At 37.1% G+C, this 130916-nt stretch overlaps 1 protein-coding gene across 1 annotated transcript; it reads right to left on the bottom strand.

The window, feature by feature from the left end:
* Nucleotides 1-9863: 9863 nt before the first annotated feature.
* On the bottom strand, nt 9864-77904 carry cdh5 (cadherin 5). The gene is made up of 15 exons (XM_030156293.1): nt 77024-77904; nt 56315-56539; nt 55772-56051; nt 50406-50528; nt 48809-48976; nt 47735-47916; nt 41459-41572; nt 38022-38164; nt 37211-37344; nt 36144-36253; nt 35489-35591; nt 22796-22926; nt 18527-18641; nt 13206-13338; nt 9864-11649 (listed from the first exon to the last, which is right to left on the bottom strand). The coding sequence occupies exons 1-15, from the start codon at nt 77024-77026 to the stop codon at nt 11265-11267; spliced, it is 2349 nt and encodes a 782-aa protein (XP_030012153.1). The 5' UTR covers nt 77027-77904; the 3' UTR covers nt 9864-11264.
* Nucleotides 77905-130916: the final 53012 nt, after the last annotated feature.

The raw sequence follows: 130916 nt of genomic DNA, 5'->3' as shown, positions 1-130916 counted from the left end.
GTGTCATCATTTATGTAAAGAAAAACGTAAAATTCAGACATCAGGTGAATATTGAAACTATAAATGTTCTAGGACAATGGTGTTCAGTGTTGTTTTATATAATGGATCTCAAAGAAAGACATTTTTGCATTCTTATCTGAAGTTTCTTTTACTCTTTCTAGCATGGTGAACTCACTTTTGCCCGCCACACGACATTCACAAAACATTCAATAAATTCTTGTATTTTCAGAAATCTGTGTAATTGATGTGCTTAAACTTGAAGAATTCCGCCTGAAGAATTCCACCATTATGAACTCGAAGGTTTTCAAGTGATGAAACACACAGTCATTTAGTGAACAATCTACAATAAATGAATAACACATGATTCCTGTAACTCAGGGGTGTCAAACTCATTTTAGTTCAGGGGCCACATTTAGCCAAATTTGATCTGAAGTGGGCCGAACCAGTGAAATAATAACATAATAATATATAAATAATGTCAACTCCAAACTTTCCTCTATGTTTTAGAGTGAAAAAAGTAAAATTATGCGATGAAAATGTTTACATCTACCAACTATCCTTTAAAACGATGTGAATAACATGAACAAACTAAAATTTATTAAGAAAACTAAGTGCAATTTTAACAACATTATGTCTCAGTTTATCATTTAAATGTGTAAATTACAACGTACAGATCACAGTGGATCAACAAATACACAAAACATTTAATAACAGGCAGAATACTGTTAAATTACACTTCAGACATTTTAAAATGTTCATATTTGTTCAGGTTATTCGTGTTTCTGTGAAATGTTTGTTTGTTTTAGTGTAAATACATTAAAATGACATGAAAATGTTTACATTTACAAGGACAAAAATTTGGAGTTGCGAGTATTTATAGGTTATTATGATAGTATTTCACTGATCCGACCCACTGGAGATTAAATTGCTCTGTATGTGGAACCTGAACTAAAATGATTCATATCTTTAATATAATTTTTACATTTCACAAATTCATTCCAGGGGCCAGACTGGAACCTTTGGCAGGCTGGATTTGGACCCCGGGCCGCATGTTTGACACCTGTGCTGTAACTGGTCTGGGTCACTTGTAAATTGTATTCGTACCTCAAAGAAAACTGGAAACATGAAAAATAATGCTGCATGCGGCAAAAATGAGACCCACTTTTGCTATGACTAATATAACAGTGGATTCAAACGACTTACGCTTTTTTCAGGCTTTTATTTGGGAGGAACATATGCATGTGTTCTGAGTTGGACGAATCCCCTGCATCTCCTCTGAAATCTACACTTCCATGCACATAAAGGTCGCCTGCTAAAGGAGACGTCACATTATGCTAAACAAAGCCTGGAGGTGCAGAGACATCTGGAGTTATTTTAGATAAGGATTGCTGGGCCGGATTAAAATTGTAAAATGTCTTCTTGTTTTGAGGTATGTGGACAAGTATTACTTTTATTACGTGCATAAATCACAGCTTCAATATGGAGACAATATGAAGGACCACATAAGTCATGAAAATATTTACAGCTAAGACTTGTTTTAACCCTTTCATGTATGAATTATAAGAACCTTAGTCAAGATTTCTTTCTGGAGTATTTTTATTCCTCTTTAGGCATAAAAAAACAAAGCGATTGAAATTTTTTATGAACCTATTTTTCTTGGAATTACAAAAAGGTCCACTCAGCTGGACACCAAGCGTTTAATTTTTGACGCAGAGATCGTCAGAAAGTGATACACTATGTGAAAACTATGAAATCAAAAAGTTTTCATTCAGCTAATCTGATGTTTTCTCACATTTTAACACATACTATTACTAGTTATTACTAACTTCAAAGAGATAATATGCAAAAAAAAAAAAATTAATAATAATAAAAGTTATCAGTTGATTTAAATCATATTACTGCAGATCAGGTTTATCCAGAACAGCAAAGTTACAGTAATGGTTTGAATAACAGTGTATGGGATGGTGCATAAGTGTCCACTGTGTTGGCTGATATGGAACTAAAACAACAAAACCCATTAATATACAAAAGACAGCTGTAGAATAGATGTCCACTGTAGTGACCACTATGCATGAAAGGGTTAAGGTTAAAGCTAGGATTAAGATAAGTTTCTATCTCCAGAAAATTAACATAATTCAATTAAAGTCACTTAAATAAATGCAAACATAAGTGTGTTCTCGCAGGGTGTTAACCCATGAGGCGTGTGGAGGATTGACGTCACTGTGGAATTTCCCTCCTGTGATTTCTCTCTCTTTCTCTTTCCCCTCTCACCCGGTCACGTCTCATATGGACATGATCACATATGAATGGCGATCTGACCCCCTCCATCCATCCTCCAACAATAATAAAACTACGTGAACCTGTGACGAATTTACACTCGGGTAAAAAAAGAAGAAAAAAAAAAAAAATCAGCATAACAGGGGATGTCCTCTAGCTCACATCTGATCCCATGTCAGAGATCAAGGTGAAGGAGATCAGAGCTTTCCTCACACCACCTCCCAATGTGTAACATTTGACAGATCGGATCGTTTTACACCGAGGAACAGAGCTGACCTCCGACACATGGAATCTGATAACAAGTGTGTCAGAACGGGCCTGAATTGTATAAATCTTTTGTTTTCAGTATCATATATACACCCAGTTTTATAGTTACCTGCTAAATCCCTCTTAAATCATGTACCTGACCCACTTCGAGCTTACATCTGCAAATAATCCTTCTCCTTTTATAGCCACGAAGGAAGATTTTATCTTACGAATACATGTCACTGTGTTTTAGCTTATTTCAAAACCCACAGCCCATAGCGCTTTGTTTGATGCCTGATTGTCTCTAACGTATTTGCTATTTGCGTTTAAAATTATTACGTTCTTTTTAAATATGGAAAAAGTGAACTTTGTCTTCTGACAGAACAAAAGCATGTCATCCTTTCATAAATGTCTTTCTGCTTCTTCTTGTGATTTACACCTAGAGAAAAGGGAAAATAATTGTAATAAAAAAAAATCTCTTGCTTATTGTCATCTTAAGTCGCAATGTTTTGGTTCAATGTTCCTGTTTTAATTCAGTAAATATCAATCTAATGCACAGTTTACTCAAGAGAACAGCCACACAAACATCAGAAAACACAGATCACAAACAAATTAAATATAGTTGAGTGTTTATTTTTATTCTACACTTACAAAAATGTCAGGTAATAAAAAGTAGTTTTTATACACCATAAAAACAATATATAAAACATTGTGTTCCCCATCAAAATTCACTTACAGTATTTTTTTTTTAAAGAATAAAGGCACATGTTGCTTTCTCAAAGACCCTTGCTGTATTTACATGAGAAGATAATTCTAACTATGTGCGGTTGCTATTTTCTATCAGTTTGAGTGGTTTTATGTTAACACCCATCAGTGTATCTGTACATGGGAATAATCACACATGAACACAAACAGAAACATCACATTGTCACTCAGGCAGCTGCTCAAATGCTACTCTTTTGCATGTAGAAAAAAATCGACCCAAAGTTCCTTTTTACAGCATTAAAGAGAGCCTGTGTCAGATTTTCTAAATACAGTATTTTAGGCAAAAAAAAAAAAAAAAAAAAAGAACAAGGTGAGGCCAGAGAAAAATACCTATTAGGCACATTTTTTTTTTTTTCTATACACATTGTTCAACACATTTCACTTGAAGTACACACTCTCAACATTTAATATACGGTAGAAGATGCCACCTGGGATATGTAATATTGATCTCAGTACAGTTTAATTCAGTTAAAGGTTTGATCTTTCAACTCTAAACATATGGGATTTAGATTTCTGTGAGATGAATGTCGATTGAATGTATTCTGGATCGCAGCCTGAGAAGTTTATTTCTACTCTTCAAGTTCAAAGCGATTCATTGAAAAGAAATAAAAATGACACACATTCTCTTATTCAGCCATTGATAACCAACAATTGCAAACAAACATGGCACTTTGTAAAGTATTAAGTAATTACACAAAAAAGTTGAGAAAAGAAATCATTTATGGCATCAGTGTTATGAAATGAAGTTTGGAGACAAGCAACAACTACAAGAGAGAAAAAGACCCCAAAGTAGATTGAAATCCAGCATGTTTTAGGAGTGTTTAACTTGTTTCAAATACAGTACATCCAAATTAACATATATATTTGTTGAGAGGCCATGAATGAAAAAAAAAAAAAAAAGAAAAGAAAAAGACAAATATGGCACTTTTAAGAAGTGTTCCCAGTCTGGACAAACCCTTCAAGATCCATCGCAATGACATGAAAATGCTCATTTTAATTTCAGATATAATGTTCATCTGTTTCTCAAAATGACTCCCCTTATTGCTTTGGAAAAATATGTACAATAAGCAGCAGGTCATTATTCAACATGTTACCGACTGTTTTCAATTAAACCCTAAATATAACTAACAAATGGGGTGATGAAAAGAAACAAAGGCAACCTCAGAAAATGCTGAAATAATTTCCTGACAATCTTCTATGTGACTCAAAATGTGGCAGCCAACAATGTAAAACATCTTTTTAGTCAGGAGTTTTCTTCAACTTGAAATAAAGGCTACAACTGACAAATCTCCCTGTTTAAAGGAACCTTTAACACCCACCAGGTTGAATGTTAAATAAAGAATCTGTAAGATGTGGCCTTCAAAATGATGACTAATAACATGTATACTGGACTTAGAGTTCTTCTGTTTATGCTAAGGTCATGTTTCCTAGAACAGAGTAGATGTTCTAAGGTAAGGAGCTCTATAATATATGTCTTTATTTTCTTTTTGACAAAAGAACAGCTTGTCACAACAGGGACCTTAAGCAGCCGTGGTTAGAATGAGTGCTATGTTAGTTTTAGCACCACTGGAGCCTGCACTTCCACTACAAGTCCAGGTCTCTGCAGTCTCCTCTACATTAAGTGAGGTTAATAAAATATTTATGTTTTAAATAGAGTTTTCAAAATTAACGTATTAACTTGGACTAATCCATCATCATGATTAATCTGATTAAAAATTTTAACGCAATAAACCCATCTGCAGCACACTGTAAAAAAAATCTGTAATTTAACAGACTTTTCATTCTTTATTTTGCAGATGTTTCCTGTATTTTCAAGATACAGGAAAACATCAATGAAATGACAAAAATAGATTGTGATTTTACATGTCAAATGTAAAATAACATGAAAAAACTTTAACTGTGAATAACCAAAAAATTTCAAATTTTTTTTTTCTGATTTCACAGAAAAATACAGTTAAAATACATTTGCAAATGTATCATAATTTCACAAATATTTCTTTTCTATTTATGAGATTAAACTGTTAATTTAAAGCTTAATAGTGTAAAAAAAAATAATATAACGAGATAAAATTACTGACAACTAAGGTAAAAGAAGTTTTTGTTCTGTAAGTTTAACAAGACTTGTACTGACTTGTACTGACAAATATCATGTGTAATTATGGAAGGTTTCACAACGAAAATGTTGAGTAAATGTATTTTTGTGAATCTATAACATGTATAAGCACCGATAAACTGTCCAAATACAGTTTTTATCAGTGGATTGTACAACTTATTCTCATTGAAAATTATTTAGATATATATTTATAGGTAATTTGATTGTTTTAATACATGTAAATATTCTCTATTAAACATTAAAGTAAAAAAAAAAAAAAGAAGCAAAATCTCATGTAAAGTTAGGGCAAAAAACTGGAAAATTACCATATTTTTATGAGATGGTTGTTTTCTGTTATTTTACAGTATTTTATCGGCACCCCAGCTGCCGGAATAATATTTTTTTTTAATGAGTTTTTTTTTTTTCAGTGCACAGAATGACTCTGAACTTCTCTGGCAACACATTTGGGGCAGTTTGTCCAAGCAGAGTTAGCGTCATGTATGAAAAAATGGACAGTTGATCTGGTAGTGACAGGCAGCAGAACCAGCCCACAAAGATGGAAGAAACAGCACGTTGGCCCTCTGGGTGGAAATATGAGGACAAGAAAAACAAGACTGAACAGTTGTTTCAAGATGTTTTGTTGAAGGCGTTTAATAAACACGGCTCTTTCTTGAGTTTGTTTGCTCATGCAAAATGAAATGCGATTAATATAGATTGAAAATTAATGATATTTGATTGTGATTAATCGGAACTAATCCAAAACAACCCTGTGATTAATCTGATTTAAAAATTTAATGGTTTGACAGTACAGTTTTAAACAGTGTTAGAGTAAAAAAAAAAAAAAAGAAACAAGGTCATGGACACAAGTATTTTCTGCCGTTTTATACATATTTTAAGGATTTTTTTTGGAGCTAAGTCACTATCCATGCTAAGGGTTGTTTTGCTAGCAGCAAATCTCAGTAGGTCAATTTGTTTTTGAAGTTGGATATAAAATGAAACCCATTTCTTTGTTCTATTTCTCCTCTTTACATGTGGCTGCCTTTGTTAGATGTAGGTGCATGTAAAATACCTCTTTGTCCTTTAACCCCAGTTATTTTTGAATTAGCAACATCCAAGATAATTCAGCTGCTTCTTGAAAATGCCATTGTACCAGGATGTAAACACGGGTCAGTTGTCAACATCTTTGATTTAAAGCGTTTCTGCTCAGCTGGAAAACTCATCACTGCTCTATATTGTTCTCTTCGTCTTTCTTTCTTGTTGCCCCACCCCCCCACCCCCTCCACAGCTATAGCTTCAATCCCACATTTCTATTCGCTCCTTTATCCTCTCCAAGGTTGTTTCCCAGGCCAAGCTAACAGGAAGTGAGCACAATGTGTTGGCTCATGGGAGAGATAACACGGACAGGAAGGGGCGGGCACAACCCCCCAGATGGACAGGAAGTTGACTTCACTGTTTGGTTTAGCTGATTAGGGGAGAGAGAAAAGACAGGAGATCGGGAGAATGAGACAGAAGACTGGGAGCGAGGTTGGAGGAACCGGCTGCTCCGAGTATATGTGAACCCAACAGGAAAGCATTGAGAGGGCTTCCAGCTATTGTATCCACCGTTTATCAAATGGCATTCCAAGCAGGCGAGTTTTAAGGAAACGAGTTCAAGTCCAAACAAAACAGAATAAATAGGAGAATAAATAAACTAAATTCTCCAAACTCAAACAATGTTAAGTCTAAAAAACAAAGGGGACTGTCACTGCGAAGACATGTGGCTGACGGACACAATAATGGATGGAAATCATCCTGTGTCAGCTGGACTGCGGTCATGTTTTACTTCTTTCTAAACAATTAATACACAGCTATTCAGAGCGGTGACCTTTTAATACCATGATTTTCTAACTGCAGAAGATTTATCTCTAGGACATTTATTTATACAATAGGCCAAAAGGTCTACACTTAAGTAAATGGTGGTGAGTCTGATAAATAGAAGGTCAGGGGTCAAACAGCCTGTGGCAGAGGTTGTTCCTGATTACTTAAAGAGCACATTAACAGCATATCCTCTGGATGGTGCACCATCGACTGGGATCTTTTATCTAGATTAGAACAAGCCCCTGTGTGAAATTAGTCAAGTATTGGTCAGAGTGCTCACAGTAGAGATAAAACAACCTGAAAATGAAGTTAAAAAGCATCAGACTCTGCAACGGCATTGGCCCAGATTTTCAGGACTGTCAGATCTCCCCTTTATATTAATGATTTTTAAAATATAAACCTCAAAGAGTCTGTATATTTTGATGACAATTAACACACAAAAGCACACTTCAGGGTTTTTCGTTGTTTTGATAATGAGCACGAACACCCCACCCACCCTACCCTACAACAACAAAAAAAAGCCTACTCTCATTAGAGCCAGTGTTTAATTGTTTTTTTTTTTTTTTTTAGCATCACTGGTCAAAAAGTCCATAATTTCTCTTCATCATATTGTAATTCAGGTGGTGTGAGATGAGACTTCCACATCTACACCTTGCCTGTGTTTTCGGGCTACAAAAAAATCTACCTCATGATGTTCTGATTTGGGGGTAATCGTGTTTTCAGACAGGTAGTCAGGGTTAAATGTGTGATTGACAGCTGTAATACCTGATCAGATTCTGTTAAATGTGACTCTACGGTACTGATGAGATTCATCTATGTTTATATTTAGTCTTTTAATTTGGACCAAGAGGAGAGAGCAGAAAGAAAATTCTGATGTTTCTTCCTGATTTTGGCTCCTGCATGTAAGGGGGGGGGGAAACTCGTATTTGAGAAACTATAGATTAACATGTAAGTAGACTGCGAAGTTAATTTTAAGGTAACAAAAACAAAATTAATTCTTATATTAGCATGATTATTCATTCATTCATTCATTTTCTGAACCCACTTTATCCTAACTAAGGTCACAGGGGTCGCTTGGAGCCTATCCCAGCTACTTACGGGTGAAGGCGGGGTACACCCTGGACATTTGGCTACCGGTAACCTACAGAATTGATTTTAAGATACTACTCCTCACGTATAAAGCTCTAAATGGAACCGGACCAAGTTACATTGCAAACTCACTGACCGATTATGTACAAACTAGAACACTGAGGTCATCAAACGCAGGGTTACTAGCGACTCCCAGAAATATTACAAAGAAAATGGTGGATGCAGCCTTTACTAACTATGCACCAAAGTTATGGAATACAATTCCAAAAGACATTAGAGAAGCCAGTTCACTGAATATATTTAAAACCAAATTAAAAACATTTTTGTTCTCATCAGCCTTTGAAAGGAGATAAAAATGGGGTCACAATTCAGGAACCAGGAATGTGCGCTGTTTTTATTTTTATTTTATTCTATTGTATTTCTGTTTTTATTTTTTATTTTATTGTATTTCAAATTTCATTTTATTTCTTGCACTCAAAAATTCTATGTATAATCAAATATTTTAATGTGCGCTGTTTTTATTTTTATTTTATTGTATTTCTCTCAAATTTCATTTTATTTCTTGATGTATAATCAAATCTTAATGTATTTTAATATTGTATTTTTTCAATCAATGTGAAGCACTTTGGGCTACAATTTCAGTATGAAAGGTGCTATACAAATAAAGTTTATCATTATTATTATTATTATTATTATTTTGCCAGTTCATTGCAGGGCTGACATAGAGACAAACAATCACTCTCACATTCACACCTATGGGCAATTTAGATTAACCAATTAACCTATCAGTGCACCTGGAGAGAACCCATGCAGAGAACATGCAAACTCCACACAGAAAGGTCCCACCCCCCGTCAACTGGTATTGGAATCGAACCCAGGACCTTCTTGCTGTGAGGCATGAGTGCTATCCACTGCACCACCGTGGTGCCCTAGCATGATTTATTAGTAAATAATAGCATGATTATTTACTAATGAAAACAACGCGATGAATATTATATCCTATTTTGGTAAGTAGATCCTCCTGACTCTGCCTAAATCTTAGACACTGGACCTTTAAGAACCAATTAACAAATCAAATATTCAACCCAAACAGAAGCTGGAGCCTCTTTTACATTTGTATAGAAATGCACATATCAGGTTTGTGTTAAAAATAAAGAAATTCATGAAAATTGCTAAAATCTGGGATCAAAATGCATGGAAAATGTTTCTAGGTCTGTTAAATGATCATGGCTCTGTTTCAGTTCGTCCACATATTGAATCATATCATTTCTGACCTGATAGTAGCTGAAAAGGATGAGAGGTTAAAGTTATTCGTGCCACCTCAGAGCCATCGGCTGTCCAACAAGCTGCTTTTGCCACTGTGCGTTTCCTGAGTTATCTGAATGACTTTTGTTCTAGTAGACCTCGGAGAGTTGGGCTTTCATCTCAACAATAACTGCGATGAGAGGTTCTGTCAAATAAAAGCTGTGAACTCACTGTAATTCTGTCTGAGCTGCTGCAGTGCCATTTCCTCTGTCTGTCTGGCTATTGTCTTTTCTCTCCTTAGAGCAAAATAAAAAAGTCTGGGAACATAGACACTGACAAAATGATTCCTCATTCATATCAGACGCCCAGACACAACAGATACAAAGATATAAAATGTTTTTTCTAAGAGTTTTTCCACAGTTAAACTTTCCTTAAAGATGGCATTTTTAAGTATTTCAGATGAAGAAAACACACATTTGCCTGTGATCAAACACTTCCAACCTCTTTGACTTAAACCTCTTGTGGCTGCTCAAAGTTTTTCACCTCAAACAATATAATCCCTCAAGTGATCATATTTACAAATCAAATCATCAGCTTCGGATCAAAAATAAAATCAGTGCAGTGTTTGTGGCCCTTTGGTTAAACAAAAGAAAAAAAGGAAAAACACATCAAAGATATAAAAGATTACAGGCTGTCAATTCCAAGAGTGACGAGACAGACAAAAGAAAGAAAAATATGGTTTTAAAAACTGAAAACAAGGAATGAATAGATTTGACGTGCACCATTTTGCATCCCCAGGAGGACTGAAATGAACAAATTGATATTTTCCTTCTAAATCAAAGCTTAAGATATCCACAGTTTCCCTTTGGGATTAATAGTGTTGTGTTTTATCTGTTTTATAATACTGTCAGTCCATGATTAGAAATATAGCACATATGCATTATTTGCAATGCATAAACAACTACATAGAAAGCAGGGGGTGCAAAATGATGCTTTATGAAGTAGATGATGCATAAAGTATATTAATAACTCATCAATATCGCTGGCCAGCAGTGACCCGATTAACCCGTTGATTATCCAAGACGGATTGCAGTAAAGGGTGATTTGTGTAACCCGATCTATTACAAGGGCTTTGTTGTTACTCTTCTTCTCTGTGTTGGAACAAAAAACACCAACACAACACAGAGTCCACACTTTCATCTTCTCTCTCATTTGTAAATCAGTCACTTCTTGCTTCCTCTTGTGGCATCATGTTTCGCTGTTAGTTTAGAAATCTTCCCAACATCGATTTAGAGGAAGGAAAGAGTGCAATGGCATCAAAAAAAGAGACACACACACCCTTTGATTCAACAGGATGGAGCTTCCTCGAGTCTGATGAGGCTCTAATTGGGAGTGAACAGATTGGGGAGACTTGACAAACTAACAAACTCACTGAACTACACCCAATAACAAAAGTTAGTTGTTGTTACACTGGAAACAAGAGTGCCCTGATTGTATTTTCAGAAGCTAAATTAGTCTTTGGAGATCAATGTTGTCATGTTGCATCTTTGTATATGAATATGTGTGTGTCCTGCATGCTTTTTGGCAGTGTGCGAGTGGATTTTTATGGCTATTTTCAACCACTGATGCACAGCGTGTTTGTGTGTGTGATTGTAGTTTGGCATCATGTATGCTTATCTGCAGATCCTCTCCATCAGTATTGATGGTAGTAATCAGGTCTGTCCACGCCGTACAGCTCGGCCAGGGTCCTGAACCTCGGTCCCCAGTCGTTCAGGAAGTCGTAATCCAAGTTTGATCCAGTGGAGGAGCTATCCAAAGAGCTGAGGCTTCCAGCTAAAGACTCAGGACCCTCGTAGCCGTAGATGTGCAGAGTGTCATATGGGAAGCCGTCTCTGTCGTGGTCTGCCTCATCTTTCTTCACCTCGATCATGGCGGCCATGTCGCCCTTACATGCGGTGGGCTGAGCGTGGTGGGTGGGCTTCTGGACCATGGCATAGAGAGACGGGTGGGGGTGGTGGTCTGGGTGGCGCAGCAGGGAGCCATCATGGCAAGCAGAGGTGAGGATTGAGACATCATACCTGCAGAGAAAAACATTTGTATATTTATGCTTGTCTTTTGTCACATTTAGTTTTACTCATGAAACACAATGTGTGCAAGCTTGAGTTCTGGTAAAATATAATAAGTGAATTACCGCATTTAGAAATAAAGTTACAAAGCAAATCCTAAGTTTTTAAATTACATATTTGCACATGCATATGTAGGATACATTCTGTATCATAGACTGGGGTGCTGTTGAGGGGGTATAAACATAACAAATTCATGGGGCCCAGCATTCCTGGGGGGCCCATACAGCAGTGCAGTGGGCCTGGAGAGTTAGAGGAATAATAAAGCGTCTTCAGTTTCACTTTCACTTTGCACTGTTCGGACAACCATGGACTGCAACCCCCCGCCCCAGCTCCAACAGATTGTTTCCAGTGACTTTCTTGTAGCAAGTGCCCAACATGATTATGTTATTATTCAGGGGGCCCAACACTGGTAGCAGCGCCCCAGATCATAGAGCACACAAAACTGGGAACATTCTGGCATCTTTAAATGCAAAGTGCATAGTTACAACCATTAGCTGTATCTCCATCTAGATAGTACTAAAAAACATACAGTATTTGATGTTGTGAAGTACTGTGGGATCATGGGAATTGCTAAAATCTTTCTGATGTGAACCTGGCAGAGGTAATGCATACATATAGATATGTAATTTTGGTAAAATGAAATCGAACCTTAGTGCATGCCATAAGACATATCAAGCACGTTGCAATTTGACTGTGAGTAACTACATATTCATGAGGTAATACTGAATTTTTTTTAAATATGTAGTCACTTGGATAGTTTTTTGAGCCTTTCTTTTTTAGTTCCATTGGATCCTGTCCTTGATGAGCACTCTTTTTTGTTTTTGCATTTTTTTTCTTGTGACCCAGTGCAGCACTCACTAGTGACATTTTTTTCTTAATTATCTACACAGTTCTTCTGAAGACAGACTTTGTGAGAATCTGCATTTCGATTAACTACCAGTATTTTTAGTATTTTCATCAAAAACATACATTTTCTGACTGCCACTACATTATCACTTTCTTTGGCCCTAAATAAAGCATCATGACAGCATATGCTGCAGTTAATATGCTTAGAATGCTAAGGATTATGTATGGTTTTACAATATTTCAAGTACAATAAGATGAGATTTAGATTAAACTTTAATATGTCCTTCTGCCTAAACTGGGTCAACTGATTATTAGACACAGCAGAGTAAATAAATATGGGAAATATATATACTGAGTAGAATTTTCAAAAGAAAGATTAATAAAAGGATTTGAAGAAAATGAATGAAAATGAAAAAAATCATATTGTCATAGTCAACCCATTACTATTTAATAATGTAAATTTTGCAGAATTATTACCTAGAAGAGGAATATTTAAATTAAAAGGTTTTATAATACAGAGTACAGTGCAGATGAGAGTACCTCCAAGCTGAATGAATTGTCATTATAGGAACTGATGTAATGTTGTGGAAGTAATTACAAAAGAGCGTCTATGATTCTGCAGGTCATGTTTGTAATGTAAATGTTTTTTCTTGTCCATTTACCCATTAGTGTCCATCTCTCCTCCTCCCTCCTCATCGTATGTGACCAGCTGTTCGTGGATCTCCCCGCTGTTCTTCATACTCGCCAGTGAGTCCTTCTGGTAGCGTTTCCTCATCACAAACAGGATCACTATGACTGGAAGTAACAGCAGAGGAGAGAACGTTAAGCTGATCGTCAGTCAGAGTATAAATCCTCTTTTTGCACTAGAAGTTAACACACTCTTCACAGACAAAAGGCAGTGAGTGGCAGCTAACAGTCAACTGCAGATCTAATCAGGTGCCGCAGGTACGATTGGGAAATGAAGTAAATCACTCCATGACAGAGATGAAAAATGTAAGAAATACATGACTTTATACCTGTTGGACAAAAACATTTTGTCATAAAAAGAGGCAGAAAACAGCAGCAGATTGACTTGCCAGCTTTTCCAATTGAGTAACAGTCCCATAAAATTAGGCCAGAAAAACCACAACAGAATTATAACGGGGGCAGAAACCAAGTGAGGAAAGTAGAACAGTAATGAGCGAAAGAGACTGGAAAACAAGTATGAATGAGGGGAGAAAATGAGGAGCGGATGGTTTAAGGTGTCTGAGATGTTCGCCCCAAGCATGAAAATCTCAAATGAATCTGCTCAACCAGAAACAGACGCAAACTCTGCAGAGACTGAGAGAAAAAGAAAAAGAGGGGAGCATAAGAAACAGGAAGAAAGGTTTAGTGAATGCAGGAGGAGATGTGGAATAACACGGTGGAGAGGGGGAAAGAAAGAAAGGAAGGGAAAAGAAAGGAAGGTTATAGCTGGCAGGTGATGGAAAATAAACAAGTGTGAGGGGAAAGGAAACAGAAAAAAGAAAGGAAGCTGGAAGCCAGTAAAGAAAAAAAGATAGGAGAAAGATCTTTATATATAAAACTTGAAGATTTGTGAAACCACACCTATCTTCATTAACACATTCTGAAAAAGTCACATATTCAGCAGAGTGTAAGAGTGATAAATGTGTTATTTTTCACCATAAAAAACAGAAAACAACACAAACAAAGAAAAAACTGAATGGAGATGGAGTCAGAGTCCGTAGGGCTAAGTGGAAAAGGATGGTGGTGAAGGTCAGGGTTAGGCAATAAGGTGAAGCTGTGGCAATAGTCTAGCACCGGACTGGAGCAGAGGAGCCGCTTAAATAGGGACCTAATGGAGATCTGTTCCAGGGGCGGAGCCAGCAGGTGAAGCAGATAATCAGTCTGAGGGGGGGGTCAGCGGTGACACAGGAGTGTACCGTTACAAGGAGCAGAAGACTTTAGCCAAACACAGGCCTTTTTAGTATTAGTATAGCAAATTTTTGTATCGGATAGGCCTTTTGTCCACATGAAATCAGCGTTTTCAGTCACTGAAACTGCAACTTTTTGAAACCGGGTCCCAGAGTGGATAAATTTGAAATGCTGGTTTTTGCGTCTTCATCTGTAAGACCAAACCATAACCTCTCTAAAACGATGATGTCATAACCCCACGTCTCTAACCTTTCACCCCAGAAGCAAGACGCTGCTTCACAACAACAACAACAACAACAACAACAACAACAACAACAACAACAACAACAACAACAACGGCGGACCACAGAGTAGTGCTTGTGCCACAACAGCTGTTGAGCTTATTGGAAATATTGAATCAAAATCTTCGGCTACTCTTTCATTACAATACGCAACAAACAGCCATAGTTAACAATATTCACTACATGCTCTTGGATCTACCACAGACAGGGGCAACCAGGAGGAAAAACTGGATCAGACCCAGTAGAACAGGGGTCTCAAACATGCAGCCCGGGGGCCAAATGTGGCCCGCCAAAGGTTCCAATGCCGCCCATGGGATGAATTTGCAAAGTGCAAAAATTCCACAGTCAAGGCTGTGGAACTCATTTTAGTTCAGGTTCCACATACAGACCAATATGATCTACAGCAAAATAATAGCATAATAATCTACATAAAATAATGACTCCATATTTTCTTCTCTTTTTGATGTGAGAGAAAAAAAAATACACTATGCCTATACATAATGACAACTTCAAATTTTTGTCTTTGTTTTAGTGCAAAAAATAACATTAAATTATGAAAACATTTATTTTTACAAACTATCCTGTAACAATAAAATGTGAAAAATCTGAACAAATATAACAACCTGAAATGTCTAAAGAAAATTAAGCACAATTCTAACAATTTTCTGCCTGTTCCTAAGTGTTTAGTGTCTTTGTAGATCCGATCCATAATGCACATGTAGAAATGATAAGTTGAGGCATAATATTGTTAAAATTGTACCTATTTTTCTTAACAAATTTCATTTTTTTCAGGTTATTCACATCTTTTTGTTTGAATAGTTTATTAAAGTAAGTATTTTCATAATTTAATGGGGTTTTTTGCACTAAAACAAAGACAAAAATTTGGAGTTATCATTATTTATTATGTTATTATGCTATTATTTTACTGGTCTAGCCCACTGGAGATCAAATCGGGCTGAATGTGGCCCCGGAAAGAAAATGAGTTTGAGACCCCTGCAGTAGAACCAAGCAAGTTTCATCTTCTTCTCCGTTTTTTAGCGGGAACATTACAACCCCACATACAGGCCTAGCATTTGTCCCACATCGTTCTCATTCGTTTTCAGTTGTTTTTGTGTTGACGCAGATATTTCCTGAAATGACTCCGTGTTTACAGAGCACCTTTTTGAAAACGACAAAGAAAAAGATTGAATAGAAAAGATTCGGTTTTGTGTAGACATGGCCTTATTGAGGGGGTGGGTTATAAAAATATATGGCAGACAGCTATTACATCCAGTCGCTGTAAAGAGTCTGTCAGTTATCCATTAATATAATTTCATGGTAAAAATGGTGCTCAACGTCAAGTTTGTATGTATTTTGTTTGTTTACAATATCAGATGGTCTCATTAAAATCCACCATCCATCCCCACCCACACCCTGTACGTTGGCAAATTGTATTTCCATGCAACAAAATCAAAGCACAGGTTATATCTGTAGGAAAATGTAACGTGGGCAGCTTTGGGTTTATTGAAAACATTAGAATATTTATAATTTAGATGCATGTGAACACAATTACTGTAAGACAAGGAGGGCTCATATCATGTTCATACAAAAACTGCTCCAAAATTCATTTTTTGACCACTTCCTCAAACAGACTCATTGTATATAATTGATGTTCACTTCCTCCACTGATGTTCACAGACTGTAGGGGAAATAAATCTGATGCAGCTTCACAGTACAGGTTTGACATCATCTTTACAGAGACATTAAATATAGACTTGTACGAAAGCCAACCTGATCAAACCTCACAGTGTCTTTGTTGTCTAAAGTTGCTGAAACAATATGTAAAAAGAAACTTGAGTTTGCCATTTTCTCGCTCATGTCCTGTGTTTGAACCTCACAGAGGAAGAACGAGGACAAGGAAGCAGGAGAAGGGAAGTAAATGAATGAAAGGAAAGAAGAATCACACAAGGAGAAATCAAATGAGAAAGCTGACAAGGAGGGAAGGAGGAGAGGAAGGATACTTCTGACATTAGTTTAGGCCCCGAGCCTCAGTCCTGATATGAACCTCCCTCTCTCTCAGCGGACGGGCAGCATTAGCCATGCCTTTTAGTTTAGGGTGAGCGGGACTAATTTAAGTTTGCATGGGAAACCAACAGATTAATCTTTTACAACACATGCTCTGCAGTTTAATAAGCTCTTGAGATATCAGACTTAGAGGGGACAAGAAAAGGGAGTTAAAAAAAAGAAAAAGTGGAAGACCTTTCTTTGTCGAAGGAAACGACTGAGAAAAATGTCTTTTTTTCGTCTGTCAAACCCGACTTCTTGTGAGAAAATGCGTTTGTGAATGGGGAGTGCGGTAAATTGCTTTGGGACCTGGCAGATAATGACAAGTGCATTAAATAGTTAATCTGGCCTGCGTTGGAGGTGTTTGATAAAGGGAAAGAGAGACAGAAAGGAGCATGTAGGGAAAGAGAGAGAGAGGGACCCAGAGGGAAAGAGAAAGACGAAGATGAAGAAAAAAAGTGAAGGGGAACAAGGAGAGAAGGGGAGATAGTGAAGGAGTGTATTAATAGTTAATAGGTTGAGTGTTTGGTGGTATTTGATAAGCAGACGGCACCTAAAGAGCTGATAAACTCTCCTCATTACCACTCCTATTCTTCAGCTGCTTTTCCCACATTTCTCCTCTTTGGCATCTCTCTTCTTTAACCTCCTTCTGTCTCCCACTGTCTTATTCCACCTCACTTCTATGTCTTACTCGTCTCTCTTCTGTTTGCCTCCTTCACCCCCTCCACCTCCCATATCTAAGTCTAGATATACGTTTTTTTTTTTTTTTTTCATCTGTCACTCCGCCGCCTCCGTCCCCCTTTATCTTAAAGTTCTCCTTTGCTTCTTCTTCTTCTTCCTCTTTCTTCCTCAGCACTTCTCATCCCAGATCGCTCTTGTTTGGCCAACTATCTCCAGCGTGACTCTCATCCGACATGACAAGTGTCTCTTTTTCCCCAGAAAAAAAAGGAGCAGGGGGCGAAGGTATCAAAGAGAATATTGAGCTCACAACCGCAGGCATTATTTCCACATCCGCTGCTGCATTATTCATAAAACCAACAACACCAGGAGGGGAAAAGTTCCCCGCAAAACACAAACCTTATTTATCGCAAAGCAAGGGCGAATGAATCTGTGCACACGCCCCAATCACTCAACGCTGGCGTTTTGCATCTATCATTGATGCAGTCTTCATGAATTCCCCGAGCAAAAAAAACAAAAACAAAACTGAAAAAAAAAACATCTAAATTGCAGAGACTCCCTCTTACCTTTTTGTTAACCATCTACAATAAAAATATAATTTCTCATACATGTGTTTGTTTTCTTTTCACCATTTTCAGATTCAAATCTTTAAAACTTTATTATTTATTTGCTGATCTAAATAATCAGAGTTGAATCAAAAACATTGAATCATTTTTGTAAACACATTATTTCTTGAAGAATATTCTAGAGCAATAAACTAATATATTTTCACAGGTATATAAAAGCAAAAGGAAAAAGGAAATACACTCTTGCCCCTAAAGTTGGAATCATTTTGTTTTCAGACACATTCTTCTTTTTATTCCTATTTATACACATCAGTAATCAGCTTTGACCAGCTCCAATGCTTACATGCTGAGTCCCACTTACACTTTGTCAGTCAAGCATAAATCACATTGTCACAATCATTTCTTGGTAAAATGTTAAATGTTTCATTCCAACTTTATGGACAAAAGTGAAGAAAAGATGCCAGAAAGAGAACAGGAAAACAACAGTGGGCTTCAACCTACCCAGGATAGTGAGTATGCAGAGCAGAATGGCTATCAGGGCGTGAACACTGACTCCCATCCTGAGAGCGGCAGTTTTGCACTGAGTAGGAACCCGTCTGGCATCGCACCGACAAGCCTGTAGAGGTGCAAGAAAACATCAATACACTCGAGTATCATGTTTTTTGTTTTGCAATACAGCGCTAATTCTCAGTACAGTAGTGGTGCGCTGCTACCGTCAGCATTAGAAACATGGCTAACTAGAAGGCTAACGAGTAGAGCTGAAATTATTAATAGATTAATCGACTTGAACTGATTGAAGAAATTATTCAATTACAATTTCAAAGCTTTGCATCCTTAATTTTGGTGCTGTTAAACGTTGGTTCCGCTGCTGTGTTTCAGACAGATGCTTACTGTGACGCGCATGACACCAGAATATTATTATATTATATTGTTCACTTATTCTGCCATATTTGAATTATTGTATTGAAGTATGGGGCAACACATATATGAGTAACACAAAGCCATTGTTTTTATTACAGAAAAGAGCAATAAGAATCATGTATAATGTTAATTTCAGGGAACATACAAATGAGTTGTTTATTAAATCAGGATTGTTTAAGTTTAAAGAATTGGCTGAATTAAGGACATTGCTGATTGTGTTTAGAGCAAGAAATGGACTTTTGCCTGCAAATTTAGTATCACAGGATGAAGAACATAGAAGGAGGTTTAATTTTAAACAGCAAAGGGTACGGACTAATGTGAAGAAAATGTGTATTTCTGTTGTGGGTGTCAGGATGTGGAATTCTTTGGCAGTGGAAGAGAAGAGCTGTACAAATATTTTTCAGTTTAAGAGTTTGTATAAGGAAAGAATAGAGAAGCTTTATAAAAGCACGTAATGACATAATTCAATTTATGGATGTTGGATTTGTTGTATTTGCATTGACTATTATGTAAACTGTTTACTATAATAACTGTAATGGCAACATATCTGATGTAAGCATATGTTTCAAGAAAGGGGCAGGTATTATAAGTTTTCTTCTTCCTGCTCCTTTCCAATCATTTAGATTGGAATGAATGAATAAAAAAAAAAAAAAAAAAAAAAAGAATCACCACAAAATTGTATGTTAGTTACATCTTAGGTTGTTAATAAGTTGTACACAAATTTGTTGAAGACTGCAGTGCACATATTGTTTGTAGATGTCATTGACTTGCCTATTCAAATAATAATTTAATCAAATCAGATCCAAGAAAATAAGTAATAGATTAATCGATTACAAAATAGTCAGTAGCTGCAGCTCTAAACATTACATCTCTACGTCTCCGTTAGTCCATTCATTTGGGCAGGTTCAGGTTTTGACTTCCACATAGAGACTGTACATAAGTAAATGGAGCCACGGAGATATTACCTATTGGATTTTGGATTTTTTTTTTGGAATTTTAGCCGTTACCATCTTCATCAGGCAAAAGTGACTGAACCTGAACAAAAGGGAGGAGCTAAGAAAAGGGGTTATGGGCGAGTTAAAGCTAAACACTAGCTTACTGACAGAGTAAAGGGGTGAGTTCACTATATATTTCCCTGACAAAATTCATTTTTGGTCTCGGTGGGGTCATTTATAAGGGTAAAAATATCTTAACTCACTGAACAGAAGCACAATAACTCAGACAAAACAGGTAAGCAAGCTGTCAATCAAAGGCTGACATGACAGACACCTTCTTTTGGCCCTAAAATCTTATTAATAAGGCAGTAATTTATAAAAGCATAAACCAATAGACATGTCAGAAACCTTAAAGTGAATGAGACTGGCGCGACTCCAAGCCAGGCATCTGCACCCATCACCCTTTTATTTAAAAAAACAACTATTGTAATCTATCTTCAGCCATTTGAGTCATTTGATGCATTGCTATAGCATTAGCAACCTTGACAAGCTAGCAATATCACAGCAGATGGCTAAATCCAATAGAATTAGACTCACTCCTGCAGAGCAGAGCAGGAGTGTGGGCTCATTTTAACTCCCACTGTGATGAAATAAGATGAATGAAGAGCCACTTGGAAAATGTACCACACCAAAGTGAAAAGCATGGGGAAAACAACAAAATTAAGAGGACACTTGACATCTTAGCTAATGCTAATGGATTATTTTGGAGCCCTCTCAACTCTCTCTGGAACAAGGTAACACACTTTCTGATAGATAACTGGAGTGGAAGACTCAAATGGCTGCTGTTTTAATATTCAGATTCAGTCGTTGGATGTAAAGTATCAGTATCATCGTCGGTATCAGCTAGGTTTGATGATGGGGAGGTGCCCTATTGTCAGAAGGCCCGTCAGACACGGAAACATCAACATATTTCACCGGTTTTAGCTTCACTCCATTGGTTACCAGTGCGTTTTAGAGTTGATTTTAAAATTCTTCTATTTGTTTTTAAATGTTTGAATGGCCTTGCCCCCTCCTACCTGTCTGACCTGATCCACCCCTACACCCCCTCTCGTGCTCTCAGGTCAGCTGATCAGCTGCAGCTTGTGGTTCCAAAAACTAAGAAGAAGCTTCGTGGGGACCGTGCCTTTTCTGTTGTCGCCCCAAAGTTGTAGAACCAGTTGCCCTTAGTTGTTAGACAGGCTCAGTCTCTACCTGTCTTTAAATCACATTTAAAAACGCACTTTTTCTCATTAGCTTTTAATCAGTGAGTGACATGTCTGTTGTTTTATGCTGTTTTTAACAGATCTTAATTTGTCTTTGTTTTTATGTTTGTATTTTGTTGTTCTTAGCCCGCTTAACACCCTGTGTTTTCACTAGTTTTATTTACTTATTTAATCCCTTGTTTTATGTTTGGTGTACGGCACTTTGGCCAGCTGTAAAGTTCTTAAAGTGCTTTATAAATAAAGTTGGTATGGTATGGTATGGTATGGTCAGTCACAAAATCAGATGGCCCATTAGTCAGAAAAGGGTTAGGGTAGTGTTTTTCAACCTTGGGGTCAGGATCCCATGTGGGGTCGCCTGGAATTCAAATGGGGTCGCCTGAAATTTCTAGTAATTGATAAAAATTGTAAAAACTTGCTAATAAAAAAATACTTGGTGAGTTGAGAGAGACAATCACAATACATAAAAGACATGACAAACTATGAAGGTGAAACTGAAGCACTGTGGTACTGTTTATCTGTCAAATGTTCATTGCGGTCAGTTTCAGATGCTGAAGCTCTTTCATAATTCATAGTTTGAGTTCTTGTTTGTTCAGTATTAATTGTCAGCCTTGTAAATATAAGCTGGACTGACTGTACATATCCTGACCAAGGAAAATAAAATTCTCACTTTGTGCAGTAATCTACACCTGGATTTTCTGCCTCCGTCCATAATAATATACATTATATAGCCTAAATGTTGTCTAAAATTAGTGTTTATTTGCAACATTGTAAGCAAACTATTACATGATTAAAAAAATAATAATTTTAGCAAAAAAAAAAAAAGTCTCTGTTTTGAATGTCAGGGGTCGCCAGAAATTTGTGATGTTAAAATGGGGTCACAAGCCAAAAAGGGTTGGGAACCACTGGGCTAGGGTTATATTTATCAACTAAATCCAAACTAATTGGACTGACTAACGGGCCTTCTGACAATAAGGTGGGCACCTGATGATGCTAACATTAGCAGTGCCTTCAGCTAGCATAAGGCTGTTAACAGTATGAGGCTTATATTACTTCCTTTTTTGAATCATGTTTAAGTGGAAGAGTCACATGGCTGACGGTAGACTACAACACCGCAGTTTTTTGCCATATTTTCTAACTTATTACACCTGAAAAACATCAGGACATAAATCAAACTGGTATTCATTTTATAATAAATTTACATAAACTACAAACTCATCATATTACATGGGGTTACTGGAATATAAATCCACATATAGGTCTGGTGATTACAACTAAGTGCTTATCATTATTGGTAATATGTGTTTATTGCAACCATAAGTGTATGTGATAAACATAAATGTCCTTGTATTGATTTACATTCTGTTGCTTCTTTATGGCAGGCACTGCAAGCATGAATATAATGGAAACTGTTGGTTGTTTCTGTCTGTGTTTTTTATTGTTGTCTGAGCAAAGGTTGTTGAGTGTCCTTCAGATGAAAAAAAAATCCCACTGTGTTCATTTTTGCATAAATTAATGAAAAACTAGGTAAGCGAGTGTTTCATCACTGCAAGGAATCTAATGATGGAAAAAAAAAAAAATCCAAAAGAACGAGTCCTTGTATTTTGTCTCTGATTTATTTAACATTTCCCCTCACAGATCGGTACACCACATACCTTTATTGCCAGGCGGGTGATGCTGGTCTGTATAGGTCGTCCTCCGTCACTGATGCGCACTTCCACACTGTAGTCTTTGGGGTCATCCAGATTGAACGGCCCCTGTTTAACCATGACATCTGCTGAGTTATCTGCACAGGGAAGCACAGAACACACATAATGAGGTTAGAAAATACATCAACCACCTTTGCTTCATAAATGTACCTTTTCTTTCAGCAAAATCTATGTCTAATTTGTCTGACTCATAGCCTCTTCTCACTAAATTGGCTCTTATGTTCACCTGCTCAGTCTCTAAAGGCTACAGAGTCTATTTATACAGCCAGTGTCTCTTCTATAGATGGAAACAAGATGAGATACAAAAGAGAGATGACAGTTTTTACCACAGAGAGCATTTGGTGTTTGACTCAGATGATATCAGAAACAACATTTTGTTTATTTTTACAATCTTTATGTGTTACTCAAAGTTCTGTAAATAGTCAGTTGGATACATCAGATGACAACATTGTGAGTACAAAAATAATCTAATTCCTAACAGTTGCAAGAGAGGTTTGACTCACAAGTGTAGGCTAATAGAAATGTGATGAAAAAAAAAAAAACACCAGAAAGACAGAAGTGTGAAGCAGAGCTGCAACAATAAAGTCATTTGTCAAATCCCTCAAGGCAGCAGTTTCCTGCAGAGCCGAAGGGGAGAGCTTTTCTCCACAATGTCTGGCCACTGGAGGAATTTGAGTGAACACAATGGCAGGAAGGACTCTGAGTACATTCAAATGGACCTAGACCTGCTGTAGTCTCCAGTTTGACTTGAGGATGCAGACAGACTACTTAAAGCTGTAGTTAAAAGGTACGGTTAGATTAAATATAACAATTTCTTGCTGATAGGTGCATTTTTTAGTCTCTAACTTGAATTTAGACTTGGGAAACGACAGAGTCTCTGAGCTACTTAAAGGTGGGGTGTGAGATTTTTTTCCTGGAGCATTTTTTACTATATTGCTTAAAATCCCCTTCACACCCCGATTACAACCAATTAATTAAATGCTCTAACACAAAAAAAAAAAAAAAAAAAAAAAAAAAAAAATTTAGTCACCTGTGGAATGGACAGGACTGAAAAAACACCATCCAGTCATTTTAAGCACCCAATTGAAATGATTGAATGGTGATATGTCAATCAAACTCAAATGTCATGTGTCCCTCCCCCCTCTGTGCGTACCCCTCTTCGTGCATTAATCGTGCGTTCTCAGAGGCTTGGAGCACTTGTTCAGGAAAATAAGCCAGAGCTTGGCTATATTAGTTATATTAGGATGGAAAGTTCACCGGCAAACTGTTTTGTCACTAACATAAATCACAAAGAAATGTAACGTTAGCCAGATAGGTATGAACTGGGGCTGTTCTGTAAGAGCGGGGGTGTTGGAGGAGACTGAATGAGGTATGCATGGATCGGGGCCAGAGCTGGGGCTACCAGAGCCTAGTGAATTGTTGCAGTGCAGCGCTCGTGAACCCTCCAGAACAAGCATTGCACGCACCAGTACTCTGGAGGCGTGGCTTCGGGGGGATGTCTGAAGAAAGGGATTTGGACTTTTGAATTGAGTATTTTCAAATTGTAGCTTGCTCAAACCGTTTTTCTAAGCTCTCCTACCCCACCTTTAAATACAAATACTGGGTTTCTCCCTGGGAATTAACATGTTACACAAGTCTTATAGTCCTTATATCAGGGCTGTCAAACATATGGCACATGGGCTAAACTGGCCCATCAAATGGTCTAATCTGGTCTGTCTGATAAATTTATGAAATGCAAAAATCACACTGATTAAATTAACAATCAAGGATGTCGAAATCATATTAGTTCATGTGTCACATGACAGACAAATTCAATCTCAAGTGGGTCAGACCAGTGAAATAAATCATAATAACCTATAAATAATGACAACTCCACATTTTTGCCCTTGTTTTAGTGTAAAAAAGTAAAATTACATGAAAAAGTTTCTATTTACAAACTATCCTTTTGCAAAAAATGTGAATAATCTAAAGAAAATACAAACAACCTGTAATCTCCTACCCCCTAAGTACAGCTTTAACAATATTCTGCCTGTTACTAAATGTTTGGTGCTTTTGTAGATCCACTGTGATCTGTAAGTTATAATGCATATGTATAAATAATAAAACAATAAACAGAGGTATAATGTAAATTGCACTCATATTTCTTAAGAAATGTTTTGTTATTCACATTTTTTTAAAGGATACTTTGTAGACGTAAACATTTCTCTTAAAACATAGAGAAAAGATTGGAGTTGTCATTATTTATAGGTTAAATTATTATTTTACAGGCTCACTCCATTGAAATTCATTTCAATCAATAAATGGAATAGTAAAAAAATTTAAATTAGAGATACATCAATTTGAAGCCTTCTTGGTTAAAATAGTGGTGATGTGATGAAAACAGTCATGTTTCATTCATTAATTCATTCATTTCCCCTGTTTTATATTCATCATTCATTATTCACAACACAACCTTTCCATTTATCATTTCAGAACAAAAACTAATTAAAATAAAAATGGAAGTGATAAAAATGCTCACAAATTAATAATAGAAGGGATGAAATGCATGTGAATTGCAGTGAATACTGAACAGAATGATAACGTGTCAATTGATTTGATAAACTGGTTGACAGTTTGTTGGAAACGGAGCTGGTGTGACAACTGTCTACTGTTCATCATTCCCTAAAACAACAACAACAACAAAAAAAAAACCTTGATCATTTAGATTAAATGTTCAGAGCAAGATAATATTGTAGCTGATGAGCTCAATCACTAGAAAACCAAATGAGGAACAAATGCACCATAGTATCATGGTCACTTATATGTATTTTTAGAAGTGATCTGCTCAATGATTCAATAAGACTATGACAGTTTAATCTATATGTTGAGGTCTGGCTCCTCATTCCAATGGACAGGTCTGTGAAAATGGCCTGGAATTTAATCAGAGACAGAGGGTTTGCACTGACATCGGGGAGTTGCAAAATATGCTGCAACATGACTGCATTTACAAGGGGAAACCACAAAACCAGGAGTAAAACAAACCATTATCTGCTTCAGTTAAAAGCAGTTGGACGCTGACAATTGACCACAGAACCAGTGATCCATGAACACTGACATACGACAAATTAGGTGTAAACACTCCGACACACACTAGGAAAATCCTAAAATCACTCAAGCGTTTACATTTGGTCGCACATTTTTCCACATACACTGTTTGAACAATAGACAAAACATATTAAAACCTAATGTTTATTCTAAGCCTCAGCCAACAGTAGTTATGTTAGTGCAGCTGCAAATGAAAAGACTAAAAACATAAGCAATGGACCGTACTCACACAGCCTCATTTTCCTCTTTTCCCTCATTGTGCTGCTAACGAAATGCGAATTCAAGTTGCATTTGAGATGAATAAATTGTGATTATTTCACTGCTGTGTTATTTTGTAAGCGACTGAAAAAACAACATAAAATCTGCAAGGATATTGGACCGTATTTTAACATATTTGAAAGCAACAGTTTTCCTTCATGTCTTTGCAAACATTAATGTCTACCATTACAAAATATGATAGGAACGATGTGTAAATTCATGCTGTAAAGTGGTTGGTCAGTTGAAAAGGTAAATATTTCACAAATCTTTTATACCTGTGCTACTGTATCACATAACAGCATCTGACAGGAGTCCTATAAGAAGTAGCTGAATATTACTGATAAAAAAATAATAATTTGTCATTTTTATGTAAAATATGGTGAATTCAGCTGACTCTGATGTACTGTACAACTCCCACAAAAATCAAATGATTACTGCAATTCTACCAAAACTAACATCAAAATTCCCACTCAAGTAAAACCTGAGCTGGTACTTGGATGAAACAGTAAAAGATGTTTTTTTTTTCCCTTAAGTTTTTGTGTAAACTTTCTTGAAAGTTAAAGCTAATGAGCTTGGATCAGGTTTTTCTGCTGTATTGTCTCAAAGACAACATGTAGTCAGAGAAGGTATGTGTGGGAGGACACGAGTACAGACGAAGCCTTAACAAACTAAATAAAAGATTAAAAAGGCTTCTGTCCTCCTGTCATCTCATCCCTCGTCTCCGTCTCATCCGCTGCTCTTTCTTTGTTTGAATTCATCTTTTTTACGTCTCTCTGGATGTCTGTATTTGTCTCACTGTCCCGTCTACGTTTCTTTTGTTCTCTCTGCCTCTCTGTCTTGCTCTTTGCATCTCATTAGTCCTCCGTCCTCTTTCTTTCTTTGTTCCGTCTCCTCCTTTTCTCTGTTGCCTGTCTGGTATTAATGTACTGAGCTTCATGTAGCCGACTGGCCTCCACACACACTCCTGTCACTTGACTGTGCAGCTACAACGACAGTTTAAGTGTGTGCGTGTCTTTTCGTGTCTCGTAATGAAAGCGTGGTTGTGTTTTTGCAAGTTTTAAAGAGCTGGTAGTGCATAAATATTTTAAAAGCCTTCACTTTGCAGCTGCATGTGTGTGTGTGTGTGTGTTTGTGTGTTAAGTGGTGTGAGGTGCTGTCAGATGATTTTTGGGGGCCACAGTTCTGAGTCACTGGGGGAAACACTGGTTGACACTGACAACCTGCACTTATCAAACAACTGTCCACTTCCTCTGTGCACATCTCCTCCTCCTCATCTGTGTCTTATTTGTCCTCATCTCATCTCCTCGTCCTCGTCTTAATGTCTTCTTTCACCTTTGTCCACCTCCATTTCCCTGTCTCTCTCTTCTTTCTTTCAAGAACAATTCGTTAGAAGCCTGACTAAAATAAATTATAAGATGCATTCAAAGTTCCTTTTATTTGTAGTGCTTTAGCCACGTGCAGCACTTGTGTACATTTTTTTTTACATTTTCTCTAATTAAGTGACCTAAGGGTAATATCATTGAAATGTTACACCGATCAACCATAACATTCTGACCGCTGACAGGAGAAGTGGGAATAATACTGATTATTTCATTACAGTGGGATCTTTCATTGGGTTGGAAATATTAGGCAGCAGGTGAACGTTTAGTCCTTGAAACTGATGTGTTGGAAGCAGCAAAACGAGCAACATAAGGAACTGAGTGATACTGTAACTGGTGATGACTGGATCAGAGCATCTCCGCATCTACAGGTCTTGCTGGGTGCTCCTGGTCTGCGGTGGTTAGTACTGACTGAAAATAGACTAAGGAAGGACTTCCCAGTATCAGGACTATTGATCATCTGTGGGAGGTGTTGGACAAATACATGTGATCCATCTCTCTACTTCCAGGACTTCATGGATCTGCTGCTAACATCTTGGTCCAGATACCACAGCACACCTTCAGAGGTCTGGTGGAGTCTAGGCCTAGGGTCAGTGCTGTTTTTGTGGATAAAGGGGAACTTTCACAATATTAGACGAATGGTAATAATATTCTGATCCCATAGATCAGGGGTGTCAAACTCATTGTAGTTCAGGAGCCACATTTAGCCAAATTTGATCTGAAGTGGGCCGAACCAGTGAAATAATAACATAATAATATATAAATAATGTCATCTCCAAACTTTCCTCTATGTTTTAGAGCGAAAAAAGTAAAATTATGCGATGAAAATGTTTACATCTACCAACTATCCTTTAAAACGATGTGAATAACATGAACAAACTAAAATTTATTAAGAAAACTAAGTGCAATTTTAACAACATTATGTCTCAGTTTATCATTTAAATGTGTAAATTACAACGTACAGATCACAGTGGATCAACAAATACACTAAACATTCAATAACAGGCAGAATATTGTTAAATTACACTTCGGACATTTTAAAATGTTCATATTTGTTCAGGTTATTCGTGTTTCTGTGAAATGTTAGTTTGTTTTAGTGTAAATACAGTAAAATGACATGAAAATGTTTACATTTACAAGGACAAAAATTTGGAGTTGTGAGTATTTATAGGTTATTATGATAGTATTTCACTGATCCGACCCACGGGAGATTAAATTGCTCTGTATGTGGAACCTGAACTAAAATGATTCATATCTTAAATGTAATTTTTACATTTCACAAATTCATTCCAGGGGCCAGACTGGAACCTTTGGCGGGCCGGATTTGGTCCCCGGGCCGCATGTTTGACACCTGTGCCATAGATGTTGGATTAGTTGAGATCCAGTTGTTGTTCTTTAGATGTTTTTGGTAGATATGAACCACTTTACACTGAGAATGAACAACAAGATGTGGAGATGCTCTGACACAGTAATTTGGATATCAGCATCTCTCCATTGTCAAAGTTCAAATCTCTGTTCTTGCCCATTTTGCTGTTTCCAACACATTCACTTCTAGGTCTACATGTTGATTTTCTGCTTATAATAAGCCACCCATTAACAGGTCACATATTAAATAGAAATAATAAATATAGTAACAACCAACACAAGCCATTTGGATGAAGAGGCAAAAATAGCCCCTCATATGAGCACAAACCAAACCAAACAGCAACAGTGACTATGTTTAGATGCATACCGTTAATATTAGTAACACTATTATTCTGAAAATACCAATATTCTGAACCGGACAGGTATCATGTAAACAGGATATTCTGTTTGGATATCCCAAATTAGGCCTTTTCCAAGTGCAGTATTTTCTGACTAGGACAAGTGAAATACAGTGATACTGGTACTGGTCTACACTGGTCTACACTGGTAGACAGTGTTGGGAGTAATGCCTTAGAAAAGTAAAGGGATTACAGTAACAGATTACTTTTTGCTGTAACACAGTAGTGTAAGGCATTACTGATCGATTTTCAGTAACATTTTACTTGGTACATGTTCAGTAGCACTTGTGTTACAACATACTTTTCACACACTTAATTGCTTGACGAAAAACCATAAACAAAACAAAAATCAGCAAGACCGTGAGACCTTAAGGACTCAAAAATGCAGCAGGAATGTTCTATTTCCTGTTGGTGTTCAACCAAGTGAAGATGGATGAAGATGACAGAAGACAGTCCATTGTCCACATGGACGTATGCTCATTACCAACCCTAACCCTGCTTTCAAAAAGCTAGTTAGCATGATCCCAGTGATCAGCAATGACAAGGTAAGCTAACATTTCTATTACTACTTAAAATTCTTTATCAAATGCAGATTTATCTACCGGTGTTCTCAGCGCTGCATCCCCTGTTTGAACCAAGGTTATAATAGTTTTGGATTTTTCATTATAGTTTAGTTTTATTTAGTTTTGACTTTTTTTCCTCTAATTCAGTTAGTTTTAATTCGTTTTTAGAGCAGGTGTGCTAGTTTTTATTAGTTTTCATTTTTTTCTAAATGCTTAGTTTTAGTTTAGTTTTGGTATTAATTTTAGTTTAGTCGTATCTTTTCTCTTCTTCTCCGTCATATTCACATAGATCCCATACAGGACTCTGCTGCTTTCTCACAACTTTAGTCTCCATGTTTCCAGGTAGAGTGGGAACAAGAAGACGACTAAACGACAAGTGACCAGAAGTGACGGACCGTGAAGTACCGTATGGTGTTGCTAGCTAAAATTGCTAGAGCGAAATAAATCACTTTTGTCAATCCGACGTTGACAAAGACAAAAACGAAGGGAATTTTATCAGTTTTATATGTTTTAGTTAGTTTTGTAAGCGCACAATACAGTTTCAGTTAGTTGTCCTTTTTTTCTTTTAATTATAGTTTTTATTTATTTCAGTTAACGAAAATGTTTTTACAATTCTAGTTTTTGTCATTTCGTTAGTTTTCGTTAACGATAATAACCTTGGTGTGAACATGTAAAAGGTTGAAAAAAATGCAAGAGTTCCTGCTGGGATTCAAACATTGTAGACTGTAGAAACCCAAATTTATGCATCCCAGGGCACTCCTATCTCTTTTAGTCATGTAACGCATTATGCACTTTGCTGTCTTAACTCTCTCTTTTTAATTAATGTGCTGTAAAATATTATTTTTTTTTAGGGTGGCTATTGTCATCAGGCTGGGGACTACAGCAAGACACTAGAATTGTTGGCTAAAGCTGCTCCTTTTTACTGTTATTGATACAATTAATTAATTGGGATTGTCCACGATACAATAAACTAATAAACGAAACTAAACAATTCTGAGACAGTAATATTGTAAGGTAAGGAATTACTTTTAAATATCAGTAACAAGTAATCTGTAATGTATCCCACTTTGGAAGTAACTGGCACAACACTGCTGGTAGAGATCCTGAAAATACCACATTTATGGTCAAAAGGAGAAACAAATCTACTGTTAAGCATTAAGGAGGATATCAACAGGTTTATAGATATGTGTGTTCCTGAAGGTGTTTGAGAGAACAACACAGGCAGGCTGAGATCACACAGCAGAACACCTGCCAGTGGAGAACTTCAGAAAAACAGTACTGGCTGAATCTAAACAAGAATATTATTTCCTTTAGCCATGTAAACAACTTTGTTTGCTTCTAATTTTGTGTTTTTTGGAATAATGGCTAAAAAGTGGAATATTTTTCAAGTAAATATAGTCATTATCACAGCATGAACACAACAGTCTTCTGGTTTCTCTGGCATTTTTATCTGACTAATTTAGTAAATTCTCTAATAGCTGGACCTAATCTGAAACTACGAGAATCTCTTTAATATTTGCATAATGACAAGCTACGGTATTGTGTAATTCTTCTTTGTGTTTTCGTACGTTCCATTATTTTCCTTTTGTTATGTTTCTTCCTTTTCTGTCTTCTATACACGTACTCCTGTTTTTGATTTGTCCTTCTCCATTATCATTTCTTCCCTCTTTCACCTTTTCATTCCTGTGTTTATACCTCTTTATCATTCCATTCCCTTTAATTTGACCTCCTCTCTCCACTTCATAACGGTCCTAGTTTAATGTTACACATGTCTGACTCCTTCTGTTACCCTCTTTCATCTTTTCATCTTCAACCTATTGCGTCTTTCTTTCCTTTCACTCTCCTGCGTCTTTCTCCTCCTTTCCTCTATCGGTTCAACATGTTACCCCCTCCAGGCATGAGCAAAGAGGAAACGGAGAAGGCACATTCATGCTTTTATCCCTCTGTTTATATTTCTGTCAGTATGTTTCGAGTTTCAGTTAAATTAAAATATTAACACTTCACCTAAATCTTTCATCTGACTACCTACAGTAAAGCTTTCATCTATTCATTCATTTAATATTTGACTAGAACAGTTGGTAACACTTTTCCTCAGGCTTTGATGTATGATAAGGCTATGTGATGATCAAAACTGAAGAAAACTGTTTTACTTGTGCCAGTTTGCATCCTAGGTTGAATAACCCAAATAGGCTGTGGAAACCTGATGTAACCTAGAACCAATTTTTGCCTAAATATCACTAACTGGATGAAAGAAAACCTTTTTTTGGAGTTTTACAACACTATCATTGTCAACAGCTGTTTATGTGAACTGACTTGTTAAACCATGCACCGTTATATCTTTAACAGTGTTATTCCCAAACCACATGTAAATGATGCTTCGAATCTAAAAAAACAGATGCATAGTTCAACAAACAGTAGAGGGAGTTCATTTAAATATTTAGGTGAGAACATTAAAAGCAGACTGAACAGCATTTTTCCCAATGTTCATATGCAGATTGGGCTGAGGTTTTCACATTTCAAGTATCATTATTTCTGCAAGAACAGATAAATGTAACGATTCTGAAGTATTCTCATTTGGTCCTTTGGAGTTTTTTCATATAAGGTTAATATAGAATAGCTGAAATTCTTACAAAAAGGGGGGTAGGGTATTGTTTTCGACTGTGGCCATCTATACCTCACCAACAGCATCAGTCTAAACTCAGGCAGTATAAACTATACTGCCTGAGTGACTCTCGGGAACCCATTATGTTTTCTTTCCTTTTACCTTAAGACTTAACTATTATCATGAGTACAGGGTGGGGAAGCAAAATTTACAATGAACATTTAGTTGTTTTTTCTCAGCAGGCACTACATCAATTGTTTTGAAACCAAACATATATTGATGTCATAATCATACCTAACACTATTATCCATACCTTTTCAGAAAATTTTGCCCATACGAGTAATCAGGAAAGCAAACGTCAAAGAGTGTGTGATTTGCTGAATGCACTCGTCACACCAAAGGAGATTTCAAAAATAGTTGGAGTGTCCATAAAGACTGTTTATAATGGAAAGAAGAGAATGACTATGAGCAAAACTATTACGAGAAAGTCTAGAAAATACTATTAAAGAAGAATGGGAGAAGTTGTCACCCGAATATTTGAGGAACACTTGTGCAAGTTTCAGGAAGCGTGTGAAGGCAGTTATTGAGAAAGAAGGAGGACACATAGAATAAAAACATTTTCTATTATGTAAATTTTCTTGTGGCAAATAAATTCTCCTGACTTTCAATAAACTAACTGGTCATACACTGTCTTCCAATCCCTGCCTCAAAATATTGTAAGTTTTGCTTCCCCACCCTGTATGTCCCAAGAAACATAGTCAGCCACAGCCTAGATAACCGGAGAGTCAGCTGGAGAGTCAGCTGATGTGCCCTTGTAGGCTGATGTGCCCTTGAGCAAGACACTTAACCCCCGCCCCCCCATTTGCTTCCAGGGCGCCTGATATGGCGAGCCCACTGCGCCTAGTCTTCGGTGATGGGTTAAAGGCAGAAGACAAATTTCGGTGTGTGGTGCATGTGCATGTTTACGTGTGTGAACCCCTACTGACAAAATAAGGATTCTTAATTCTTCTTCATTCTTAATGATATTGTATTTCATAAACTTCCAAAAACACAAATCATTCCGATGAAGTCTGTCTCTAACTCTCACAGAGGTCTAACTTTGAATCTTTGCACTGATCAGGAAACTCAGAGGTGCGTGTTTGTGTTCATGTGGTTTTTGTAAGTGTAACAGTGGTCATCTGGTACTAACTCCTGACTACTTTAGTAATTAGCTGTTGTATTTTATAGTGCCAATGATAAAATATGGCATATTTTGTTTTGCTATTTTGTCATACAATCATATCAATTACATAGTTGATAGAGATTTCCCTTTGGTTTAGACTATTTCAGTGCTACCTGGATGCCCTTTTTACTGTGTTTTCTGAAAACTTTGGGAACATCTGTGGAGAGTTTGCAGATCCTGCCACAAGAAAATTGAATTTAAAAACAAACAAACAAACAAATAAATAAATAAATAAAAATATTTGAAAGAGTATAATTTTACTTTTTTTTTTATTGTCACCAAACTACACTCACAGTCAATGAAAATTTTGAGACCATATTTTTTGACAGAATTTTTATTTTGAAACCCTAAACTGGAATTTTTTCATATGAATCATGTGTTTAGGATATTGGCATACAGAAACAAAAATCTAAAATTTCAAGAATAATTTCAAAACAAAAAACTTAACAAAAGAAGACGGCACCTGCCAAACACAAAGTCACAACAGTAGCGGTCCTGGTCAGGAGTTGTCACTCTCTCTTGCCCTGGATGCGGTCTATCGTCAACAGAGCCTGTGGTGTTGTGGCGTTCAACCAGGGTTGGGAACAGCCCGTACACCTGGCTATATCACTGTAGCTCAAACCAGCCTCCACCATACCCAGTGCCCGGAGACGTTGTTCACGTGATAGACGTGGCATGATGCCGTTCACTGGACTAACAATGGTGGCCTTTTTTGGGCCTTTATACAGGCCTTCAAAACCAATCCTCAAATTGTGCAGATACCCACTGAGTATTGCTCAATGTGTATTTGGTCCACTTTTGCAAAGAGACCAACCCATGTGCAATGAACCGTGACAACATGACAACCCATCATTTTCTCAACTACCTGAGCACTAAGTCATCAATAAATCCACCATGAATAATTATAACCCCCCTACAAGTACAAATATGCATACATTTCTACCTTAAAGTTTCTATTGACTGTCAGTATACATACTATATATGAACAAGTATATAATATAATAGTAATGATAACATAATATATAATGTACTTTGTTTTACTATACTATACTATATTGTAATGAATTTTGATATACTACACTATACAGTACTTTACAATGCTATACTACTACTACACTATACTGTACTATACTATTCTTTGCTATGTTTTTTTATTTATTTGGATCCCAATTTCCCTGAGGTCCCCTATATTTACATTATTGTGCTCCGGTTTGACAGTTCAGAACATTTCAGTATTGTTGCTACTATGGACACCTTCAAGTGCAGTTTCATTTATCCTAATAAAGCTTCAGCAAACATACTGTTTATATACAGTCATTTTAAGTCTCGATCCTTGGAGCAGAGCTTCCATTGGCATTTTCAACATGTGCATTAATTATCTGTACATCTGTGTTTTCTTTATAAGAACCACAGCCGCATTGCGAATAGCTTCAACGTTTGGCTGAGGTGACTTAAGAATGCATCAAGAGTCATCTGTGAGTCCTCTGAGCCACTTTCTGTTATTTTCAGTGTTTACTGTTGTTCATTCCAGGCAGCACTTATGGTCCCAGACAAACTCTCTAAATCCCCCGTCTGGTTGAGAGAATCGAAGCATGCTTTGAGAAGTTAAAATAATTTCAACTTTCAGCAACAAAGCACTGTGCTTCAAATGGAGTTTCAGCGGTTGCATAGCAACAAGTGCAGAGGCCAGTACATCCTCTGAGCGCCGTTTAGAGCAACAAGCGAGAAAAGAAAGGTAAATATATGCTCGGCGCGCACACAGACTTACTGCCATAGTCTTTGATGGAGAAGTTGGAGCTCGGGTTGGCCAGGCTGAAACTGAAAGACGCCGGCTGGTCGTCTTTATCTGTCGCTCTCAGGGTCCCTATCACCTGAAGCAAAAGAAAACAGAAATGTGGGGAAAAAAACTGTTAACATTAAAGTTAAAAATTTCTCCTGAATTTATAATGCTATTTAGTCCACCTATTGCAGCCATGTAATGACACTTACACCCTGGCCATATAAACAGTTCCTAGACTTCTGTTCCTGAAGGTCCAATAACATGCACTAATGTGTGTGTTTCTGTGTGTGTTTCCGTGTGTGTTTGCATGGTTTGCTCAGCTCTTGGGATAAATAAACTTTACACAGTTATTGCAGTTCATTTTTTTATTTATTTTTCATGGCCAGAGAAGATTATTTGCATGTTAAGATACTGCAGGGGGGTTTTCATAAGCCCAGGTTGATTACATTACTATGTCTGCTTTGTCCAATTTCAACCCCGGTTTCCAGAGACACACATATGACTCTGGAAAATACAAACATACAGTAACTGCACTGCTTTTTAAAAATATTCCAAGGTTCAGATCATGTAGGGCACAGATAACAAATAAAATGAAAGCACCAAACAGTGGAGTTTGCTGGAAATATATAACAGTGTGTCTTACCATGTTAGTAGCGTCATTCTCACAGACAAATATGTCATCGGCTGCAAGTTCAGGCTTGTTGTCGTTTATGTCTTGAACTATAATGTCAACTTTGATGAATGACTCCAAACCTACACAGAAGAGATAATGGAACATGATTACTGACACGTAGATGATTTTTGCAGGTGCTGATTTTGTAACTTGGCAACACTGGATAAAAATGTCATAATTATGTGTGGGATGAAATATAATCAAATGTAGAGATGAGGTGTGAAAATTATCAAGGCAAGACGAACAAATCCTTTAAAAGAGAAACGGTGGAACATTAGTATAAGTACAGCACATCTATTACCATGGGACTTGATCAGTGCTTTCATAAATTCTTCACCTTCTAAGTTGCTAGTAGGTTGTTTTTTTTTTGTGACTCCCACAGCTTGACTGTCAATATCATTAACAGGCAGATGTGACGCAGATTATCGCACCAGTGATCAAGGTGTCTATCTCTACTAGAACCGATTAAGGTCGAGTGACTGAAATGTTCTTTTGTTCATGAGCTGTTTGTTTGGCAGGTTTTTTTTTTTTTTTTTTTTTGTCAGATTAGAGCAGCTTTTACATTTGCTTTACATCACTGGTGTTCTTTTTTGAATGCCTCTTTTTGTCTCCTGAACTGAGATTTTGAGACTATCTTTAGCAGCGTGCATGTACTGTATATTGAGGACCTTGTCAAATAGCTCAGAGGACCATTGAGTTCCTTAAACATCATGACAAGACACTAAAATAGATTTTTGAATCACGTGCGCCGCTCGTCTAAAAATATATAGTTTGGTTTGGAAGCTGCAAGTGAACAAAGAGACGCAGTAATGTCATTTTCATGCTCACTCTCTCCTTCATGTGTGGGTTGACCAGGTGTTGTGGCAGCATGATAAATCTATAAAAATCCCTGTTAATATGTTACCCTCCCATCTCTCAATAAATCCAGAGGAGCTCAGCGGAACACATTGCAGTTGTTAAAGGAAAACAGATGGCTTTAATTTACATGAGAAGATCTATTGTTTAATAAAGTGCTGCGATTCTTCTAAGTGACGTACCGCTTGGCTCCTCCTGCGCCTTAACTTGAAACATGTGTGTGGCCTCCAGCTCTCGGTCCAGCATCCTCAGGGTGGACAGCTGACCCGTGACAGGGTTGATAGCGATGGGACAGTCCTTGTCCAATATGGAGTACCTAAAGAGAAGGAGCAATTAGCCATTAAACCAGTGTTTTTCAACCTTAGGGTTGGGACCCCACGTGGGGTCGCCTGGAATTCAAATGGGGTTGCCTGAAATTTCTAGTCATTAATAAAAATTAAATAAAAACTTACTAATAAAACATATATGATGAGTTGAGAGAAACAATCATAAAACATAAAAGACATGACAAACTGTGAGTGTGAAACTGAAGCACTGTGGTTCTGTTCATCTGTCAAATGTTCATTGTGGTCAGTTTCAGATGCTGCAGCTCTTTCATAATTCATAGTTTGAGTTCTTGTTTGTTCAGTATTAATTGTCAGCCTTGTAAATCCAAGCTGGACTGACTGTACATATCCTGACCAAGGAAAATAAAATTCTCCCTTTGTGCAGTAATCTACACCTGGCTTTTCTGCCTCCATCCATAATAATATACGTTATATAGACTAAATGTTGCCTAAAATGAACATTTATTTGAAACATAGTATAGCAAACTATTACATGATCAAAAACAAATTAATTTTAGCAAAAAAAAAGTCTCTGTTTTGAATGTCTGGGGTCGCCAGAAATTTGTAATAATAAAATGGGGTCGTGAGTCAAAAAAGGTTGGGAACCACTGCATTAAACCAAATTAGTAACAACCTAATTATTTCCTGAGTGTGATTGCTATTGTACCGAATGCTCTTGTTGGCTTTGTCAGGATCTCTGGCTGTGATTGTTCCGATGTTGTTCACGAGCCTTTCTTCCACCACGGTGAAGGTGTAGATGGGCTGAGAAAAGACAGGGGGCTCGTCCACATCCAGGACTCTGATGTTTACCTGCCAAATTAAATCCATTACAAACAACTGAAACACAGCTTTGACAATTTACAATTATAATTTTTATACTAAGGACATGTGATAATTAATGGGTCAGTTTTTAAGTTTGTGTTGGCATCTGTGGGAGGCAGCTGCTTATTCACCAATATTCCCAGATGGGCAATTACGTCTGTGTGATAATTTTGCCCTTTGTACAATCAGTATTGCTGACAATCAGTAATTTGATCATTTTATTCATAGTGGCTGTAATCAGACTGTTCTGTCTCATTTGTATTAATCTCTGGACACAAATATGATTGTTTTTAGATGCTTCTCACTGTTAATCACACCTGTTGATAATGACCACAACAGACTGAAGTTACAGTTCTTTTACACTAAAAACTATAACTTGCAGGCAAGTATTATATGAGCCCAGTGCAAATGTCTCGGCCATAACTTGCAGACAATAACTTTCATCAAAATACAGTTTTAAGCCTCTCATATGGTACTGGAAACGGTAAGTGTTGCTGCTTCTCCACTGCTGATATCAGCTCGTCTTGGCACAGCTTGGCTTGGATCAGCTGCTAGTACGTTGCCTTTGTACTGCAGGTATAATACTCGCTAAGGATAACTTGCTGTCTTCAGTGTGACAGCAGCTATGAGCGATACAATAGAAGGATGAAAATATAAATATAAGTTCAGAATATAATTTCAGAAAAGAAACATTACATTAATATTTTTTCAGGTGATAATGTAGTTACAGTCTACTCTCGTTAAACCGCCCGCCGTTATACCGCCATTTTCGCTCACCGCCGACCAAAACCATTGCACAAAAATCCCCAATGCATTATTCCATTAGCTACCGCTATTTCCGCCTATCGCCATCCGCCAGCCCAGTTCCATGCACAAACAACACTTATACCATTGATTTCCCGACCGTTATACCACCAGCGTGATTGCCATCGAGTACACATACATTTTAACAATGCACTGAAACAAACGCGCCAGACGCTGATCGCGACAAGCTACGAGTAGGTCTACGGAACGGCCACCGTTCATTTATCGCAGAACCCTCAGTAGGTCAGGATGTTGGGAAGAGGACATGGGATTAAGCCAAAGCCTCAAGATGATGGGGTGTCATTTCCCGACACGGTATAATAATGCTTAAAATGTTTCCCCACTTTAAATGATCCCTTACAACATAACAGAATCAAGATTTATTTAGAAATGCAATTAGAACGGGTTAACGGAGGCAGCATAGACATCATATAGTAAAGACATGCACATTATGGACGCAACCCGTTGTAACGCCATTTTCGCTATACCGCCAATTTGGCCGTGAACGGAAGTTGGCGGTATAACGAGAGTAGACTGTATTTAGACTTCAGATCTGTTGTAGAACTAACTGCAAGATTTGCCCCAACATTGTCAGAGCTTTCCCATTAGCTTGGCTCTGCGTCCCACATTGTAACACATATGTACTGATGCAGCAACGATTCTGACCCATTCTGTCCCGTTCACAATGTCTTTGTGCCACTTTTAACCTCAGTGAAGGTGATACTAGAAATAATATCTGATATTAGCTGATGGTCTGGGCTCCAGTCTAACTGGAAACACCAAAAAACCTGTGCCAAGTTGAGGCAAGTTCAGTTGATCAATGGCGGTGGAGAGGTAGCATATGTGTGTTTGTACGCTAAAAGTAGTGAGTTTTGCGCATTGTAACTGCGACAAACAGAAGAGAGACAGTAAAGCACTTGTTTTTTTGTTGCATACAAAACTCAAAAATCCTTTATCTAGAGTTCAGTTTACAGCAAAGGTCTCAAACATGCGGCTCGGGGACCAAATGCGGCCCGCCAAAGGTTCCAATCCGGCCGTGAGATGAATTTGCAAAGTGCAAAAATTCCACAGTCAAGGCTGTGGAACTCATTTTGCTTCAGGTTCCACATACAGACCAATATGATCAACAGTAAAATAATAGCATAATAACCAACAAAAAATAATGATTGCATATTTTCTTTTCATTTTGATGCGAAAAAAATATTACATTATGCCTATAAATAATGACAACTTCAAAATTTTTGTTTTTTTTGGTTTCTTTGTTTTAGTGCAAAAAATAAGATTAAATTCTGAAAATATTTACATTTACAAACTATCCTGTAACAATAAAATATGAATAATCTGAACAAATATGAACAACCAGAAATGTCTAAAGAAAGTTAAGCATAAGTTTAACAATTTTCTGCCTGTTACTAAGTGTTTAGTGTCTTTGTAGATCCAATCCATAATGCACATGTATGAATGATAACTTGAGGCATAATATTGTTAAAATTGCATTTATTTTTCTTAAGAAATTTCAGGGTTTTTTTTTTTTAGGTTATTCACATCTTTTTTGTTTGGATAGTTTATAAAAGCAAGTATTTTCATAATTTAATGGGTTTTTTTTGCACTACAACAAAGACAAAAATTTGGAGTTGTCATCATTTATCGGTTATTATGTTATTATTTTACTGGTCCGGCCCACTTGAGATCAAATTGAGCTGAATGTGGCCCCTGAAAGAAAATGAATTTGAGACCCCTGGTTTACAGGCTTCACCACTGATGTAGACAACTAAGACAACCATTAGCTTGGACATGGAGTTAGCTAATACTAACAAACAATCAGCTCCCATCACAAAACAGACCAACACCAACTTCACACAAGCAAATGTGAAGCAACCGCATTTGAGAAATATCATGTAATTATCAGAGTAATGGTAAATAAAGTTATAATTACATCCCATTAATATTATCATAAGGCCATTTTAATCCAAATATTACAATAATCAATTGATTAGTAGCAGGTTACCATGTTGTTACAACGTATTACTAAAGTGTGTTGTTTCACTGGCATCTTTGAATGTGTTTTCATGTAACATTAATATAAATTTTAGGTCAAATATTACTTAATAATAATAAAATATTACTCAATATCAATACCAAGCCATGACATGGTTAATACATTAGTAATTACATGTTATTGCTTCTTCAATATGGTCTAATTAACTGGTTCAGTGCATGTTTTGTGGTTCAATGTACTGTATGTTTTGTAGTAATGCCAAAAGCAATCACTATATCTGCAAAACAAATGTACTCACAGGTATAAATAAAGTAATCTTGAACCTTAATTAATTAATTATTAACCATTTATTACTATGTCATTAGTGAAGTTTAATGTAAAGTGTTACAAAAAAAAAAAAAAAAACTCTCATTCCCATCTTGATGGAAACTAATGAACATCTCAGTAGTAACGTCTCGGTACAAATGTGTTGTATTTACCAGAGCTGAGAGCAGAGCGCTGTTGGCATTGTCAGCAGGAAATCGCAGGTTTTTCAGGTTCTCTCGCACCGTGACAGTGAATGTGTAGCTGCTCCTGGTCTCGTAGTCCAAAGGCTGTGAACACCAGAGAGAGGTGAGAGGAAAATCCATTAAAAACAAGTCACCATCAGTGCAGATTTAATCAGACTTTGTTTTCACTTTGAAAACAGATGTCTCATTTGAGTTCTCCCAGCGCTGAATCGGCTCTGTACAAATAATCATGTTCCCATAGTGATTTTGGCAGAGCACTCATGAATCCCCAAAGATTTGTGGAGAAAGATAGATTTAAAGATTAAAATGCACTGAGACAGAAAACAGAAGACAACAGACCTCCTTTTAGATGTGCACTGACTTCTGTTGCATTTTTCATAATGACTCCAGCAATCGGTACTTTAAGTTGTAGGTTAGCTTCATTTCAAACATGACAAAAATGGATTTGGCTTTTCTGGAATGGTCAGATTCAGGGTTGTAATAAGACTTCAAACTGAAACTACCAGAGGAGGAAATGCTTTAACTGACATGCAAATAAAGAATAAGTTCATCAAGGCTGTAAAACCACAACTATATACAACAGGGGTGTCAAACATGCGGCCCGGGGGCCAGAACCGGCCCGCTAAAGGGTCCAATTCGGCCTGTGGGATAAATTAGTGAAATACAAAAATTACACTGAAGATATTAACAATCAAGGATGTCAAAATAAATTTAGGTCAATTCCATCTAAAGCGGGTCAGACCAGTAAAATACTACCATAATAAAGTATAAATAATGAAAATCACATATTTTTCTCTTTGTTTTAGTGTAAAAAAAAAGTCAATTTACACAAATGTTAACATTTACAGACTAGCCTTTTGCAAAAAATGTGAAAAACCTGAACGAATATCAACAACCTGAAATGTCTTAAGATATTTAATAATAATTGTACCAATATTCTGTCTGTTATTAAATGTTTTGTGCATTTGTAGATCCACTGTGATCTGTACGTTGTAATGAACATGTAAAAATGAGAAGCTGAGGCCAAATAATGGCATAAATGGCTAAAATTGCACTTTTTTTCTTAATCAATTTAATTTTGGTCATGGTTCATGTTTTTCCATATTTTTTTTTTAAAGATTGTTTGTATATTTAGAAATTTTGATAGTATAATCTTACTTTTTTCACTCTAAAACATAGAAATTAGACATACAAATTTTGGAATTGATATTATTTATTTATTATTATGTTATTATTTTAATGAACCAGCCCACTGCAGGTCATATTGGGCTGTATGTGGCCCCTGAACTAACATGAGTTTGACACCCCTGATATAAAAATCTGTTTAACCCATAAAAACCCAAACAGTCACCAGCGACCAAAACCATCTACTGATCTAAACTGTTTAATACCTGTTGATCCACTAATCCTATTAATACATGAAAATAACTGGTGTAAAATACAGTTTGTCATCTTTTCATGGTCATCAGATATGACCCGTTTGGACGTTTAGAGGCTCCATACTGAATGTGGAAACACCGTCATCTTCTACAACATTGATTCACCAGTAAAACCCATGGAGTTGGATCAATGTAGATGGAGACACTTATTATTATTATTATATATACACTTATTATACACTTATTATATTCAGTTAATTATATCTTTGCTGAAAAAGTAACTATTTTTTTCCCCAGTTTTCTCCGTTTCTGATATAATAACCTATAATAACCTAGCCACATTCAGCCCGATTTAATCTGAAGTGGGCCAGACCAGTAAAATAACAGTATGATAGCTAATAAATAATGACAACTCCAAACTGTTTTAGTGCAAAAAATGACATTCCGTTATGCCAATATTTATGTTTACAAACTATCCAAACAAAAAGGATGTGAATAACCTGAAAAAAAATGAAATTTGTTAAGAAATATAAGAAGAATTTCATCAATATTATGCCTCGACCTATCATTTATACATATACTTTTTTAGATCAGATCTAAAAAAGGCACAACACATTTAGTAACAGGCAAAATATTGGTAAAATTGCATTTACTTTTCTCCGTTTGTTCATATTTGTTCAGGTTATTCACATTTTTTGTAAACGTATAGTTTGGTAATATAAAACATTTTCATGTAATTTTACTTTTTTACACCAAAAAAACAAAGAATAAATTTAGGGTTGCCATTATTTATAAGTTATCATGATAATATTTTACTGGTTCTGACCCACTTGAAATCTAATTGGACTGTATGTGTCTGTATGTGGAACCTGAATTAAAATGATTTTGACTCCACTGATTGTTAATATTTTCAGTGTAATTTTTGCAGTTTTTCACAAATTCATCCCGTGGGCCAGATTGGATCCTTTGGCGGGCCGGATTTGGCCCCTGGGCCACATGTTTGACACTTGTGTTCTACGTGATCAGTCAATTAAATATAAGAAAAAACACAAAATAAGGAGGATAATATTACAATCAATGGTGATAAATCACTTAAGAAAGGTTAAATATAGAGAAAAACTTATTTGGGAATTGCCAGAAAAGCAGCACTGGGTCTCTATGGGTTAAAAAGCTTTGCACAATATTTTCATGATGCATTGTTTTCTACACTTTTCAATAATAAAAGGCAAGAAAAAGTCAATTCCTCAAAATGACACTACTAATTAAAAGTAAACTGTAATCAAATAGTGTCAAAATGAACATAAATAGAAGGAAATGAACGCAAATGAATAAAAGACTGCTCTCAGATTCCTACTTTATTTATAAAACTGAAAATGCTGCTGCTGCTTAAATATTTTAATGTGACAATTGTCTTCAATCAGTCAGAAACGCACTGCACTTTACACTTGGCTTCAGCGTGTTTCCAGTGCATTTACACCTGTCTGTTCAGTGAGGACATCTGTTGATGCCAGGTGTAAAAAGGCTCTAAATGTCACAGCTCATCTCGAACTAACATCCCGCTAAAGCGCCTACCACCGCAAAGGAAGAAACACCTCGAGTTTAAACACGTGACCACGGCGCATGAAATAGTTTGTTCTTTTCACGTCTTCGCCATCTGTTCAAATTCAGTTTTTCAGTCTTGCAGTTCCACTTTCATGTTAACAAATATACAGCAGCGAGCAGCGTTCACTGTCACGTTTCTGCTGGGATTACCATTTCTTTACCCTGCGCTGAAGGAAGCCCCGTTCAGATAAAAACGTTTTCTTTCTTGCAGCACATTTTTATCTATGGATGGGACACCACAGGTAGACAGGAATATTCTGTTAACTGGATTATTCATGGTAACAGGGATACTCAGTCGCAGGCTATCAAAGGCATGTGTAAACAGCTTAACAAGAATAAGACCTTAACCGCGGTGTGTCCGATAGCCGGCTTACTCTGAACATGTAAACACAGCCGGTGAGGAAGATGAGAAGGGCTGCAGAGCTGAGGGGAGAGCCGAGCAGCGAGGAGATTGTGGTGTGATTCGATTTAAGGCCAGCGTGGGTACAAGCTATTACAGGGCTCATTTCATTAGAATACATTTTCAGCTCTCTGATGTCCTAAATACTTTATCTAAACACCACAATCCAGTGAAGCAAACCTGCTGGGCCTCCAAGTATAAATATCACTTTGAACCAGAAGGAGGCTGTGATTTCGGAGTCTGAATGGTGTTTTTTAGACAGCTTTTCATTGTCATCCTGCACAAAGTCTCCCACTCGAAAACTGTTCATTTTCTGATGTAACATGTAACAGCAGCTTGGCTTAAACTACATCCTGCTCTGAACAGATTTCTGCATCTGTTAATGTCATTCACGTACACGCTTGGCAATATCACCTCTTCCACACTAATCCACACTCCTTACTTAATTTTTTATTTATTATTATTACTATTTATGCCATTTTAGTCATTTTAACTTTTATTTTTTTAATTTTTTTTTAAATTTTGTCCTTTTTTTTCTATTGTATTGGATGCCTATTGTCTTGTGCTGCTGTAAAGTTGAAATTCCCTTTTGGGAGATTAATAAAGTATATCTTATCTTATTGTAACATGATGAGAACAAGATTATTTTCATGTTACGATCACATAATGTTACAACAACAAACTTTTCTTGTTTTAACATTACATTTATGTTACTATTACACATTTTAACAATTTTTTTTTTTGTCCTTTTTTCTATTGTATTGGATGCCTTTTGTCTTGTGCTACTGTAAATTTGAATTTCCTTTTGGGAGATTAATAAAGTATTCATTCATTCATTTATTATCTGAACCCGCTTTATCCTCACTAGGGTCACGGGGGTCGCTTGGAGCCTATCCCAGCTACATAGGGGCAAAGGCGGGGTACACCCTGGACAAGTCGCCAGTTCATCGCAGGGCTGACATATAGAGACAAACAATCACTCTCACATTCACACCTATGGGCAATTTAGATTGACTAATTAACCTATTAGTGCATGTTTTTGGATGGTGGGAGGAAGCCCGGAGTACCCGGAGAGAACCCACGCAGACACGGGGTGAACATGCAAACTCCACACAAAAAGGTCCCACCCCCCGTCGACCGGTGTTGGAATCAAACCCAGGACCTTCTTGCTGTGAGACACGAGTGCTAACCACTGCACCACCGTGTCACCATTAATTAATAAAGTATATCTTATCTTATTGTAACATGATGAGAACAAGATTATTTTCATGTCACATGTAATGTTACAATGAGAAACTTTTCTTGTTATAACAATACATTTATGTTACTATCACACACTGAAGTAGCAAAAAAGTAACTAAGAACAAACGTTTGTTACTGTGCTTAAACCCTTTATCGGGCAAGTGACTATTTTTAGTCATTTCCGCATGCATTACAAGACAATGACAGCAACATTTACAGTGAGAATGGTAAGGAAACAGTCTCAGGTCCAATGTGGTCTACAGGGTCTGTAAGGTCCACCTCTGCATGAACAGTGAGTGTACCTGTTTTGTTAGGTACCATGAAGTAATGGTACTAATGTAAGGAAAGATGTTCAAAGGGATCATGTGGATGTGGACAGGGGTCTGGATCAGCACTTATGTTGGTCTTTCACCACACATGTGTTTTTCTTATATCTTTTTATATTTACCATTTTTTTGCCACTTATGGGTAAGGAACCAAATATGGTAACTTCCTTAACCCTGATTTTCTACATAATAATAACAACATTTTTTTTAACAATTTCAAAAAAGTAATAAAGTTTGGTTATGTCATCTAATAACACACTAAGTTTGAAATGTTGAATTTCAGAGTATTTCTATGAGCGCCCTATAAAGGGTTAAGTACTTAAGTGACAAATGTTTGCTTTTACAATTATTGTTTGTTCTGATTTTCATTGTTGAATGTCTTCATATCATCATGATTAATTTCAGCTTAAACGGATGGAATAGTAATACATAGAAACAATGACACATAGATGATGCTTTAAGTTATACATTCGTGCACACACGGGTCATTATGTTTTATTGCTGGAAAAAGTTAATTATTAATTAATTATTATTATTAAGTTAATTATTTCAAGTGTATTCACTTAGTTAGAATGCTTTAATAGAGTTTATATTTTATTAATATGATGAGCTCAATGAACTCTGCACAGAAATGTCCTTCACAGACCTACTTTTTCCTTTATACTTCACATTTCTTTCCTGTTCCTTTTCATTTTTACTGCAGAAAAGAAGTTGAATCAATACCTCTAGTGTTTTTTTAATATAATCATTTGTACTTCCACAGTACTAAAGAATGTGTGGACTTGTCACCTCTTTTATAGAGAATGTGAAATTTTTATATTTTACACACATATTTACCATTAAATTATGTTACGTGCTTAACGTGGTGTAACATTTGATGTTGTAACATAATTTATACTGATATAATTAAAAAACTTTCTTGTTATAATGTGAAAAGTTTGCATGTTGTAATAAGATGAAAATTTCTTCTTCTAACATTATATTTTTCTTTTTTTACATGATATTAATGTGTTTTTCTTTTACTTGACAGGCAGGAATATACTTCCATATAATATATTTGTTATATTATGCTCACGAACATGACAATAAGCTGAGGTATCGTCAGTTCATTAAGACAGGTAATGAAAATGGCTGAACAGTGGAGGTATAATGATACTTAGTGTTAAAAAAAAATCACAGATCAAATCAAACAGATCTACATTCCACCTAAAAAAAACAAAACAATGGTTATAATATACAAAAATGCGATAAAATCAAGGGAAAAAAATGTGCGACAAAGTATGATCATGTGACTTACCTGTTTGAGCATGAGGTTACCATCCTTGTCAGTGTTGGATTCAATACTGAACATCTTGTGATTCTCATTGGGAATAGAGAAGATGGGTTCCTTGTTCTGGTTCAGGTCTTTGTCCTCCACTTGCAGAGTGCCAATTTTCTCATTCAGTTTGTGGTTCTCTGGAACCTCCAGGTCATATGTCCCTGTGGCCACAAAGTACACAATAAGTCAAACCAAACATCTGAAAATAAGAATGAACCTCCAAGACAAACACTTCATTTAGAAATCATATCGAACCTTTACTGACAGGTTACTTTTTTGCACTATTTTTATTCATGCATACTTTTTGTTGCAGTTTATCCTGTTGCTGCATTGACTGTTGAATTTCCCCATTGTGGGGTCAGTAAAGTCTAATCTAATCTAATCTAATCTACTTTTCATTTTATGAAAACAACACATAGTGCATAAACAAATTAGAAAGAGTCATACTTTTATAAATCCTCCTAAACATCATCATTACTAAGTAAGTATGACAGACAGACAGACAGACAGACAGGTAGATAGATAGATAGATAGATAGATAGATAGATAGATAGATAGATAGATAGATAGATAGATAGATACATAGATACATAGATACATAGATACATAGATAGATAAGCTTTATTTCTGACTCATGGTCCACATGAAAGTTGTTAAAATGAGTCTAAAAATTAAAATAAGCAGTTTAAAATAGTTTTGTTATTGCAAATAAAAAGAAAACTTCAATGAAAATGTAGCAGAAGCTAAAACAAAATGGACATTCAAGTCTGTTTTCAGCTTTCCCAGACTTGTGTAAAAGAATAAAATAGCCTTGGGAGCAATACTAATCATTTAAAAACGGGCTTTTAAATCACACTGATGTCATGCATTCTTTCATCGCACCATCTTTATTAAATCAAGCCATGAAAAATTACGCTTAAACAAACACCAACGAATAAAAACTAAAACGAGTGAAATCCTGAAAAAAAAAGGGCTGAAATTAAACACAGACTAACTCATGAAATAATGATACTGCTCATTTTACTTGAGGAAAAGATCTGAGCGGGTACTAACGTTGAGTGAAAGAAGCGATGTTGTCGTTGATGTCTTCGATGGTGATGGTGACGGAGGTGGTGGCCGTGCTGCCGGAGGGAAGTCCTCTCAGGTCTTGAGCCTTAACCACCACCACATACTGACTCCTGGTTTCTCGATCCAGTGTGCTTACCTGGCAGGTGATCCGACCTACACACAAACACAGGTTTGCACATATTTCGATTGCACATTATTTTATATTTTACATATTTTTTAATATATGTCTGTATATTATTATGTTATTTAGATGTAAGTGTACTGTCAATAATAAGTAAATACCACCTGCAATATCGTTGCACAACTGGTGTAATGACGATAAAGCCTATTCTATTCTATTCTATTCTATTCTATTCTATTCTATTCTATTCTATTCTATTCTATTCTATTCTATTCTATTCTGTTCTGTTCTATTCTATTCTATTCTATTCTATTTTGTTATATTGCATTCTGTTCTATTCTATTCTATTCTACTCTACTCTATTCTATTCTGTTCTATTCTGTTCTATTTTGTTATATTGTGTTCTATTCTATTCTATTCTGTTTTATTCTGTTCTATTCTATTATGTTATATTGTAATCTATTCTATTCTGTTCTATTCTATTCTATTTTGTTATATTGCATTCCATTCTATTCTATTCTATTCTGTTCAATTTCTTTCTATTCTATTCTATTTTGTTATATTGTATTCTGTTCTATTCTATTCTACTCTATTCTATTCTGTTCTGTTCTGTTCTATTTTGTTCTATTGTGTTCTATTCTATTCTGTTCTATTCTATTCTATTCTATTCTATTTTATTCTGTTCTATTCTATTCTATTCTATTGTTCTATTCTATTCTATTCTATTCTATTCTGTTATACTGTATTCTATTCAAATTCTATTCTATTCTATTTTGTTATATTGCATTCTATTCTACTCTATTCTACTCTATTCTATTCTGTTATATTGTGTTCTATTCTATTCTATTCTATTCTATTCTATTTTATTCTGTTCTATTCTATTCTATTCTATTCTATTCTATTCTATTGTTATATTCTATTCTATTCTATTCTGTTATACTGTATTCTATTCAAATTCTATTCTATTCTATTTTGTTATATTGCATTCTATTCTATTCTATTCTGTTCATTTTCTTTCTATTCTATTATATTCAATTTTGTTATATTGTATTGTATTGTATTGTATTATATTGTATTGTATTGTATTGTATTCTATTCTACTCTATTCTATTCTGTTCTATTTAGTTATATTGTGTTCTGTTCTATTCTATTCTATTCTGTTCTGTTCTGTTCTATTCTATTCTGTTCTGTTCTGTTCTGTTCTATTCTATTCTATTCTGTTCTGTTCTGTTCTATTCTATTCTATTCTATTCTGTTCTATTCTATTCTATTCTATTCTATTCTATTCTGTTCTGTTCTATTCTATTCTATTCTATTCTATTCTATTCTATTCTGTTCTATTCTATTCTATTCTATTGACAGACAGTGTGTTTATGTCTGAGCTCAGCTGTGGTAAAAATAACTTTGTCTGCTCTAAACCTCCATTGTTTTCCACCTCTTAGGAAAGAACAACCTTCCTACCTGTGACACTGTTGATGTCGAAGGCAGACATGTCTCCGTCAGGGGTCAAGGAGTACCTGAGCTCTCCGTTAGCAGTGGTGGCGTCATCAGCGTCTGTCGCCCTCACCTCAACCACTTTCGTTCCTACATAATGAAGACACAGGGGTCGTCATTTATGAGGTTTCAGGGAACAGTGAGTACTCTTCAGCAGTCGTTTCCAGGAGGATGACCTTAACTGTAACTCTTTAATGTCCTGAACACTGCATTTATTTACATGATTGATGTTACACTGCAAAAGTCAAAATCTTACCAAGTGTATTTTTCTCACTTCTAGTCAAAATATTTCATCACACTTAAAAAAAAGACATAATCACCTAAAGAGTAATTTTTCAGTGAGATATAAGAATTTATTTTTAGACAACAGATCTTGAAAATCTTATTTCAAGAAATCTTACTGAGATCATTTTCACTTGTTCCACTGGAAGATTTTTTTTTTTTTTAATTCAAGATTTTTTCACTTAATTCAAGCAAAAAAAAAAAAAAAAATCTGCCTCTGGAACAAGTGAAAATTATCTTGGTAAGATTTCTTGAAATAAGATTTTCAAGATTTATCGTCTAAAAATAAGTTCTTATATCTCACTGAAAAGTTACTCTTTAGATGATTATGTCTTATTTTAAGTGTGATGAGATATTTTGACTAGAAATGAGAAAAATATACTTGGTAAGATTTACATTTTTGCAGTGTAGTGTTTATTAAATACCCAACACGTACTTTTTTCCCTCATAATCTTAAGCTATTGCAACCAGTGTTAATAGAAGTCACCATCATGATAATTAAATATGTAAGTCACTGTCCTTTGTCCTGCAGAAGGCCTTTTTTTTTTTATAGCTGGCAGCATATCTTCAGTAATTGCAATATTAAGGTTGTAAGTCCATGAGCGGTGGAATTTAATGTAGGTATTTTGATTAAATGCCATGTTCATACTAATATGAATTTTTTCTAAATGGGTATTTTGATGCTTTGTTTTGAAAGAAAATTCCTCCATGCAACCTTGGTTTTCAAATGTCTCTTTTATACAGGAAATACTGCAACTGTGGGAAGGTATTCATTTGGGTTTCTGAAGTGAATTTGTTATATAGTTTAAGCCACAAAATCAGTGCATGTGTCTTAATTTTGAGCTACTGTAGGTAACACACTAATTCATATACATACTCATACACCTGTGTGATCTTTATTTTATATTTTAGAATTTCTCTCCATTTTCCCATATACAAGCCTCTAACCCTTGAATTATGAGAACCTTAGCCAATATTTTTTTCTTGAGTGTTTTTATTCCTCTTTAGGCATGAAAAAAAAAATAGCAAATGAATTTTTTTTTTATGAACCTATTTTTTGTGGAGTTACAAAAATGTTCACTCAGCTGGACACCATGCATTTAAGTTTTGAAGCAAAGAAACATTTATTTTAAAAATCATCATCAGAAACTGATATACTGTGTGAAAACTGTGAAATAAAAACATTTTTAATGCCGCTGATTGCTAAACTGCTACTGTCTTCTCACATTTTCTCATATTCTAATATTAGTTATTACTCATTTCATGGAGATAAAATCCTCCTGAGACCCAGGAATTTGACAGTTTTAGCTTTTTTACATTAAAAAATTGTCTTGATTGGAAACTGCATAATGCAACAGTTTTTTCAGATACATTTTTGAAATGATTTTTTAATGGAATGTCCTTTGCAATGGACAGCATTTTAGTTAAACTGTCAAACTTTTGTCCCCTATAGAGGACAAAATACATTGCTGGGTTTCAGGAGAAAATGCAAAAAAAAAAAAAAAACAAACAAAAAAAAAAAACACTTTTTTTCCCCAGAAAACTGTTAATTACAGTCTAATAACAATTAGCAACTGATTTACACTCAAACATGTTAGTGCAGATCAGGTTTATCTAGAACAGCAAAGTTATGGTAATTATATGAATTGCAGTGTTTGGGAGGATGCATAAGCGTCCACTGTGTTGGCTGATATGGAACTAAAACAACAAGACCAATGAATATACAAGAGAACAGCTGGAGTATAACTGTCCACTGGAGTGACCTATGCATGAAAGGGTAAAATGTCTTTATTGATGACCTAAAATACTGTTTACATTTGGAGAGGCTGATGCATTGGGAAACTTTTTTTTGTTGTGCAATGCTTCCTCATGAAAAAAATGACTTTTTCAGTGAATATAGTTGTCATAGTTCAGCAACTCTGTGAATAATGATCTTATACAAAATGATGCTTTACTGCAGATTAAATTACACTGTAGGTTATAAAATACACAGTCCACTCATAAAAAAGTCCCACATGCTAATTTGTTTTTTGCCTTTTGCTTTGGTATGTTGCTGACTGCCGCTGCATTGTTTCAATTAGTTTATGCAATATCACAACATTTTTTTTTTTTTTTTTTTTGGACGTATACTGTTACTGAAGTTAGACCTGACCAACTGAATCAACCCAGATCATAACACTACCCCCCCAGGCTTGTACTGCAGGCTCTGGGCATTATGGGTAATCACTTCATCCTCCTCTCTTCTCACCCTGATGCCTCCATCACTCTGGAACAGGATTAATCTGGACTCAGACTCATCTGACCTTTTTCTATTGCTTATTTAACCCTTTAAACCCCAAGCCCGAAAATGGTGCGCCTGGACTGTTTTTTTTTTTTTTTTTGACTATAAAAAGGTTAGAAATATGCTGTCAGGGAGTCTGTTTGCCCATGTTTCCAGAGCACTTTTTTCCAGATCTTTCAAAATCTAGCAATCATTTACAATTTACTGCATGTTATAATACTGCTAAAATGGCTTCTTCTCCAGCTTCTAGAACTGGCATGAGTGAAATTACTGTAATGACCCAATAAAACCTATACAGCACAATGTTTCAGGTTTCAGAAACTGTTGGAATTTTTCCAATTGTGCAAACAGTGAAAGAGCCGTTCAAACTACATATGTGCAGGGTGTGTCAGCGATGACACGTTAAGTTTTAAAGAGTTAACCAATAAAGACTCAGTGCTGTTTTTGTGTCAGTTCCCAAATGAGTTTTTCTCTATTTTTAACCTTTCTTTATTTATAACCATTTACTCTTAACATCATCCCCTGTATTTTGCATTTTTAAGTGAAAATCTGATATTTTCCTCTATTTAATGTACTGATCATGTAGATGTTCTTTAAAGCTCAGATGAAAGTTGAGGGTTATTATATCCAAAACGAAGAAAACTGCAAACTATATCGCGAACTGAACATAAAATAAGTGTCTCCATCCACTGTCATTTATCCAACTCCAGGGGTTTTACTGGTGAATCAATGTTGTAGAAGATGACGGTGTTTCCATGTTCACTACAGAGCCTCTGAACGTCCAAATGGGTCATATCTGATGACCATGTAAAGATAAATAATTGCATTTTACACCAATTATTTACATGGATTGATAGGATTAATGCATCAACAGGTATTAAACATTTTACATCAGTGAACGATTGTGATGATGGATGTTTGGGTTTTTATGGGTTAAGAAATGAGAAGCTACTCACTGCATTAGTTAAAGAACTTGTTGCAGCTGAAACATGTTAATCACTGCAGTGTTTCTATAATGGAAGGATCTGAACTATTTGCTGGGTTAAATCCAGAAAGCCAGGCTGAGTACAACAACCAAATGCTGACAGGGACCATTTTACTGCACACTGATTATCATGACTTCATATTTTTAATACTTTCTGCTGATAATAACACACTTCCACTAAAACAAGGTTTTGAATGCAGATGATTTACTTAGAGATGTATTTTCACAGTATGATTTTTACTTCAAATTAAGGATCTGAATACTTCATTCATTCATTCATTCATTTTCTGAACCCGCTTTATCCTCACAAGGGTCACGGGGTCGCTTGGAGCCTATCACAGCTACTTATGGGCGAAGGCGGGGTACACCCTGGACATTTCGCCAGTCCATCACAGGGCCGATCTGAATACTTCCTCTTCCATAATATGAAGAACATTTTTACTAGACTCCATTCACATATTGAAAAACCACTTTAAAAATCACTGTAGCACCTTATCAACCTCCACTGCAAAAAAGGAATGTCTGACTTAGATAAACTGACTTGAATTCGGAATATTTATCTTGAAAGATCATTTCATAGTGTATTTACTTATCGAGACTTAATCTTGTTTAGATTATTTGACTTGTTCCAAGAATTTTCATCTTGAGTTACCCCACTTAGATATTACAACTAATTTTAAGCAATATTTAACAAAAAACAACAAAAAACAAACTATTGTCGGGGGATGTGTATGATGGACACAGTAACTGTTTGCCCTCCAGAAATTTTTACTTGTTTATTCTGCTTGAAATAAGAATTTTAGTATTCTATAATCCTTAGATAACATTTTCTTATTTTAACCCTTAGGGATCCACGATCACGGCTCTGTGACTAAATCACATGACGTTTTCAACATGTCGTAGCATCAAAAGTCAGTTACGTAGACCACTTGGGGACAACTGCATTTGAAAGTGTGGACTTGAAACATTCTCCAACTTTTTATTTGAAGTTGATAGAGCAAATACAAATGGAGATATGACGGTTTGAACTCCAAATGTGAGTATGAAAGTATGAAAATAAGGTGGGGGGAGTGTTACATTTCTGACCATATCTACATCATTTTTTGTCCTTTTTCAAAATGGAAAAAACTGGATGAATCTGCGAATTCTAATTCATAGACTGCATTAGCATTACAGGTAAGGGTGGAATGACCCCCACCTGAACCAGATGTGGAAACCAGGGGGGCGGGGGGGTGAGAAAACGCCTATGTAAATATATGCTTTTATGTCAAATAGTTGAGTATAGTTTTAATTTATTACAATTTTAATTCTATATACCTAATATTTGGAACCGATATTCACCTTTAAAGTCTTTGAAAAGGTTCATTAAGCATCTTTGTGTTATTTATGCAATAAATTATATACATTATTCCAATCGGATTTTATATTTTTTGTGTGTTTTTTGCCCTTTTGTGTTGATATAGTTGGTTAAAGTAAAACAATAATAGGCAGATGATATAGATTAAGTTGTGCTGAAGAAAAAGATATCAAACACTGGTATAGTAAACATTTCTTTATATAGTATATAAAGGCAAAATCAAAAGTACTCAAAAATGGCAAAAAAAGGCTCAGACCACTAAGGGTTAAGAAAACTTGATGAGTACAATTTTCTTGCTGCACTGACAGATAATTTTAACATTTTAACCCAATAATGAGTTTAATTTTCGTATTTTTGTACCGGCCTTTTTTTACAGTGTGCTGTTATTGTTCCATTCTTCTGAAATAAAGCACTGTAACGCTGCTTACCGATCGTAGACCTCTCCAGGATGGATCCATTGTATGTTCTGGGGAAAACAGGGCTGTTGTCATTGATATCAGTCACTTGGACGACAAAGTCTCCGGTGTCCTCTATCAGCTTGTTGTTCCCATCAAACATTTTGGCCGTCAGGTGGTATTCACTCTTCTCCTCTCTGTCCAGAGATCTGCTGACGAACAGGTCTCCTTTGTTGTCTACGGTGAAGATGGTGTTGGCCCCCTCACCGTCTATTTTAAAACGCTTCACCTCCACTCTTTGACTCGACTTCAGCTGCAAAAGAAGATGAAACATTGAGTCTACAGCACATACACTTGAAGGAAACTCAATCATTTGGACTAAACTGTTCAGATATTCATCAAAGAGCTCTTTTGCACAAACTAATGCCCTGGAGTCTTTGTGTGTTCCACCATCAAACTGAATGGAAGTGACAGTGGTGCAAATCTGAGGAGATGTGAGGGTGTTTAAAGACCAAATTGGAGATAAAAATGAGTAACTAGGGGGAAATCTGGGCTAAAATGTGCATGTTAACTTACTTGTCCTATTTTATAAGGCATGGGTGCAGGTTTTTCCTCTTCCACGTAAAGGGAGTTCCAGATCCACTCTCTCTTCTGCCTGAAAAGGACAGGATGGGATTCCTTCCTCACAATAGCAGCAGGTTCCTCCTTCTCGTTGACCACAAGAAGGTTCGAGTGGACGACGAGAGCGGCGGACAAGGCCATGAGGCCCGTAGCCCACAGCCGAAGCCGAAACGCCATCATCTAGGACAGGAAAGAGACGGAGGAATGAGGGAAGAGAGGGAGAGAGAGAGAGAGAGAGAGGAGGGGGAAATGAATGAATAAGGCAAGGAGGAAGCAAGACGGGAATAAGATGCAGATGTGAGGATGCAGAGGGGAGAAAGGGAGGAGAGGAAATGAGAGGGAGAGGCAGCAGAGAAGAAGAGAGAGGAGATCACATTAAAACCACTTATCAGCCGTGGACAGACCCCTTCACCGTGCCAGGGTGAACGACACAGAGTGAAGGCCAAGGACTCGCCGTCCCCTCGCAGTTTCCCCCTCGCACTGAGCCTCGAGGTCTGCCTATCATTTAGGACCAGGGCTCTTAAACCTTTTCAGCCTGGGACCCAAATGAAACATTTAGCTCCTCATCATGGGACCTGGGCTGAAAGCATATCGCCACTGTGGTCGTATGGGGATCTATTAAACATAGGCCTGTGACCCATTTTAGGTCCTGACCCAGTGGCTGTCGCATGAGAGGGAGAGAGGAAGACAGAAACCGAAAGAGACAGATGGACAGAGACGGAGAACGGGCCTGACATTAAAACCACTTAGGATGTCCGTCTTTATCATCAGCCATTAGAAAGGCCATTTTCCATAAAGGGACGGTTTGACATTTCACATTTTTGATTGGTATTTCTTTTCTTTTCCCATTAATACCAGATAAAATTGAAGGAAAAAAGTCAGATTTTGGTAAAACCTAGTGAGGGCTTTGTAGCTGATACAAGGACAAGTCAACAAGTTTGTATCTTAATCTCACTCTGTCTCGGAGAAATTGTTTTGTATGTACCTGAATTTCAACAACAGATATATTTCTTTTAAGGTTGCAGTGACTGTAAAATTCTGAGCTGAGTTAAATTAACACTTTGCTTTTTATGTTATTTTGTTGTTATTAATTCCTTCTTTTGCAGCAGGGAAACAAGGGAATATTATTAAAAACAAAACCAAACAAAAAAACCCCCAGCTGTGTTAAAGTCTTAATCATTACAATTCTTCTAGGAAAACTCCAACCATGAGTCCTTCTAGTTTTTGTTGAACCTGGAACGTCTGCTTTAAATTCTTCACTTTCACCTTTAAAAAGCAAAAATAAGTACACTTCTGTGAAGCTAAACCCACCTCCACAAATTCTGCATATTTAATTTCTTAACTTCACTTTTTTTTTTTTTTTTCTTGTCAGTTGACCTCACAAAAAAGAAGGGTCAATCCTCAAAGATCTCCAAGTTTCGATAAAGACCATGAAGGCTGAATACAAATTCAATCATTCAGATTCACAAAGCAGATAAAGATCAGTGAAATCCTGTTTGCTGATACACAAAATGGACAGAAGTATTGAGACGCATTCAATCTGGGTGTTTGATTGCAAACAGGAGCTGGACTAAATATCATAAGAAAGATGTCCTAATATGATTTCATGTTGCAATGAATCCAGTTGCAATAAACGTTTTTATATTGTCTTTAGAGTTAATTTTGTTCACTTTCTTGTACCACACCTTTTTCTTTTTTTTCCCCAACATTCTTTTTTTTTCATGTTCTATCTGGTTTCTTCAACTCTCACACAAGGAGAATATTTTAACTAATTATTATTATTAGTAGTACTAGTGGTAGTAGTAGTAGTATTAATATTGGCATTGAACATGATTTTACTGATGACACCTGACATGAAATTTTTTTAAAACTGATAATATTTCAAATCACTGTGAATGGGAAGGCCTATAAGCTGTAGGTGTGATGATTTTTGTTCATATACAGTCTATATCCAAACATCCCTAGTTCCATTAGAAACATGAATCCTCACCAATACAGCATTTCATTTCATTTCTACTCATTTTTACCCTTGGCTACACTGGCTGTAGGGTATTGTCATCAGTAGGTCATCTGTGTGACCGTCCGTCTGTCCAAAAACTTTGCTATGCACTGATAAGTCCAGCCACTGGGGGCAGTAGTGTGCCTAATTAGTCCGGCCAAGGGTTTTCAAGTGTGTACACGTATGTTTACTACAGCATTAATGGCTCTTTTCGAGTTATTCATTTTCTTTGCAATTTTTTTCAATTAAATGCTTTTTTCCTTCTTGTAAATTGGTTTGATTGTGCTCTAACTAGCATTAACACCAAGGTTAAAACAAAGGAACTGTGTAAACATCTCCATCTCTCTTATTAACTTCCTATTGTCATTCATACTGACAAAGTCCAGTCGGTATTTTCATACAAATGCTTGGGTGCATTGATAGATCATCTGTTTTCCCAGAAAGATCACACTGAAAAAGACAAAACAAAGACATTATTTTCTCCCTCGCCTTAGGTCTTTTGGGGCGAGAAGACAAATACTCCTTTTGTGTTCTCACTCCTGTGATTATAAATCTGTACAGCTGCCTCTCCCAAACCTTGGGTCGGGATCTGTTTTTATCACAAATTGGCAAAGTAAAACAATGCTATAATATGTGAATCCCTTTTCAAAATTAACCCATAAAGACCCAGTGTTACTTTTGTGGCAGTTTCCAAATGAATTTTTCTCTGTGTTTAACCTTTCTTGAGTGATTTATCACCATTTATTGTGCTATTATTTTCTGTATTTTGTGTTTTTTCAGTGAAAATCAGGTATTTTCCCATATTTAATTGACTGATCATGTAGATGTTCATAAAAGCTCGAGTAAAGTTGATGGTTATTATATCAAAAACAGAGAAAACCGAAAAACAAGTGACTTTTTCAGCAAATAAATCAGTAATGTAATAATGTACATAAACCAAGTGTCTCCGTCCACTGTCATTTATCAAACTCCATGCGTTTACTGGTGAATCAATGTTGTAGAAGATGACGGTGTTTCCATGTTCACTACGGAGCCTTTGAACATCCAAATGGGTCATATCTGATGAACATGAAAAGATGAAAAACTGTATTTTACACCAATTATTTATATGGATTGATAGGATTAGTGGATCAACCGGTATTAGACAGTTTATATCAGTAGATGGTTTTGGTGCATGTGGGAAGTTTAGGTCTTTATGGGTTAAACAGATCAGAAGATGAAGATGAGAAACAGAACAGTGTTTGGTCATGATGTATTTTTGCTAGTCTGGCTTCAAGAAGACAAAGTTCTGTGTTAGGTCTTGAAGTGAAAATCTTTAAGAACCCAAACTCTGCAGTTTTGTAATATTAGGTCTTAATCCAGTACTTCATGTCATAATTACTCCAATAAATGAAGATCTGCTCAAATATTTCATACTTTAATGACCTCAACATTGTCTCTAAAATTAAATGCAGAGCTTAATCCCAGATCAGTTGTACAATGAGGAGCCCTGAGTATTATCCTCCATGGGTGTAATAATAAATATCTGTATCTTTGAATCTACTTTTTATCTTTTCTGTGATGATGCAAAGGGAGCTGTGGTGATGCAAGTATAGTAGAAAAACTCACACTCCATGTGACAATAAAGTATTATCATCATCAATACTTAACGATACAGCTAATTTAGCATTTAAAATGAGAACTGCATTCATTCCAAATGAAGAGAGCTCCAGAATAAACACGAGACACATGAAGTCATATGGCAAAAAGTCAAAAATGAACCGAGGTTCAGTCTTATCAAATATGTGGAAACTCACATTCCTGGTAAATTATGTTAGTAATATGAACGCCAAAATGTCAGCGAGATAAAATGATAGATTAAAAACTGATGTGCAGGGTTTGGTGTCAGATACACCCTTTCACTTGTATACTTGCAAGTGTATTTTACCTTTTCACCTCTAAAGTTAACAAACAGGAGAGCTGAAGTGTTTAATCGAGATGTAGTTGACATTTCTTCGGAGGGCTGAAAGAATTGCTGACCAGATACTTTGATGTGTTTGAATAGGCCTACAAACATTTTCTGCTTCTTTTCCGCTACATTTTTCTTTCAGATTACAGTTTATCCTCCACTCGCTTTGTTGTGAAAAACACACTTGAATCTATCTCTAAATGTATTGATTTGAGACGTTTGTGATAAACTGACGTATGAAATGTTATTTTATAGGCTAAGTTTAGAATTCTCCTTCTTAAGCTAAGTAGAGTCTGAAAACCCTCTTGGATTTTGTAGAAAATGCATTATCACAAACCTGAAAACAGGCAGGTTTTTCTAAATGTATGTCAGCTTTATACAGATATGTAGTCCTCACAACACTACATACGTGATCTTAAACAATAATATGATGATTGTTATGAGTTACAGTACCAACGGTATATAAAGTCTTTCAAATGAGCTCAACTCCAAAGATGTACAACAACAGTGAAGGCTGAATCCCAATTCACCCCTTGCACCCCCCACCCCCCTTACCCCTACCCCTCCGTTTTGCGTGTACATGTGAAGGGGTAGTGTTGTCCCGATTCTCAATTAGACAGAGGGGAAGGGCTAAGGCGGAGAGCTGTGTGGCCCTCGAAATGGAGATATGGACCACACTACGAACGGAGGGGTAGGAGAAATTTCCCATAATTCTGTTCGAATCATTGGCAAGATGGGGGTAAACACAGCCAAAAAGTGCAGCAGTGTGATGAAAGAAACACATAAATGTACATATTTTCTTTGTAAACAACTTAATTATTTGATCGACTGTTTAATGCTGTTTCAATGGGTTATAATCACATTTCTGTGGTTTATAGTTGATAACTGTAAAAAGAAAAGCTCATGCAACAGAGACGGTTACAGATACTGACAGCGTGGGGAATACTTTCAGAAACAAAGTTGTCACATCTGTTTATAGCGGCATCGATGACTGCTGATGACGAAACAGGTCGCAAAGGGTTGTCCCATTTCGTAGGGGAATGTTTCAACCCCTAACCCTTGCAGCTCCGTTTCAAGGGGTAAGTGCCAAGTGCAAGGGCCAGGTGGTAAGGGGTAAGAGGGAGGGCTAAGGGGTGAATTGGGATTGGGCTGAAATGTTTCAGTTCCGTTCAGACAACTTTATCCCAAATGGTCACTTCATTTGCAGCTTTTTCACATACATACAACAATGATCATTTACGGAAAGGAAACATTAAGAGTTATATAGGCTCATAAAATCAGCAAATTAATAGAATAAATCCTCTAAATATAGTCAGTTTCATCTAAAACAGTTGGGGTCTATGTTTAAGAGCCTAATAGCATTAGGAATAAAAATCTTTGCATAGTTATTTGTTTTGATGTTGGGCACATTATAGCATCAACCAGAAGGCAGCAGTACAAACTCAGCTGTCAGAATGTGGCCTGGTTGGCTGATAGTTATTTTTGCTTTCATACACATACATAAACATGAAAGTGTATCCACAAACCTAATCAGATAAGGCACTGAGAGACCGTTTAGCTGCACAATGAACACTGTGACCTTCCTTACGATATACATTCTTTCACCTCAACATTTTGAATGCATAACATTTGCTTTCCGTGAAATATTTTGACAGCGTCACATAAATAATTTTGTTTAAAGGTTCAGTGTGTAATATTTTGTCGTATCTACTGGTAAAAGGAACTGAATATCCTATCAGACCCCTTATAGGATGTGGCAGGTTCTGGGTTCTTCAGTTAAGGGGATATTAACTTATTCAAACATAGAATGCGACACTGATATACCTGAACACTGGATGTCACCTGCTACTGTAGAAACATGGCACACACCTTAGAAGTGACCTGCTTCCTTTGTGGATATCTACAGCTAAAATGAAGGGAATGAAAACACAGTGATTCTTATTTGTATGTGATTATTCTCTAATGAAGTCATAATTATGAATATTACACATTTCTGGTGTGCAACCCCAGTTCTGGATGTTTCTGTACTGTTGTTAAAAGAAGAGGTGATGCTCAGAAGTTAACAATGCTGTCCCAACATATTAGCAATGGTGTAGTGGTCCCTGGAGAAGTGGGTATACTCTCAAATTTTGCCTATTTTATTTGTTTAAGTAGTCCAGAAAAACACCCTGTTTTAGAAACACTGGCATGTAAGACTACTCCATTTAGTTTACCCCAAAAAATCTGTCAGTAGTATTTGCTCACAATTATAAAATTATCAAGATTGATTAGAAGTAGTTTGTAGGTATTACTGGTCACACAAGCAGCTGCATGAATGCAAATGTATTCAACATGAGGCAAACATAGGATAACGTTAGCCTTTCATAACATTAGCCTACTCACAGTTTAACAAAATCTCTTCTCCTCTAAATGTGCAGTCATATGGCCAGTGGTTTAAAACTGTGACTCATTCTGAAACCACCTTAAACTTACCTCAGAATTATGTATTCCATGAAAGTACCCGCTCTGTTGTGAAATTGCAAATTGTTTGCAAATCATTGCATTCAGTATTCATTTGGGTTTTATACAATGTCCCAATTTTTTGGGAACTGGGCCTGTAGATCCTCCTAAATCCCCCCAGTTTTAGACAGCGGTGCTTTAAAGTGTACCTGTACTGGTCACACTTACAACATTAATTGTGCTTTGTGTATATAAGCAAGAGAGGTGCAAATTCAGTAAAAATCACCATAAACGCCCCACACTGGACCTTTTTACTACGTGGCAGAACCTATGGGGAGCAGTCATTGCCTGCCAGAAGTGATATATCCGCATTGATTCTAGGTGATCAGTGCGAGTAAAGAAGCAGCAGTCAGTGAGTGAGATTGAGTGGAAAGTACGTGTTTGCGCTTGTTGTTTGTGCAGCCAAAGCTTTGCACTCCGCCATTGTCCTACAGATACGACCCATCTCTGGCCAATAGTGTGTCATCTCAGACTGGTGTCTGCTGTACAGGGTCAGTGACCAGTCCATCACAGCCCAGGTAATCTGACAATACAATGTTACTGCGTCACCAGTACTGGAACAGCCCATGAAGGAGGCAACATGTCACTGACCATGACTGACTGACGAAGCAGTGACTGAGTGCTCACACATACTTGACAACGGGCTATGACGTAAGTTATCTGACGGAACCGCTCATATTATAAGTGACCTTTTGAAAGGTAGCTTAGCTAGCAATGAAAATTCACTGCAGGTACCCTTTAAGCAAAAGAATCTGAATGTGTCTTCTGTGGCTTCATAAAATAAAGCAACCACAGGGAAAAAACACATTTCAAACAGCCTAAACACGGACAACATGGATAAAGAGCTATTTCCTTGACTCAAGTGTGGTCGTCACTAACACATTGTCTTCATCTAACGGAATCACTAGTAAAGTTGAAATCTGGTGGAATTTCCTTTAAAAATCCAAACCAAACTGGTGCTGCTTGTGATTTATGGCTTTTGACTGATTACGAGCTGGAAGACGTTTCACTGTCTTGCATCAGTTGTTCGTGCCTGCGAGCCGTTTTAGCACTATTTAACCAAAGTATATGAGGTACATAAACAGCAGCAGTCTGGTAAACTTTCCCTCTCACTGCCGTTCCTCTCGCCCTCGGTCTCTTTCTCCCCCATCGCTTTTGTCTCCCCCACTGGGCTCTATCTAATAAACCAGAAATGCCAGGGAATAATCTTCAAAACATTTTAGTCTATATGTGCTCTGCACTCCAGTAGATATCTCACCGCTGCCTTGTGCCATCCCAGTAGACAGATTAGTGCATCTTATTGTCTTCCAGCTATTAGCGGCAGGGAGGGAGAAAGAGAGATTATGTTGAGGGGATTATACTGGCACAAAGTCTTCTCTCTCTAATGGCCTAATCTCATATTCTGCTGACCTCCTCTGACCTCTTCACACGGCTCCCCACAAATCAGCTCAAACAAAGACTCAACAGTGTTTTTTGGCCTTTAGTTTGCCTCCTTTTGTTTGGGTTTTATTTCCACTCTTGTGTTTTCTACGCTCTGTTTAGTTTCCTTTCAGTGCTAAATTAATTAAAAACAAGTGCATCATCTTTTATGGCGATTTACAGCTGGAATTAAAAATGAATGGTTGTAGATAGGATGACTGGGTACTCATTCCTCTGCCCCCTTACGCTGGTTATATACAGAATGTGAGATAACTAAGGTAAAACTAAGCACCATAACCAAAGTATCTTTGGCTAAGAATGAAGAGAAAATTAAAAAAATACACTTGACAAAGTCTGGTCAACAAAGATAATGTGTGATATTATTGCAATTGCAAATTTCCCAGACTGATCTTATCTTAAATTTATCTTATCTTATCTCTTTTTGTGTTACTGATTTATGTATTCCTCATTGTTTTTATCATGTACCACAAATATTACAATACATTTGAGTGAGTACTGTGTTTTTCTACTATTTTCTTGGATTGAATGTTAAGTACTTCAGTTTTATTCATTTCATTTTACTCCAGTATTTGATTAGTTTTATACCTGTATGAATAGTTTTTATTTGCGTAATAAAGTCTTTGAGCTCTTTACCTCATATGGTCTGGACTTTCTAAGTTTTCAGGTGGATCCAAGCCAAACCTCTTTCAGACCATGGCTGTGTTTTTAGTCCACCCAAGAATCGGCATTTTTTTAAGAGTGAAAACATTTTTTCTAAGGTCTGTACTCTGACTGATTACAGGAGGTTATGCAAAGATGTCAATAACATTAAACAAAACAAAATTAGAACAAACGGAAGAAGAAGAAGTTAAAACAAGCAAATTAACCACATGTCAACATCAAATGCATGACTGTCAATAAACCAATCAACATCAACCATAAGAAGATGTAGAACATGTGAAGGCAGCACAATGTAGTGACCCCGCAAGCAGAGCAAATGTAGAAAAACATATATAAAAATGAAACTGCCATAGGCTTATATTTTCATGCTTTATAACCTGATACTAGTCATTTTTCTCTGTCTGAAAAATTGAAGGAGTTACGGTCAAAAATTTGGTATTTTGAAAATCATGACCTTGAGTTTGACCTTTCAAGGTCATCGAAGGTCAACAAAATTATTATCAAATGAAAGGCCACATGTGACTTCTGATTAGTCGATAATACCGTGTTAGTGGATATCTGCCGTCACTTCACAGATATAAGCCATTTTATGAATTTACACACAAGTGACATGCAAACTTTCAACCATTATAACTCAGAAACTGGAAGTGACAGAGGAAAACTGAAAGAACACTATGTCCTACTTATCCGAGCTGAACATTGTGGTAGGACTCGTATTCTTCTATCTTAAACAGTTCCGAAGCAATAAGTGAATGGAAATTGCAAAAAAGTTTCCGAAATAGCAATATTTTCTGCCATAAGTCTGAAACCGGAAATGATACAGAAAAACAAAAAAGCATGTAATTTCCTACTTTATAACGTGGTACTAGTCATTTTTCTCTATCTACAAAACTGAGAGTTATGGGTGAAAATTGAGTATCTTGAAAATCATGACCTTGCCTTTGCCTTTTCTCGGTCATCCGAGGTCAACCAAATTGGTACCAAATGAAAGGTTATATCCAATTTCCTATAAGTCGATAGTACAAAGTTAGTTGATATCCATGTAAATTAGGCGCTTGACCCCAACTCTGGCCTATATGTCAGCTGTACTCTGATCTACTATTCCCAAAAACTAATCAAGTTGACTGGAGAACATGGCAAATCATTTGGTCATGGTTTGACATCAGTAATGCTTGAAATGTGACCACTAGAGACAGACAAACAGACAGACAGACATATGAACTGACCACTATGCGTGCCCTCCACCAAGCAATAAAAACCTCAACTTTCAGACTTTGCTGCCTTGAGGTCATATTATGTAAATGATGTTAGTGTAGATCAGGTTCTTCATCGGCGTTAGTGACAACACGTGAACCATACATGAACAGCAGCTGTCAAACTAAGAAGAAAAGTAAAACTTATGCCGTAAATTCCATTTTATTTGCAAACAGGTACATTCGAGTAGTTTTCCCCTCTCAGATCATATGTGAGTATCATCCATTGCAGGAGACTCTAAAATGAATGCTTTGTTTATTACCCTGCATCCTTTGAAAGCTTTGCATCAGTCTCACTCACCCTCAGGTGCCCTGAGCAGATGGTACATCCCAATTAGATGCAACACAGAAGATAAAAGGCCACTCACTGGGCCAGAGAATTTGGAGGGTAGATGGCAGTTTGCTCTAAGGCTGCATGTTTTAGATGTTTTTTTTATGCAGTTTTTTTTTTTGTTGTTGTTTTTTTTTAATCAAACTTTGCGGTTTGTCTCCTGACTTCTTCCATGAATGTTCACTAATCAACAACACTTTTACTCCAATCCTTGCACAACCAACAAACTCAAATATCTCGGTTTCTTTTGCATTTTAACCACTTGAGAAACAGGCACCTCAGTACAGAAGGCTGGTAAACATCAAGAATAGTCATATGATCCGAATATGAGGAAACATGTGAGGAAGGGAACGGAAACAATTCACAACATTTAATTTAATCTGGTTCTTCAAATTGATTTATTGAAATAATTATAAGATGGAAACAAAACGCAAATTTCTTCAATGGTCTTTCTTCTCTGGCTTTGTCTTTTAATAGTTTGGTCCATTTTGAAGTGTGTCGCAGTGTTTCGTGCATTAGAAAACACATAAGCTCACAGTGACTGAGGTGCATTTTGTTTGTTCAGACATTCCTTCACTTTATCATAACACATTGACTTCACACTGAGATCATAGCTGCTGTGAAAGACCAAACATGTTTCCTTCTCTTCCCCTGTTGAAACTTTTATCCTTCCTCTCAAAATGTCCTGGATAAACAAAGTAATCAGACCCTATGTGGTTCTCTTATGTTCTCACACTGACGTTCCCAAAACCATACCAACTGAAAAGAGTCCTTACATGACTTTTGAAGAAACAGAAAATGAAATAAGTACAGTCTGTTTTGTGAATTTTCTTACGCCAAGCCCTCAGAATTTAAGTTAGGCTTTGAAATATTGACTTTAATAAATAAAATGAGCAACTTAATGTGAGAAGTTTAATAAATTAACATGTGACAACATGAATAATTAGAAGAAATATTCTGAAACTTGAGTTTTAGAAGCTGGTCCTGTAACATTTGCCATAACCTTTGTTGACTAATATGCAGAACTGCTCCTTGAACTCAGTGTTTTATCATTTTATCTTATTATTTTACAACTATTAACGTACTTGTTTCATTTTCTTATCACAGTACGGATCCAGTCTTTATTACCTCTGTCAAGGAGGTTCTGTTTTTGCCAGTGTTGGTTTGTCTGTAAGTCTATCTGTCTGTCTGTCCGAGTGCAAGATAACTCAGACAGTTATGGACGGATTTGGATGAAAATTTCAGGAAATGTTGATCCTGGCACAAGGAACAAATGATTACATTTGGGTGGTGATCAGTGGGGGGGGGGGGGTCTGCACTCTCCAAGTGCTTTTCTAGTTTCTGTACTATGATGGAGGGAATTTTCTGGTATAGCAGCACATTTTGATGGATGAAATGTTGGTTTTGTACCCGTGAACGCTGACTAACACATTAGAATCATCCTCAGAACCACATATAAATATTTACTCAGAAAAGTACACTAATATTCTACGAGTGTGTCACACGAACACGTAATTATTCCTATGACGGCAAATCCGTTGGGGGTGTATTTTCTCTAAAAGGGCATTTTTTAAAAAGTACAGTTTCCTACTTCAAGGCCCAGCATCTCACTCCTCCCCTTTTATCAGCAACAGGAAGTGTAAACACAATGCCTTCTGGGAAACGCCATGAGTTCGTTAATGGAGGGTCATCAGTAGTGAGTGGACACGCCCTTCCTGGTATTCAGCTGCTGTCTGAGTGTTTGTCTCAGTTTCTGACTGTTCAGTGCTTCATTCATGGTTGCCTGGCCTTGTTTCTGTCTGTCACTCTTTGTCTGTATCTCTGTTCGCACTTTTTTTATTTCATCCTGTCATTTCTCCTTTCTTTCTCACTCCTTTGGCATCTCTCCTTCACTCTTGTTAAATCCATCTCAAAGTGAACAGCATCTTGATTCCGTGGTCTATTTCAGTCTCCTGTCTTTCATTTCACCTTTTCCTTTTCTCACCTTCCAAGTTTTCTCCTCTTTTTCTTTCTACCTCACCTTTTAAAAGGACACTTAGCACCTTATGAGAAGGTGTGAAGAATAATCAAAAAAACTCTTTTTCAGAACTTTCTCTCTTTTTTTTTTTTTTTGAAGTACAAATCTGGTGTATATTTTCATGACATACTGGGTGTATGACTAGTAAACACTTCAGTTATGTTCAAAAGGATAAGATCTACACGGTTATTTTTATGTGGTACTTTGTGGTTGTTAATCTTCATAATCATCTTTTTAATTCTCGGCTGCTGAGTGAGGCATGCAAATCTCACTGGAGGATTATACAGGTTATTTTTGATGTTATTTATACAAGGCATCTTTCAGGGGTATGAAGAATAAATAACATCCAGGAATATCTGTAATTACATCTGTACATTGTCCGCGGGCAAGGGAGTGTGTGCGAATGTGACAGAGGAGCAGACGCAGAGATACAGTTGTCATTCTCAGGGATGTTTTGTGACTGGCAGACAGGTCTGACCCACTTTCAGTCTACCAAAGGCTAAAGCACAAAACGAGTCAACAAGACTTCATAATCCTGACAGTCGCTGTAGGGTCGCTAAAGTTCAGGCTGAAGTGTGGTTTTGTCATTTCTGAGTTTGAAAGACAGAAAATCAATTTCATCCACCATGAAGAAATAAATGTTGGCTTGGACAAAGCGTCTGGGACACTTATTGGATCTGACTGGTGGCTCCTCCTCTTCCTCTGCTGTTATTTCACAAATAAAACAGACCTATGTAGTGTCTACTTATCTGAAAAAAGTAGATTTATTCACTATAACATCACCCACTGGTGTCTGGATTACTGTTTTGAAGCAAGGAATTTTCATTTTGGTTATTGCCATAGTGGCATTTTGCAAAAAAAGTGACCATATATGGACATAAAGACCAGAACAGGGGATGATGACTGAGTTAATGCTATGTTACTGACACGTTAAAATGGTAATCTTAATGAAACACTCAGATAATAAAATAATTTGACAGTGTTATTGGAGTTACTTAACAACTACAGTTGAGCTGTCAGTCAGGGAAAAATATTTTTTTATTAAATAAACAGAAGATCCAAATTTGACTCAACTAAGTCCATGGGAACAAAGGCTGAAACAGCAAACACAAAACCTCTTATAATTAACAAGGCAGTAATTTAGAGCAGACTACCAGCACAATTAGTAAGAGGTTCTAATAAAGCAAACAATACCAGAGTGTTTCTGGGGGGAAAATTTAAGACTGCCAAAGTCAAAGGGAGCCAGTGTTACAGCAGTTTTGTACTTTAATATACCTACATATTTGCCTCATTTTTTCAGTTGAGTTGTTGCACATTTGCTTATTTTCAACACAACTTTCCATTTAAATGAAGAAGCACTAATTACAATTTTGACATAATTATGCTTAAGTATCTCAATTTTATGCTACTTTATACATCTATACCATGATTCAATGGACTTATTGTACTTCTGAAACACTGCACTTGTTTGAAAGCTTTAGTTATTGTTTGCTGACTAACTAACATGAATATTTGATAATGATTTGATGAAATGATGCATTACGTTACTTATCTAACCAGTATTAAATGTTAAGCACTGGAAAAAAATGTAAATCTTACCAAGTGTATTTTTCTTATTTCTACTCAAAATATCTCATCACAATTAAAATAAGACATAATCACCTAAAGAGTAACTTTTCAGTGAGATATAAAAACTTATATTTAGACAATAGATCTTGAAAATCTTATTTCAAGAAATCTTACCAAGATAATTTTCACTTGTTCCATGGGCAGATTTTGTTTGTTTGTTTGTTTTTGCTTAATTCAAGTAAAAAAAACCTGCCAATGGAACAAGTGAAAATTATCTTGGTAAGATTTCTTGAAATAACATTTTCAAGATCTATTGTCTAAAAATAAGTTCTTATATCTCACTGAAAAGTTCCTCTTTAGGTGATTGTCTTATTTTAAGTATGATGAGATATTTTGACCAGAAAGTAGAAAAATACACTTGGTAAGATTTAGATTTTTTTCAAGTGAGTGATTTTGTCATCCCCAGTTCTGTCTTTGTCTTTTACCCATACTAATACAAACAGCATTGGCATAACCATTAGCATTAGCATTAGCACTTGGCCATGGAAGGTGCTCAGGGATTCATATACAAAGCATCTAAAAACTGCTTCTACACCAATGAACCATAACGTCAAGTGTCTAACTGAGCAGATGTTTGCTTCCATCACAGGGATAAACCCATTACAATCCAACAGTTTAAGCAAAATCAAGTAAATATTTAGATTTAAATGTGAAATAGGAGAGAGTTGTGGATGTTTGTGTACCAAGTTTTTGTTGAAGTCTGTGTTGTATGGATAGGCAGTCATCCTCTGTCTCCTTACATCCACAATAACAGCCATTACACACCGATTTCCGTGAAAAGGATTCTGGTTGGAAAATGAATATGCCCCCAAATTCTTTGGCGCCTCCCCTCTACTCCTCTACAGTGGCAACAGTAACAGTAACGCTAGATAAACGCAGTCAGCTAGTGTCAAAACCAACCAGCTCCCAGTACAACATACACCCTAAAACCACCTTTAAGACAACTACACAAGTAAGATCAACTCTTCTATATGGTATTTTGTCATCCGAGTACAAATATGATGCCCATAAAGACAAACAAAACAGCTACTAGCTTAACAATCACTCATATAAAGCTAATGTTCAATGTGCCAAACTATAAAGACAGTTGAACTGGTTATGGTTGTAAAAGGCCACCCTAAAAGGAATAATGTTAGTATGTGCTGTGAGTCTGTAATTTTATGGCCCCAATATATAGTTATGCCCCATGAATATAAAATATGAAGTTCACAGTTTAAAGTAATTCATTCCAAATTATACTGTCTTCCACACAGAGAAGAAGTTTTACCCTTTCCATTTCTATTCCATGGGGCCTTATTATTGTAAAAAAAAAAAAAAAAAAAAAAAAAAAAGTATTATAATTGGTGTACACATATCAGTGTTTTTTGTTTGTTTTTTTATGCTGTATGAATTATATCATTATTACACATGAAAACATAATTTTATAATTCAACAAAGTTCCAGTTTGCTGTAACTGTACCAGACTACGCAGCTGAAAGTTATGGAGGTGATGTCTCTAACTGTCTCTCACCATGATCTGTTCTAAGGTACTAAAGATGTGTCTTCAGCTTCAGTGTGACCACACTTGTAGAGATTTTCATCTATTTAAATATTTTTTTCATCTCCCTGTCAAAGAAGAATGTGAAATGTGCCGAGGGTATTGTTTGGTGTTAGTGACATGTAACACAGGTGACAAGAAGGTCCACACAAAACCACTTAACCATCTTTAACCCATGAGGACCCAAATGTTCCCAAATGCATTTTTCTCTGTATTTAGCCTTTCCTAGTTGATTTATCACCACTTATTATAATATTATCCTCTGAATTTTGCTTTTATCCCCCAGTAAAAATCATCTTTTTTCCTATGTTTAATTGACTGATTATGAAGATGTTCATAAAAGCTCAGAGTAAAGTCAAAGGTTATTGTATCAAAACAGAAAAATCAAGAAACAGTGACTTTTACAGCAAAATATAGCATTAACTGAACATAAACCCAGTGTCTCCATCCACTGTCATTGATCCAACTCCATGGGTTTTACTGGTGAATCAATACTGTAGAAGATAACAGTGTTTCCACGGTTACTACGGAGCCTCTGAACGTCCAAATGGGTCATATCTGATGACCATGAAAAGATGACAAACTGCATTTTACACCAATTATTTATATGTATTGATAGGATTAGTGGATCAACAGTTTAGATCAGTAGATGCTTTTGGTCAACGGTGGACGTTTGGGTCTTTATGGGTTAACACAAACTGGAACTTTCCTGAGAAGTAAAACATTTTAATTAGACAGATGTGTGTAATTTTTAGCACAATTTCAATGGGATCAAAACACTTTTTGTGTCCTGCTGTTGACTGGTGTTCATATATATACAGGGTGGGGAAGCAAAATTTATAATATTTTGAGGCAGGGATTGAAAGACAGTGTATGACCAATTAGTTTATTGAAAGTCATGAGAATTTATTTGCCACAAGAAAATTTACATAATAGAAAATATTTTTATTCTATATGTCCTCCTTCTTTCTCAATAACTGCCTTCACACGCTTCCTGAAACTTGCGCAAGTGTTCCTCAAATATTCGGATGACAACTTCTCCCATTCTTCTTTAATAGTATCTTCCAGACTTTCTCGTAATAGTTTTGCTCATAGTCATTCTCTTCTTTACATTCTAAACAGTCTTTATGGATACTCCAACTATTTTTGAAATCTCCTTTGGTGTGACGAGTGCATTCAGCAAATCACACACTCTTTGACGTTTGCTTTCCTGATTACTCATATGGGCAAAAGTTTCTGAAAAGGTATGGATAATAGTGTTAGGTATGATTATGACATCAATATATGTTTGGTTTCAAAACAACTGACGTAGTGCCTGCTGAGAAAAAACAACTAAATATTCAGTGTAAATTTTGCTTCCCCACCCTGTACATATATATTTTAATCAGGTCCCATGAGGCTGAAGGACAGCACTTCAGCTGTATATGTTCAGAGGATATACTTTGTAGACATTAATGATCATGTGTCCTTTCCTTGTCATATATCTCTATATCAAAAAGTCCATTAGCACATCAGACAGTCTGCTATATAATGAATAGGCTGCCATGATATGTGCAGCAAGAACCTGTTTGAAATGGTTATCCTATGCACAGTACGACCATATCTCTGGAGTCATCTTCAGGCTAAATTTTAAATATTTACTCCCTCTACTATTACAGCCCTAAAAACCAGCAACATCCATATTATGCCTTTCATCCCCTTGCACTTTCTTTCACAGTTAAATTATAATCAAAATGACATCTATGGCACAGTTCAGCTTATCACACTTTACTTCTCTCACCCTAAAACAGGGAGTTGTGTTTACTTGCGTACACGCCAAGCCGACAGTGCTTTGACATCCTCAAATCTTTGATGCTCCACTGCTGAATAGTTTGCAGTTGTTGTTGAGATTAAAACATGTTTAATTACAGAGCCGCCTCTAACAATCTGTCTCCCTGCAACTCACACCAGGAGTCACCACACACACACACACACACACACACACACACATACTCAGACACACAGCGTCCTCTCTGACTTTCTGTCTCGTCGCGAGTGTATTCACGGTCTGATTGGAGGTAAATCATTTTCTAGTTAATTCTATTTTCTCACACAATCAAGCAAATCAAGTTTTATTACAGTGAATCGGTTCAAATTGATGTGAACCAGCTGTAAAACTGACAGTAATGACCAACAGGAATCTGAGGATAATTTAAAGCCCAGCCTATTACCCACATTGGTTTTGGCTCAGCTGTCATCCCCCTTTTTTTGCTGAAGGCTAAATTATACCACCTCCAGCAGCACAGTCATGGGGACTCAGATTTCAATATTCTTGTGGCACATACTGTGAACGATCGTATAAATCATGTAGATATTATTCCCGTCTGACAAGGAGGTTATATCTGTTTGTCTGGCCGTCAGTCAGCAGGATTACGCCTTAACTACCACACTAGTTTTCATGAAAGTTGATGGAAGGGCAGAGCCAGAACACACGCCTTAAATATTGGAGCAGATCCATGAACCCATAAAGACCCAGTGTTACTTTAATTACAGTTCCCAAATGATTTTTCTCTATATTTACCCTTTCTTAAGTGATTTATCACCATTTATTGCAATATTATCCTCTTTATTTTGTGGTTCTTCAGTGAAAATCCTGTATTTTCTTATATTTAATTCTGATCATGTAGATGTTCATAAAAGCTCAGATTAGAGTTGAAGGATATTATATCAGAAACGGGGAAAACTACAGAAAAAGTCACTTTTTCAGTGAAATATATCAATGAATTACTATAAAAACAAGTGTCACCATCCACTGTGATTTATGAAACTCCATGGGTTTCACTGGTGAATTAATGTTGTAGAAGATGACGTTGTTTCAACGTTCACTACGGAGCCTCTGAACGTCCAAATGGGTCATATCTAATGACCATGAAAAGATGACAAACTGCATTTTACACCAATTATTTACATGTATTGATAGGATTAGTGGATCAACAGGTAATAAACCTTTTAGATCAGTAGATGCTTTTGGTCTTTATGGGTTAAAAGTGGTGGAGGGTTGATTTTTTTTTTTTTCACATTTTTTTAACATTACCAGAAGAAAAGAATCATGACTGAGAGAGGCATTTCCATACAGGGTGGGGAAGCAAAATTTACAATGAACATTTAGTTGTTTTTTCTCAGCAGGCACTACATCAATTGTTTTGAAACCAAACATATATTGATGTCATAATCATACCTAACACTATTATCCATACCTTTTCAGAAACTTTTGCCCATATGAGTAATCAGGAAAGCAAACGTCAAAGAGTGTGTGATTTGCTGAATGCACTCGTCACACCAAAGGAGATTTCAAAAATAGTTGGAGTGTCCATAAAGACTGTTTATAATGTAAAGAAGAGAATGACTATGAGCAAAACTATTACGAGAACGTCTGGAAGTGGAGGAAGCAACAAAAAACGTACCAAAGCTTTTATTAAAGCTCTCAAATCCAAAATCCTAAAGGATCCAACCAAATCCTATGAGAAAAATGGCAATTGAACTTGAGGTAGACAACAAGACCGTTAGAAATGCAGTAAAATATGATTTGAAGATTTAAATTCTCATGACTTTCAATAAACGAATTGGTCATACACTGTCTTTCAATCCCTGCCTCAAAATATTGTAAATTTTGCTTCCCCATCCTGTAGTTGTAATGTATTATGTTCATTCTACGAGGGATGATTTTTATTTATTTATTTTTTTAAATGTCCACTATAGTTTATGTCTTTTGTTTTTCAGAAAACTATAGGTATAGGTATAGGTATAGCTGTATGTGTTTATATAGATATTTGTACAGTCGAGAGCATGGACTGACATTTCACTGCACTGATATAACTTTGGTCTATCTATCTATCTATCTATCTATCTATCTATCTATCTATCTATCTATATCTATTCAGTAAAACTACAAAAACCTGTCTCCTCTTCAATAAACTACAGTTCTAAATGCCTACCTGTGTGTGTATGTTTAGCAAATTTATCATATTATTTTTAACATGTTCTTTTTAGTGTCTTGTCCATTTTAGTTAATTGAGCGAACGTGTATGTTGGAAATCCCAGTTCGCCCCTTCGTCAGAGTGTCTTCGAAGCAAATCAAAAGAAATACACAATCACAAAAGGCCCATAACTGTTAACATTTGTCCAGAACAAGGTGGTATATTATGTAAAGTGAAGAATACAGGTCAGTCACTGAAAATAAAACCCTAACTGGGTCTTTCAGTAGTAATCAGCGACTTCAGCTGAGCTAACGTCGCCACAGCTGGACAGCTTGTCAACCACTGTGACATATCTGAATGAATGGCTCTAATCATGAATCTTGTGTGTCTGTGTATTCTTTGTGTGTGATTGTGTATGTGTGTGTGTATGTGTGAGTGTGTGTGTGTGTGTGTCTGTGGGAGGCTGAAGTCTCCCAGATGGCACCCAAAGGATTTTCCCTGATAGTTCCCTCTCCAGGAATTAGACCACTGGGTTTAGTTGCATCAACGGCTTTCGACATAACAACGAAAATCAAATCACCTCTGTCGCTCTGAGGCAACGGATCCAGACCCATAAAGAAAAGAAAAACCCAGGCAGGGAGAGGAGACAAAAATCACAGACACTGGTATACACTGGTCCAGCCGCAGGAATGATCTGAACATGGTCTCAACAAAAAAAAAAAAAAAAAGTATATTTTTGTCATATTGTTTCTAGTCCCAACAGATTTTCCCAAGTACCAGATATTTATGTAACTGTTTTACCTGACATCACATTGACAGCTGAAGTAAAAACAGATTCAATGCTTCAAAATGACCTGCTGAAATCTGGATTTAGTCTGTCTAAATTTTTCCACCTCTGTCTACATATGACACTCTATCATATTAATGGTCACAGCTGTCTGTCTTCAGGAATGACAGTAGAGCCTCTGAGTTTGGCGACAGCACTCAATTACAGCAGTCAAATCCACAGTGAGCGCTCCGTGATCACCGACACAACATATGTGAACAGTGACATGTGACCACAGCCTGTCCTTAAAGGGCTTAAAGCCATCATTTCAGCATATTTCTGTGCCATCTTCCAGACAGATTGACCGGTATTTATGAGTGATTCACAGTGTGGAGGGACTGTGAAAGTAGCCTGGAGCATTTTTAGAGAATCTGGGGTGCATTTTCTGGCTACACTGCTTTTCACCAGAAAGAAATGTATATTCATGATTCTATATCTGAAGGCTGAAGGATACCCACAATACCTTTTCTTTTTTTTTTTTTGGTAAATTCTTGACATATCCAGACACAAATATCATACATTTGTAGTACTTTTCCATGTTAGAAATGAAGATAAAACAGAAAACTTACCATAAAGATAGATGGAAAGTCCAAGACAGAGTCTGACTTGGGGTTGTAATTTCTAAATTAGGCAGTTTTTGACAGAAATAAGTGTCAGGTAGATGATTAGACTCCTATTAGAGGGAAAAAATGACACCTCTTGAATGAGCTCTGCCTGATTCTCGCTCTCACAGTGTCTTTTTTTTGTGAACTGCTTTCTCCGACATCAAAGAGAGCAGCAGGTGTTGCTATACAGATTGGTCTCCGGATTCGATTCACCAGGTTTCTGTATAATTCCTTCAGACCAGATAATAAAGTCTGTGATGGCAAAAAAAAAAAAAAGCTTACTGAGTGAGAATGAATCCAAGAGGAAGAAAGATTTCCAAAGTCAGATAGATGGTCTTTGTCAGGTCAAACACCAGTACATGAGTTTGTCAGCAGACAATCACTAAAATATTGAGACAACTGCGGAAACTCCACTAGTTTTGAGTCCAACTTGAGTTCAGTGTCTTTATCACAGTTCTCCTTCTGGCTGTCGAGGTTTTTCCTCAGGTGAGAATCCAACAGGTTTGTGTTTCTGTGGCTTTCTTATCTTCCTGCCTCCCCTGATGTGGTTTTCTCATCCAGTAGCCTGAAGTATTGGACGGCAGCTGTCCGACCGCCTCTCGCACAGGTCACTGCCCACTTCCTCTTCCTGTTATTGTGGTCAGTCAGTCGTCTTTGCCGGTGCTCCCTGCCACCGCTCCTTTTCCTGTCCTGGAGGGAAAAACAAAACAGAGAGATGTGGAGGTATATAGAGATGGGTGGAAAAGGTAGAGAAAACGAAAGAGGCTGAGAAACAGAGAGGGAGCACATATGTCACAACAGCTCAAAGACGCTCGGAGAGGCAGAGGAAAGCAGCCGGCTCGCGTTCCTGAAGCAGATGGAGTGAGTGTGTGAGAGAGGAAAAGGGGAGGGAGGGAAGGGAGGCTGATGGAGACTAAGGTGAGAGAGGCGTTACTTCTCCTCAAGCCCTTCTCAGGGAGGGAGAGAGAGATGAGGAGTGGGGAAGAGATTTATTATTCATGTGTGTAAGATAAGGATTAAGTTAAACAGGTTATTGGGGATAATCCTAAGAGATTTCCCCACATGAGGCTAGTAAATATTTCAGAGGGCTGACTTTGGCTGTGAATGTGTGTGTGTGTGTGTGTGTATCTGACAGAGAGATCTTGTCTAAGCCGGTAAATGAGATGAGAGGGACACCCCGCGCCACACACACACACACACACACACACACACACACAAATATATGTATACACAAACACACACACATGCTCCATGTACTTCACCCCCCTCCTCTTCCTCCTCATGTTCTTCAGAGGAGAGTTGGTCGTCAGTAATTTGGTGAATTGGACAGGAAAGCTGGCTGTGTGTTTTTTAAACAAATCCCCTCCTGTCCTGTCGTTCTTTTTCACTCCCATCCCTCCCTCTCACCATGTTTCTTTCCCCACTTTCGTTGTTTGCGGTTTCATACAATTTTTTTTTTTTTATTACAGGGTGGGGAAGCAAAATTTACAATGAACATTTAGTTGTTTTTTCTCAGCAGCCACTACGTCAATTGTTTTGAAACCAAACATATATTGATGTCATAATCATACCTAACACTATTATCCATACCTTTTCAGAAACTTTTGCCCATATGAGTAATCAGGAAAGCAAACGTCAAAGAGTGTGTGATTTGCCGAATGCACTCGTCACACCAAAGGAGATTTCAAAAATAGTTGGAGTGTCCATAAAGACTGTTTATAATGGAAAGAAGAGAATGACTATGAGCAAAACTATTACGAGAAAGTCTGGAAGATACTATTAAAGAAGAATGGGAGAAGTTGTCACCCCAATATTTGAGGAACACTTGCGCAAGTTTCAGGAAGCGTGTGAAGGCAGTTATTGAGAAAGAAGGAGGACACATAGAATAAAAACATTTTCTATTATGTCAGTTTTCTTGTGGCAAATAAATTCTCATGACTTTCAATAAACTAATTGGTCATACACTGTCTTTCAATCCCTGCCTCGAAGTATTGTAAATTTTGCTTCCCCACCCTGTACATCTGAGAGCTCTGACATGACAACCATATAATTCATCAATTTACGGTAGCTGACACTGCACTGCAAAAGTTGTCGTTTTTTTCACCGCTGCAGACTGTATAGAAGGAGGGGACACAGCTATAGATGATGTCACCCACTGCTTTGTGGACATAGGAAGCCTTGAATATTAGATTGTAATTTTATTTTTATTTTTGGAGCCAGAGGTGATCATATTTGGACCAGAGGGTGAACCTGCCGAACATTGTGGTGTGAAACTGAAACTGAAAACACCAACCTTATTGCTAACCAGTAGGAAACAACCACCAACCCTCTAGCCAATGCATAAGTATTTTAAAATGTAATGTAATTACTAACGGCCACTAGATGGGGGCTCCATAAAGCCCTGGTACCTACTGACTCACACTGAACTTTTCTCTTGAAATACAACATACTTTTTTTTCCCAGCAGTAATTTTAGTTTCACTTGTTTTATTTGGATCCTCTGGTCATTTTTGAAAGGTGGGGTGCGAGATGTTTTCCTGGAGCATTTTTTACTATATTGCTTAAAATCAGTGGCAGCTGCTCGTCTTTCAGACAGGGGAAACTCATTTTCATCTTGCATAAAAAAAAATGTCAAATTATTTAAACATAAATTCGGCCCTCTGTTCCTTTTTAAGAAAATGATCAGTGACCTTATCGTACCAAGTATACAGGAAAATGTTGAAATTATGTTAAATTGAAACAAGGAAGTACAATGAGTGTGTTTTATTTACAGTGCAAGAAATGAACAAGTAATTTCGGAGTGGTTTCTCTCTTGATTTCACAGCAGAATGCGTAACGGTATTGAACTGAACTCTGTCAAGTGAAGGAGTAGATCTGAAAATAGCTGTCAATCAAATGGGATTCAGCCTTTCAACTGATCCTCAAATCAGCACGTGGAAGCCCAGCGTCCAGCCCAGCCGAGCTCCGCCCACAGCTCCATTCACCCCGAGAGACGCCAAGCGTCCAGGGGTGGGACAAATTGGGCATTTATGCAATTACTGTCCAGTTTTGAGGCAATGAAAAAAACTGTTCCACTCAGTCCCACTGAAGTGCATGGACGCCAAGCGTCTACGGGCAAATGCACTGAGCAGAGATCGTATGAGAAAACAGCGCAACGGGAATGTATGAGAAGTGAACAACATCGAGTCCACTGATTTGTGATAAAGCTGATTCTGAACGAACTCGTCTTTGAGATGAACGTGTTCTAACACATTTGTAGTCAATGAAATGTCAATTTTAGGGGAAGCCGGGCTTCCCTTGCAGTCTATGAGAAATCGCCACTGCTTAAAATCCCCTTCACACCCCGATTACAACCAATTAATTAAATGCTCTAACACAAAAATAAAAAAATTTAGTCACCTGTGGAATGAACAGGACTGAAAAAACCCCATCCAATCATTTTAAGCACCCAATCAAAATGATTGAATGGTGATATGTCTATCAGACTCAACTGCCATTTGTCCCTCCCCCCTCTGTGCGTACCCCTCTTCGTGCATGAATCATGCGTTCTCAGAGGCTTGGAGCACTTGTTTAGGAAACGAAGCCAGAGCCAGAGCTCTGCTATATTAGTTATATTAGGATGGAAAGTTCAGCGGTAAACTGTTTTGTCACTAATATAAATCAGTAGGATATATAACATTAGCCAGATAGGTATGAACTGGGGCTGTTGTGTAAGAGCGGGGGTGTAGGAGGAGACTGAATGAGGTATGCATGGATCGGGGCCGGAGCCGGGTGAATTGTTGCTGTGCAGCGCTTGTGAACCCTCGAGAACAGGCATTGCTCGTGCCAGTACTCTGGAGGCGTGGCTTCGGGGGGATGTCTGAAGAAAGGGGTTTGGACTTTTGAATTGAGTATTTTAAAATGTAGCTTGCTTGAACCGTTTTTCTAAGATCTCATACCCCACCTTTGAGTGATTGCTCTGTTAGTAATATTTTGGTGAAAATACAGTAGAGGGCTGTGATGTCTTGTGTGTTAATCTTTGACTGACTTTCTAAGCTTCTGTTTATCATATAACATGTTTATTTAATATACAATTTGATTATAGTTGTAGCTAATAAGTTACACCAAGAAGATTGTAAAATGATAGTGTTAAGTAAATTTGATGAACTTTGATGAAGTTTTATCACTTTAACGTGTCAGTAGGCTGATCATTAACTTGTTAACCTTTCACAGCTCTGAGCCTTTTGTCTAAATATGGTCACTTTTGGCTCCAAACATAGACGTGGCAATGGCCAAAATGGAAATTCCTGGCTTCAAATTTGTTTATTCAAAATCCAGAGGATGATTTTTCAGTCCACATTGTATATAAAGTCTATGCTACTACTCTGTAACTTCATCTACTTGTGTGAACATATACATATTTACATGTATATGCTAATATTTGCTGATGCAGTTAAGTTATGCTAATTGGTTATGTATTGAGGCAGGATGATTACATTCAATCTTAACCTGAAAAAAAAAAAAAAAAGCATATTAAAAAGAACTTCAGAAAGCAGGCACCAAAACCTTCTAATTCTCCTAAAATGCTATTCACCGAAATGGGTGCATCTATGAAACTGGTCCCTAAAAACTGCACACTGGGGCTAAAAATTCAAACCAGATGTAGAGTAATGTTTTGAAGCAAGTTTGGAAGCCTTTTGGGTCTATTTGAAAAATAAATACTTATTGAGATAAAAGAGAAATTATTTTTCAGATAAAACATATTTTTATGTTATTTTACATTATATTTAATACAAAAATCTGTAGGTAACCCAGTCAAAAGGACACAAAAATTACATGCTACAATTTTTTTTTTTTTTTTTTAAATATCTCTTTATTCTCTCACAGGTATATTTTGGAAATTGAAGTAATTATGCAAGGCAGAGTGTTTCACAAAAATGACCACTGTTGCAAAATCATTTGCAATTCATATGCATTTAACTGGGCATGTTCTGTGTGTAATGCAAGTGGACATGATGGGTTACATACCAAACCTGGAATGAGACTGATTATTTATGAAAAACCCACATGTCTGGATTAGAAAAACCAATAGGATCAACACATTTAACACAGTATCTTTATTTATAGCACTTTATAAGACCATTTACAGTCAAGTTTTCCAGATAAAATTCACTGACACCTGGGTAGTTTTTCCTGTCCCAATTTTGGTCATGTTTTCGGCCCCAATATTTTATTAAAATTCAACCCAGTTTCATAGAAACACCCAAATAATTTACAAAAAATAATACCAGTAATGTATTAGAGGAGTTCAAATAAAGCACAAGCAACACGAAAAAAATAATCACTTGGTACCAGAGAGAAGCTGCCGTTGTTTGAGTGAGAATGATTGTAACCAGAATGATTTGGAGCCAGCACCTAGTGGCCATCTGTGGTATTACACTTAGATGTTTCCATATCTCCAGCTTTAGGTTGTAGTTGTTGCCCCTTGTTCAGCACAACATCATGGTTTTACTTAGAATACTGGACTGTTGTTATGGTCCAAATAATAAACACATGGATTTGGTTATAAAATGGTTGTGCTTCAAAAGACACTAATCTCACTAAAAACTGAAAACAGAAGCGTCTGTGTTAAGGTCATTTGCTCATACGATTGATGTTATTCTCACGTAACGGCCAACAGCTAGATGTGGCTTAAACAATAAAACACGTCTATGGATCATATTAACCTATTTAGGGAAAGTCTCTCCACACACATACAAAACAAATGCTTTTGCAGGATGTAATCATTTAATACCATGAACTGTGACGGTAAATAATCATTGCTGTTTCTTTCTTTCACTTCTCCACAGTTTTCTCTCCTTTAGCTCTTTCTTTGAACATGTATGATTTCACTTTATGCCTCTCTTGCGTCCTTCACTTTTCTAAGTGTCTTTATGTGTTTGACAAAGAGCTAACATGTAACTTGAGGGAAATCTGGAGTAAAAATGTCATATGTGTGCAACTGTCAGTTTAAGATGGATAAAAAGGGACTGAGATGACAGTTACACACACGGGAGTGAAAGTAACTGAAAATATACTTTTTCCATCAATCACCAAACCATATTCTAGTCTGTCTTATCATTAAAAATGAACAGTCTCTGATATTTGTACTTGCCTCGTGATTGTGTGTATGTAAAATGCGTGTGTAAGTTTCACAGCTATGGAAACAGTATTAAATTCTGAAAACCTCAATATGTAATTGAGTGTAAATAATTGAATCCAAAACATTGCCAATGTACTGGAGGAAAGGAAAATGAAAAGAAATGAAAGAGAAGAGGACTTTGTTGCCATGTTGACTGTCTGTTTTCTCTCAAGACATGCGACGTGCATAAGAGCGATGGTTGTCCCATGAACAAACAAACAAAACGTCACAAATATGATGGAAACTCTGGTGTTTACACTTTGCTTTTCTTCTCCCCCTCAGTGACTCTCTGTCATTCTGTCATTTCAAAATCCTCATGTTCTTGGCCTACTTTCCCGAAAAACACTTCTGCACTAAAAATTGCATCCTTGCTCCACTCATGACATGTAAGGAAACTGGTGATATTCCCTCACTGGTGATTTGACTGCATGAAGACCAGTGGGAGATGAACATCAAGGAGTAGAGAACTGGAAGAGAGACAGCACGAGAAAAAAGAGAAAGAGAGAGGAGGCCAGTGTCTAACATGACAGATCTGTTTTAACAATGCTATGTCTGCCTAAAGGGTCCGTTTTCATCATTAACACCTACAATGCTTTCACCAGCAGAGTATCAGAGGGCTGGCAGAATAAAGGTAACCGCATTACCACAGCTTCAAAGGTGGATCATGAGAGGATATACGGAGGTCTGCCGTCTTATATATTGAAATTAGCTTCAACAATCACATGTATCCGCTATCCTTGCATCAGAATCTGTTCGTCGTCTTTTCTCAGTTTCTAGCAACCTACAACTAGTGACAGACTTTTTAATAAGGGGTGCCTCAGAAGTTGCAAGTGTAGTTCAAGGGCAGTTGTAAAATAATTTCTTTCTTTTCTGGTATGTTAACCCTTTCATGCATAGTGGTCACTACAGTGGACAGCTATTCTGCAACTGTTCTCTTGTATATTCATGGATTTTGTTGTTTTTAGTTCCATATCAGCCAACACAGTGGACACCTATGCATCATCCCATACACTGACATTCAGAGCATTACTGTAACTTTCCTGTTCTTTTATCTAAATCAATTACTAATTGTTATTAGACTGTAATGAACAGAGTTTTTGTTTTGTTTTGTTTTTTTTTTTTCATATTATCTGAGTGAGTAATAACTAGTATTATAGTATGTTAAAATGTGAGAAAACATCAGATTACCAGCATGAACCTCCTGAGACCCAGGAAAGTGAATTTTTTTGCTTTTTTCCATTAAACAATTGTCTTGATTGGAAACTGCATAATGCAACAGTTTTTTGTTTGCTTATTTTCTGCGACATTTTTAAAAATTATTTTCATTTATTTACTTTTTTAATGGAATGTCCTTTACAATGGACAGCATTTTTTTTTTTTTTTAGTAAAACTGTCAAACTTTTGTCCCCTACAGAGGACAAAAAGGCATTGCTGGGTCTCAGGAGGTCAAAAATGCTTTTATTTCAGTTTTCACACAGTATGTCAGTAAATGCATGTTTCTTTGCTTCAAAAATTAAATGCATGGTGTCCAGCTGAGTGGACATTTTTGTAACTCTATGAAAAATAGGTTCATAAAAAAAAAAAATAAAAAAAAAAATTCAATCACATTGTTTTTTTCATGCCTAAAGAGGAATAAAAACACTCAGGAAAAAAAAAAACTTGATTAAGGTTCTAATAATTCATGCATGAAAGGGTTAATATGGGTGTGTATGTATGTGTATGTGAGGATGATAAGTGAGGTCAATTACTTACAACAGATCTAAGGGACTTGACTTTTCATATATTATGCTGATAGGAAACTAAAGGATAGACTGTTGTGTGGAGAAGGGGTGGGATTAAATAGGTTATACTTCCTCCCACTCCTTTTTGAATGTGCAGATGAAGTCATGTATAAGTTTTGTTTGTTTTTTTTGTTTGTTTTCTTCCATGACTTCTTACTACCTGTTCTATTTCTAAGGACTAAGTAAGATTACTTTGTCTTGTTGCATATTCGAAATAAACTAAACTAAAAACAAAAACTTTCTTGTACTTGTTTTTTACCCTCCTAAGACCCAAGAAATGTCAGCAAAGTACAAGCTTTTTTTTTTTTTTTTTTTTTTTTAAATACGTGCCTATATTGGAAACATCATGATGCAACGTTTTTTTCAGATGCATTTTTATGAAATGTCCTTTGTGGTGGACAGTTTTCTTTCTTTTTTTTTTGTATAATATTGTGAAACTCTTTTCCACAAATGTAGACAGAAAACCCATAGCTGGGTCTTAGGAGGTTAAAAGGAAAAAGATGGAAAAAGCAAAACATGAAGATATCAAGCACACAAAGGATAGAATAAGAAAGATGCTGTCTCCACTTCAGACTGTATTTGCATGTTGTTAAATAATAGCCTTTGCAGATGCACGTTTTATAGAGTATCATAATGAAGATTACCTTTGACCTTAGGGATATAATATGTCACCACTTCATCATTTTTCAAATTCATCTCCATATTTGTGCAAAATCCAGACTAAAAACAGCCTCTACCTGGATGCAGTCAGACAGCTGAACTGCTCTATCCCCGCATACTGTCCACCATGCACCTTAACAACAGGCCATGATGCTGCTATTTCACTGTTGCTGCTGCTCAAGTTGCTTATCTGCATGACCATTTTAACTGTAACTGTTGCTGTATATTGTGCAATATTGTACATATTCAGAAGTCTATTTTTTATTGGCGTATTTTAAGGTAGTTTCCATTCTATTCTATTCTATTCTATTCTATTCTATTCTATATATTTTATTTTATATTTTATCCTTTTATTATATTTTTTCATGCTACAAACACTGGGCCCTGGATAACTATATTTCATTCTATCATGTACTGTTGATTGAATGACAATAGAGCTGAGTCTGAGAAAACTGTGTCATCTTCATTACATTGTAAAAATGATAAATGCTGGTAATTGCATTTACTTTGGTTGGTGTAAGTACAGAGGATGATTTCCTAAATGACAGACTCACTGTGATGAGTTTTTGTTTTTACCTTCACCCCTTCAAGGATATTACAGTGAGGTTTGTCTGTCCATTTGTGAGCACATGTAACTCAACATCTTTTTGTTGTGATGGTTTGGGTCAAAATACTGGCAGGACTTTGATAATGACTAAGTTTTTGCTTTTGAACAGGATGGTCAAATATTAACATACTTAAGACTTCTAGTAATAATATACATTTTATCATATTTTTTATTTGGGTTCAATTTGTGTTGTGTTTAAAGCCAGTCTCTAGACAGTGTTGCAATCACAGGCTGTAAATAAATTATGCTGAAATTTTCTGTCAAGTTTTGATGCCTTAAGTGCTTATATTTGGATTTAAGTGGGTGAAACCAAAACTTGTCACACTGAAAATTGTCATCATTGCTCATATTGAACTCCATCAAGTAATTTCAGCTCCTTAATAACACATACATTTGTTTTTCAGAACTGCAGTGTCAAAGCTGTGAAATGCATAAACACACTAATTGCCATTACCTAAGTTAATTAGCAGGCTAGCTAACAGATCGTGTAATTACCTCCGCCAAGGAGGTAATTACACGTGATGTTTTTGTCAGCGTTGGCTTGTCTGTCTGTCTGCCTGTGTGCAAGATAACTCAAAAAGTTACAGATGGATTTGGATGAAAATTTCAGGAAATGTTGATACTGGCACAAGGAATAAATGATTAAATTTTGGTGGTGATCAGGGGTGGGCACTAATCTGCCTTGGCGGAGGTCTGCGCTCGATGAGTGCTTTTCTAGAAAAGAGAGCGCAGACCTCCGCCAAGGCAGATAAGTTGCCCCCTCACCCCCGATCACCACCAAAATTTAATCATCTGTTCCTTGTGCCAGTGCCTTCTAGTTCATTATATATGTAATATACATGTAAAAAAAATTACTAACTCTAGTTATTGTGATAAAGTCACAAATGTCACAAACTGACAGTCTTGTTGGTGCAATGACAACTGATGAAGAAATGCCCATAAGTTTTATTTAACAAACAAGAAATCTGAATGTCTGGAGCTAATGCTGAGCTAATGCTAGCTTTCAATCAAGGCTCACACAGTCAAAGACAGACTCACCTACCAATCTCAGCGTTAAAGGAGCTGTATATAAGAATTATATTATATGTAACCAAACCAAATGGCCCTGACATGGCACTAGACATTAAGGAATCATGTTCATTTCAAATACTGATATCACTGTTAGTAGTAGTCCAGCCAGAATATTCACTTATGAAAAGCTAAATGGCAGCCCACAAGTAATGTTTATGTTATTTTGTGTTTTGGCCTGATGCTCCATCCGTCACCTATCTCCCAATCACGAAGTCAGTAGCGTTTCAGCATCCAGGTTGCCAGTTCCCACTGAGCTGCAGCTACAGATGTCTTACGTTACTAAACTTAAAAGGCCTTGTTATGATTCCCAAACTGGGGCGCAGTTACGGGGGCATAAACATGACAATTTCATGTGACCCAGCATCCCTGGGGGTCCCATACAGCAGTGCAGTGGGCCTGGAGAGTTAGAGGAATAGTAAAGCGTTTTCAGTTTCAGTTTCACTTTGCACTGCTCTGACAATCACGGACTGCTACCCCCCCACACCACCACCACCCCCCGACAATCACAGACCATTACCACCCCCCACCTCACCCCCAGCTTTGACAGATAGTTTCCAGTGACTTTCTTGAAGGAAGGGCCCAACATGATTATGTTTCAGGGGCACCCCAGTTCCCAAATATGTTGTGACAAAGTGAGAAACAAAACAGGATATGTATAGGAGATGCTTTTGGAAGATGGAGACAGCTGAAAGCGGAGAAGACTTTGAATACAGACGCCGAAGTTGCAAATTTTCTCCTGAACAGGAAAGCTTCAGATAAGTTTGGCTAACATAATTCTATTTATCGTAAGCAAAGACATTTCAGATATTCTGTACAGCTGAAGAATGTTATGCGTGTTTGTTCATAGCAAGTTAGCCCGTATGCAGGTGGGTCATCGGACTGACCAGGTAATAAATTGTTTGAGAAACAAAAACAGTGACTCGTTATTGCTAACATTAGGAATGCATTATGCAGAGACACCATTAGCACGGCATGGCAATACGAAACTTAATTGAGACATTACATCGGTCAAATGAGTGCTCTTTCACTCTTTACATGTAGTATAGTAGCCTGTAGAAGAGAGATAGTGGGCGCATATTGAGACACTGGCATGGATTCTGCCGCAGCCACTTCGTGCCACTGGTGCTACAGCTACATGTCTCGATCTTTAATTACTTTGCAAACGATCACGCATGAAACATCAACATTTAACTGACGATAAACTTACAGTGTAGGACTTGTTGCTTGCCATGGTAGCTCCTTGTAGTAGACACTAATGCTGGATCTGGTAACCTCTTGTCTGGGGGGGGTACCACGCTCTACAGTATTTTGAATATGATTGCAGTACCAGTTTTGGCCACAAACCTGCATGCAGCTTCCTTTAACTCTAACGTTTGGTCTTAAAGCACTATATGACTTTCATCACTAATTTTTCTTCAAATTTGTAAAACCCGAGTGATAGTCTAATTACCACTAATCCATTAGTCTTTCCATGCTTTTGCACAAACAGTCTGTTTGTTTACATAACACACCGATAAGTCACTCTGGCCTTTTCAGAATTTTGTTGCAAAGGGCATTGTGGGAATGAGAGTTCCACACAGCTGCAGTGTCCGCTACTGTATCTGAAGAAATGGAAGGAATTACTGTAAGTCAGTTGACATCTTATAATGCAGGGTGTGTGACACAATACTTAAACATCAGTTTCATGGCATTTTTGGAATATGTCATTGTGTAGGCTTACCTTATACGCCTTGCAAACATACAGGGTATGGCTGGGTACTCACCCCTCACTTACTCCTTACAGTGCATGTACGATAAGCCTACATACACATGCATTATGCTATGAGGCTAGTGATATGAGAGTTATATAAAATTTAGGAGGAGGGGGAGGAAATGAACTAAAATATGGACACAAAAATTAGTGCTAGCACCCAGTAGACGTTCATCTCACTGTAGTTTTCAATACTGCCACATTGGCTTTTTTTTTGGTCCAGTCACTGAAATGCTAAAATGTAATTTTTGGCCGTAATAATCTGCTTTCTCAGACATTCTATAGGATTGTTCTTTAATGGGAGGGCAGCCTCAATTAAATACAACATAATGCCTTGTTCCTTCTGAGCCTTTGAAATGTCACTTTTCAATCCCTTGAGTGCCACTGGCCTTTAAGTGAACTGACCTTTTAAAGCTATTTGTGATGACCTATTTATAGGAAAGTATTGGATTTCTGGTTCCTGTAGTTTAGTAGTGTGGACCTCAACAGTGTTTAAAACATTTACTTCAACTGATGGCCCTTAAGACTGACAGCCCCCCCGCGCTCATTTTAATACAGCATCAAGAAGTCTGTGTAGGTTCTCATTTACCGAGGTCATTGTTCTTCTTGGTAGTTCTTCTCGTTTCATCCTCTCAAAACATTTTCAAGAGCTAAACCAGTCTAGTTGAACCAAGAAGACATACCAAGAACAGCATCAAGAAGTGATGCATTGTTTTGTTTTTATGACAAAATCAATGTTGATATGAGCAGGAAAATATCATCTAAAGGGCAACTGAAAGCAACTGTGAATGTTAATCAACTGTCCATCCAGAGTAGAATTACCATGACAATTTTTAGAAATATAAATCAATAAATAAAGCCTCAAGCTTCACACCAACTCAGAAAAAAATAAGGAACAACCCATATCTTTTGCAACAGAATTGAAACATGAAAAATATAGTGCTCAACTGGAAAACTGACATGACAGATTCCTTTACATTATTGCATTGTTCAGCTCATAAGCCGTAGGTCCTAAGTTCAAATACGAACCTCTATTGACAAATGCATAATTGGCTTTTTTTTTCCCACTACATTAGTCACTCAAGATACACAACTGCATGATGTTATAGATATGGACAGTCTTCACAAATTCACCATTAAAGAAATGGTTGCTCTGATTTGTTATCTTGTACAACAGCAGGCGGCTAACTTTTGTTGCTACCAACTGTTTTGCAAGAATATTCTTCCTGGAAATTAAGATTGAAGACAATTTAGAGAACTTCCTTGTTTTTCCTGTGTGTTCAATAGTTAAGCATTGTTGGCCAAAAAATGTCACCTAATGCCGTATTGTTTAATTATCATGATAATCTGTCACATATCAAACTCTGCCCTTGATCAAATACTTTTGACACAACAGGAGTGTTTGGAAGGTTTGGGGAGGATGCTGTTTGTCAAACTGAGATGGTTCTGGCCCTCAATAATTTGACTAAACCAGCAGTTTCTGTTAAGCATTCCTTTCCCCCCTACAATCCCTTATCTGATGATGCAGTCAAACATTGATGATGAGCAGGAAGAGCTCCAATTTTCCTCTTTTACGGTCTTACTTTACACTCCCTTTTGGAAAAATCTCACCGTCTTATCTGCTGAAGTGAATGATTATAGGTCTCTGCACTGGAATGAGTCTGTCTTGCTGGCATTTGGCCACGGCTTGCATCATCAGGGGAAGGAATTTGGGTGGTGAAGACAGCCTGCCCATGAGATTCGAAGAGTATTGACAAGAGCGTTGGAGTAGAGATGAGAGTCATATTATGACAAAAGCATAAAGATAAGGTTGAAGAACTGTGAAGTGGTTCCTTAAATGATGAGACAGGGCACCAAACTCCTCCACGTGTCCTTGGTCGACATGAAGGCAGGAAGTTTCACGTCTTTAAAGGCACATAACTTTAAAAGACAAATGAAAAGTAAACCTGAAATTTGAAGACTTTTTCCTCATTCAAATTAGTTTTATTTCAGAAATCCAAGGTTAAAATCATACAAGGTGTCTAAAAGACTAAGACATGTCTTAGCATTCATGCACAGTAGAAAGATGATTTTGGAAAAGATTAGACATTTTATGCATAAATGAAACTCTAAAATCTTAAAAAAAAAAAAAAAAAGTTTTTTTGTTCAAACAACTCTACCTCACAAGTTAAAAAACAATGATGAATGACAAACTCCCTGGAGATTTAATTAAGTAAGCAAGTAAGCATTTGATTAAAGAATACTCTGCACAGACAGCCCTTTTTTAACAGGAGGAAAGATAAAATAAAAACCAGAAACCAGCAGCTGGTGGCTGATCTAGCGCAGTAGGTGTTTTGTCTTCTACAAGGCTTCATACTTTTAAACTTAAAGTGAAACTATGACATATTCAGAGCACTTTGCACTCCTAAAATGTTGTGAAAACTGAGTCAAGGCAACAAAGGATAACGCCTTACTCTCCCATGGCCTGGGTTAAAACACGTCATTTCAGTTTTTACCAGCTTGACTTGTTACGACACACAGAGAGATGGGACAATAGCCTCTGCTGTGCATATGTGTGTGTCTGTGTTTGTGTGACCATACAATGCTCGCTTACATGTCTGTGTCTGCCATTTGTGTGTGTGTCTGCGTGTGTGCGTGCTGTGTAAATAGACGCAGATCCCCGAGGACAAATGATGAGGAGATGATATCTTGTGAAGTGTGCCCTTTAAAAATAGCAGGGTTGCTGTCAACATTACTCGGCTCTGGATGAGCTCTCTGTTTCTGTGTGTGTTTGTGTGTATACTCCATGATCTATGCAGACAGTACTGTGTGTGTCTGTGTTCATGTATGTATGTGTTCCTCCTCTATATGAACAAGTTTTAGCCATTAAGGACTGCCATCACGCATGACTGAGCTCTACATGGTCATTATATGGCAGTGTGTGTTTTTTATTTGTGTGCCAATAAATGTCTGTCTATGTGTGTGCGTGTGTGTGTGTGCGTGTGTGTGTGTCTGTCTGCAAAGAGGTATGAGGTACATTTAACCAGAGCTTCTGTGACTGATGTACATGGTAATGTGAAATACCGCCTCAGGGAAACACAGACAAAGAGAAGAAGCAGGAGAGATTCAGGGGTGGAGGGGTAATAAAAGAGAAGGATGAGGAGACAAAGAGGTAGTATAAAACAAATAACACGAGCATTTACATTTTATGTAATGGCTATAATTCCATCTCCCAGAAATGATATTCATACAGTACATGGCTATAGTGCAACTCCAATTACATTTTATCAGACATGTAATGCAGCTGGCGTACATTAGTTTGCTGGCATTACAATTTGTCATTTTTGCAATTTCCAAAATGTGTCAATATGTGAATGTGAAAAGAAATTGCTCACAGACAACATGCTTCCTTTTTGCCGACAGAACTGATGACCTGATCTCGTTCTGCAGCATTACAATTATTTATTATTATAGGGTTTGTTTATTCTGATTCGGTTTAGACATAAGCAGACCTTGGAAAGGAAAGACACCAAGGCTTGAGTTAACACAGAAAAAAAGTCAACAGAGATGTGATATATCTACATTTAATATTCATTTCCATTTAAAGAAAACCGAAATGCAACTATTTACTTGCTGAAAGAGTCTTCATCAGCGCTCCAAAAGGAACTCTCACACACACATCCACCAGGAGAAGTTAGGTCTGTGTCTGTCTGAGTTCTCAGATCCATCCATAGTGTTTTCTTTCTCTCTTTCATGTTATCATGTGAAGCCCTGGAGGGCAAAAACACACATTTCCACATGATAGACAAGCTACATGCTACTTAGCACAGCTGTCAATTTAACGTCTGTTCCAAGCCACACATACTTAGGGTGTATTCACACCAGGAAAGTCCGATAGTTCACTTGCTTTGGGCTGGACCAAATGTGTTTTTTCTCTTTTTTTTTTTTTTGGTATGGTTCGCTTTCACATTGTACATTTTTGTAAGTGGACCAAAATCTGTAAACAAAACCACGTGTGCTGAGGTCGTTCAGCCATTGGACAGAAATGAGCCATGTCGACAAAAGTGCTCAGTCCAAAGTGAAAGGAGAGAATCATGGAAATTTTGCGTGCTGTTTTTGTTATCGTCATAGTGATATGGTTTTTACAGATGCAGATATTGGCACAAATGTTTGAGCAGCAAGAGCGTTTGATGAAACGTCAGGTTTATAATATTGTAGAATTCATTTCTCAACAACGAAGACAGACGGCTACGGAAGACAGCGCTCGTGTACGCATCATGTTGTGACTGTTGCTCTTTTTCACGCAAGACGTAACAGGTATGAAGTTGGAATTATGCTAGTATATCAAAAGACTGTTCTCAAAAAGCATTAGTGCTACGTACTGCTTACCTGTGTGTATCTATCCTATATCACCGTTCAGTTTAGCCAGGTACAGAATTTCTTAATGCTGGTAAAGTTTGCTGGGGGTGATGAAGTCATTTATTATTTTTCTTTTCAAGCACAACAGACAAATCTAACTGGAGTTCTGAAAATGAAATGTCCGCATGTTACTGTTTTGTATAAGCACTGAATCCAACCCATACCCACACTGAAGCTCAGTTACTGGGAAGAGAATCCAAAATGATACTGGCTTTGACCTCTGCCTTTCTACAGTGTGAATATGAACTAATGCACTATTTACACTATAGTAAAAAAAACAACTGTGTCGGATCGGGTCCGGGCTGCTTTCACACCTCAAACAAACCGCACCAGGGTTCGTGTGGAACCGCGCCGAGACCACCTCTTCAGCTGGGTCTGGGTTCGCTTGTTTGGTCCGGAACAGAGTTCAGTGGTTTTTATTCACACCAGCCCAAAAGGTCTGAACCAAGGGAGCAAATGAACTCTGGTCTGTTTTAAACGGACCAAACAAGGCAGGTGTGAATACACCCTTAGATTGTCTCTCAAAAGAATTAAAACAAACATACACTGCATGGACAGAATAAAAACCCACATTCACAGTACTTCCTCTAATTGTGGGATGTATTTACCATGGCAAATTTAAGACATATTTCTCACACAATGTCACAATAAATGACACAACATCCAGAGTTGCATTCATTTTTCACTAACATCAAGTCTTCTCCAACACATCCCATAGATTCTCAATGGGGTTCAGGTCTGGACTCTGTGTTGGCTAAACCATGTGTGAAAATGATGCCTGATGTTCCTGAACCACGATTTCACAATCTGATCCTGATGAATCCTGGTGTTGACATGATGGAATATGTCTGTGTCATCAGGAAAGAAAAATGTTCAGACCTGGTCGTTCAGTACATCGGTATATCAGTAGTCACCTGATCTCATTTTATCGACACATAACGTTGCAGATGTTGCACATTAGCCAAAATTCATAAAGTTTTGGAGTGCACTACTGTCTGTACATGAACTTCAAAAGTTCAGACTCCCAGATAACAACTTAGGAATCACTGATTCTTGGTTATTAAGTATCAACAAAGTACTTAAAACTCCCACCCACCATTACACCCACCCACCAAACAACTGGTAACTGCAGTATGTGATACACACATAACACGGAAACATGATCACATACTAATTAAATGCAGTGGTGGGCCGTCAGGGCCAGCAAGGCCATCTCTGCTGGCAAAAACATCATCAGAAGCACTGACCCACATTTACAACCTAAATTCTAATATTTGTTTCATGAAATTGTATTCATTTATTCCCCTTAGACTATCCTCTTCATTTCGTAGCGTTTCTCTCGGCTGCACTTCTTCCAGTACGTGTATGTGGATGTAAGATATTTTGTCCAATCAGATTCCAGTCTCTATGTGTTGCCAGGGTTCATCTAATCTGCCCTGGGCCCTCAGAATGTGTAGTGAAGGCTCATGTAACTTAAACTGTATAGCACTGGGACTGTTTCTTTGACTAATTAGATTTAAATTTCGCCTTACAGGGTCAGCTAGCTGGCCCTCAGTTTCATCAGCATTTTTCCGTCCTCTCATTGGACAATGAGAGCTAAACTTATTTGAAATAGCTTTGACAATATTCCTTTTGATTCATGCCAATAAAGCTCATTTAACCCATAAAGACCCAGTGCTACTTTTATGGTAGTTCCCAAATGAATTATTTTCTTAAGTGATTAATCACCTTTTTTGAAAAATAATATTTTCCTCTGTATTTTGCCTTTTTTTCAGTGAATATCAGGATTTTCCTATATTTAAGTTACTGTTCAAGTAGATGTTCATAAAAACTCAGACTAAAGTTGAAGGTTATTATATCAAAAACAGTGAAAACTGAAGAAAAAGGGACTTTTTCAACAAAGAAATCAATAACTGAACATAAACCAAGTGTCTCCATCCATTGTCATTGATCCAACTCCATGGTGAATCACTGGTGCAGAAGATGACATTGTTTCCGTTCACTATGGAGCCTCTGAACGTCCAAATGGATCATATCTGATGACCATGACAAGATGACAACTGTATTTTACACCAATTATTTACATGTATTGATACAATTAATTTAACAACAGTTATGACACATTTTAGATCATTAGATGGTTTTGGTCACCAGTGGCTGTTTGGGTTTTTATGGGTTAACTGAATTTAATTGAAATTTTAACACATTTGGGGTCCAATTTTTTACATCCACAATGGCTGACGGAGGAGAGGAAAATGATTTGGTCTCGGACATAAAAAATAAAAATCCATTTTCAAGGTGGACTTTTCCAGAAAAAACAGACATAGTGAGGAGAGGTTGCCTGACGCTAGCTGGTCGAGTGGACATTCTCTGTCCTCAAGAGAGTAGAATCTTATGCCAGGAAAACAGCTGGACAGAAGAGACACTCAGCCTTGGCCTTCACAGACATAAAAAAGGACTAATTAATGGAACTGAAGCACACAGATCACCTCTAGGACAGAGACACTGAAGTTTTCCTGCACAGAGAAAGGAGGTTGAATTTTGTATTTAAATGATGAGTATCTCTGGTGCGTAGACTGTGATGTTTTTTATTTGCATTTTGTATGGTTTTGTCATGTTATTAGATAAATATTAATTCTGAACTGCTCCAGATGATGTACATGGCACAGCTGTGGTTGTCATGTCGAGGTTTGGAGTTGTCTTAAATGAGTTTACAGCTTTAGAAATAATAGTATTCACCCTCAAGACGGGACATGTCTCTCTGTCTCTCTCTCTCTCTCTCTGTAATGCCTTGTTATTTTGCGTTTTTTGTAAAGTATTGATGGTTTGTATGATTGTGACGCCATAATGGTGGTATTAAGTGAATGAAGTCGAGTAAGTCCCCACTGAAGGCCCAGGTACCAAATGCATGGCCCACCACTAAGATTAGAATAGATTGGATTTTCATTACAGTTTAGTTTTATTTAGTTTTGACTTTTTTTTTTTTTTTTTTTACTTCTAATTCAGTTAGTTTTAATTGGTTTTTAGAGCAGGTTTTCTAGTTTTTATCAGTGTTCTTTTTTTCAAATGCTTAGTTTTAGTTTAGTTTTAGTATTAGTTTTAGTTTTTTCATATCTTTTATCTTCCTCGCCAGTCATACTCATATAAATCCCATACAGGACTCTGCTGCTTTCTCTCAACTTTAGTCTGCATGTTTCCAGGTAGAGTGAGGACGAGAAGCCGACTCTAATCGACAAGTGACGAGAAGTGACGGACCGTGAAGTACCGTACGGTGCCGCCAGCTAAAATTGCTCGAGCGAAATAAATCAATTTCATATCAATCCGACATTGACAAAGACGAAAACAAAGACAATTTTATCCATAATTTGTAAACCTTTTAGTTTTATGAGCGCACAGTACAGTTTCAGTTAGTGATATTTTTTTCTTTTAATTATAGTTTTTATTTATTTCAGTTAACGAAATGTTTTTTCAATCCTAGTTTTCATCATTTTGTTAGTTTTCGTTAACAATAATGACCTTGCCCATCACTGATTAAATGTTGCTTACTTTTCAATGAAGTTAATAAAACTAATTTATTAAGGTCATTTCATACAGTGGCTGCTTGGATTTTAGAAACTGGCAATATTTTTCCCCCAGATTTTATAAATTCTTGGGGTGCATAGAAACATCAGTGTAGAAACTGCTGGTCACATCCTGATTCTTATATACAGAAAATAGTTGAATGTTGAAGTGGTTAAATACAGAAAGAAACTAAAGTATAGTTTTGAATCGATTCTTGTGGCTCTGAGGCTCTGAGTTAGGAATGCAAGTTCAACAAATAACAGTACGCCCCGAGCTGCAAAGTCACACACATGCACACACATTTGCTGAGAATTTATATGCACCGCTTCCATTAAAATCCACAGATAATGACCTACAAATCTCTCAGAAATGGACTCTCCGCCCTGCTGCCTTGTCTTGTTTTACTCCCCCATCTCTCCCACCTGTCTGTCTCTTATTGCTCCTGTCTTTCATCACTCCCTCTGCTCTGTGGCCGAAACCTATCAGAGGTTGAATCAATGACGAGATGTTGAGGGGTGTTTCTGTGTCTTTATGCATTAAAATCTAAGATCTAAGTGAGAAAAAGAAATAAATGGATGCATTTCCATATTGTGAAATGAAAGAAGACCTGCGTGTGTTTCCCTCTCATTACAGGCAGATTTTATGATTGTGTGGTTTAATGTAGTCTGGCCAGCTCTCATCTCAGTGATTCAATATATCAGAAAGTGTGAAAAACACATTGTGTATGTGTGTGAATGTGTTTGTGTGCTTTCCTTTGAGGATGCTAACTAGTGGATGCTAAATAATGCAGCGTTCTGCCGAATGCCTCTCCTCCCCGACAACATCCTGATTAGCGATTCGGGGTTTGAAAATGTTAATGCTTTTAACACAGTCACTCCTCATTCACATCAAACTGGAGGAAATAACGGGACTGGAAAATCTGCACAAACACGAACACATAGGAGCAGAACCACAGAGGCAGATTAATGCCAAAACACAAACATATGCAGACATGCAAAGACACATATAGCATATAAGCAACATACACACCGGTTAGCAAAGAGGACAGAGGACCACGACATGGGACCATTACTTGTATTATTTATCTAAACTGTCTAGGTGTGAAAAGTCCTATATAAATAAAATTTACTTACTTACTTCTAGTTATACTGTGTTGTGTGAGTCACATGTGCTTGTGTACATGTGTGAAGTTTGCTTTGGACTGTTTATGAGTAAATTACTGCCATAACAACTGCAATGCTTGCAATGATTTCTATGTAGAGGATTAGGGATGGGAGTCGAGAACCAGTTCTTTTTGAGAACCGGTTCTTAGTAGCTCGATTCCTTGAAATCATTTACCGGCCTGCTTAACGATTCTGTTCATCAATTCCGCCTTTGTTGCGCATGCGTGATGACATCTGATGCACGCTGCATTGTTTTGGTAAGAACGAAGCCAACATGGCGGTGAGGCAGAAATGCTCCAAAAAGACGACACCAGGTCCACTAGTAACACTTACAAAGCTTCCATTTCTTCAAAAGGGTGAAACCTCTCCAATATGCTCAAAATTTTGTTCACAGCCTGTGATTCATTTACAGGAAGGTCACATATGTGATGCACTGCTTAGTGATGCTTGTAAATCTAGCAGCAGAGTGAACATCAGGCTGGTTCCGGTGCGGGCAACAAAGATCCTGCCCCCTAAAATAAAAGTCTCCAAAGTTAGGGGAAAGGAAATGAGGCGCACAGCAACGGCAGACTGAGGAATTAGTAAAATGTCTTCAGTTTCACTTTCACTGCCCCCCCCCCCCCCCCCAAACCAGACCCGGCGTCATCTGTTATTATTATTTGTACATACTGTATGTTATTTTTTCTGTGCAGAGATGGAAACATAAAAGGCAGTTAATGCAGACTCACCCAATTGAACTCTTTTATTCCCTCACTCAATGAGAATCGATGAGAGAATCGATAAGAAATCGGATTGATAAGCAAAATCGATAATGGAATCAGAATCGTTAAATTCTTATTGCTTCCCAGCCCTATAAGAGGACTTTGTTGGGGGTTTTTTTCCACAACAATCCTCATATTCTCTCCCTGTTCTTCAAAGCCTCTCGTCTGCTTCTCTACAGTGGCAACACTGAGTGACCGTACCTATTGTTAGCTTAAAAAAGGAATTAGCTGTCAACAAATGACATTTTCCAAGCTTGTGCACCACAAATACAGGCAATACCAACAAAAAATATAGACCCAGACCTCTTGACTTGTATCTGCACTGACTTGTCTGAAACACAAAAGCAATACAAATAGTAGGATGCAGGTTTTGTTGAGCAGCATCACCATACGACTAGACTTTCAGAATAGCGGTTTATTGTAATTTGAACATCATATGAATTGACAAGACCAACGTTGAATGTTGTATTGACCCCCCGGCCACCTCTTTTGGCAATGAGGGCTGCCCCGCACCTAATTTGATCTATCAACCCTGATTTGACCTTGAAAATGAAGATCAAGGCCAACGCCCAAAGCACTCATCCAAGAACTTCCCAAAAAATGACGGATATCAGACGATTTGGTGAAGAATGTTCACAGTGACACTGACAGACAGACACACAGATGGAAATCATAGGGTACAACGATAACTCTGATGTCCAAGCGGAAAAAACTATCAAATACCGGAACACTGGATGGATATTTATTAAAAACAAAGGGCGCTGGATCAGACACACAGGGTGAAGATGAGACTCGGTCCAGGGTCCCACAAATGGATGGATTTTTTGTATTTGATATGTGCTGCAATGGTATCTTGCACTAAACTCATCTTGCTGCTGGTGTGAGTCATTGTAAAGACCTTAATTAATAATTGATTATTAATCAATTTTTTGTGTGTAATATTCATTCATTCATCTTCTGAACCCACTTTATCCTCACTAGAGTCGCAGGGGTGCTGGAGCCTATCCCAGCTACCTATGAGTGAAGGTGGGGTACACCCTGGATGAGACGCCAGTTCATCGCAGGGCCGACATACATAGATGAACAACCATTCACACCTATGGGCAATTTTTAGGTTGACCAATAAACCTATCTGTGCATGTCTTTGGATGGTGGGAGCAAGCTGGAGTACAAGAGAACCCACGCAAACATGGAGAGAACATGCAAACTCCACACAGAAGAGTCCCTGGTTGGAAGTTTGTAATATTATAAAAGAGAAATTCAGGATAAAAATGTTCAAGATATTTCAGTGTTAATATAATCTATGAAAGCCACCAATTAATGTAGCCCATACACTGATCCTAATAATCTTAATAGTTTAATTGCCATTAACTTAGAACCATCTGTAAATAGGACCATTTAACATTACAAGGTTACTTACAGCTTTACCTCTTAATAATATGATTAGGTTGTGAATATAAGTGAATATGATAAATGTGACTAAATGCAATATGAACAAGTGGTGCCAGGCACAACAAACCTCGCCCCTCACATGTATTTTAGTTTATTTTGGCATCAGTCCAGTTGATGTCATCATGTCCATGTGCTGATGTCAGCATAGACATAAACAGCATAGACAAATTCCGGCCATTATAAATAAATGGGAATTTTTTTTTTTTTTTTTAAAATTCATAAAAAATTTGAACTTTGACCTTCTTTTCCCAAAATGTAATCACATCTCTTCTGTATCACTAGTGGCTTTTCCATTGGACATCTGTGCAAAACTTTACTAAGCGTTGAACATTTCCGTTAAATCACAAATGTAATGATTTGTTTATTTATAACTGTGAGATGACATGAGAAGTCATTCCATAAACATGGCGACGAACATAAATATCACGTTGATTTACAGCTATATTCATTATTATTATATATTACCCCTGTACTATGTAAATGATTTGGTTTCCTGGTGTGTCCACACATACCGTGCATTGTTTCTTTTAAAACTCTTCTTTGATTGTTGTAACATTCGTCAACATACGTTTTTTTTTTTGTTTTTTTTTTATTTCTGTGACTCCAGTTGTGGAAAAACATCTTTCCATTGCAATTTTGCGTGACATACCAATTTCGCTATGCCTGAAAAACCCTCTCTTGCCAGCGCAAAAACTTTTTCAACGAAAAGTGAGAGTTCTGGCAAAATTGTTGTTTTTCCGTTAGGCAAATTTTTAATGCACAAGTGATATTCACGCAATTTCAGGGTCAATGCAAAAGCAACCACTGGCAATCTTTAAACCCAATTTGGTATGAATTCAGCCAATAGTTTTGCTGCTAAAGTGTTAACAAACAAAGAAATAAACTAAACCAAAAATAATACCCCTTGCCTCCCCTTTGGGGGTGGGGGAATAAGACTTTGTTACATTACCTCATCTTTAACCATCATTTGTATGTTACTGTCAGATACAATTTAGTCTTCAACAGCTCCCATAATCCCACTCTATGTTATGATGTCCACAGACACCTATTGTTATTTTCCTGAGTGGTATACCCCTAGGGGCAGAAATTGCATAGTGTGTCTTTGATTGTCTACCATTCGATGTGCCAAGATTATAAAGTTGAACACAGCTGGAGAGTCAGTCTGTCTGCTAATTTGTCCCATTGGCTAAACATCCTCTGTTGCTGATAAAGCATTTTCTCCATCATAAAACAATACCTCATGACAAACAATTTCCTTCTGAGTTTTGACATGAAAGCTTAAAACATTTCCAGATCCAAGAAATTGAACTTTTATGTGTAGCATCGCTTTAATCTAAAGATGGGTAGATTGCCAACATCACTGCAGACCACTGACAAAAAAAAAGGCATTCCTGCACATGTGCACTGGGCAGAAACAAACTAGGTTAAGAAATGAACATTTTTGGCACAGAGGTGGGTGAGCAATTTTCATGGGAGTGAATGCTTTTTGGGTCCAGTATCCAGATGCCATGATTCATTTGTGAAGTTTTCCCTTAATAAAAACATAAAACCATGGGGTTTCTGGGAAATGTAATCATGGTTTCTCAAATAACAAGCACTAACAATGGTGTATAATGTCATCCAACGTGATCATTACAGTCATGTTTCTGCTTAAATCAGATGTTTTAAAATGTCTTTAATGGCACTTTCAACATCTCCCAGCTGTACACTGAGCAGAGCAGCCCAACACTTTGTTTACAGGCAAAAGGAGTTTATACTCGACTTCTAAAATGAGGCAACATGAAACCAACTCACACCGCAGCACAGAGCATTAAAATGCAGAGACGCGAAACGGGTATGTGTTTTATTCCCCCTTGTTTGAATTTTGGGCAGTGCTTAGCAAACAAGGTGAAAAGAATGAGCTCCAGATTGCTGAAAAAAAAGAAAGCAAAAAAAAAAAACAAAACAAAACAAAAAGTGACAGAGAAAGACTTTATTTTTTCAAATGACTGAATTCAAATGAACTCACAGTGCAACAGAAAATGTGTTCAAATTAAAGAGCCTGAGGCAGAAAGGGAGAAATAAACATGCTCTGCACGCTTGCTTTTGTTACTGCTTTCTGCCTTTTGGTTTAAAAATGGAGCAGCTTTGGAGGAATTCTACATCCATGTGCCATTTTAGATTTACAGAGAAAACAGTAACCTTGTAATACGTTCAGTAATGAGTAGTTTAATTTACAGTACTTGTTCTCTCACTGTAGGAATATGGCAGCTCGTCTCTTCACCGAACTGCATTCTACTGAGAATATGTACTTACGCTAAAGGTAAAAATGTAAATTGCTTCATTTTCAAGGTCAATGGCTGTGTGATTTTCTTTGACATGAAGCCGTGCTACTGTGATATAGCGAGCATCGAGGTTAATCTGTTTTGATGTTTTCAGTAGGTGATCTCCCTCTCTCCCTCCGTCTGATGATGCAACCTCCCCTCACTCCTTACCAAACGGTGCTAACTAGTGCCCAGACTCTAGGACCGTCTCCCGTGTGCCTTCTCTTTTTTTTTTCCCCCTACCCCCTCTTCTTTATTTGTCTTTGTTTTTGTTTTGTTTTTTTCACTGCTTACGATTCAAATGCCTTCCCTGGAAGCACACGGCGCGCCAATCCAGCCAAACAAATCTGACTGAGTTGTTTATCACAAGCGTTTGAATGTCAACTTGGCAAAACCTGCAGCTATAGCTGATGTGTGGAGAGGAATGAGAGTAATTACACACACTGACAGACACAAACGCACACCAAAAAAAAGCTTGCAAGAGATGCAACAGTGCAATCAGAGACGCAAACACATGCTGTTTTTTTTTTTTTTCGTTTTTTTTTTTTAATAAACAGACTGAGGCGATGCTTTCATGTCGTCTTCTAGTTTACTGTATGATGAAGCCATTAACTGTCTGTCTCTCTCTCTCTCCATCTTTTCTCTGTTTGTTTATCTCTCTACAGCTCTTTCCTGCGATCTCTCGTTTCCCCTTCTCTCTTTCTTCAACCACTTTCTTCCCATCCACCTTTCCTCTCATTTCCCCCCTTTCCCCTTTCTGTCTGACTCTAGTTCAATGATTGGAGACTTCAAAATTGCCACTGAATTTCATCATGTACCCCAGTCTTCTTCTCTTGCTGCCCTTGTTGTCTCCTGCCAAACACACACAATGATAATGCAAGCACACACGCAAGCACATGCTAACATGCCACCAAAATCTACCATTCAGGGTAACAATCAACAAATCCGAGTGCAAAACAATTGAGGGGGAAAAAAAGGGGGCTGGGAAGGAAGAAAAAAGGCTGGAAAAAAGAAAAAACAGCGGGAAGAAAATTGGAAGTTCCGTGTTTGCAAAGAGTGAAAAAATATTTATTGAAGCGTCAGATGCACACAAATCAACAAAAGCACACAGAGCAGAAGACGGAGATAAGAATGGTTGGAGCATAAAATGCAAATAGGAAAGCGACGTGTTTGGAGCTCAGTGTTTCCCTCTGGCTGCAACGATCTGCTATTCATACAAATCATAAACACTTGTATAAGAACAGACTGAGATGCAGGTAGGAGCGCTAATTACCTGGGGGGGCCTCACGATCTGCAAATCCAAAAACTGTCAGACACATGTGCTTTTATTGTGATGTAAATGCACGTGTTGTCTGTCGTGTGTTGTGCTTGGAGTTGGTATTAGGTGTTCCAACAGTAGAATGTTTCAAAAAAAGACGTGTGTCCCTATGAACGGTGACAACATCTGTGTGTAACGGAATGAAATACTATGTTTTTGGTCTTTGCGCCTAGAAAATGTCATGAATCTTCTGCTCAGATCACTGCTATGAGTCCACAGCAGACAGTAGCTGTTCAACTTTCAGCAGAATAATATGATCATGTTCTGGGTGAAAGGAAGACAAGCTTATTCCTTATTAACATTTTTAATTTCACAGGCATTTTGGAAATATCGTTAGTATTTGAAGAATGAGCCACTGCCAGTTTAGTACTTATTAGACTTTAACCCTTAAAAACCAGCAAATTCCAAATTATAATTTTTTGTCTTTTCCAAGTGATTTATCACTATTTATTATAGTATTATCCTCTGCGTTTTGCATTACTGTACTTTTTAATTTTATTTACTGATTGTGTCAATGTTCATTAAAGGTCAAAGTGAATTTGAAGGTTATCAAAAGAGAGAAAACTGAAGAAGTGACTTTTTATGCAAAATATTTCATTAACCCATAAAGACCCAGTGCTACTTTTAGGGCAGTTCCCAAATGAATTTTTCTCTCTATTCTTAAATGATTTATCACCATTTATTACAATATTATTCACTGTATTTTGCATTTTTTTCAGTGTAAATCATGTATTTTCCTATGTTTAATTCACTGATCATCTAGATGTTCATAAAAGTTCAGATTAACCCTTTCATGCACGAATTATGTTTATGCATTTGGCAGACGAATTATGAGAACCTTAATCATTTTCCCTGAGTGTTTTCATTTCTCTTTAAACATGAAAAAAACAATGTGATTGAAAAAATTCTTATTAAAAATAAATAAATAAATAAATAAACAAACAGATAAAATAAATAAAAAGAAAAAAAAACATTAAAAAATAAAATATAATAATAATAATCAGCTGGACACCATGCATTTAATTTTTAAAGCAACGAAACATGTATTTACTGATAAACTGTGTGAAAACTATGGGGGGGCTTGTGATTCTGGGAGTTTATGCTCAGGGGAGATCTACACAAGGTTACCAATTCATGTCAGAAAAGATACGTTGTGTCTTAAAACTTTAATAAAGATATGTGTAAAAAAAAAAAAAAAAAAAATCCACGAATACACAAGAGAACAGCTGTAGAATAGCTGTCCACTGTAGTGACCAGTATGCATTAAAGGGTTAAAGCTAAGGATTATTATATCAAAAACTGAGAAAACTGAAGTAAAAGTGGCTTTTTCAGTGAAATGTACAATTAGCTGAACATAAACCCAGTGTGTCCATCCACAGTCACTGATCAAACCATGCAAGTGCACACACCCCCCTCCCCCATTACACACTGCTATACCAAGAGATCAATTCCACAGGAAACACTGCACTGATCTTTGTATTTCGTTTGAGACATTTAACATATTAGAAAAGATAAAAACCGTTAATACAAATGTTCTGCAGTAGCTGACATATGATCAGTGTTTGACAGTTGCTTCAGTACCAGTATAAAGCTTCTATCTATAATAGGTTTTTGCAACTTATTTCAAGGGTGGAGGTTGAAACATTCCCCTATGAAATGAGACAACCCTTCGAGACCCGTTACATCATCAGTAGTGATCGATGCTACTATAAACAGATGCGACAACTTTATTTGCGAAAGTATTCCCCATGCTGTCAGCAGCTGTAACTGTCTCTGTTGCATGGGCTTTGGTCATCTTTTTACGGCTATCAACCACAAAAATGCAACCTATAACACATTGAAACGGTATTAAAGGGATGATCAAATGATTACGTTGTTTACGAAGAAAATACGTACATTTTTATGTTTCTTTCATCACACTGCTGCACTTTTTTGCTGCGTTTACCTCCATCTTGCCGATGATGCAAAACAGAATTATGGAAAATTTCTCATACCCCTCCATTTGTAGAGTGATCCTGAAAAATCTCTGTTTCGAGGGCCCTCCCTTATAGCCCTTCCCCTCCAACTCATCGAGAATTGGGACACCACTACCTAGGGATGGGAATTGTTACCTCCGCCAAGGAGGTTATGTTTTGCCAGGGTTTGTTTGTTTGTCTGTTTGTTTGTCTGTCCGTTAGTGTGCAACATAACTCAAAAAGTTATGGACAGATTTGGATGAAATTTTCAGGGTTTGTTGGAAATGGGATAAGGAAGAAATGATTAAATTTTGGTGGTGATCGGGGGTGGAGGGGCCCACGGGGGGGGTCACTGATCAGCCTTGGTGGAGGTCTGCGGTCTCCGAGTGCTTCTAGTTAAGAATTTTATGATTCCCATTCCATTATCGATATTGCTTGTCGATCTGATTCCTTATCGATTCCCTTATTGATTCTCATTGGGTGAGGAAATAAAAGAGTACAAACAGGTGTGTTTGCATTAACTGTCTTTTATATTTCCATCTCTGCACAGAAAATATAACTTATACAGTATGTACAAATAATAACAGACGACGCTAGGCCGGTTCGGCGGGGGGGGGGGTTGCAGTGAAAGTGAAACTAAAGATGCTTTACTAATTCCTCTATTGCTGCATTTCTACTACGTGGAACCGGTTCGACTCGGCTTGGCTTGTCTCCCGTTGTTGTGCACCTCATTTCCTATCCCTTCTTACCTTCAGAAACTTGTATTTCAGGAGTTACGACGTTTGTTGCCCACACCGGAACCGGCACAGCGTTCACTCTGCCACTACATTCACAAGCGCCGCTGTGTATCAAATACGTAACATTCCTGTAAATGAATTACATGCTGTGGACAAATGGTTGAGGATATTGGAGGGATTCCACCCTCTTGAAGACATGGAAGCTTTGCAAGTGTTCCAAGTAAATGGACTTGGTGTCGTCTTTTTAGACCGTTTCTGCCTCAATGCCATATTGGCTACGTTCTGACCAAAATAATGCAGCGTACGTGTGACGTCATCGCGCATACACAATGAAAGCGGAATCAATAAGCAGAATCGTTAAGCAGGCAGGCAAACAATTCCAAGGAATCGAGCTACTGGGATCCGGTTCTCAAAAAAGAACCGGTTCTCGATTCCTATCCCTACCACTACCCCTTCACGTGAACACGCCAAATGGAGGGGGAAGGCTAAGGGGGAGGGCCAAGGGGTGACATGGGATGGGGCCTTAGGGCATTTTGACACAGTGTACCTGAGTCCATATCCAAGTACGTTTAATCCCAAAGTTCACTTACTTTTATCCATGTGAATGCAAACGTTCCATAGCTGAGTCCAGTTGAGACTCCTGGGTACGGCCAGCCCAGACTCTGGCATGGTTTCTTTCCACATGAATGCGAACCGTGCCCGAGACCGAACATGACCTAGTCAACATTCCAACAGCGGAAATTACCTAATCACCACGAGACCATAGATGGCACTCCAATTGTTTCCTGAAAAAGCCTCAGATCTGCACGGCACGGCCTCATCTTATCGACCGAACCACTCAGTGATATATCAGGGAAAAGGAAAGTCACTCCTCTTCACTTTGCCTCAAACAGGTTAGATAGATATGTAACCCACTCTTAGGTAAGTAACTCTAGTCTAGGTTCGGAAGGAGCCAAGTGTCATAAACTATTACCATAAATGAATGCAAAAAGGCAAGGTAAGTTGAAAAATCTGTAACATTTACTGGCGTATCAACAAGTCAGTATACAATTGTATAGAAAATGCATAGAAACACAAAAATAAGAGAAAAATAAAGAAAATAAAAAATGGGCCCTTTCAAATAAACAAGTCGTCGTTTGTCAGTCTGTCAGTCTTCCCTTGAAATGTTTGTTGTGATCACTTAGAGTTTGTCAATGTCTTTTAAGTGTTTCTTTCCTTTAAAATGTTCCTGCGACGTTCAAAATCTGATGCTCTCATAAAAGGAATGTGTGTAACAGTCCTGGCGACTGGCACTGTCCTACCAGCAGATGGAGCACTTCTGAGTCAATCTCTGGTTCTAACTGGGAAATCCTGGTTCCAGCTGGAGATCCTGGTTCCGACTGAATCACTCTGGGAGGCTCGCCATCAATGGATAAGAATCTTCAAAGTGGTCCCAACTCTGTCCTTAGACCTGACCTATTTGTTACAACAGGACTTTAAACTTCATTCTAAATGTTGTACAACATTCATACTAAAGCACAACAATCACATAAAACCAAATATCATATTCTGTGTATCATTAAATGGTAATATGCTTAGGCCTTCTGTCACACTCCAGTTCAAAAGCTTTACCTCTCAAAACTCAATATCATAAATCACTGTGTGGTAAACTAACACACATTACTTTACAGTAGATCTATCACAAAAAGTCAATTAAATCAAGTTATAATATCCTTAATAAGGAAATACCATATACTGTGCATAGCAATTAAACAATTAACCAGAAACGATATCTAGTCTCAAACAGAATACCTCTATTAATGTATCACTTCACCCACAGTAAATTGTAACACTATGGTTCAGACATAAACATTTACTCTTTTCATTTAAATAACAATACAAAAATAACAATACAGACCATAACACAGAAATATACTTTTTTTTTTTTTTTTTACGTATTTCACATCATCTACTACCACCAAGTTCCTCACATGGTTACAGATTAACCAAAAGGAAAACTGCGGTTCTACTAAAATATTAAATTAAGAATCATCATTACCAACACGATACTGTACTAATTAAATGCGCAGTGTTTTCAGTTACTGACACAAAAAGTTATAACCAGCACTAACTATGAACAAGGTCTCATTCACAGTAACGTTCAGTGAACATGCAGCTAAACTGCACCGCGTTGCTCTGCTCACACAGTTAGCCACATTAGCTTTATTCGGTTCGGTAGCTTACCGAGGTAATAGAAGTGAAAGACGGGGTTTTCCAGTTCCCCGACGTCTTCTTCTGTGTCCGCTTTCTCTGTCGCTGGGTTAGCTGACAGAAACTGCCACTAAAAACCGCCACAAATCAACTTAAAACATATTAACAATAGTTTTCCTCTCTTCCTTTCTCGTCGCCATTTTCAGATCTCCCTGCCTCACACAAGATCACGTAGTTGCGTCGTGACCTGTCAATCGAGTGCAACTAGGGGCGGGATATCATGTCTGATTGGCTGATCGTTCATCCCAGTTCCCTAAAGGGACATTACACACTATTTTAATGCATTTGCTCTATATTTGTTTTCCAACCTTTCTAACTTTTTTTTTTATGTATATTCATACCTGGTTACAGATACAATACAAGTACATTACAAGTATTGCCTGTGAACACAACTGCCGCACAGTTGATGACGTAAGGGTTTGTCTTCTTCTGACTTCTGCATTGTTGGATAGTGACAGAATTCCTTCTACACCGCCACCTACTGTTTCAGCCCTGTAACACCCACTCATACTCAGGCATGGGCCACGATATGTGCTTGTGAACGCAACATCTGCTGGAAAGGTGTGAATGTATTCAAGTACGGTACAGACTGGGGTACGCTGTGTGAAAGCGCCCTTAGGGCCAGATCTACTAAGGTCCCAGTTTGCGTGTACTAATTTGCGTGTGCAATCTAGAATTTTGTATGTGGGGTTGAACCACAGTTTGCATGTGATTTACTAAGATTACTTGCACAAATTACAACAGGTACAAAGTCTTGGAGACCGCCCTATTTAAATGAGAATTTTGCGTGCGCTGCTGGAGACAATACACTGTAAAAACTGGTCTGGGATACAGCAGCACTAATGGGAACAGTGACTGTAATGATCCAGACGCACAGAAATGTAAAGTTGGAGGAGTTTTGTCATAGAAGGTATTGCATGACTCATTCATTCAATTATTTTTCATTTTAGAGGTGTGTGTGTGTTGGGGGGGGTGTTGTTGGATTGACTGTCACGCGCACATAATTTTTTCACACTAGCCTAATGTCAGTGCATATTTTTCATCACATTCGTCAGATCAAGTAGAAAAGAATCATTCCAAAAATGTTGACACAAGGGTGCAAAATGCGTTCTCTGCAACTTGTTTCCTCGTTTCGATGTGTCCTTTTCATGACAATACCCACTTCCACGTGTGCACAATTACGCATACAAACCATTTGCACCTCCTTTTGAGACGTGTTAAATATAGGCGCAGTTTCCATCAGCAAAATTGCTTTCAGGTTTGATAAATCACTTTGCGTGTGCTAAACTAATATATTTACATTTTCTTCTCCCAGCACACGCACAACTGTGTGTAAATGGCCCATACTGCATATTCATTGTGGCAAATGTACTAACTGGATGCAGATGTGTTATTTTGCACCTTTGAAAGAGGCAACCCACTGTTAGTAAATCAGTTTCTACATTTTTTTGCATGTGCAATGAGTTTGCACATGTTTTTATACACACAAACCTTTAGTCGATCTGGCCCATAGTCTTTTCATCTGGACTGAGGGTAAAGAGCTGCAGAGAAAAGTGAAATATGTCAAATCCTTGCATGTCTTCACCCATTCCTTCAGCTCAGCTTTAACTCAGTGCAGAGGTAACATCACTGTTTTACTGATCAAACAGCTTTTATTTAGCTGAAACAGTGGCATTCACTCTCTGCTCTGATGATTATTACACATATATAATTCTCTTTTCTGCATTAAAATACAACCAGGATACAAAGAAAATATGCACAACACAAATCTTTGTGATGCTGATCAATAGAGATGTTTGTTTGACATTACTTTGTCACTGTGTCTTTGAATGTAGAAAAAAAGCATTGCTCTTGAATTAAGAAAAATTATTGCTTAAAATAAGGAGGAAACATTGGTTGGTTGTGTTGTACATTGTTAGAGCTCATTTCTAGATCATTTGTACTCAAAAGGAGCTGCAAATTATGACCTAAAAAAGGGAAGATACATGTTCTAAAAACAGGTCGACATTCTTGCACTGCCAAGATATTTTTTCTATCAGAACTTAATAATATCCCAAAATAAGTAAATTTCCCTTTCTTGAAAATCACTTTTTGCAGTGCACTTAAGTTTCAGGGGGGAAAAAATCAACCTGTACAGACCAAAGTATAAGTGTTTAGTGTGACCTCCCTGCTCATTTAGCATGTCTTTAACTCTCTGCAGTTTCACACCTGGTTTCATTGAAGACTTTTGAGACATTTCCCATTTTTTGTACTAGTTTTTATCATGGGAATGAAAGACACACAGTAGTGACTTTAACCAGAAGTCATGATTTTATATGTGTGGGGTTTTTTTTTTTTTAATACTGTGCATAAATGTCGCAGATTTTCTTGCTGTGCATCATTAAAAGAGATGAAAGAATAAATGTCTGGTGATTACATCTCTGCACACACAACAAAGCTGAACATGGACTTACACAGTTCTTTATGAATGTAAAGGATGACAAATCCCAGTCGTTTCACAGCTCTGAACTCTCAGCAGAATAGTTTCATATTTTTCACATTTTTTACATTTGAACAAAGACCAGTTTTTGTTGCTGAATATGCTTTATATTCATGCATATAAGAAGTCGTATAATTTTAAGATCATATCTAAACCGAACGGCCTTGGCCTTGAAACTCAAACGATGCTTTAACACAAAAGCCTGGGTTTTCTTATTTCTTGTAGTGCAGATAGGAAATATGTCTTTCAAGATGACAGTTTTAATGGCCTTGATGGTTTGGTTGGAAATCTTTAGTTCACTGAAGAGAAAATGTGTCGATAAAAAGACACAGGATTACAAGATTTATTTATATCATTCTTGTTGTTGCACTTTCTCTCTGATTCTGTATTAATTCTGCAATTTTACATTCAAATTGATTAATTTAGTTTTCTTCAGTTTTCAAGCTACATCACAGTTTCTGCTGTCACTGGGCTAAAATTCCATAATTAGCTTTGAGTATTTTGGAAATAAAGTGATGTGAGAGAAATCTACTGCATCAAGAAAGACTGTATCTTATTTTTTATTTATTTTTTTTATTTATTTATTTTTAATTTTCAAAGAGGTAGAGATTAAAAGCAATTACAGGTTAATTACAGATTACTGCTTTGTATTGATATCTATTTCAAATATTTAACCTTTTGATCTGAACAGAGAGGAGAGAGATGCAGATGGAAGGTGTCCATTTTGGAATCCTGGTCCTTCTGCCCCTGATTTCTACCTCCTGCACCTTTAAGAAGAAAAATGTAAATTGTGATAGAACAAAAAAAAATGTCTGATTAAATTAGTTCATGTTCTTTATAATACACTGTTGACCATAAAGTTGGAATAATTCTGTTTTCAGACACATTCCTTTTTATTCCTGTTTATACATACATAAAAATCTAAATCTTACCAAGTGTATTTTTCTCATTTCTAGTCAAGACATCTCATCACACTTAAAATAAGACATAATCACCTAAAGAGTAACTTTTCAGTGAGATATAAGAACTTATACTTTATTTACTTTATTTATTTTTTTTGCTTAATTCAAGATTTTTTTTTTTTTTTTTTTTTTGCTTAATTCAAGATTTTTTTTGCTTAATTAAAAAAAAAAAAAATCTGCCAGTGGAACAAGTGGAAAATCATCCTGGTAAGATTCCTTGAAATAAGATTTTCAAGATCTATTGTCCAAAAATAAGTTCTTATATCTTACTGAAAAGTTACTCTTTAGGTGATTATGTCTTATTTTAAGTGTGATGAGATATTTTGAGAAGAAATGAGAAAAGTACACTTGGTAAGATTTAGATTTTTTTCCAGTGTAATCACCTTTGACCAGGTGCAATGATTATATACTGAGTCTCAGTTATACTTCATTCATCAAGAATGAAATGCATTGTCACAATCATTTCATGAGAAGGGATAAAAATATTTTATTCCAACTATATGGACAATAGTATATAAATAATAGCTCTAATAAATGATCTAATAATCTTCCCATTAGGTTAGATGTTGGATAAAAACTTGTCAGACCATGAACACCCACAGTAGATTTAATAAAAATAAGGCTGTAAGATGAACACACAGATGAACAAAAGTCAAACCATCATCTGTGCCATTAGTGGATGACTAAAAACGCTGAAAATGCCAATCTTTCAGATCGCACTTTCATCTCTGAAGTGAGGTCATTTCATTGTTGAGCTGTTTATGAAAGGAAGTTGGTCACAAAGCCGACACGGAACTGAGCTCTGTGTGACTTTAGTAAAATGTTGTGGCATTTACCATCACAGGCTGGTCAGCTGACCATCTGCTATCTGTAACACGTGACGTTACATTTCCACTGAGGCTTACATCAAAAGTTACTTCCATAAAAGGATTTCCTCTCAGCTAACTTCAGGAAAACCAATACGTGTGTGTTTGTGTGTGTGTGTGTGTGTGTGTGTGTGTGTGTGTGTGTGTGTGTGTGTGTGCGTGTGTGTGTGTGTGTGTGTGTGTGTGTGTGGTCCAAGTCAGACACAGAAAATGGACTTAATCTCATCTAGCCAATCCTTAATCATGTCTTTCCAGTTCTTCCTCCGGTTTCCATAGCAACAACCTTCCACTTCTTTTGAGGTATCCTCTAAAGTGGCCGTGTGTTCATAGGTAAGTACAGCTCCGTGGTAACTTGCGTCTATTTCCTCCTCAAGGCTAAGACTGAAGGCCTTTGTATGAATCAAATCAGAGCAGTTTTACTACGTCTGGTGAAGTTCCTGAGTTGTAGAGTAGTTGTTACATTGCAAGACGAACCAAGGCCTTAACTCAGTGTTACAATAGATGAATGAGATAAAGCCACACTAAAACATGAAAAAAAAACCATTTTGCTCTTTTGTATGAATTTGCTCCAGTATGCACACCCTGTACACAATAATATATATTTATATTGTAAAACATTTTCCTCTACATCCAGGTCTATCATCTGCTTTTTAATGGTATTTCATGAAAATAAAACATAAATAAAATGGCTTTCAAAGGTGACATTTTTAAAAACTCTATTTGTGTGGCAAGAAAAACAAAAATACCAAAGAAGGATGGTATCACACCTCACTTTGCACATGTATATTGTGGTTTTATGTAATGATCCTATGAATGAAAGAAGTCATGATACATCTGTAATTTTCCTGCACTTTAAAGATGAACACATGTAGTTGTCTGGTCATATAAGGAATACATTTCAATGACCCTAACACTCATATGTTCAGTTGTTTTGCTGCTGAACTTCATGGCAGATACAGCCTCTGGCCGAGGTCAGGGGTGTCACGGATGGACAGCCCACTACTTTTTGATTCATAACTTTTGAACAAGACAAGTTTAAGACAAATCTTGCACATAACTGGAAAGCTCTAAATGCCATGTTAAACATACTCAAAGGACAAAATTTTGTTTCAAATATTTTTAAATGAAAAATATCAAAAACTACTGTGTCACAGATGGACAAAAAATGTATGTCTATTTTTTGCAAGAATAACAAAATTCTCAAAAGTGAAGTTCCTATGACATTTTCATCCTAAAATGTATTCAGTGTATACCCTCTATTTTACAACTTAATAATTGGTTAGAGGAAAAACATATTTTATCATACCTAAACAGAAAGAGTTTTGAAAAATGGCAGCGACATGGATGGACAACAAAAGTAAATATCAAATTAAACATTTTTTATTTCAATTATCAATATCATAAACATTTATTTACAACATACAAATAATATTAACATTATATTCAAATGTATTTTGCATAGATATATGCATTTATTGATTTTAAACACTGTGTGTTTAGAATATGAAAAAAATAATATAATAGTCAAATATCAGTCTATTTGGAATAAATTTAGTTTATTTATTAGAGTTTATAAAATGAATCCAGAATGACGGCAGAAAACTTTGTCACTTTCCAAACTTTCACACTCATAAAACTCCTCCAATTTTTTTGTCACAAATTTTTTCTCATTTTAAAATACATTTTCCTGAAAATGTAAGTAAATACCTACCCAAAATGTAAGTTTGGTGGAGATTATTGTAATTTAATTGTTTTGACCAGATGTTAACCTTCCCTTGACTTCGCCCCTCTGTATGTTCTGTATCCAATATTATTATTATGAAGTCCACGGTGTCAGCACTTTAAAGTCCACAACAAACAATGCTTTTTCTGAGGGTTTGTATGGGATTAGAGTTGGTGTTGTGTAGTGACTGTATGTACAGAGATATGTTGAGAAGCAAAGGTTGTGTGGGAAGAATTAAAAAAAAAAAAAAGAAGAAGAAGAGAGAAAGAGGGGGGAAAACCCGATTAGAAAAATATCCGTATTAGTGTAATGGATTCATTCAATTGGCACATTGCCTGTACTCCCACCTAATATCATGAAAACTGCTGCAGTAGGTTTTTAAAATTATACTGAGAGACAAAGAAACAGACTTAGGCAAAACCACAGTCCTTTTGGAACTGTTTTATAGAACTATTTTATATGACCTTTGATGCAATGTCCATCAAAAACACACAGGAAAATATAGGAAATATGCACACAGCCTAAAAAGACAAAAAACTGAACTAAATGCACTGTAAAGTATAAGGTCAGTATTGACTCTTGACCCCATGACAAGAAGCAGCACAAACAGTTAGATACATCTGACATGTGTTGAATGAAACCTGGTATAAAACATCAGTAAATTAATGCAATAAACATAATATCTGAACAAAAGAGTTAAAGACATGTTAAGTGCAACAGCAGGTCACATTAAGTACAACCACTTTGATTTATAGCAGCTGTTTTTACCTTGAAACTGATATTTTTCCTGCTGTATGTACTTTCATTCTATCTAGATTTTATCAAAAAAGAGTGATAGTTCTTTTTTTAAAATGGAATTATGCATTTTAAAACATTTCCCTGTGGTCTACATAAACTGTAAATGCTCTGCTTGGGTCTGAATTCTTCATTAATTCAACTCCACAGCTCCATCTTCAACCGTGTTTCTGAGTAATGACACCAGAAAGGTTGTTTTAAGCGCTGGCCCTTTAAATGCAAATGAGTCACCTCACACCCCACCCCCTCCAGGTTCTTGGCTGCGCTGCTCTGTCCTTTTCAACCAGCAACTGAACATTTTAGGTAATCGGCTCGAAGTTTGGACATATTTTCAGTCTGGACTACAACCGCTGCTGCCGACAAACAATTATCTCGTACTCTGAGAAATGTTTGTGGGAAGTCTTGACCTTATATGTGCAAAAGTCATGACATAACTAGTTATAGACACAACAAATTAAGCAGGAAATAAAACGGGTTGTAGAAATCCACTTGATTTTTGCCAAAATGAATATAAAGATAGTATTGCAGCACCTGGAGGGTTCAAATTCAAACTTATTTAACTATCAGGGCCCGAATACACAAATAAATGAACCAAAGACTAATAAAAGTGGGTTTAGCAAAATATGACCCCTTTAATACAGAGACTGAAAAATGTTTGTGGTCATCAACTTTACTAAACCAACAAACCTTATGTCGGCCTGGGACTTTTGCACAGTAGTTTCTTTACACATGTTCACCTTGAAAATGTTTTGTCCTCTTGAAGTAATTCTGCTCTTTTATGAAAAAATGCACACCACAGCTGATGGATCAGTCGTCCCAGTCTACTCATGTATGACAACATGGATGGATGTACAACAGGTAGTGTGAACTACTGAGGAGAATCATATATAGAACTAGAAGCACTTGGAGAGCGCAGACCTCCGCCAAGGCTGATCAGTGGCCCCCCCCGTGGGCCCCCCCACGCCAAGGAGGTTATGTTTTTGCCAGGGTTTGTTTGTTTGTTTGTCTGTCTGTCTGTTTGTCTGTCCGTTAGTGTGCAACATAACTCAAAAAGTTATGGACAGATTTTGATGAAATTTTCAGGGTTTGTTGGAAATGGGCCCCCCCGTGGGCCCCCCCACTCCCAATCACCACCAAAATTTAATCATTTCTTCCTTATCCTATTTCCAACAAACCCTGAAAATTTCATCAAAATCTGTCCATAACTTTTTGAGTTATGTTGCACACTAACGGACAGACAAACAGACAGACAGACAAACAAACAAACCCTGGCAAAAACATAACCTCCTTGGCGGAGGTAAAAATACTAGCAAAGTGGAAAACAGAATGTTGTGTTTCTTCTGTTATGTATAATATAGTTGACAGCTGAACTCTCTAATACGGTGTTTTTCAACCTTGGTGTAGTGGCTTTACCTCTAGTCACTACAACGGTGTGGAAGGGTTCAACCTGTTGTATTTTCAACGCGTGAATGAACGAATGTCCAGCTGGGTTTCTTTGTGTTTGGATATGCCAATCCATTTATTTTCCAGTATAAAGTCCAAGAGTTCATTACAGTTCACAATTGTCTTTCCAAATACTCTCTACATATAAACAAAATAGGCTTCTTAATACAAAAGAAAACATTCCAAACGCCGACCAACTCAATCTCTCGCTTTCACGTTTCACCGTCTGAAAATTGTTTGGGGCTGTCTTCACACACACCTCGCCCACCTCACACAGCAGGTATATGCAAGTTTGCCACACCTAAGATGAGTTGCATCTGTGGCAATCACAGCCACGCCCACTAAACAATTAGTAAATTAAGGTCAAAACAAAAAAGAGGAATAAACAAGCAAAACTGTATTTTGGCTCCAACATTTGGGGTCGCCTGGGATTCAAATGGGGTCGCCTGAAATTTCTAGTACAGTCTACTCTCGTTAAACCGCCCGCCGTTATACCGCCATTTTCGCTCACCGCCGACCAGAACCATTGCACAAAAATCCCCAATGCATTATTCCATTAGCTACTGCCATTTCCGCCTATCACCATCCGCCAGCCCAGTTCCATGCACAAACAACACTTATACCATTGATTTCCCGACCGTTATACCGCCAGCGTGATTGCCATCGAGTACACATAAATTTTAACAATGCACTGAAACAAACGCGCCAGACGCTGATCGCAACAAGCTACGAGTAGGTCTACGGAACGGCCACCGTTCATTTATCGCAGAACACTCAGTAGGTCAGGATGTCGGGAAGAGGATGTGGGATTAAGCCAAAGCCTCAAGATGATGGGGTGTCATTTCCCGACACGGTATAATAATGCTTAAAATGTTTCCCCACTTTAAATGATCCCTTACAACATATCAGAATCAAGATTTATTTAGAAACGCAATTAGAACGGGTTAACGGAGGCAGCATAGACATCATATAGTAAAGACATGCACATTATGGACGCAACCCGTTGTAACGCCATTTTCGCTATACCGCCAATTTGGCCGTGAACGGAAGTTGGCAGTATAACGAGAGTAGACTGTAATTGATGAAAATAATTTAAAAAAAAAAAAAATTACTCATAAAAAATATATGTTGAGTTGAGAGAGACAATCCCAACACATAAAAGACATGACAAACTGTGAGTCTGAAACTGAAGCACTGTGGTTCTGTTTATCTTTCAAATGTTCATTGTGGTCAGTTTCAGATGCTGCAGCTCTTTCATAATTCATAGTTTGAGTTCTTGTTTGTTCAGTATTAATTGTCAGCCTTGTAAATCCAAGCTGGACTGACTGTACATATCCTGACCAAGTAAAATAAAATTCTCACTTTGTGCAGTAATCTACACCTGGCTTTTCTGCCTCTGTCCATAATAATATACATTATATAGACTAAATGTAGTCTAAAATTAGTGTTTATTTGCAACATAGAATAGCAAACCAAAAACAAATTAACTTTAGCAAAAAAAAAAAAAAAAAAGTCTCTGTTTTGAATGTCTGGGGTCGCCAAAAATTTTTGATGTTAAAATGAGGTCACAAGCCAAAAAAGGTGGAGAACCACTGCTCTAATAACATGACCCAGCTGAAGTTATTCCAATCCAGTTTGTGAAAATTAAGTTTTTTTGTGATTTTTCAGGAGTTTGCTTCAAATTTGGCTGATGTTTTATGAAACATGACAAAATAAAGAAAAACATTATAAAATCTAGCTGTTTGTTGTAAAGTTATCTCGCTCCAGAGGTGAGTGTTGAACTAATAAAAAAAAATCTACGTTACAGAAATAGCGTGCAGTAACTTTTATGTTCACCTGGGTTGGATTAATGACTGTCAGTTGTTTTGTTCTGGTCAGAGAATTGTGGGGAATAGTTAGATCACTAATGGGTTGAAGTGAGCGTTGTCCAGCTGTGGACTGGTCGCAAGTTTCCACAACACAAAGTTCAACACAACAGGAAGTCAAAGGTTGAGAGGTTTCACAGTGCTTCATGTTCTCGTCTGCGTGCACACTGCTACTGTTTCAATAGGAGGAAGTCAGCATGACCCTGCACACCAGAAGAATTCATCACTTCCCAGCTGCAAAAGAATCACACACAGTAACTAGTGGCCATTTTTTTCCATGTTACGCTGCTGACGTCACTTTCTGAGTTCACATGTAGTCACAGTCGGTGTTCTGGGGGTGATTCATGAGAGAAGAATGAGCCGATGACTCACTACACTGGACCCGATTCTATGTATGAAAAAAATGTTGCATGTGATTTAAAAACAGTCAAGAGCACTGTTTGAAGGAACAGAATATGTGAAAAAAAAATCCTGAACTTCAACATTATCTCTCTTAACACTGATTGTCCTTGATTGCCTATAACAACAAAGCATCTGCTACCTTAAATTACTTTAAACAAGCATTAACGCTCATAAAGTGACTTTAAATCAGTAAATGATTAAGTGTTTTATTCAGAATCTAATTACCAAGATAAGATAAAGTACAGTTTTTTTCATAATTAAATAAATTTAGCGGAAAAGTGATAAAATGCCTCTTAAACATTAATTCAGATAGGAATTAAAAGCTAATTTCTTATCTTAAACTTTCTCTCTGTTGTCGTTCCGTGGCCCCCTGACATGCTTTTTTTTTCCCATAAGTCCCTTTTTCTCTTTCTCTCTCTCTGCCAGATTTACACTGACTGCATTTCTCTTCTACAGCTCTGAAAAAATTAAGAGATCACTGCAATTTCCTGTGAAATCGGCCTATCTGCATGTATGACGGCCATTCTATTCCTGCGTCTGTTGAATTCCAACACGAGTGCACCCTATTCTACTGAATAAACACCCGATCCATGTCTTATTTAAGAAGCAGAAGTATAAACACCACTACTGTAGCCATCCCTATCTTCTTACAACAGGCAAAAACAGTGCTATTAGCAGTGGCAGCACCAGGATTTTAAAAGTGGGGGGGCAGCTGGAGGGCAAAGAGAATGTTGGGGGGGGCGGACAAAAAAATTTTGTGCATAGTGGGAAATTAACACTTTGTGCTTTAGCGGCTGCAATATATATATATATATATATATATATATATATATATATATATATATATATATATATATATATATATAATGTATAGCCTATCCGTTACACTTTATATAGAGGGCAATTTTAGGTAAAATCAGGTAATACTTAATGTTTTCAAGGTATTTGTTAAAAACTACAGCATGAACTCAGACTTTCTGTTATGATTATTTAATAGGTACAATCTACTTTCACATATTTCTCTAAACACATCAGAAAAACATGCAGCAAACAAACAGCAATGCCAATGTATGCAAGTTAATAAATGTATTAAAACAAAATAAAACTAATAGCCTAACCACCTAATCAAACAAAACATATGTATACAATGGCTTCCACTACATGCACATGTATATAATCACTGACAACATCAGTAGGCTTAGGTACACTTTCATACCGACCGGTATAATCTTCTAACAGACATTTAAATCGAGTGGTAAAACAGACCTGAACAGTTAACAAAACTATTTGTAATTAATAGGTGGGTTCAAAGCATAAAAAACTAGTCCTTATGCTACTCTTGCTAATTCTTTGCTTTAAATTTCTTATGTAGAAGAAAGATGAATGCAATGCAAGTGGAGGTATTAATCCATTCCAGAACTGAAGGCACACATATCATTATGAACCTAGAACTATATTATTCATAAGAAACAACCTCTGCATGTCTGCCTGGTTGTATTATAAGTGTATCAAAATGTGTTATGTACGCTTTCACTGACGGATTTTTCATATTTCTTCGTTACCCGAATTTTCCCTAAGATTTGCCCAAATCTGGGTGGGGGGGCAGCTGGGGGGGCAAAGGTTGTGACTGGGGGGGCATTTGCCCCCCCATGCCCCCCCTTGGTGCCGCCACTGGCTATTAGTACAACAAAAGTAACCAGAATCAAAAAAAAAAACTAAACTACTGGACTTCTGCTCTGACAATGTTCCCAAACTCTGAGGACTGGTTCTTCTATCAGGACAATGCTCCTGGCCTCAGCTAGGTCAATAAAGGTGTGGATGACGGACCACCAGATGAAGACCTTATCATGGCCAGCCCAATCTCCAGACCTGAACCCACTTTGAAAACTTCTGGAGGAAGATGGATGGTCACAAACCATGGAACCTGTTCTGAGCTTCTTGAATTTCTATGCCAGGAGCTGCATGAAGTCTTCCAACAGCAATAGTGGAGAGCCAAGACACGTGAAAGCTGTCATTGAAGATCAGCGTTATTCCACCAAATACTGATGTCTGAATTTTTCCCAGTTTACAACATTAGTATTGTGTTATTTAACCCATAAAGGCCCAGCGCTTCTTTTTTGTCACTTCCCAAATGAATTTTCTCTATATCTAACCTTTCTTAAGTGATTTATCATCATTTATTATATCATCTTCTGCACTTTGTATTTTATCAGTATAAATCAGGTATTTTCCCATATTTACTGATCATGAAGATGTTCATAAAACCTCAGATTAAAGTTGAGGCCATTATATCAAAAACAGTGAAAACTGCCGAAAAAGTGACTTTTTCAGTAAAATCTGTCATTAACTGAACATAAAACAAGCATTTCCATCCACTGTCATTGATCCAGCTCCATAGGTTTTACTGGTGAATAAATGTTGTAGAAGATGACGGTGTTTCCATGTTCACTACGGAACCTCTGAACGTCCAAATGGGTCATATCTGATGACCATGAAAAGATGACAAACTACATTTTACACCAATAATTTACATGTATTGATGGGATTAGTGGATCAACAGCTATTAAACAGTTTAGATCAGCTGATGGTTTTAGTTGGTGATGGATGTTTGGGTCTTTATGAGTTAAAAATTAATATGAACTTGTTTTCTTAACATTATTTGAGGTCTGAAAACACTGCATCTTTTTGTTATTCTGACCATGTGTCGTGTTCTGCAAATATATGCTCTAACCTAACCAGCATGTCCATGTGGGCCCCTGAAGGGTTACATTTGGGCTGCATATAAGGGTCCCATGTGGGTTTGTCTACAGTTTCCATGGTGACCCCACATGTGTTTGACCATATCAGAATCAGAATCAGAGACCTGAATATCTCATATTATTTGTTCTTCACACTATTTATCCCACAATATTTATCTTTCATGTCATTAGCTCTACTTCTCATGTTATTTGCACTACTTAAATTCTATGTTTTACAAATACCTTAGTTTACAATACTTTTTATTTTTTAAAGTAAATAACTGTGCCTTTTATTGATATTTATTGTTGTTTTACTGATATTTTCTGTTGTTTTACTGATATTTGTTGTCTGTCTGTAAATTCTTGCACTGAACCTGATAACTTTGCCTCAGTTTCGTTGTACCTGGTACAATGACAATAAAGAAATTCTGATTCTGATTTTGATTATGATTCTGACATGGGCAAACACATGTGGGGCCACCATGGAAACTGTGGACAAACCCACATGAGACCCTTATATGCAGCCCAATTGTAACCCTTCTGGGGCCCATATGGACATGCTGGCCGGGAAATAACAGTATTTTTATTTGGAATTTGGGAGAAATGTTTAGAAAATAAAACAAAAATGTTCATTTTACTCAAACATATGCCTATAAATGGTAAAATCAGAGAAAGGGATCATTTTGCAGTGATCTTTTATTTTTTTCAGAGCTGTATATTAAACCGGCTTCACGACTTTCCCTTCAGTCGCTGACAGATTAGGATTCAGTTTACCTGATGAAAACAGGAAAATGGACATTAATGGATAAAACCAAAAGCCACTAATTGGATTGTACTTGATCTTTTTTTTAATCTCCTAAAATGATCCGTCGTCTTATGTCCAGGTTGATGTGATTCGGTGTCTTGAGTGAAGCCGTGCATGACTGACAGATGCACCAACAGGATTATCCACAGACGGAGGCAGAGGAGGTGAACAGGAAGCTCCTCCCACTGTCACACTGTAAACTCTCAACAACACCACGGTTTTATCTGACATCTGACACATATTTCTACCTTGGCCCCAGTTTTCTCTCTCTCCTTTTTACAGTTTCACACCTGTTTTGCAGGTCACCTTTTTACCTCCACTACTACGGTTGTGTTTTCAACCACATCTGCTTACTTTTCTGTCTGACGGCAGAAGAAGGCCAAACCTACTGCACATGATTTACATCAGACTTAGTGGAAAGGTGACAGTGAGGCTACAGAGGAACAGATCCAGCAAAAAGGCCAGACCTGGAACTTCTTTCAGTCTGTTTTTGTGTTGGAACTTTGGTCTTTTAGGTTCACATTGTCATACATTGTTTATCATTTCTTACAAAGATTTTTGCGTTGCCCATTAAGGACACAGAATGAAGACATGCACATACACTAAATAAATGACTCTATATTGACTAATAATAATTTGTCTGAAATAGTTTTTCACAAAAATGCAGTTTAAAATGAAAAGTAGATTGTGCTTCTGTAGTACTGAGGTAGCTTTTTGCATATATCAGTAGTTTTTGTAGTATTTTAGTAGTATATGTGGCTTAGGGATGGGAATCGAGAACTCATTCTTTTTGAGAACCGGATCCCAGTAGCTTGATTCCTTGGAATAGTTTGCCTGCCTGCTTAACAATTCTGCTTATCAATTCCTTTGTTGCGCATGCGCGATGACGTCATGCATACGCTGCATTGTTTTGGTCAGAACGTAGCCAACATGGTGTTGAGGCAGAAACGGTCTAAACAGATGACACCAGGTCCACTTGTAACACTTGCAAAGCTTCCATTTCTTCAAAAGGGTGAAATCCCTCCAATCTGTTCAAACATTTGTCCACAGCATGTGATTCATTCGCAGGAATGTCACGTATTTGATATGCTACTTAGCGACGCTTGTGAATCTAATGGAAGAGCGAACACCAGGCCGTCATCTGGGCCCAGTTCCGGTGTGGGCAACAAACGTTGTACCCCCTCAAATACAAGTTGCCGAAGGTAGGGGAAAGGAAATGAAGTGCACAACAACAGGAGATGGGCCGAGTCAAACAGGTTCCACCTAGTAGAAATGCGGCAATAGAGAGAATTAGTAAAGCGTCTTTAGTTTCGCTTTCACTGCCCCCCCCAACCATGCCCGGCGTCATCTGTTATTATTATTTGTACATATTGTAGATGTTATATTTTCTGTGCAGAGATGGAAATATAAAAGACAGTTAATGCAAACACACCCGTTTGTACTCTTTTATTCCCTCACCCAATGAGAATTGATAAGAGAATCGATAAGGAATCGGATCAATAAGCAAAATTGATAATGGAATCGGAATCGTTAAATTCTTATCGATTCCCATCCCTAATGTGGCTATATTTAGTATTTTATCTTGTAGCTTCATACACCGCTTACGTTTTGCAGTATTTTGTCTGATATCTTTTATACAGCCCCTTTTGTGCTAATTGTTTTTGATGCTAAATAGAACAGAGCTGCTAAACAAATTGTCATTGTTCCTGTGACAATACAGATCTATGCTATTCTATTCTATTCTGTTCTATTCATTTATTTGTTTAACATGGTAAGTTAGTTGAGAACTGATTCTCATTTTCAATAATGACCTGGACATATAGAGACGAACAACCAATCATTCTCACATTCATACCCATGGGCAATTTATATTAACTAATTAACCTATTAGTGCATGTCTTTGGATGGTGGGAAGAAGCTGGAGTACCCAGAGAGAAGGCACGCACCATGGGGAGAACATGCATCCATTTGCTTATTTTCACAGTCTGATAGTTCAAAAGTTTTAAAACAACATATCACAAAAAGACTGACAAAATTATGTTTAAAACTGAGTCATAATACGTGTAAATGATACACGATACAAACTGGCTAAAAAAAAAATTAGTTCCCATGGGGCAAAAATATATCATCATCAGTAAATATGTGCACCAGGTTTCATACACACTGATGTTTCCATTTGTGAGCTGTAGCAGTTGCTCACACACACAAGTGAAAGTAAAACCTTGTTTAAGCAGGATGATTAAAAACTCCCCAAACATTCTCAAGATGTTTTCTAATTAAAGTCAGACTTCTTTTTAATGAATGAGTAATGATAGGTTTGAGTTTGCACATATGCAATGGTTGCACAATCTGAACTGGTTAATGAAATATGACAATAATTGCTTTTCCATTGGACATCTGCGCAGAACTTTTCTGATATTTACTAAATGTCGAAAAAACAGAAGTGCGTAATGTCGGTTTTTCCATTAAATCACAAATGCGATGATTTGTTTATTTGTTATCGCAAGATGACATGAGAGGTCATTCCATAAACATGGCAATGAACGTAAATATGGTGTTGATTTACAGATATATTCATTATTATTATATATTACCCCTCTATCTCGTACTAATTTAAAAAATTATTGTTTTTCCTGGTGTGTCCACACATACCGCAAAATGTCTCCTCTTCTTCTTCACTTGTTGTAATGTCCATCAACATCGTTTTTTTTAATTTGTCTGACTCTACTTGCAAAAAAAAGGTCTTTCCATTGCAGTTTTGTGTGATATACCATTTGCGCTATGGCCGAAAAACCACCTCTTGCCAGTGCAAAAACTTTTAATCGAAAAATGAGACCTTTGGCGAAATTGTCATTTTCCAGTTAGGTAAATTTTTATGTTCAAGTTATATTTGCTCAATTTGAGGGTCAATGGAAAAGCGATGCACGACATAGCCTGTGCTTTTCAGCCTGTCCTGTGCACAAATATTTCAGCAGAAAAATGGGAAATGAATCAGAATCAACTCTCAACTATGACAGTGAAAAGCATACTGTTGAGTGGAGGATCATGTTCTCATTTCAACTTATCTTCACATTTGTTTATCTATATTATAAAAACCAAGTGGCCTCTGTGTGCATGCGTACGTGCGTGTGTCTCGGGAAACACACAAAATCTGAAAAGAGCTGACTGCTGCAGTTGTTAGAACCAGAGACACAAGACTTGGACCCAAATGCACAACCAACAGACAGGAGTAAAGATAATGAGTGTTTATTAAACACGGACAGGATTAACAGTTTACAAAAAGGTTTCTTAAAGGAGTCTTCGCAGGTCAGACTGTGTGAGTTCGTCACGGCGTCCGAGACCAGCAAGGGAAGTTCTCTGCCCGGGTCGGGAGCACACCAGGGGAACCCGACGTGAGTCCAGGCAAAAAGTCGAAAACCAGTGATGCAAAATCAGGCAGAGGTACAGGCAGGGATCAGGCAGGCACGGAAGTCGAGGAACAAACCGGGTCAGGAACGAACAGACAGGCAGACGAACAGGTTCAGAGAATCGCTGGTAAGTATACACAACACAAGGAAGGAATACGAACTGGCACAGGACAGGGGAAAACACAGGGCTTATATACACAGAAGGGAGGGAAGACAATGAGACACAGGTGGAACAAATCAGGGCGGAGACAGGTAATCAACACAGGTGAAACAATCAGGGAGAGGAAGCAAAGACACCAGACATGACACAAGAGGAGGATTAACAAAATAAAACAGGAAATGACACACAAGACAGACAAAACATACAAGAGTCCAAGTACTGATATGACAGCAGTTTGGCATTCTTATGTATTTTTGGTCAAGGAAGAGACTAGCGAAAACGGCAAGTTGATAGGACCAATATTTTGGGAGATATTAGGAATTACCTCTGCCAAGGAGGTTATGGTTTTGCCGGCGTTGGTTTGTTTGTCTGTCTGTCCGTGTTCAAAATAACTCGAAAACTTATGGACAGATTTGGATGAAATTTTCAGGAAATGTTAATACTGGCACAAGGAACAAATGATTAAATTTTGGTGGTGATCTGGGGGGCGCAGATCTACCTTGGCAGACATCTGCGCTCTCAAAGTGCTTTTCTAGTTTTGGAATACAATGGTCTTACAATCACATTGCTATGCCCAGAAACATTTTGGCGGTGACTACTAGACAAATGCAGTACAGCATGCAGGAATACACAACAGCATAAACACTACCACATCTAGAACCTGTGGATCCCCACAGGTCAACGCACTAGTTAGCATTTATAATGTCTACATTACTGTTAACCTTAACGGGGCTAGCATGGCTTTTCTTACCAAAACTAAATGAGACAGACTAGAGGTATCATTAATGTCATCAATTACAGGTAACAGCAGTTTTCCTGTTGTTAATTGTCGATACTGTACATGTGACTGGATTCAGTCTGATTTGACACACTTGTTAACTTTCTGTGCCACCACAAACACCCCCTAGCTGAGAGACAATTTCTCTTCATTTGTGACAGTGATGATTTACATTTTAATGATAAGTTGCTTATAAAGACCAGCGAACATTACTCCTTCTTGCTTTTCCTTCCTTTTCCAGTTTGTACAGCTGAGCTCAATTTGCTCCATTAGTGTCAGAGGACCTTTCTTTTGCCAAAATATTATCGCAATTGCAAAAAAACCCCAAGTCAAATAAAACACTACAACACTCAGGTGCCGCCTACGCATGTGTGTGTTTATAGACCCTTTTCTGTTCTAACATTCTGGCGTTAAGAATACATCACATGAAATTTCTGCCTTCAAACATATTCTTCCAAACCTGAGAAGCGTGATATATATTTAAATCCCAACTTTTACTGTACCTGATATAAATCATCTCCCCATTTATACAAATCCTCAGTTCTCTTTCTATGTTTATTCCATACTTGTACATTTCTGTGTGGAAGCTTTGCAGTTTTATCATATGTTTACTTTGACAGATAAATAACTGACATGTAGAGACATGCAGAGATGCCTCACATATAGCTTTCAGTTTGTTTTTAGTGTTTTTAGCTGAATATGTAGCCAGCAGGTATGTTCACTTCCTGTAAACAAAGATGACAGAAAAAGAAAATGTTCTGGGAGGATAAAGATTCTCAGAATTAATCACAGACTCCAGTGTTTACATTGTGCAACTGGCTTCCAGAAGAGAAACTAATATCATCTGAGAGGAGGTTCAAAAGAAGAGTACAGAGTTCCAGTCAATCCCTCCTCTTCCTCCTCCTCACAACATCTGTGTGTCAGAATCAGCAACACATTTACCCAAGAGTCCCATCACCAACAGCAGCGCTCTGTTATGACAACTACACATCACCACGGCGACCATAGCACAGCCGTCGGACATACGTGACACGTTGTAGTCTGTCGGAAGGGTGTGTCTTGACAGAGGTGCAAGAGGTCAAAGGTCGGCTTGTCTTAATGTGTGTGTGTCAGGTTTTGCTGCATTCCAGAGGTGGTGGATTTAAAGTTCAGAGACAGAAAACAAAAGTGTTGCCGATGGAAAACAGAAAAAGGATTTGTTTTAGTGGAAGTAAATTTTGAAGTATGATCCGAATATTTATTTTTATGATTACAACTTCAGTTATGATTTAATGGTGAATGATAAAGGTTGGTTTGTTGGCATCCGACTGCATCTCTAAGCTGTCGACTGTCTCCACTGCTTACATCCATGATAACAGTTATTTATTTCTCTTTAGAGAACCGGCAAACACTCAGCCAGAGGTATTCAACACCTTCTACTCTTCTATAGCTTTGGTTAGTAGTGCTGTCAATCAGTGTAGAACAAAATAAGCTAATTAGAAATACTGTTTTCTGTAACTTACTGTAATTTAACACTTTCTTCTTGTTAAAGGTTGCACACTAGGGGTTGTTTTTTTTTCACAAGTCAATGATGTTTTGTCAAACTGTTGTTTATGTCATGAGTGATTTCACACCATATGTAAATATTGCACAGCAAAACAGCAGTGTTGTGTTATTTAAGGTTCTGTTTTATTCAAAGCTCCAGCAAATAAAGGCTTCAACCAATCAGTTGTGTGATACTGGCATCAAGCGACAACAGCAATGATGTACCTGTTGACTTCTAGGCATCTTGATTTGCATAATTAAGATAATGAAGTGAAGGATATTATTGGCAGAGCAGTTTTGACACCTAGACTATGTCGCTGTTAAGGTGCAATGTCACTTCCTTTTTCCAGAACCACTTCTGTTCATTTCTCTGTATTCATTCTGCTGCAGCCTGTTAAACACATCCAGTTGTCATTCTACCATTTTACATGTGATGATCAAAAGCAGTGGAAGTGAATGAAGATGGTAAGTTTTTGAGACTTGATCATAGGACAAAAAAATGGAGTTTAGCACCAGCTAATGTTAGCATTATTAAATAAAGTTACAATTTATGTCAACAAAAAGGTGGGCACAAAGTTAAACAATGCACAGCTGTAAATGTCTTCTCTTCCAAAGAAGTCAGTAACATTCTCACGTTGTTGTCCTTTTAGCTTCAGTTGATTCTTTCTCGATATAGAGAGAGGCCAAAGAGGACAACCTTTGTTGTCCACTTGTGTTCCCTGAATGTGTTTTTATCTGTTTGTGACAGGGTGGCACAGTGGTTCAGTGGATAGTACTGCTGCCTCATAGCGAGAAGATCTTGAGTTTGATTCCAGCACTAAGGACCTTTCTGTGTGCAGTTTGCGTGGGCTCTCTCTGGGTATTCTGGTGTCACAATTTTTACCCCCTAAGAATTATGCGCATGTTCCAAACCGTCGAGCATGCGCAAACACATTCTTTTCAATGTAAACATCCTGTAGTGAAACCTATCATAATGAATTTCCCCCTGTACAGATTTTCCAAAGAAAATTGTTCAAATTAGGTGAATTGCTTTCCATATTATTCGGATCACTATAACAGTCAACCATGTGGTAACTTCATTTATCTGGTTGACATTATTTTTGTCAAATAGGAGTGAATGGATGTATGATTATTAATTTGTATCCTGTGTTACTCTTACGGTTATACAGTCAGTAATTGTTAATTTCAAATTCTAATATACATGATATAAGAAGGATTTGGAGTCAAAGTCTACGTCACTGGAGTCCAAGATGTCAGCCTACAAGGAGCAGATGGAGATGTTGATTGAGTACTTGAGTACTGGGTATCCTGCTGGACTCAACAAAGCCAAGAAACTGAATATTAAAAACCAAGCCAAGAACCATTTCCTGGACAACTACTACTATAGTAATCTCTATTACTATCCTACTATTACTACTAGAATTATAGTAACTACTGTAGTAAATTTCACTTTATTTGAATTTTCAAAACTACATAGTTAATGGGGGTAAAAATAATATGGGTGTAAAACCAGCATGTTGCGTGCTTTACCAAATTTACCCTCGTAGTGTGCATGTGTGAAAACACCGGAAGTACAAAAATATAATAGGGGTAAAAATTGTACGCGACACCGGCTTCCTCTCACCATCCAAAGACATGCACTAATAGGTTAATTGGTTGAGCTGAAATTGCTCATAGGTGTGAATGTGAGTGTGAATTGTTGGTCTCTATGGCCCTGTCCATATGAAAACAGTTTCAGGCGGTATCCACAAAAGTTTTGTATCGGATAGGCCTTTTGTCCACACGAAATCTGCATTTTCAGTCATTGAAACTGCAACTTTTTGAAACCGGGTCCCAGAGTGGATACATTTGAAAATGGCAGTTCGTCTGTACGACCAAACCACAACTCTTCTAAAACAATGATGTCATAGTCCCACCTCTCTAACATTTCAGCCAGGAAGCAAGACGCCACTTCACAACAACAACAACAACAATGGTGGACTAC

Source organism: Sphaeramia orbicularis, chromosome 15, assembly GCF_902148855.1.
Source record: "Sphaeramia orbicularis chromosome 15, fSphaOr1.1, whole genome shotgun sequence".
Classification (NCBI taxonomy): domain Eukaryota; kingdom Metazoa; phylum Chordata; class Actinopteri; order Kurtiformes; family Apogonidae; genus Sphaeramia; species Sphaeramia orbicularis.
This window is presented reverse-complemented; position numbering and strand designations above follow the sequence as displayed.

What these genes read in the sequence shown, in the direction of transcription:
- cdh5 (XM_030156293.1), bottom strand. An exon ending in CCTGGAGAGGTCTACGATCG is followed by an intron (nt 50,529 to 55,771) that starts GTAAGCAGCGTT and finishes TTCATTATGTAG; the next exon opens with GAACGAAAGTGGTTGAGGTG. An exon ending in CTGCATACTCACTATCCTGG is followed by an intron (nt 13,339 to 18,526) that starts GTAGGTTGAAGC and finishes TGTTACTTCCAG; the next exon opens with TCATAGTGATCCTGTTTGTG.